Source organism: Balaenoptera borealis (assembly GCF_965194805.1).
Source record: "Balaenoptera borealis genome assembly, chromosome: 8".
Taxonomy (NCBI): Eukaryota; Metazoa; Chordata; class Mammalia; order Artiodactyla; family Balaenopteridae; genus Balaenoptera; species Balaenoptera borealis.
Genome location: NC_138865.1, coordinates 6697610 through 6841788, shown reverse-complemented (window position 1 = coordinate 6841788; position 144179 = coordinate 6697610). Strand labels below are relative to the sequence as shown.

At 38.4% G+C, this 144179-nt stretch overlaps 2 protein-coding genes across 11 annotated transcripts; one reads left to right on the top strand and one right to left on the bottom strand.

The window, feature by feature from the left end:
* Positions 1–61194: 61194 nt before the first annotated feature.
* CEP44 (centrosomal protein 44) lies at positions 61195–82531 on the bottom strand. 9 transcript variants are annotated; one of them, XM_082403591.1, is made up of 13 exons: positions 82279–82531; positions 80968–81076; positions 80012–80059; positions 75504–75642; positions 72767–72914; positions 71434–71580; positions 70931–71053; positions 68789–68950; positions 67601–67807; positions 67038–67113; positions 64494–64618; positions 64202–64239; positions 61195–63420 (listed from the first exon to the last, which is right to left on the bottom strand). In XM_082403591.1, exons 4-13 carry the CDS (start codon positions 75590–75592, stop codon positions 63378–63380), a joined length of 1158 nt encoding a protein of 385 aa, XP_082259717.1. In that variant the 5' UTR covers positions 75593–75642; positions 80012–80059; positions 80968–81076; positions 82279–82531; the 3' UTR covers positions 61195–63377. The 9 variants fall into 9 exon arrangements, with proteins under 9 accessions (XP_082259717.1, XP_082259715.1, XP_082259718.1 ...); XM_082403589.1 differs by lacking the exon at positions 75504–75642 and having other exon boundaries at positions 82279–82458; XM_082403592.1 differs by lacking the exon at positions 80968–81076 and having other exon boundaries at positions 82279–82329.
* Positions 82532–82754: 223 nt separating this feature from the next.
* Positions 82755–123444, top strand: FBXO8 (F-box protein 8). Of its 2 annotated transcripts, XM_082403600.1 has the most exons (6): positions 82755–83020; positions 97138–97474; positions 99780–99906; positions 116717–116835; positions 117485–117681; positions 118994–123444. In XM_082403600.1, exons 2-6 carry the CDS (start codon positions 97146–97148, stop codon positions 119179–119181), a joined length of 960 nt encoding a protein of 319 aa, XP_082259726.1. In that variant the 5' UTR covers positions 82755–83020; positions 97138–97145; the 3' UTR covers positions 119182–123444. The 2 variants fall into 2 exon arrangements, with proteins under 2 accessions (XP_082259726.1, XP_082259727.1); XM_082403601.1 differs by lacking the exons at positions 82755–83020; positions 97138–97474; positions 99780–99906 and adding an exon at positions 102770–102795.
* The last annotated feature ends 20735 nt before the right edge of the window (positions 123445–144179 follow it).

Here is a 144179-nt window from a genome sequence, read left to right as displayed (position 1 = left end):
CAGAATCAAGAAGTAACTCCCAAGGCTTTGATGTCTGAGATTTGGTGGAGAAATCCCACTGTCACTTTGGAGTTTAGTGATTCACTGTGACAATTAAACTCATGGAGTTGGTCTATTCAGAGGGGGTATCCTGAAGAATCATCCTGGGGGTGCATCCTCTGGCTCCCAGAGGCCCCTCCCCCAGCAAAACACCCATTTGAAGTCAATGCTGTAGTAAACCCTAATCATATATAATGTATGGAAGACTATAAATGGGGATATAGCAATGCTAAAGTTTACATATCACTTACAGGGAATTCTCTGCCAGTCCAGTGGTTAGGACTCGGCACTCTCACTGTCGAGGGCATGGATTCGATAACTGGTCAGGGAACTAAGATCCCACAAGCTGCAAGGTGCAGCCAAAATAATAATAATAATAATAAATAAATAAAACTAGACTCTTTAAAAAAAACATATTATCACTTACAAGTTTCTGGAAAGGCCATCAGACCATAAGTTAGTCATTTGTAAAAAATATTTAGTGTAAAGAACTATGATATAGAACTTAAAATAGCAATCCCCAAAATTTCTGTTTGGGACTATCAAAATATAATCATGATTTTGATTTTTTTCACCAGTGATTATGACAAGTGGAAAAATGAAATAATATCTGTCTTTCTAATTTCTCTTTGCTCTTTGACCTTCTGAAGTGTGGGCTGTAACTTTTTTTTTTTAAAGCAAGTTTTATGTCCATTTGTAAATTCATTTCAACACTTTTTTCTTTGGCCCCGTGGTTTGTGGAATCTTAGTTCCCTGACCAGGGATTGAACCCGTGCCCCCTACAATGGAAGTGCAGAGTCCTAACCACTGGACCACCAGGGAAGTCCCTGTAAATGTTGCTTTCAATTCAGATTGAACACCTGTTCTGTCAGGCACCTACACACTGCAGACACACAAAAGTGACTAAAGTATCCATGGGCTCTTCAAGTTGTTCAGAATCTACATAGAAGGCAGACACGCTTTGCTCCAGTCATGCCAATATGAACTGAGGTGACCGACTGCCCCAGACATTCCAGATCTCCTGTCCCTCTCTGGTCCTACCAGCCCCACCCCCATGGCCTCAGCATTTCTACTGTGCTCCATGGATTCTTTCCCTCAGTGTCTCCAACTCTCTGTGAGTGTCATGAATTCCCAAAACCAATGTCATAAGGAGGAAGATTTAGCTGGGAAGGGTCCTGGGGACCTAGGACCTGTTCCAAACTGATGGCTTAGCACACACTCCCCATATTTATCCAAAGCACCAACATAACACCCTACGAGGAGAGAGCACAGAACAGGTGTTAAGATACCAAATAAAGGTTACTACCCAGCAACTCTGACCTGAAATAGCATATTTATGCAAGCAGGGGCTGAGTTTGGCGGATTCAACTCATTTTAAGGTAGACAAACTTTTATTGCAGTTCCAATAAGATGCCCATTGAAATCATACCCTGAACTGAAACACATAAAGCATAAAGACCTAGATTCAGGGGACTCAACTTTCTAGATTTTTCTGAACAAGGAGTCTATTCTAATTTTGTTCTCATAGCGGTCACCATGCTGGCCCCCAGCAGAAGCCCAGGACTCTACTTTTGACATGTCGTTAACTACTTTTAGGAACAGATAGCTTTCCAGCAGCTACAGAGGAGAAACTTTCTCCTCACTCTCCTGGGAGAGCACTTGCACAGAATACTCTGAATTTTAATGCAGAATAAAATACAGTGAGTCCTCTACATACAAAATGAGTTCCATTTCGAGAGCATGTTCGTAAGTCCAACAAAGTTAGCCTAGGTACCCAACTAACATAGTTGGCTATATAGTACTGTACTGTAATAGGTTTAAAATACTTTTCACACAAATAATACATAAAAAGCAAACAAACACAAAAAATAAAGAAAACATTTTTAATCTTACAGTACGGTACCTTGAAAAATACGCCAGACACATGAACTAACTTACGTGATTGGATGTTCGAGGGCACGTTCCCATCTTTGAAAGTTCTCAACTTGAAGGTTCGTATGTAGGGGACTTATTGTAAAATGTAACAGACATCCTTTGAAATGCAAAGCTAACCTGTGGAAGAAAAGTTAGGGAAATCATCAGCAACGAAAAACAAGAAGGAAAAAGGAAACCAGAATGATTAATGAAACGGGCTACTGGCCCAGAGCATTTTTAATTCCTTGTGTTTTTTAAAGATTAACTTTAAATTGTGTTTACTCAGCTATCTATGTTGATATTCTACAGGTAATCACTAAAAAGTTAAAATAAAGTATGTATCTTCTAGTGGGATAAGTTGAAGTAGAACAAAAAAAAAACCCTCATTGCTCCATAAGCAATAAGGAAAGAAGAAAAAGGCATATTTTTTTAAAAAACACACATTTAAAGGGGAAAATTCAATATATATGCATAATCATAATAAAAACCAATGGGTTAAATTTGTCAAAGGGCAAAGATTTTCAGATTGGAATTAAAAAAAAAAAGCAGCTACATGCTGTTTCTAAAAGATATATGTAAACAAAAAGAATGAGAAAAATTAAAACAAAGCATAGAATAAGACTTACAGACATATATTTTTTAAAAGGATATGCAAGATATACACAGAAAAAGATACACTAACCAAAAAAAGTTAAAATAGTTATATTAATTTCAAACAAAACAGACATTAAGGCAAAAAGGTTTTGAAGGGTAAAATATAATATAATGAAAACAGTTCTAGTTGCAATTTAGGCTACATACTGTATGATTTCAACTATATGCCATTCTGGGGAATTCCCTGGCAGTCCAGTGGTTAGGACTCCTCACTTCCACTACAGGGGGCACAGGTTTGATTCCAGGTCAGGGAACTAAGATCCTGAACGCCACACAGCGTGGCCAAAAATACGAAAAACAGAAAACTGAATCACCGTGTGCTGTACACCTGAAACTAACACAACATTGTAAATCAACTATACTTCAATAAAATTAAATTTAAAAAAATTAAAATTAAAAAACAAAAAAACCCTATATAACATTCTGTAAAAGGCAAATCTATAGAGACAGTAAAAAAAATATCAGTGGTTGCCAGAAGATGAATGGGTGGAACACAGAAGATTTTTAGGGCAGTGATATTATAATGATGGGTACACGTCATTATACATTTGCCTAAACCCGTAGACTATACAACACCAGGAATGGACCCTAATGTAAACTATGGACTTCGGGTGATTATGATGTGTCAGTGTAGGTTCATTGGTTGCAACAAATGTCTCTGGTGAGTGATGTTGATAATAGGGGAGGCTATGCATGTGTGTAGGTGGAGGGTATATGAGAAATCGCTGTATCTTCTGCTCAGTTATGCTGTGAACCCAACACTGTTCTAAAAAAAAAAAAAAAAAAAAAAGATCTGTTAACCTAGAAATCAAAAGAACAAATTATAACCACGATATCATTTCACATTCATCAGAATGACAAATGTTAAAAAAAAACCCAACAATGCCACGTATTACTAAGCAAAGCTTCTACTGGCAGTGGGTGTGAAAGCAAGGAATTGGAACAATGTTCATCAACAGACAAATGGATACATATATTTTATTTTGGTGAATGTGTTCCCATTCAACAATGAAACAAATGACCTAGTCCTATAGGTGTTAATATGGTTGATTCTTACAAACATAATACAAAGTTACAGAAAAATACAGTACAACTTTATTCATATAAAGTTTAAAGATGTGCAGAATGGTTACATATTTTTAGCAGTACTTATATATGTCACAGTGAAGTTGGGGAAGAAACACAAACAGCCACTGCAGTACTGGTAAGTTTTGTTTCCTAAACTGGATGATCTGGACAAGAATATTTATGTATTACTTTTTATACTGTTTGGCATGTTTCATTTCACATTATTAATTTTCTGTATATTATATATACAAACTGAAATATATATGTATTTATATATTTTTACAATATATCTTTTAAGTAAATAAATGAAAATTTTAAATGTCAATATATTGATTTGCCTTAAAAATCATTACTGTATTTTTAAACCAGAGAAGAATTTTGGAAATGGAATCTGGAAACAAAACCTCCCTTGCCTTTAGATTATGCTGCTCATGTTCTCTATCTTTCTGACTTGTAATCAGAGGCAAATCTGGACACGTGCATCTTAGTTTTCCACTGTGCACATGTAATTACTACCGAACCACTTTTACCCTCTGATGGGCTCTAAATGCATTGCCTAATGCTCATTGCTTAGTGGGCTTACTTTCTAAATTGTTCCCTCCAACTGATCCTCTTAGAGTCAAGGACACATAGACTAAAAATGAAATAACCAGGAACTTTCCTGGTGGTGCAGTGATTAAAAATCCGCCTGCCAAGGCAGGGGACATGGTTTCAAGCCCTGGTCCGGGAAGACCCCACATGCCGTGGAACAACTAAGCCCGTGCGCCACAACTACTGAGCCTGCGCTCTAGAGCCCGCGAGCTGCAACTACTGAAGCCAGCGTGCCTAGAGCCCAAGCTCCGCAACAGGAGAAGCCACTGCAATGAGAAGCCAGCGCACCGCAACAAAGAGTAGCCCCTGCTCGCTGCAACTAGAGAAAGCCCGCGCTCAGCAATGAAGACCCAATGCAGCCAAAAATAAATAAATAAATAAAATTGATTATTTAAAAAAAAAAAAAAAGAAATATCCAAACATTCTCCACTTGAGCACTTCCAGGGCCAAGTCAATCCTTCCCATCTTTCTCTCACCCCACCCTGCCCCTCTCCTCTCTCTCTCTCTGTCTCCTTTTCTTCACACAGCAAAAGGCATGCAGAAACAGGAGCTCTGCAGCCCTGGTCTCCAACAAGCCCTTCTCCAGGATTGCAGTCATTAGCACATCTGCCTCAGATTTTACTGTTAGGTCTCTAGGAGCAAGCTGATTACTGGATGCTTCAGGATCTCACCCAAAAAATTAATCACAATTCACTGCTATATACAGAATTTAAAGTTGTTGTTTTTCCTGTAAATGATCATCTCTTTTTCCAATAAGTTTACACAAATTGAGGTTTTTTATTATTTTCCAGGCTGGTTCAGACATATTATGATTCAGTGAGTCATTTGCTCACTGCCATACCTCCTAAATGGACCTGCATTGTGGAGCAGGCCGTGCAAACCTAATTAGTCCTACTGGGAGTATGAGGAGACATACTGACTCCTGGGATGTCTCGTTGTAGCATTTTGTCATATTTTTCTATGTTGGAAGTAGGAAAGTAACTTACGTATTCTACTCTTCTCCATGATCAGGAAAATGGCAACAGGGCCAATTCTGTTAAGATACCTGAATTTAAGTAGAGTCACGGATGAAGACAAACTTTTGGTTACCAGGGGATGGGGGGGGAGGGATAAATTGGGAGACTGGGGTTGACATATACATACTACTATATATAAAATAGATAACTAATAAGAACATGCCGTATAGCACAGGGAACTCTACTCAATACTCTGTAATGGCCTATACTCATATAGGCCAAAAGAATCTAAAACAGAGTGGATATATCTGTATGTATAACTGATTCACTTTGCTGTACACCTGAAACCAACACAACATTGTAAATCAACTATACTCCAATAAAAATTTTTTAAAAAGACACCTGAATTTATTACAAGTTTCCCAACTAATCTGAAAGAAATGTTCACAATATGTGCAAACCTCTAGCTATTTTTGCAACCTTGTTTGTAAAACTGTATTGCCGTGTTTGCAACATTTGAAAAAAAATGCAAAGAGTTAAAATTTTGATTATCTCACTCATATATTACCTGTATAATAAAAAAGAAAGAAAGAGAAGAAATCCACTGGATTTAAATCCACTTAAATTGAAATAGAGCATGATCATTTCAAGCAGAAATCAAGTTTTCTTTTTTAAAGATGGAAAAGCACTTCGAAAATGTTGAAACCTCAATTTTCTTTCTGCAATGTAGACATGAAAAAATGCTTACTGGTAACTAAGAGCAAAATTTCAAGAAAAATTTTATGTCAGCCTTTGCAAAAGTAAGATTTACAAGATAGAATCAGGTAAGGAAGTACTAGGAGAAATCAGCCATATCAAGCAGCTACTAATTAATTCAAGGACCAAATTATCCTTATTGCAAATTACCAACCCTCCAGAAAAGGTGAAACCAAAGAACTTCATAAATTGCCTCAGTTGTTAACAGTGGGATCGGACATTTGAGCAAGCTTGAGACAAGGGTGGGGCTTCCAGCCTGAGGGAAAATATTGATATATCTCTTGGTATAGAGTTATTTTGATGGATTTTCATTTCCTTAAGAGTATATGGGGACTTCCCTGGTGGTACGGTGGTTAAAAATCCACCTGCCAATGCAGGGGACACGGGTTCGAGGCCTGGTCTGGGAAGACCCCACATGCAGCGGAAAAACTAAGCCCGTGTGCCACAACTACTGAGCCCACATGCCACAACTACTGAAGTCTGTGTGCCTAGAGCCTGTGCTCTGCAACAAGAGAAGCCACCACAATGAGAAGCCCGTGCATCGCAACGAGGAGTAGCCCCTGCTCGCCGCAACTTGAGAAAGCCCATGAGCAGCAGCGAAGACCCAATGCAGCCAAAAATAAATATATAAATTAATTAATTAATTAAAAAAAAGAGAGAGCAGATTGCTCCATCTCTTATTTTTTTAAAAAAAGAGTATATAGCCTTACACAATGAATGTACTCTGATCTATGTGGTAAAATATTTATTATTATAATTTTTTTTCAATTTCTTGGAATAAGCAGTTCTCTGAGAAGAGATGATGAATTATTTTAAGTAGTGGTTTGATGTCAAAATGGCTTAGTATTTATGGAAAATGAGGTTTGCCTTTCTCCTAACATAATTTTATTAGTAGTCCAATCATCTAGGCACCTCAGGATAGTGGTAAAATCTCTAGATATAAATATATTAGGGTTTATATTAAAACCTTTATTTTATTTTTTGACAGTATATTTTTAATTTATTGAACCTTGTATGTATAAAACATGCCAGTAAAATAAAGAAAGAGCAAAACAAAGATTACACACAACAAAAAGTAGTGGATTAATTCTATTTAATTACATTAATTTTAAGGAAAAAAATTATACCAACATATGGGTCTTTCACAGTAATGAATAATATTATGTCACCCGAAAAATGAGTTCATCAAAAACTAGGTTTGTCACTTGGTGAGTGTCGAGCCAAGAGACACAACCAAACCAAAGATCGGGAAAAGGAAGGATTTATTTATTTATTTATTTTTGGCTGTGTTGGGTCTTCGTTTCTGTGCGAGGGCTTTCTCTAGTTGTGGCAAGGGGGGGGGGGCCACTCTTCATCGTGGTGCGCGGGCCTCTCACTGTCACGGCGTCTCCTGTTGCTGAGCACAGGCTCCAGACGCGCAGGCTCAGTAGTTGTGGCTCACGGGCCCAGCTGCTCCGCGGCATGAGGGATCTTCCCAGACCAGGGCTCGAACCCACGTCCGCTGCATTGGCAGGCAGATTCTCAACCACTGCGCCACCAGGGAAGCCCAGGATTGGTTACTTGCAGCAAGAAAGGAGAATATCGGGGATCTTTCCTAAAAGCAGTGTCTCCTAAAATCTTTGTTTTATTGACATCTGATTGTTTTTTTCAAACAGGTTTTACATTTAGTACTATAATAGTCTCTGAAAGATCTCTAAGCTTTCAGTCACTCACTTTGGCTGAAATAAATTTTTTGAAACACAAAACACCAATACGATCATGCCCCTCCCCTCAACTGCGCTTTAAAAACATTTAATCTGCTTCCCATTGCTAAAATAGAGTCTTAACCTTGCAGTGAGGTTGCAGCTACATGCAGGTGTGTAAAAAAAGGAGAAAAAAACCTTTTTTTTTTTCTATTAACTGCTCTGATCTTAAAAACTCCCATCCTGAGAGGTAACAAAGGAAAAAAGAATCTGATAAAGAAGATGTGGTACATATATACAATGGAGTATTAGCCATAAAAAGAACAGAATTGGGTCATCTGTAGAGACACAGATGGACCTAGAGACTGTCATACAGAGTGAAGTAAGTCAGAAAAACAAATACCGTATATTAATTCATATATGTGGAATCACAGCTGAACCAGTTTGCAAGGCAGAAATAGAGACACAGATGTAGAGAACAAACGTATGGACACCAAGGGGAAAAAGCAGGGGTGGGAGGTGGGAAGAACTGGGAGATTGGGATTGAAATATATACACTAATATGTATAAAATAGATAACTAATGAGAACCTGCTGTATAAAAATAAATAAATAAAACAAAATTCAAATTAAAAAAATTAAAGATACTATTAAAACCAAAAAAAAGAAAGTATCCAAAAAGTCAAATGATGGGGAAATTTTGATGCATGCCCATGTACGCAGTTTCCAGGCAACTCAGATTTTAGATGAGTCGGCTAAATGCCAAACCAGACTTTTATCTGTTCCCTTAACCTGCCTCCTGGGTGACAATCAAGTTTATGGGGGAAGTAGAGGTAACCCATGACATGCTGGGGGTGAAGGGGACCTGGGGATAAGGTTGCTTGAAACCCCTCAAAGTTCTTTGGGTCCTGGCTGGTCTGTGCCACGAAGTGGCTGCTCTGGGGCTCTCTCAGCACTGAAAATGAATGCTCTGCTCTCATCCATCTCCTCTACAGGTTCTTTGCTAGCCTCATCCATCCTCGGTCCCCATACACTGTGCCTTCTTTGATCCATGCTGGGCTCTCCAGGTCCCCCAGCCTTTAGCACTGTCTCTTACCCTTAACGTAGCCTACGGGTGCTTCTGTGTCCCTTGCCTGTCACATCCCATCCCCAGGTAGACGATGCTTTAAGCTGACATGTACACATTTGTACATGAAAGGGCAAAAAAGAGAATGGTGCATTAATATTTTTTGAAATTGGATTGATACAATCAGTCCTGCTTACTGCCTGGAGAGTTCTGAACAATGAGAGAGATTTCCTCCCTTTTCCTCTCAGTTGTCCCCTCCCTCCTTCCCTTCTTTCCACAAGTGTTAAACCCTTTTTATGTGCCAAGTACTATGCGTGGCACTGGATATAATAGTGAACAAAATCAAACATGTCTCATGTCATCACGGTGCTTGGGATAGCAATGGAGACAAGGAATCTATCACATAATCACCTAAATAAGGTGAAATTATGTTCATGACAAGAACAGTAAATGGATGGTATTTGGAGCTGCAGCATCCTGTAGCTGCGGGATGAGGTCTAGTTTGGAGATCAGGCAAGTTTTCCCTGAGGAAGCAGTGATAGAGATGCAATGGAAGACAGAATAGCTTTCAGAGAATGAAGTGGGAGAGGAAGAGTGTTCCAGAAGGAACAGTATGTGGGACTGAGCAGGAGACAGATGGGCCCTCAGGGCAAACGGTTGGAGTTCGTCCCCCGTGGACCGGTTCCGAGAACAGAGTATCAGGACAATTGAGAGAGGAGGCTGGGCCCTGCCCAGATAGAAGATAAGAGACCACATCTTCCTCATTCTCTAAGTCAGGAGACCTCCCCGACTACACATGCGCAGAAGGGCTCCTTGGAGGTCACAAGGGGAGTGACGCTAAGTGGCGAAATCTACCCACAGGCCTCTTCGGTAGAATCCACCTTGGCTAAGGGGTGCATGCGCACACGTGGGAATATCCTGAGACACACCAAACGTGGACTCTGAACTAGGCAAAGCAAGATGATTGTTCAAAGGAAACACGGAAGAAATGCCCCATAAAAGTGATTCAAACTGCCACGAGGGTGAGACTCGGTCTCTGAGACCGCCCATGTGTCTATCCACATGTACTGCACTTCTTTTTTTCCTAATAAATACTTTACTTGTTTCACTACTTTCCGTCTTTGTGGGAATTCTTTTTCTGCCAGGGCCTTGCCACTGACCCCTGGTCTCGTGGCTATAGGATTCGGTGCTCTCACCGCCACGACCCGACCTCAATCACTGGCCAGGAACTGAGACCCCGCTTCGAGCCACTGCAGACCGAGGCCACCCAAGATCAGCAAGCGTTTCTGTTCAGAAGATACTCAGACATTGCATTTTTCATCTCTAGCAATTTGTCTCCTTTTTTTTTTAATGGTTAAACCCAGAAACATTATATATGTCATAGAGCAAATCCAAAATTGCAGACTTTCAAATTTGGTGGCTCAAACATACAAATCTTCTCCCTCTTGCACAGAGCTGACCTCCCTGTGCTATGCAGCTGCTTCCCACTAGCTATCTATTTTACATTCGGTAGTGTATATATGTCCATGCCACTCTCTCACTTTGTCCCAGCTTCCCCTTCTCCTCTCCGTGTCCTCAAGTCCATTCTCTACGTCTGCGTCTTTATTCCTGTCCTGACCCTAGGTTCATTAGAACCATTTTTTTTTTAGATTCCTTATATATGTGTTAGCATACAGTATTTGTTTTTCTCTTTCTGACTTACTTTCATCTAATATTCTCTACCATGTGAAGCCATTTGTGGTGGAGGTGGGATAAGGGGTTGACATAAAGCTCATCTCGAAATATGAAAATTTCTTGTTTGTTAGGAAATTATCCACTTTTACCTGATTGTCATATTCATGGTGTTAAACTTAATTTAAAAGTAAATCTTCTAATTTATTTGTAAAAAATTTAAAAAAAGAAAAGAAAACCCCCCAAAAAACAAATATACAAATCTTGATTAATATATAAATCTTGATAAGAAAAAGACAAGTTTGGGGATCTTCTTTAGCTATAGTACTCAAGAGACACATAGAATTAGACATCTGTTTCTGACACAGATATCCCTAATCTTTACTCCTATAGGAATATATTAAAAATTGTGGAGAAGTAATAATGACATTAAATGCCCTCTATTTCCCATATCAATAATTGCCCTGGGGGTTTTCTGAAATGGTAAATACTCTTGCCACAATGAAGAGAGCAGACAACATGCAAGTGTCACAGAATGCCATAAGAGAAAGCTCTATTTAACAGTTAAAAATAAATTAGTTCCAACTGGTTTAGCTTGAATAAATCTATTGAAAAAAATACTTTACAACATCAGTGGGATACTTGCAGGTATTAGATCTTCACTGGCTGCTTTGATTTTAGTTAGGACCACAGCTGGTAAGTAGCATGGAAAGCTGGTGGGGACTCTAAAATGCACTGTTTGTAACAATGAAAATTGGACCAATTATATCCCCAATTCTTGAGTGTTATGGTGGCTACAATCTCAGAACATCAAGGCAGAGAGAGAGGGTGACTTGTTCTGGGCAATATGGAGGTAAGGCCAGCTTCTTCCGTTTATACCGTGTCTTTAGGCAATTACTTTCTTGAAAGATAATTTTAGTAGGTCTGATTATTGTCAAAAACCCGTTTTCAAGAGATTAAATTTTGTATGATCATAAGTTGAATATTCAAATGGGATGAGCCTAATTGATTTTAGGGTACATTGTCTTTTTGAGATAATATGACAGCTGCCAGTATTGGCTCTGCTACCTAAAATGTATGATTCACAGAAGCATTCAAATGTTTAAACATTTAAGCAACAAATGTTTAAACATTGGAATTGGAAGTTAAAAATGTATTTAAGTTAAGCAAAGACAATATCTTGGGTAGTCCTGTGTGTCCCGTAAGTGAAAAGTCATCAGTTAGCAGCATGAAATTCTAAGTGGTGACTTTTTCCTCTTAAGATAAGACAGTCCTTTGATCTGTCTGTCATCTGATATGCCAGCTAGAAAGATGGATTGGTCCCCTCCTCTTTCCTAGCTGTAAAGATGATCTCAAACTGAGAGCCCCTGACTGTCAGAATACACCTTCTCCATCTTTCTCACACCGGGAAGATAAAATTGCTGATAACTGAAAAATGAAAGTGTGTTGTGATGTATCTTGTGCAGATCTTTGTATTAGTTGAGAGAGAGGCCGTTATGCTAAGGTAACAAATATTACACATCATTTCCATCCACAGCTATTGGCCACAACTAGTCACAAAGTCCTGCGTAATCGCAAAGAGGCTGACAAATGTTAGCACTCTTTCTCCAGTACAACCCTTAACACACTCTTAAAGAAGGATGCCAGCAATAGTGTGTGTGTGTGTGTGTTTGTGTATGCTCACTTGCCCCTCTTGAATCACTGTCTCGTGGTGCCACAGAAACCAGGAACAAGGTTTAATAAAAGAAGACTAGTGCCTCAGTGGTACTGCTGAAAGATAAACTGAGACATATTAACATTGCTAAGAGTTTATTTGAGCAAATATCAGTGTGAATGGGGCAGTGCCAACGCAGAAGTGGTTAGGAGTACTCCACAGAGAGGAGCTGGGGCAAGGGTTTTGTGGAGAAAATGCAGAAGCGAAGTAAGTAACTCATCTGACCTGCTACAGCTTCGCGCTTGCATTATTTGGGAAAGCGGAGCTGGAGGGTTGCGATTGGTAGTTTTTCCCCTGCAGACATTCACAGGAATTGCTGGTGGCTTAGGTCTCGGTGGCATACAGAGGCTGCTAAGGCATTAGGCCCCCTCATTCTAATGGTTTCCTTGTTTAATTAATTTAACAGTACGATTGTAAGGAATCTTAAAATGTCTGGACAAATACTTTGTAAAACATTCTTTTTTAAAAAATTGAAGTATAGTTGATTTACAATGCTGTGTTAGGTTCAGGTGTACAGCAAAATGATTCAGTTATATATATATTCAGTTATGTATACATATACATAACTGAATATATATATATATATATTCTTTTTCAGATTCTTTTCCCTTATAGGTTACTACAAAATACAGAGTATAGTTCCCTGAAAAAAAATTCTTAAGTTTTGAAATAAAAAAAGAAAACTAGAATGTGCTCAAAATAAATAATCACACTTTACCTTCTCTTCCCTTTTATAAATACACATATTTTATATGTTTATAAAAATTAGATTCAAAGTTCTCTATACCACACAAGTGCATGTGTGTAATATTGAGAATTCCTACTTGGATAATGGAAATCCTTTTCCGATAAGAATCACAATAAATGAGAATTCTGACATCAGCTTTGGTGGGTGGGGAAAGCAGGTTGCATATTTTCCCCACAGTATTTAAAAAAATGAATTAGAGCTTCTAGATACTCAAAAATCCTAAATAAAATTCTTTTTGTGATTCTCTTCTTGTTTTTGCTTTAATTAACCCTATGGCTTTTCCTGAATCATCCTCTTTTAGTCAGACTCACACTGCTGATTCCCTGCAAGTACTAGGAGTTCAGAGTTAAAAATAAGATACTCTTGGGTTTCCCCGGTGGCGCAGTCGTTGAGAATCTGCCTGCCAATGTAGGGGACACGGGTTTGAGCCCTGGTCTGGGAAGATCCCATATGCCGCGGAGCAACTGGGCCCATGAGCCACAACTACTGAAGCCTGCGCGTCTGGAGCCTGTGCTCCGCAACAAGAGAGGCAGCGACAGTGAGAGGCCCGCGCACCGTGATGAAGAGTGGCCCCTGCTTGCCACAACTAGAGAAAGCCCTCGCACAGAAACGAAGACCCAACACAGCCATAAACAAAAAAATAAATAAATCTATTTAAAAAAAAATGGGTTGAAAATATCAATAGAAAGTTAAAAAAAAAAAGATACTCTTCAGTTTCAAGTATAAACCAATACCTTAAAATTTCTCAGGGGAGTTAATGAAGATTCCATGAGCAATGATAGCCCCTAAGACTTTCCCACAGCAGAGAGAGAGAGAGAGAGTGTGTGTGTGTATATACATGCAGAGGGCAGAGAGGATGTGATACATGAACAGTAAATTTGGTAAATGTTTTCACAGGGTTTGTAAATTTATTCCAGAGACAAAACAGAAACAGAATGACCTCTCCCCAGCCCCTTTGCTCCTCATTGACTGAGTGATATAGAAAAGGTCTGGACAAGTTCTCTATCACTAGACCCCATGTCCAGAGATTGAAGACAAGCAGCCCTCATGAAGGGCTTCCTTTAACAAACAGACGAAGGGGTGAAGATGTGCTTGGAGAGAATTCATTCCAGTTAGTGTAGAAACAGTCTGTTAAAAACAGACCGCTAGGATTCTTTTGGGTAACTCGGCCTGACTTCAAAAGAGAAGGGCCTGAATATGTATATGTATATGTATATGTATTATATATACATAACTGAATCACTTTGCTATATACCTGAAACTAACACAACACTGTAAATCAACTATATTTCAATAGAAATAAATTTTAAAATAAATAAATAAAAATAAAATAAAAGAAAGAAAGAGAAGGGCTCTGTGATTGCGGAGAGGCAAGTTGGACCCCAGTGCTCAGCTGCACCCGTCCTCCCCCACCTCCAGGTTACCCCAGTGCCCCACGCTCACCCCATATAGGTAGGTTTCTCCATGTGAGACACACATGAAAGTTTCTATTTGAGTAGCATGGAAATTGTACTTTGTTAATTAAAGGTCTTTAAGTTCATGGATTTTGTTCATCAAGAAAAAGTCTATCCAAGAAGGAACACCCAATCAAAGTGATAGTTTTCCAATAACAGTAAATTAAGTGAAATTTCCCCAAGCTGGCACTGTTATGGATTGAATTATGCACCACCCCCCAAATTCATATGATGGAGTCATTAATCCCAATCCCTCAGAATGTGACCTATTTGAAAACAGAGCAGTTGCGAGTGTAATTAGTTAAAATGAGGTCATACTGGAGAGGGGTGAGCACCATCCAATGTGCCTGGTGTCCTCACAAAAGGGGGAAATTTGAACACAGACACACACAGGGAGAACAGCACGCAAAGATAAAGGCAAAGATTGCGGTGAAGCTTCTGCAAGCCAAGGAACACCAGTGATGGCCAGCAAACCAGCAGAAGCTAGAAAGATTCTTCCTCTCAGTTCTCAGAAAGAACCAACTCTGCTGACACCTTGATCTCAGACTTCCAGCCTCCAGAACTGTGAGACAGTAAATCTTGGTTATTTACGGCACCCCGTCTATGGTATTTTGTTGTGGCAGCCCTAGCAGACTAGTGCAGGCCCTGAGAACAAGCACGCTGTGTGTCTGCTTTAATCCTGTGTTTTCCACAAAACAACCTACATCGCAGAGGGTAGCCGCAGACACTAACAGCTGGCCGGAAACACAAGCCACAGGGATTCCTCAGTCTTGGAAGACATCTCACTTAAGTATATCTACCGCCATCAGCATCGCATCCTAGAGTCATAACAAGGATGTCGTGAAGAAACAGGGATTTCTAGAATCCTGGCAGGTTAAAACAAGGTCGTTTTCTGAGATAATATTATCAAAAAGAAAATCGTTAAGGAAAGAAGATGTGGAAGAGTCTTGGGAGAAAAGAGTCTTGTCTCCATGGTTACTTCACTACGTACTGTCTCTACTGCACACGTTTTTCTCCATCACTGACCCCGCAGTCCAGACAAATCCCTTCCCCTACCATCTCATCCATCCACTCTGGCTCTGCAGTCATTCATACTTTCACCAGCTTTCATACACTTCTTTCTTCTTGTAATCCCTTTGTCTTTCCCCGCTACACTCTTACACAGTTTTTAAGCAAACGCTTTTCCAAAGCTGCAGAAATAGCTGCTATTAACTTCGGAGGAGGTCAAGTGTATGCAGAAGTGGCTGTAGGGTCAGTTTTGCGGCTCCCATTTAGCTACTGGATTTCTAGCAGGTCAAGGAAACAATGAAGGAGATTTGGGGCTTGGTTTCTGGCAGCAAACTCCATAACCATAACTCTTGCTGGATTTAGTGGAGCAGAGCAGCATGAATTCGTAAGTCAGGCTGGGATCAAGTCTGAGGAAGATTAGATTAGACCAAGAAGGAAGTGGATGGTGGTGGGAATTGGGAGGAGGGAGTGAGGAATGAAGGGTATTAAAGATGTTAAATTCAACAATAATGACAATGATAACTAAAACTGATCACTCTCATGCGTAGTACATTGTCTCCATAAGAACCTAGGACATCAGTAAGTATGTAAAAAACAATGGTAATATTTAAATGCATTTCTGCAACCTCTAGAAAATGGTTTAAATATGGACAAGGGATTATTTTATTTTCCTGATTGTTCAATAAACATTTTGCTAAACAATTTTTTTAAGGTATTGAATTTCCCTAAAGTTGATCTCTTCTAAAAACTATTCTACTCATCAGACAAAATGGTTTAAAATTTCAGGCATTATCAAAAAATCTTTTTCTTTTCCTTTTTCTTTTTTTTTTTTTTGCATGAGATACTTTGATTACATGCTTCCCCACATTGATGCAAACGGAAGGACACCAAAGCCATGGCCTTATTTTCAAAATTTATTTTAGAACTGTTTAACAGGAGGATGATGAACTTGACAGTAAGGTTTTTATAAGCTATCAACCTCTGCTTCTGTGCTGTCAACCTCTAGCTCTTCCAGGCACTCCTGGTTATGTCAGAATTCTCCCACCACAGCAACTTTTTGGTCAATGTGCCGTAGTCATAGGGACCTGAACTAACCAGGGATGTCTGGAAGAGGGGGCGTCTGACCAAGCTGGAAATTCCAGGAAAATTACCAAAAAAGAACACATTAAATGCTTGTTAATTCAACCAATATTTCATGGACACCAGCATTCTGGAAGATTCTTTGTTGTGCTTGAGGGTAAAAATGAGTAAGATACCCCTCCAGCCCTTGAAGAGCTGATACTGTCTCTGGTTACAGCCCAGAGAGGATGAGTTGCAATCCTTAGAGCACACTCTAAATCAACACCTGAAAATACTTCTGAGAAAGAAAATGCTGATTTTTCTACTCAGGCATCACTCTTTTACATTTTTATTTCTCCTAATTGAAGAATGTTCATTAGAAATTATCTGGGAAAAAAAATAGGCTTATTTCTCTGGACATGTTACCCCTCTTTAATTTTTACTTAGCAAACCCATAGCTCTTACTAGGTTCCAAGCCTTACTATAGTCACTTTTTGAAAATTAACCCATTACTTATGATAACAATCCTGGGAAGTATTTATTATTATTTTCTCCTATTTTATAGATGAGGAAACTGAAGCCCAGAGCTAGTAAGTAGCGTGCTCAGGTTTACATAGCTAGCAAGTAGGTTACCTTTAAGTAAGATGATCAAAGATAAAATTTTTTAAAAACTATCAAAATAAAAAGGAAAATATCATATTCTATATTCAGGATTTAAAGTAAATCAGAACAAGTTTCTCTAACATTTTTCAGTGCCATACTAATTAGGACAAAATGTTCTGTCCTTGATATCTAAAGATGTGTATGAGAGAATAAAATGTGGAAAAATAAAATATCCTCCCCCCAAAATCAGGTTATCTTATTGTCCTTTTCAGACTAGGTAAAGAGCAATTAATTAATCTATGTGAATCTTTCTCGGATCTATTAAAATGTTTGGCCTATGCACCCTCTATTGGGGAAAATATTTAATCACAAGCTCTCGTGATAAATACCATTAGGTATGGTTTACTCATCTGAAAAGTGTAGATAATACCTCTGATGAGTACCTACATCAGAGAATTATGAAAGGATTTCTCCTTTTGTGATGTGAGCGTATGACATCCAGGTAGGACACCTGGATACTGGAAAGGAACACTCCTCAGCACGGCCCTTACGCTTTGCTATGAACAAAGTATAGCTATAAAGAAAAAGGAAACCTTAACATTCACACAATCAAAAGTAAATGCCAACATGTAAATCAGCCAGTAAACCAATGTAGGCTCAAAGACAGCTTCCCACACTTCGTCAGCCCAGCAAAAAAGGTTACTTTTCTCAGGTTAGCAAATTGGCTTCCAGATCACTCTGATCTTAAAGGTTTAAAACAACAACAACAACAAAACTTTTTGCTTCAAAGTAATATGAGACAAAGTCCTACTTATTTTGGAAGACCTTACAGAACTCGTTATGTACTTCTGACTTCTTGGTAAAATGATTAAATCAGTACTTCTGGGATAAGAGATTGGGCTGTCAGACAGCAGAACAATTAACCCAACAATCGCATCTATGAAGGAAGCTCAAGTTTTCAGCTTTATTACATCTTGGAATGGGAAAGTCATCCACAAGTCTGTCTGATTATGATGTCCTGATACATAAGCTTTAATTAACAAGCTTCACTTTAAGAGTTCTTAATTCCAGTATCTTAGCGCAGATTAGGAAAGCAGGATATAAACTGAACCCTCTATTGAAACACTGATGCGTCCCTTGAGCTCATTATCAAAGCAAACTTAATCTAGACCAAGATGCTTTAGGAACTGAGTCAAACGATTCCATTGATAATCATCAGATTCACAGGATTCCCCAAACTCACAGAAATATATTTTTAGTTTTAATTTTGTAAGACTGCTCATCAGACCTTAACACTGACTAAATTGGACAATCTCTTTGTGTTGAGCTCCCTACGTAATTGGCTTTCCAGTCCACAGTTCCCCTTTTTGGAAACCCAGACTAGTCTGCAGTCCTGTTTCCGGGGGGCCTGCTGGCTCGGCCCTTTCCCCTGTCCCAAGCTCCTGCCGGTGATGCCCACAGGGCCTTCTCTTGGATACTCTGCAGTAACATTTCTTGGTCACTGCTGGTGTGCTAAGGTGCATACATTTGTTTGTTTTGTTTTGTGTAGATCCTCAAATCCTAAAAAGTTAAGCATATCACCTTCTGACACACCTACATATTTTATGTCTAAGAACTATGGTCCCAGAAACTGTAGATATATACAAAAATGACAAAAATCTTACTAAAAACAACCTAGAATTACAAGGCTGTTATGGGAAACATTCCAATTAGACAAGATCCTTTACTTAAGAAGTGCACTCAAAAGCAAGGACTCCAAAATCAAGCAAACAGAATGGAATGCCTGTTTTAATTGGCATACAGAAGCCTCCAGAAAGGCTTCAAAATTCCAAAATAGCTTCATTAAAAATTTTGTTGTGGGGACTTGCCTGGTGGTCCAGTGGTTAAGACTCTGTGCTTCCATTGCAGGGGGTGCGGGTTCAATGTCTGGTCGGGGGACTAAGATCCCACATATCTCGCGGTGTGGCCCAAAACATGAATAAATAAAATAAAATAAAATAAAATAAAAATTTTGTTGCTAAAGGCTAATGAAAAATTAAAGACACAAGAGGTACCTAAAATGAAAGGTTAAAGACTGACATAACTCCTACTGCCCGCCTCTATCCTCCTGTGTTTAAGTACTCATTCTAGCAATTCTCTGTCTGAATTGTCTTTCCACTCTGAAGAGACTACGTGACAATAAACAGAAGTCCGTCAAGTTAGTGGTCTTACAGTTGCCCCTAGATATACCCTTGAAGGAGGGCACTCATATGGGTCTCTCCCAGGGTTGATGGGACTCTGAGGAATTTTCTGGTAAGCTGTTACATTATTCCCTTAAATAGCCAAAGAAACTAAAATTAATGAAAAATCTTGCGTATCCTTGGAAAGCTGGCAGAAGCCAGGTAAGGTTAAAATTCTTGCCAAAGTCAGCTCTCTCAGATGTCTGTCTCAGTGCCCAGTCTAGAGAGAAAAATAAAAATTTCCATTGTCCCCTCCTTTCCAAGTCCAGATCCATTGTGCAACTGAGTCCCCCTAAAACCGAGCTCCTCTGCCGAGTGTATGAATAACATCTCCATCCGTTATTCCCTTTCTTGTCCAACACTTGCTCTCCTCATGATTGATGAGTATCAAAGAAAAGGGGGGATTGAAACTAGATAAGACCCCGTGGGTCCCTCCCAGATACAAATCCTTTCCTTGTCCCCCATTTCTTCTTTGGTCTGTTTTCCTGTCTCTGGCTAACACCCCAAACTTGGTGAACATTGCCTCTAGGCTCTATAAAAATAAAAGGACCAAAAGACAAGGGTAACTAGAACAAAACTGCCTGTGTGGTCTCCAGACCCTAAAATTTTGACTGGCATCCATGGCTGTCACTTTTTCTGTCCTGATTCAAACAGGAATTACCAGGAGGCATTTGTGATTCAGGACTCTCTTCCTCTGGCGGGGCCCTACTTCCCTGACCAACACCACCTGCTGCTCCTGGATTAACATTTCTGGGGAAGTTGAAACTCAGTTACATAAGATCACTGAGCAAGCCACTGGGCTTAAAAAGGTGACTCCTTCAGTGGAGTCCTTCTTGGACTTACTTGATTTAGATTAGTTTGGGTCTTGGAGCCTATGCCTCCGACATGCACTCCAGACATTGGGAATTGTCCTACCTATAATAGTCCTAGTAGTCTCCCTGGCATGCTAAATGCCACTAACCACCAAGCGAGTGATTTCCCCAAGACTGGAACATCAAAAAAGGAATGAAGAGAAAGACCAACTTAAAAATTGTGAACCTGGGGACTTCCCTGATGGTCCAGTGATTAGGACTCCATGCTTCCAACGCAGGGGGCGTGGGTTCAATCTCTGGTTAGGGAACAGCCCACTGCAGGGAGAAAAAAAAAAAAAAAGGGAACCTGAAGTCATGGCCTGTGAATATCACAGAGATTAAGCACAAAAACATCATGAACTATGACTGTCACACAAGGATCAATAAAAACTGCAAGAACTTCAGAACGGTAGCTGGAAATGGCCCTAATGCCATCTCTCAGTGAAGCTGAGAGTCTGATCAAAAGGGGGGAATTGCTAAAAAAAAAAAAAAAAAAAAAGAAAGAGAAGCCCAGAATGAGGTCACTTACCCCACGACAGCAAACCAAGATTTAATATCCAACCTAATTACAGTTTCAGCCGCTCCCAGAAATGTGACCTTTAACCAGTCAATCTGGAATTACCTGACCAGTACTGGTGAGGTCACTGGCAGGATAGAACCCTGCCTGTCTCCCAAAGGAAGGTGACCTTGCCTGAGACAATCCACTCGTTGTGAGAAACTTCCTCTTTCTATCCCCTTCTGCCTGTAAAAGCCTTCCATTTTGTACAGCTCTTCAGAACTCCCTTTTGCTTGTTAGATGGGATGTTCCCTGATTCACGAATCGTCGGATAAAGCTAATTAGATCTTCAGATTTACTCAGTTGGGTTTCGTTTTGTAACACAACAAATACCTCAAAACCAGTGCACTACAGAAAAGGCAGTAATTTACTTCCTGAGGAATCCTATACTAAGTACTTCAGATACGTTTTCTTATACCACACTATCTTTATTCATTCATCTGTCAGTAGACACAGAAGTTGTTTTCATACACTGGCTGTTGTGAATACTGCTGCAATGAACTTGGGAGTGCAGATATCTCTTTCAGATACTGATTTAATTTCCTTTGGGTATGTACCCCAAAGACGGATGGCTGGATCACATGGTAGTTCTATTTTTAGCTTTCTGAAGTATTTGCACACTGTTTCCCATGTGGCTGCACCAGTTTACATTCCCACCAACAGTGCACAAGGGTTCCAAAAAGGGCTAGGTCTTGAGGCAGACAAATCAGGGTTTAAAACCGTGTTCTACCTGCTCCAAGCTATGTGAACTTAAGTCATATCACCTTCCTGAATTCCCGCTTCCTTGTGTGTAAAAAGAAATTTACACCATAGGGTTGTAAAGACTTGATGATAAAAAAGGGTTTTATAGTGCCTAGCACAGCACCAATCATGTACTAGGTATTGAAACAATTTTAGATCTTTCTTTCTTTCTTCCTTTTTTTCTCCTACCCTCCCTGATTTCCACTCAGTTGTGAATTTGGTACCACAGATTAATCGTCTGCTCACAGAAGTAAATAGCACTTTGGTATGTATAGCCAAATGCTTCTCAAGGGTTTGGGAACCGTCGACCCCAGCACCTTCTAACTCTCTGGTTTAATGTTGGCATTCATAAAAATGGAGTATCTACCTCTTGCTACCCTGCTGAGGAGGCAGAGATGAGGTTGAGTGTAATGCTGCTCAAAACCCGATCTGAGCAATTAAAGATAGTTTCCATGTAAACCACAAGTGGTGGCAGTCAGGGCACTCTGTGGGCATGCTTGGAGGAGAACACTGTGACTTATCTCTTAATATTTTAAAGCGTAAAGTATTGAAATTTGCAGTGAGATTTGTTCCAAAAAGCTTCTTCTTTACAATGCAGTGGACAATTTCTTTCCTACAAATATTCAGGCAATTTCTCCGGACTGTGCTGCTTTGGGTATCAATGCTGAGCACATGAACCAAATTCACTCCTATAATAAAACATTAATCTATCCCCCTGGTGCTTTTCCTAAAAGTATTAAAAAACAAGTCACTTAAGAGCTGTTGCTAGGAGGTTCTAGAGACCCACTTCAAGAAACAAAGTTCAGGGGCTTCCCTGGTGGCGCAGTGGTTAAGAATCCACCTGCCAATGCAGGAGACACGGGTTTGAGCCCTGGTCTGGGAAGATCCCACGTGCCGTGGAGCAACTGAGCCCGTGCACCACAACTGCTGAGCCTGAGCTCTAGAGCCCGCGAGCCACAACTACTGAGCCCGCATGCCACGGCTGCTGAAGCCCATGTGCCTAGAGCCCGTGCTCTACACGCAACAAGAGAAGCCACTGCAATGTGAAGCCCACACGCCGCAACTAGAGGAAGCCCGCTCACAGCAACGAAGACCCAATGCAGCCAAAAATAAATAAATTAAAAAAAAATAAAAAAGATTTAAGGAGAAACAAGATATTTGCATGATGGCCCAAGTTTCTCTCCCAAGATATCTACTAAATACAAAAAAAAAAAAAAAAAGAAAAAAAAGAAACAAAGTTCAACTTCCAATCAACTGGGTAAGGTCCAAGTTTTATCTGAATGTGATGATATTTAACCCTGACAAGTTTGATATATATTCGTCTTCATAAAATACAACACCGAGATTCTGAGCTCCAGGGCCAAATTCTCTGAATGCCTGTCTGTCGCTATCTCTATTACATATATCCTCCAAGAGATTCACTCGGATCAAGGATAGGTTTTTCAAGTGGAAACATCATCAGCAAAGAAAAAACAGAAAAATTCAGGGATTGAAAGGATTGGAGACAGTAGAGTGAAGAGAATTGAAAAATACATTTTGTGCAAGATTATCAAGTGCCTTAGCCTGTGTCACGTTTTTGAGAAAAATAAATCTGAAGGGAGACATGATAAAAAGTATACAGCCCAGTGGATTTGTAAGAATCACTATTAATTATTGATCTCTATGCATTAGCCTCAGTAGCTCCAGAGAATTTTCTTCAGGAAACATTCTAATTTCAAAATCCAAGATCCTGTTTGTTATCAAAGCTAAAGAAAAAGTAGAAAACTGATAAACGTTGAAGGGGTGATGACATTTTAAATGCTTCATTCATTGCATTATCAAACAGTTGTAGCAAACTTACTCATATTATTCAAGAATTAATTATTTTATTATTGACTTACAGAACTAAAGAGAAAATAAACAATCTTATTCTTCTACAGAAATATAGAACTTACAGACACCCACATTCCTTGGAAAGCTTGTTTTGCTATTTATATCAAAGGTGGGTATACAGAAGTACTACTATGTCATGAAAATCGGAATTCTTAAGGTTTGCTGATGTGGATAAAGTAAATGAGAGAATGTTAGATATTTCTCTCTACTAAGACGTTAAGAATACTTCTTTATTTTTAAACAATCTACTCTGTTGAGAATCTACCTTGAATTAGCATCATCTGATCTCGCCCAGGTTCACAGCCAATAGTATTTACTGATCACCTGCTCTGGGGTGGGAACGCCAGCCCTTTCCTTCCTGGCACTTTCACACTCCAACCCCACGATGGCGCTGTCCTGTGTTACCATCCCAGTCTCACTGTGGATGTCTCCTTATAGAAATTTCACTCCATCATCTAGCATCCATAAGGTTTAGGTGACATTGTAGCAGGCAGACTAAAAGTTGCACCACTTGTTTGTAAAAATTGTTCTGATGCCTGACTCGTGGAAATTTGCTTTGACACTTCCGTGGATATTCCACCAAGATTTTGAATGTGTCTCTCCTACACAGAGAGCCCCAGACATAATACACATTGTTTCATTTCATCTGACATTAAGGTGACACAGAAGAATAGTAACATATGCTAATAAATACCTCAGAAATATCCTTTAAAAAAAAATTTACTTATTTATTTTGGCTGTGCTGGGTCTTAGTTGCGGCACGAGAGATCTTTGTTGCGGCATGCATGTGGGATCTGGTTCCCCGAACAGGGATTGAACCTGGACCCCCTGAACTAGGAGCACGGAGTCTTATCCACTGGACCACCAGGGATGTCCCCTTAGAAATATTCTTGATGACAATATATAGTTAGAATGAGAGGCATGAATGGGTTAACCCCATCAATTAACCTCTAGGAAGAAAAGCATAGGATCTCTCTCTCTCTCTCTCTTTTTTTTAAACCTAGAAAGCCTTTAATTAAAGACCAGGATGGACAGCTCAGGGGTCCCCTCTGCCCCCTCCTCCCCACGGCACTCCCCCATGTCTTGAAACTTGATATTAAGTCAATGTTTCAATTTGTCTCTAGCAAGTAAATTTCACAGAAAATCCAGCAAATGATATATTCTCTCAGCTTTATCAAGATGAAAAGATACTGAGTATTTTGAAATGTGATAACACAAAAACAGCAGAATTTTGTTCTTCTGCCTCATATGGCTTTAATCTGTAATCTAAAAAAGGAAGACTTTCCCAGTTTAGAAATGATGGGGCGGCGGGGTGGGGGGGGGGGTAAATTAGGATTTTAGGATTAACATACACGCACTGCTATATATAAAATAGATAATCAACAAGGACCTACTGCAGAGCACAGGGAACTCTACTCAATGTTCTGTAATAACCTAAATGGGAAAAGAATCTGAAAAAGAAGAAATGTATATATATGTACAACTGAATCACTTTGCTGTACACCTGAAATTAACACAACATTGTAAATCCACTATACTCCAATATAAAATAAAAATTTTAATGAATTAAATTAAAAAGAAATGAGCAGCTGAATTTTGTGTAGTTATTAGTAGGAAGAGGCAGAAATAAAAGAGTTGCTTAAAATTTCTGAAAGCCATTAAGATTTTGAACCAGGAAATCCCAATTGCCACTACAGAGCTCAATGCCAAACTTTTTTTTCTCTAAAATTGTTCATTTTCATCCAGACTGTTAGCCCAAGATTTATTTTACAAAGTGTACTCTGCCCATCGTCTTTCACAGTGTGTGTTATTTATTGAAGGTTTTATTTATCTTACACCAACATTGATTTTTTTTTAAATGATTGTATTTGCAGCTTAAACCTTGCTAATCACCAGTAATGTCTCTCATTACAGATATTTTTTTTATTTGGTTCTGAGAGCAGAACCAAATTTGTCCCTTATTTTCTCAGCCTCCCCCCATCCACCTCCCCCCCCCCACCAAAAAAAACAAACACCAAGTGAACAAAAATACGAACCTTTACTGCCATCCAGTGGTGGCTCTGAATTTTTTCAAATAAAACATCTCTGGTGCAGCAAGCCATGACTAGCAGTTTAAAAAGATTCTTTCCCTTAAATTGTTAGAATGTTTTAGATATTTTAATCTGAAACAACTAGAGATAAAAACTTTAAAAAGCAAACTCTGCATGTCTATTATATGTACATTATTATCAACAATATCATGTTTACCACTGCAACAAGATAATGAATGCAGTGATGGCCCATTCCCACCTTACTATGTTGAACGTGTGGCTTCTTTAACTTTTTGTCATGGAATAGAGATTCACGTGAAGTTGCAATAATAGCATATAGATCCCCATGGAAAAACTGCCAAACTCTTTTCGGAGTGGTTGTACCATTTTAGATCCCTACCATCAGTGTGTGAGAAATTCAGGTTCTCGGCATTCTGGCCAGCATTTGGTCTTAGTACTGTGTTTTATTTTACATACTGATAGGTGTATAGTGATGTCTCGTTGTGGCTTTAAGGTGCATTTCCCTAGTAGCTAACGATGCCAAATTTCTTTTCGTGTGCCTACATGCTATCTACATCTTCTCTTTGTGAAATATCTGTTTATATCTTTTGCCCATTTTCTAACTTTTTTTTTTTTTTTTGCTGCTGACTTTTGAAAGTTCTTTGTATATTCTAGATGTAATTCCTTTGTCAGATATGCAGTTTGAAAATATTACCTACCAGTGAGTAGCTTGTCTTTTCATTCTATTAACAGGGTCTTTCACGGAGCAAAAGATTTTTATTTTGATGAAGTCCAATTTCACAAATAGTTTTTATGTATCATGCTTTTGATGTCATGTCCAAGGGCCCTGCCCAGCCCTGTGTCCTGAAGATATTCCCCCTTGCTTTTGTTTGTAAATGTTTTATATTCTTACATTTTATATTTAAATCTCTGATCCATTTTGAGTTCATTTTTGAATAAGGCGTGAGGTTTAGGTTGAGCTTCACTTTTTAGGATGTTCGATTGCTCCAGCACCATTTGCTGAAAAGAATATCCTTCCTCCGTGGAATTATTTCTGCACCTTTGTCAAAAGTCAGTCAGAGTGTTTGTGTATAACATAGGACTTTTATTTTGCTTTATAGTTAAATATATTACATGAGGACTCCCAAGCACAATCTTTTGGTGAAACTAATACGAAAAAAATGAAAAGAGACAATTTGATAAAAATGAAAAGGGAAGCTCAATAACATTAAATGACCTTGGCTAGGAATACACAGAAAATTATTCAAGATGAGGAATGGAATCTTACATAATCTTAACCTCACCAGCTGAATTAAAACCTAATTTTCAATGAAAAGCTGTATAACAAAACAGCAGAGAGCAGGGCTTTGCAATGGCTTCCATAGTTTAAATCCTGGAGAGGCCCTTTATCAGCAACAGGACCCTGAGGCCCCAGCAAATAAACCTTTCAATTTCTGCATTTTTCATCTTTGAAATATAAGTAATAATCCACGTCTCTCCTTGTGCTGCTGTGAGGCTGAATTAATACATGTGAAACACTTAGAACAGCATTTGACATATGAGGAATGCAATCAATGTCAGCTATCATTAATCAGATCTGACATAAAAAGTGATTATTCCAGTGACGGCATGAGTCAAGTCTATCTTTCAGGATGAGCTGTATTAATCTTGAACCTAAAGCAGTTTCCCTACTCCAAGTTCATTTCTTCCTCGTAAAATGGGATGGTTGCAAGGAACAAATGAGCTAAAGTAGCAGGAGGTTGTATTACCATGGTCAGTTACTGCTTTAGTAAAGACTACTCCTAAGATTTAAAATACTGGTTATCACAATGAGGTATCACCTCACACCAGTCAGAATGGCCATCAGCAAAAAATCTGCAAACAATAAATGCTGGAGAGGGTGTGGAGAAAAGGGAACCCTCTTGCACTGTTGGTGGGAATGTAAATGGATACAGCCACTATGGAAAACAGTAGAGAGGCTCCTTAAAAAACTAAAAATAGAACTACCATACGACCCAGCATGGGTATATGGGCATATACCCTGAGAAAACCATAATTCAAAAAGAGTCACATACCACAGTGTTCATTGCAGCTCTATTTACAATAGCCAGGACATGGAAGCAACCTACGTGTCCATCGATAGATGAATGGATAAAGAAGATGTGGCACATATATACAATGGAATATTACTCAGCCATAAAAAGAAACGAAATTGAGTTATTTGTAGTGAGGCGGACGGACCTAGAGACTGTCATACAGAGTGAAGTAAGTCAGAAATAGAAAAACAAATACCAGATGCTAACGCATATATATGGAATTTAAAAAAAAAAAAAAAGGTTCTGAAGAACCTGGGGGCAGGGCAGGAATAAAGATGCAGACAAAGAGAATGGACTTGAGGACACGGGGAGGGGGAAGGGTAAGCTGGGACGAAGTGAGAGAGTGGCATGGACATATATACACTACCAAATGTAAAATAGATAGCTAGTGGGAAGCAGCCGCATAGCACAGGGAGATCAGCTCGGTGCTTTGTGACCACCTAGAGGGGTGGGATAGGGAGGGTGGGAGGGAGACGCAAGAGGGAGGGTATATGGCGATATATGTATATGTATAACTGATTCACTTTGTTATAAAGCAGAAACTAACACACCATTGTAAAGCAATTATACTCCAATAAAGATATTAAAAAATAAAATAATAAAATAAAATAAAATACTGGTTATCATCATTTACTGTTATCAATAATATCAAGTGTTTCTGGAGCCCTGATGTGTATAGAAAGTACTGTGGTGGCTACTAGGGTTAAAAAGCAATAAAAGCAGTCATTATGCTAGATTGCATCTTACAGTTCACAAGCAAAAGTAGGCCATTCAAAATAGAAAAGGGAGGGAAGCTACAGCTCCCAGAGGCTTATGAGACTGACCAGGTTCAGTATCCATCAAGCCCAAATGTGGCTGGAGGGCTGGGGAATTTCAACTCCAGCAACTCTATTGACCTAGTTTTTAAAGACAGGGCCAACTTTGTGCAAACTCATGCAAACGAAGTTTCTCTGCTCTCCTAAGAGAGAGAAACACAGATTAAGGATATCTCCAGCTACAGAAGCGCAGCAGAGTTTGATCAACTTAATTAGCATACATGAGAATTAATCATCGACAAAGAAAACTCTGTATGGTGCATTCAAGCACCGCGGATAGTTATTTCTCATGAAGATAATGACCTAATACATAATATTATTTTTTAAATATATCATTATTTTGAAAGAAAGGTAGCACAGGCTGCTTGTCTGCAAGTTCCTGGAACCTCTGGTAACATCCTAGGGTGAGCCAAATCACTGTTCCCACCACCGCTGCCTCCTGACAATGCACCAATTTTCAGCAGATAGAGAGTGACATCTTGTTGATTCAGCCCACCTCACTGATGGCAAATACCTCCCTGATGGCAAATACCTCCCTTGTGCAGAGAAGCAAGAGGACTCAGAGAAGCCAACTGAACTCATTGTAAGCAAAGCCATAGCCCGCTCGGGGGAGCAGTCGCTGCAACAAAAGCATAAGTGGCTTAGCAAGTTTAGATTGAAAAAAAAAAAAAAAGTTGTTCATATTCTTGCAATAAGTAAGTAGATTCAACTTGGAAATCAACGTCTCCTCTTGACCTTATAACATCACTCTCTCCATCCTAGTCTATTAACTTTTTTTGAAAAATCATAATAACACTGTACTTTTTCCTATGGATTAATTTGTTGTGTATTTAGTATTTTGAAGGCAAGAAGTTTTAGCATGGTTATTTATTTATTTATTTTCAGGATCATGTCCATGTCTTTTCAAAAGAAAGTCCCAGTAACATAGCCAAGACCGGAATGGCTCCCTGAAGCTGAACCATTTTCCGCATGGGAGCAGGAAAGAGAATTCACTCAGTGGCGCAGTGCAAACCCTGAACTGTCCTGAAACACTTTGGGAGTGACCTGAAATGCCCGTGCATCTGTTTCCTTTGATCAGTGACAGCCTGTCTCTCTTTTTCCTTTCCACCTAAATATAGTTTATGGACCTGAGGAAGCGTGATCATGACCAATTTGGAGGGAGAAGGGATGTAGGAATTGGATCCAAGATTGCTGTTACCCTGTGGGATGAAGGGGTATTGTTTGTTTTTGGCATTTTGAGAGTAGCTCGTAAAGCCAGAGAAGGGACCAGCTTCAACCAAGGGCGTGTGGGCGTTTTACTGCAATATCATCACAGGACTGTCCACGGGTAAAGGTTGCTCACGACAGTAAGCAACTTACACTCTTGCAGCTGGCTCAGTGTGGAATTGCTCTGAATGTGAGCTTCTCCCACATCTCCAATTCTAATTACAAAGACTGTCAGAGAAGGAATCAGGAGCCTGGAGCAAAATTCAGCAGGGAGATCTCAGAGAAGAAGGGAGGAAAGCAGTTCTGTCTAAATAAAAGACAGAACATCACTGGATTCAGGAAGAAAAGTTTTCGCTGAATAAAATTTTTAAAAATGACAACACTTGACTTTATAGTTGAAGTGGCAAAGAACAGACCAGTGAATTATAACTTTAAAAATACCTGTGTGAGAATGCTGCAAAAATAGTTTTATAAGGCATCTCCATTTAAAGAATATTATATCATCGTGATCCCTGGTAGAGCAATTTTACTTTTCTGTTCTGAAGACCATGTAGGCGAGAATCATAGATCCACAGGGATGTATTTGATTTAGGAAAGGTCAAGCTGAGGTAGTGTAGGTGAACAAAGAAGATCTGGAATACGATTGGTTTAGGTGGAAGGTTTTAAATTAGATGTTAAAAATAACTGCCCGGTAATGGAGCCAACTTCGAAACAATGTGAACTCTTTCCTGGTGTCTTTATAAATTGGTGTGAGTCATGTGCCATATGGGAGTTCATCTGACACTTGGTGAGCTGGGTAAACCTGGACTTGAACCCTACATTTCCACTTGTTGCAGAAGTCCAAAGTCATCCTATGACTGTTGGCGAATGTCTGGACATTTGCTCTCTCATGGCTTCCTCTGCTTCCTGGGCTCTTGTTCCACACAGGCTGACTGGGTGTCCCCTCTTATTGACCTGGATATCAAACTGCTCGTGTATTGTCTGCCTCAAAATTTGAACCAAAGCATTTGTAAACGTGTGATTTTACTGATGATCGGAAAGGCTGGGGGACAAAAACACATCACTTATTAGATTGCCCTGTTCTCCAGGTCCATTTTTACCGCTCAGCACCAGAAGTTTCTCTCCTGGCTTTTTCTCTGCAGCACCTGCTCCTCTGTTTTGCTGGCTTGTCTCTCCTCTTCTGCCCACCTCTTTACTCCCTCTCCCCCCCGACCCTGTCCTTCTCGGTAGGAAACAGCACATTCTTCCCTTACCTCATGCACAGCGACGTCCCTGGCCTCTGAAGTCACCAGCCGGAGCACTCCCAGCATTTATGAACTTGTTTTCTGAGCAGAAAGGGCTCATAGAGAAGAATTCTGGACCAAATGTTAGGATAATATTTTCTAACTGTATCATGTTATGTCTGTATTTGAATGAAAGACGTTTGGTGTGGTGATGTTGAAAATCATTAGAATGGAACACATGACTTCTCGACAGTTTATCCCATTTAATCCTTAGCAAGTGTAGGGAAGGAAAAACTTTTCCTCTACCTTCCTGGGCTCAGTAACTGAGAACCTGTAGCGCACTTACTGGTTTAGACATATTCCACTACTAGACTGTAATCTTCTCGCACAATTGTTCTTTCAAAAAATAGTTCTGGAATAATGAAGTAAGTAGCAATCTTATTTTAGTGAAATTACTATAGAAAGTTCCTCAGTTTTCCTCAATAGGCTTAATATCCAACCAAAGTCGTTGGTTGAATGAATCAGAATGAGTTGACCTTGAGTCCAAATGGGGTAGGATGTCTATCTCACAGTCTTACATTCATGTTTCATTAAGTGTTATCAACTTACCCCAAGGAATGTGAACCCTCATTATTTAGTAATGATTTTTCCCTAAATTCTGTCATATGCTCCCATAGCCACAAAACCTGTCTGCGTTGGTTGGGTTAGACTAATTTGTTTTCACAATAATTTCCTTGATTGATGTGTAGCTCAGAGAAGTAAAGTGAGCTTCCTAGTTCATCACTATGATTATCAAAATAATGTTCAGCTTTTCTAGAAAGAGCATCCCTGGTGCCAGCCGGAGTACCTGGGACATAGCTGATGATTACTTAAAATGCGTTGAATGAATAAATGAACAAATTAAAGCACAAGGGGTTTAACTCCTAAAAATACAAACACTTTTTCATTCATTTAAGCCAATCTGGCCTCATTCTCCCCTAAACAGTGACAAGAATTAGTCAATCAGCATCAACCCCAAATCTCCAGCTATGCAGGAGAGGAATGGGCAGTTCTCCGAGTAACTTTTTTCTAAAACAAAGGCCAAAACAGACCGATTATCTACCTGGGTCTTTTTTTGTTTGTTTTTTTGGCTGCACCTCACAGCATGTAGGATCTTAGTTCCCTGACCAGGGATGGAGCTTTCAGCCCCTGCAGTGGAAGCCCGGAGTCTTAACCACTGGCCCGCCAGGGAAGTCCCTAGCTTATCATTTTTAACTGTGGCCAGTTTCCTTAATTGTGACTCCAGACATCTCATCAGTGAACACTTGCCACTAGGTCTCCCTCGTGGGGAGGTTGTCCATCAGCGGAGGACGTGTACTTTCTCCGTCACGCTGCAGGGCACCAAACAACACCCGGGCCACCCCGATGCTTACAAAAAGATCACAAGGAGCTCTCTTATCCTCACCTGACTTTCTGAGCTAAACTGCAAGGGTTGCAGAGCAAGTGATGAAAACGGAGAAAGGCTGTTGATGAGAAACATTCAGCCCCACCTCACACACAGGAGGCAGAGCTCAGCCTGCTGCCAGCGCCACTGCCTTTTCCCCAGGGTGTGCGCTTTGTCTGGGGAGCGCGCCCCTCTCAGAGCACCACTGGGAGGAAACGAGTCAGAGCAGGATTCTGGGCTGACGTTCATCGCTGACTTTCATGACCTCTTTCCAAGGCTGGAAAAGACAGCCATGAACAAGGCTTCTCCGGGAGAAGAGAAGCTGCCACCTTCTGTGTTTCCCATGCAGACCATCTTAGCCTAATTCCTACCTCTATTTTTTAAGGTTAGGAATGAGGCTGATTCTTCTCCTGCATCAGAATAATCATAACAGATACACCAGGGACTTCCCTGGTGGCACAGTGGTTAAGATTCTGCCTGCCAATGCAGGGGACACGGGTTCGAGCCCTGGTCTGGGAAGATCCCACATGCCGCGGAGCAACTAAGTCCATGCACCACAACTACTGAGTCCGCGCTCTAGAGCCCGTGAGCCACAACTACTAAAGCCCACGCACCTAGAGCCCGTGCTCCACAACGAGAAGCCACCGCAATGAGAAGCCCGCACACCGCAACGAAGACCCAAATACAGCCAAAAATAAATAAATAAGTAAATAAATTTTAAAAATTAAAAAAAAAAAAAAGATACACCAACAGAATAGGCAAAATTTGGGGCAAACATTTGGATCTGCTCAGAGAAGTCACATTTCTGATAACTGGTTAACAACTATTGGCCAGTGGGGGAGGCAAGGGACTCAAGTGAAGAGCCCTTGTGGGATGAGGTACTGTCTGCCTTTGACAGACGGAAGAGGACGCTTCAGAGTCTGCCGGGAAGGAAGTACTGTGCTATCCGGCCTCGGGGGCCACCCTGGCAGGTCCAGACACATGAGCAGCTGACATTTGCTGTGGTGATCAGTACTGATCTTGATCAGTGCCTCCAGCTGTCTCCAAACGCGTCCTCTTCCCAGCTGCTGCGGCTCCAATAGCTTCGGTTTTATGTATTTCTTTATGAACAGATCCCCTGTTATTATCTTGAAACGGAACATCAGAAACACATCAGTTTTATGTCTCTCACTCATCTGGAGTTCAAAGTATTGCAACAGTTCTGTTTCTTTTCTGTAAGAAATCACGGCAGGTGACCCTGAGGTTTCCCAACTTGAAGTAAGTGCATTGAACAGTCAGGGGTTTCGAAGATTTAGCTCATGAATGAAAAGTCCACACTAACCATGTATCGGGTCGGAATGACTTGCTGTTGGAAAATAAACTGCTATAATAGCTCAGAGCGAACACTGAGTTTTGTCAAAAATCTGTCACTTTCAAGGACAGTGAAGATTGCATTTAAGGAGTCACTCTGCTTCTGCCTTTGCAGATGTGGTTTCCTACATATCCTATAAAATGAATCTGTGGAAGTAATCAAGGAATATCCACGACCCAATGATGAAATAAAAAGATCACTCAAGAATTATTAGCTTATTTTTTTGTTAGATATTAATCAAAAAATTCCAACCTGCTTTATTGATAATTGATATCATCTATTTTGACTTAATTCTTTAATTTCATTTCTTGGAAACAAGGTACATGATTTTCTCTGTAAAAGTTCAATTACCAGTTGAAACTGCATTAAGTTTTTAAGCTACTGAATTAAATTAGGTGCTTTGATACAGTTATTGACTGAACAGTTTAACATCAAGCTATAAGAACACGGAGACATTTACAATGAATCAATAGTATCGGCAAAGCCACCTGCCAGCTGACCTGCAAATAGCAAATCTCAGCTCCCATTTTGTGAAAACTGATGTATTTTCACACCTAAAGTTGCCTCTTTTTTTTTCTTTTTTCCCCAAATGTTCATCTTAAGGAATTAAATCTGAGAAAGGGGGGGAGGGTTGTGTTTTAAGGAAAGAGGTCACCAAACAGACTCCAAACCCTGAGGTGAGGCAGTAAGGCCTCCTTTGCTCAATTCCTTCTCTTCACCCACAGTGTTCCCTCACCTGAGAACAGAAATCAGATTTAAAACAAGACAAAACACACAAACAAACAAAAAAACCAGGCGAGGGAATTAAAATAGCTGCAGCTAAAGCAATAGGATTTTTGAACAGTAGAGAGAAATCACTGGGAAATATTATTATCCTTGTTGTCAGAAACTTGGTGTCACATAGGAAGTTGTATCAAGGGGCCTCTGGGATCCAGGGATAAAGCAGGACTAGAAAAAAACATTTGGCAAGAATGTGGGAAGAATCAGGCTGCCACTCAAAAAATTACTGTCCTTTTATTACTCAAGTGGCCCAAATAGGAAATGGATTCCTCTGATATGTGATAAAGACCTTTATAAGGTTGTAATAGTGGCCAGGTTTCTTGGTTACCATTACCATACCGAGTAGAAATATTTCATTTCAAAGATATTTTTCCGACTGTCTTAAATCCTGTGTGTAAAGAGGAAGCAAAAAAAGAAGAGAAAAACAGAAAACGGTAAGCTAGGCCACAAGGGTAAAAAAGACAAAAAAAAAATGGTCTGTGTACGTAGAGAACACATAGTCTTTGGAAGAAAATATTATAAAAATAAATTAAAATGTAACGTGGTAAATGCTATTACAGAGATGCCGATAAAACGCGGATGGAGGACAGGGCAAGGTCGGAATCCTTACGGCACTTGAGATGGGAATTGAAGAAATAACAGCAGTTTGCCAAGAAGCAAGAAAAATGCAAGTGTGGTACTCCAGTCAGGAAGAACAGTGCTGGAGCCTGGCATTTACAGGATGAGACAGTCAATGAGAGAAGAGTATACAGTGCATGGAAGATACAAATGCAAGAGAGGCTGCAAAGTCTGCGAGGAGCCAGAACAAAAGGCCCTTCTCCCAACCTGCCCAGGCAGTGCTTCTCCAGCTTTCACTTGAACCTGAATCACCTAGAGGAGGGCTTGATCCATCACAGGGCAGGGGAACTAAGAGTTTTGCTTTCAGTAGGTCGGTGGGAGAGGGGGGGTTAGATGGGGCGTTTGGATTAGAGGTGAGGATGGGGGTGAGGCAAGACTTTGCTAATTCTGCAGAGCCAGGGACCACCCTGCCAGGTAACACTGAGATAAGGTGCTCTGATTTCATCCTGAGGGCGATGGAGCGACCACAACGACAGACCATAGAGCACTATGAATGGAGAGACATGTGTATCATTGGCTTTGGTTTACAGAGGGGCGTATTACTCAAGTATGAAAGTCTGGTAATGGGAAAATCAATATGGGATTACTAAATATTCTAATTGAGAGATAAACAAAAATCTCAGTTCCCTGACCAGGGATTGAACCTGGCCATGGCAGCGATTGTGCTGAATCCTAACCACTAGATCACCAGGGAACTCCCAAGAGCTTCCTATCCTGGTAGAAACTGAAATAAGGAGGAATGGCAAAGAAATATGTCTTAGGTAGAAGCAATAGGATTGGGCATCCTCTTGGATTTGAGAGTCACCATAAAGAAAGAAATAAGGAAGGACAAAGTAAGTCTTAGCCCAGGAGAACAGGCGCATAATAGAGGCATTAACGGAAGCATAGAATATAAAACACTGGAGCAGGTCTCAAGAAGGTGGGGTACTGTGACTTCTATTTCCAGCAATATTGCTTTTTTTTAAAAGATATTTTTTGATGTGGACCATTTTTCCAGTCTTTATTGAATTTGTTACAATATTGCTTCTGTTTTGCGTTTTGTTTTTTTGGCTGTGAGGCATGTGGGATCTTAGCTGCCCAACCAGGGTTCAAACCCACACCCCCTGCTTTGGAAGGCGAAGTCCCAACCACTGGACCACCAGGGAAGTCCCCCAGCAATATTGCTTTATAGATAATTTAAAAAACATCCTGTACAATGCTGGATTAAAAAACAAATCCTTTTTAGGGCAGTGAAAATACCCTATATGATACTATAATGATGGATACGTTTCACTAGACATTTGTGCAACCCATATAATGTACAACCCCCAGAGTGGATCCTAAGGTCAACTACAGACTTTGGGTGATTACGACATGTCTATGTAGGGTCGTCCTTGGTAAAATGTACCACATGGTGAAGGATGTTGATAACAGGGGAGACCGTGCATGTGTGGGGCAGGGGGTACATGGGAATCTCTGTACTTCCCTCTCAATTTTGTTGTAAGCCTTAAGCTGCTCTAAAAATATATATAAAGTCTTTTGAAAAAACCAAATCTTTTTGACATTTAGGAAGGCACACAGTGTCTGATGCTGCTCAAAGATTAAATAGGACAAAAAAAAAAAAAAGATTAAATGGAATACAGAACAAATCTTTTCAGATTTGGCAGCCGGAGATCATTCATTATCTTCCTAGTGAAAGTAGTTTCCCTCAACAGGGAGAGAATAAGCCCAAGTGTAATCAGTTGAGGGGTGCGTGGAAGTTCAGAACGTGGGCACACCAAGTGTGACTGCGCTCCTGAGAAACGTGATAGTGAAGAGAAGGGAGGTTACACGAACTTGGTGGAATGTTTGGATCGAGAGAAATTGGTGGTGGTTGTTTAAGGATAAGAGGAATTTTTAGCCTGTTTGGAGGCAGTTGCCAATGGAAAGGAAAGATCCAAAATTCTTGAGATTGGCTATAACTGGTGAAGCAAGGCCCACAAGTAGGCAGGAAGTATTAAGAGATGTCAGCCAGAGGATGTTCCATTTTCCTCTTTCTTCCATATCAGTAAGAGCTAAATAATTGTCACTGATGACACTTTGTGAGTAAGTATTGGATGTGAATCTCATGTTACCAGCTGAGTTGCACCTGCTCTATTTATTTTCATTATTTTTTTTTTATAAATCAACTTAATTTCAGTTTCCAAGCCCCACTGGGCTACTGTGAAACTTACCAGTCCTTCTGAGAGTCTTTCCCTGCCCCACCCAGAGTATTGCTCTGGTTCTGGGGTCACGTGAAATGATATTACAGGCTCTGGCCATCTGCGACCATCCTCCCAATGACAAGAGGGATCCCCTGAGCCTGTCGGTGTGGCTCCTTCAGCTTTGGCCGATCTTTACTATTCTTCCTTATCCTTAGGAGCCCACTGTGATCCTGTCCAGGCCCCCCTGCCCGAGGCTCTGTGATGGCCCTCCTCTTGGGGGTCTTCCCAGCTTTTCAGGCTCTGCCCCAAAGCATGCAGACCCCTCTGCTCTCAGGATTCCCAGCCCCCTCCTCCTCTCCCTCTGCTTGGGGACCTTCTGTGTCCTCTGGAGGAGCATGTGTTCCTTTATGTTTTTTCAAGGCACTCTATCTCTGTCTTCAAATTACAACCTCCCCCCCCCCACCCCCCGACCTCACTTCCTGCTTCCTTCAAAACCTAAATTCTCGGAAGGTTTGAGCCTTTGAAAAATAAAAGAATGATTTTCAAGCCAGTTGCACTTTTCTGTCCTGCTCTAAATTGCTTGAAATGTTGGTGTGGTGGGCGGAGGACAGAAAGAAAGTAGAAGATACGGAGGGGAGATAATCAAACACACGCAAGCACACACGCACATCATGTGCCAGCACATATGCCAAACATTTTACATGTACTGGCGCATTTAAACCTCATACAACCACACGAGAGAGTATTATCTCCATTTTACAAGTGAGAAAACTGAGCCTTTGGGAGATTAAGTTATTTGTCCAGGTTTTAAAAACTAGTACATAATAAAAGTAAGAATTCAACTAAAAAACCTCAGCCCCCAATCCACCCAATTAATCACTTTACTAACCTCTGCCTAATGATAAGTTTTCTAAAGATAAAATAATATGGACCTTTACGTAGATCTACTGAAACAGCAAGAGGCTTCAGAAAGGTCTGCCTTTTATTTATAGTTATGTAGAGTTTAAAGACATGATTAGCCCCATTTCCCAGAGAAATATATGAAAATGAACTTTAACATGGGTATAATAACACCAAATATTTATTTAAGACTTAGCCTTGACATTAGACTTTTTAAGGACAGGGTAAACACTTCTATCTCCCCTCAAAATGCCTAACACATTCCCTATAAAGAGTAAATAATAAATAGTAATCTATATTCCCACCTATAAATAGATCTGGCAGTTGCTCAGTGAGGCTCATACAGGGCTCAGGGCAGAATAACTGTCCTGGGAAAGCAGATCTTTAGATACTAGATACTTACTGCCAGGAAACCTTGTGTTCATCTTGAGACCCGAGTGCTTTTTTATTTTAGGGGCCCTCTCAATTGTGTTATTGATTCATAGTATCGTAGGGTAGGCAGTCTGGTATCTACCCCAAGAAAATGCAGGGATAGAGCGGCAAGGTATAGAAAATTGTGACCACCCTTTAGAAAAGGGATTTAAATATATGTATCAGATTTTTTTTAAAAAAATTCCATTCCCTTTGACTCAGTCATTCTACTTCTGAAAATTTAACCCTGATCGTCTTTGGATGGGTCAACTTCGCTAAGCTACAGTCCCAGTTATTCATAAACACTTATCTGCCATGAAGGTATTTTTTTAAGATGTGATTAAAGTAAAAACTCAATCGACTGTGAGTAAGAGATTATCCTAGATATCCTGAGTAGGCCTTATTCAATCAGCTAAAAGGCCTGAAATGCGGCTGAGGCTTCTCAGAAGAAGCCATCCTGCTTGTGGACGGACGGCAGTTTCAGGCCAGCCCAGAGGGTGCCAGCCCGCTCTTCCTAACGTCCTGCCCTGAGATTCCATGCTCGCCTCGCAGGCCTCCACGAGGTGAGCCAGCTCCTTGAACTCTGTCTCTTAGCATACATCTCCTACTGCTTCTGCTTCTCTGGGTGAGCCCTGACTGATACTCGAAAAAGAAATAATCTGAAATTTGTGAAAGGTTCATGTAATGAGGTGACCACAAGAGCATTTTTATAATAGCAATCTTAAACGTGCACTATTATGAGTTCAACTAATGTAATTATGGCACAGTCACTGGTTAGATGTCTACACATGAAATTTTGGTAATAGTATAAGAAAAGCTTATGTTTAAGTTTAAAATGTAGGATAGATTACTCAGCCATAAAAAGAAACAAAATTGAGTTATTTGTAGTGAGGTGGATGGACCTAGAGTCTGTCATACAGAGTGAAGTACGTCAGAAAGAGAAAAAAAAATACCGTATGCTAACGCATATATACGGAATCTAAAAAAAAAAAAGAAATGGTCATGAAGAACCTAGGGGCAAGATGGGAATAAAGACACAGATCTGCTAGAGAATGGACCTGAGGACATGGGGAGGGGGAAGGGTAAGCTGGGACAAAGTGAGAGAGTGGCATGGACATATATACACTACCAAACATAAAATAGTTAGCTAGTGGGAAGCAGCCGCATAGCACAGGGAGATCAGCTCGGTGCTTTGTGTCCACCTAGAGGGGTGGGAGAGAGAGGGTGGAGGGAGGCAGACGCAAGAGGGAAGAGATATGGGGACATATGTATATGTATACATATACATATGATTCACTTTGTTATAAAGCAGAAACTAACACACCATTGTAAAGCAATTATATTCCAATAAAGATGTTAAAAAAAAAAAAAGGAAGGATAGAAACTATAGAGAGTATGGTCCCAATTATGTAAAAGCGTATCCAAAAAAAAAGCTTAGAAGGGAACTTGTATTAAAAGACATTGTCTTTGGGAGGTAGAACTATTTATTATATTTTAAACTGAGAAAAAGCAAAGTAAATTTTAATACTTAAAAAAAAAATCTAGCAGTTTATGTGGCACATTCTTTCAGAATTAAGGATATTTCCAAATATACATAATTTAAAAACTACTGCTTTTAAATTCATGGGCATTTTTCCAAGAAATCTGGTGCTTTAAGATTTTATGCAATGATAATATATTCTTACATAATACCTACACTTGAATAACTTTATTGCAAATCTGGTGAGCTGCTTGATTCTAGGTCCAATGGCATAAATAAGATGAAGCCAGGAATCATTGCGAAGGAAGGAATGAGCACTCTGAAGTTTCAAATACTTTGAGTAACAGAGCAAAGCAAGTTTGAATAACTTGTTCTTATTCAAGTCACAAGTTGTGCTACATTCTGTACCGCGCTAGTAAAGGCTCACTATACCTAGCACAACCTGTCAGAAACTATGCACATAAAAAGTACAGATAAGATAGTTATTGTGATCCTGCTTGCTGAATAGTTGCCTGAAATTAGATTTTGAGCTGGACGTCTTTCTATCAAAACGAACTATAATTTTAGCAGTTGTTATAATAGGCATATATTTTAACACTTATATATCTGCTTCTATGCAAAAAAGAAAAATATGACGGATGCTTCTCACAAGCCCACGCTTCCTTCACCACCACCGCCCCCCCTTACCCCACCATCTGCATGTGCACACGTGTCTGAACACATCTTTCCTGTCCTAAGGCACCTTTGAAAATCAACGGTTTTTGTCAGAAAAGGAGTCAGACAAAAGAGATAGATGGAATCAGGGCTATAGACCCATGAGATATTTTACGTAATTAAATCTGATGTGTGTGCAGAAATGAGGTATAAAGTGAATTTTCTGTCTTCTAGGATTTGTCCAATGAGGATAAAAACTCGGTAATATTCCTTAGTCCTAGCTGCCACATTCAGTAATTGACTGCCTAATCTATTATCACTTCTTTTTTTTTTTTTTAACATCTTTATTGGAGTAAAATTGCTTTACAATGGTGTGCTAGCTTCTGCTTTATAACAAAGTGAATCAGCTATAAATATACATATATCCCCATATCCCCTCCCTCTTGCGTCTCCCTCCCACCCTCCCTATCCCACCCCTCTAGGTGGACACAAAGCACCGAGCTGATCTCCCTGTGCTATGCAGCTGCTTCCCACTAGCTATCTATTTTACATTTGGTAGTATATGTAAGTCCATGCCACTCTCTCACTTCGTCCTATTATCACTTCTTAAACATATTTTGTACACACATTTAAACAGACTTTAAGTCTAAAGCAAATACCTCTAGAGCAGCAACTATTTTTTTACGTTATTTTGTATTTTATGGTGTGTAAGAACCCATCGTTTCTTATACAGGAGGACTATTGATATTTCAGTAGGTTACATTTGAAAATATATACTTTAAAGGCACAAGAATGTGGATACTAAATAGAGGGTCAGTGGGTTTCCTTTTCTGCTTGCCTTGTGTCTCTAGTTCTGGCGTGACTCCAGATTCTCAGATTTGAAAGAAGTCAAACTTTGGAGATTCTGAGATCATAAAGCAGGCTATAGGTTACGGACATCCTCCAATACCTGTGTGTGCTTCCCTCCCCCAGCACTCCTGGGGGTACCAACTTCTTTGAAAAAAACATCCTGGGGAGGCATGCTCTTTAGCCCAAAGTCCTGAACGCTATGAGATCATAATCATAATTTCATACAGAAATTTTGGAAGACGTCAATAAAGTTTGGCAATGTGCTGTGGGCATATGTGCTTGTTAGAGAAAACATGTAGTGACTGTGAAGAGTTGATGACAATTCTGGATCCTTTTCTTTGAAGCATCTGTTTTCATTTACATTCAGTTGTTCATCTGCTATTCATTCAGGAAGGATTTTTAGTAGCTTAGACATATATAAGCAGTTGAATAGTTGAATCTATATGGAAAGCTAATAATACAGTCAATGATGAGAAAAGGTTAACACAGAGTTTATTATATGTGTGTGTGTGTGTGTGTGTATACAAATATATATATTTGGCAATTTCTCCTTTTACTTGTAGCCTAATCGCTTTTATTTGTACTAGAACTTATTATGAATGATAATGTTGTTAGTTGCTGAGGCAAGTGGCCATTCAGATCTCTGATTCTCAACCTAGAGTTCTTATGTTCTGAAGATGTGCAATTCTGTGCCACGGAATAAACGTGGGTTTCTATCCTGGAGCATTAGATAAGCCCTCTCTTATGTAAGGCATTATTTTTATGTGAAGGTAAGTAAGATTATTAAGTAGAATGCAAAATCCATTTATTTATTTATTTATTTATGGCTGCGTTGGGTCTTTGTTGCTGCGTGCGGGCTTTTCTCTAGTTGCGGCGAGCAGGGGCTACTCTTCATTGTGGTGCGTGGGCTTCTCGTTGCGGTGGCTTCTCTTGTTGCGGAGCACAGGCTCTAGGCGTGCAGGCTTCAGTAGTTGTGGCGCAAGGGCTTAGTCGCTCCACGGCATGTGGGATCTTCCCGGACCAGGGCTCGAACCCGTGTCCCCTGCATTGGCAGGTGCATTCTTAACCACTGTGCCACCAGGGAAGTCCCCAAAATTCGTTTTTAAATAAAACACTTGGACCACCTCAAGCTATACCCTTAGACTTCTAGGGCTACACTTCTCATTCACACATTTTTAAACAGAACACCAAAGGTGCAAGACATGAAAAAAAAAATTAGACTTCATCAAAATGAAAAACGTTTGCTCTTTAAAAAAAAAAAAAACGCCATTAAGAAAATAAAGGAAAGCCAAAAACTGGGAGAAAATATACATGACACATACGTCAGATGAAAAACTTGTATCCAGAATATAGAAAGAACTCTTATAATTTAATAACAAGAAGACAAACAACTCAAAAAATGCCAAACTGTTTCCCAAGGTGGCGTACAATGCCCCCCTGCAGTGTATGAAAGTCAAGTTACTTACTAACTTGTGTGATCTTTGGCAAGTCACAACACCTCTCTCAGACTCAGAAACAGCAGTAGAATGCAAAAATAGTCACAGTAAGCTCCTTCCAAGACGTGGAGTCTTGTCCCCCAAACTTTGAAACCTGGCAGGCCTTGTGACCTGCGCTGACCAACAGAATGCCCTAGAAATGAGGCTGAGCTAGTTCCAAGCCTGGGCCCCAGGAGGTCTTGGAATTTCCACTCTGCAGCTTTTGGAATCTGGGGGGCATCCCATGAACAAGCCTGGGTTTCTAGGCTAGAGAAGAGCCCTGTTGTCTCAGCTAAGGCCCTTCTAGACTAGGAAGCCTCAAAGTGACTTGAGATCTCAAGTTCACAGCTCTGCCAGATCACCTAGACCAGGTCAAGACCAAGAATCAGCCAGCGAAGCCCTGCCTAAATCACTATCCACAGAATCACATTCAGGGTTGATAGTTTCAGCCGATAATTTTGGAGGGAGTTTGTTAATCACAACAGATAATTGATAGAGATAGCTCACCAGTGAAATGGGATAAAACAAGTTATCTACCTAATAGGACTATTGGGAGATTTATTTATTTTTATTAATGAATTTTTTTATTGGAGTTTAGTTGATTTACAATGTTGTGTTAGTTTCTGCTGTACAGCAAAGTGTGTCAGTTATACATACACATCTATCCACTTTTTTAGATTCTATTCCCATACAGGTCATTACAGAGTAGTGAGTAGAGTTCCCCGTGCTATACAGTAAGTCCTTGTTAGTTATCTATTCTTGGGAGATTTAATGAGAAAATATATATAGTCCACTCTGGCCAGTCAGAGTGAGTACTCAGATAGGTTAGCCATGATTAGTTACTCTTATTATCATAATCTTTAGCTTGTGGGAGAGGGGACTTTTTCTAAAGTCTGACACTTCATGTGGCTAATATGTTATTTCATAGCCTATGAAACTTCCCACTTTGAAAAAATATTTACATCATGAGCTACAGTGTAGCCCTCCTACTACACTGGCTGAAAATTACCCTTCCTGACAAGAAAGGTGGAGGCGCTTGTCCAGACCATGGCTGTTAATGCAAATACGTTGCTCGTTCAGAGAGGAAGAAACTTGATGGTTCTTCTCCCTACTAATCTATCAGCTCCTGTTCTTCTATCAAATGACGTGAGCTTTTTGTCTTGTGTGGCGTCACGCTGGACCGATTAGGTGTAAGGGAGGGAGAGAGGAGAGCGTCCAAATACTATCAAAGTGACAGAGGTTCCAAGAGGACCACACAGAGCCACTTGAGTACAATAATCTCATCGACTGTTGCTTTGACATTAGCTGGGACGCTGAGCTCCATTCCATGAATATTACCACAAATGATGACACTTGTCTGAATATAAGATTTAGGATTTTGTTCCAACGCGTGTTGTCTTCATGTTCCCAAGCCCCCAAGTATAAAAGATGTAAATATTTCTAAAAAACATATTCTAAAAAATATTCCTAAACCTACAGAGGCTGATCAAACACTAATCCTTTTTAATCTTCCCTTTAATTTTTTGGCATAATTTTCAAAAGTTTTACAAAATCTTTCTCAGAAGTATATTAACTGTTACGCTAACAAGTGTTAATGTAGTTCCTGTCTTTCCCCGAAAGGACGATAAAACTGCACGGCTTTTAGGATTTAAGGCACGGGATAGAAATACTCAATCCAGGTGTTTCTAAATCACCTTCCACAATCTCAAACGATGCTGTACTTGAATAACTCTGGCAAAATGTCTTAGGGCGTCGTCTGTGTTACGTAACATCAAGTTATGCCACATCCAGAATAAATGCATAAAATAAAGCAAAGCCTGCTGACATATTTATTTTCAGGACACTCTGTCATATGAATTTTATAATCATATTTGGAAAACCAGCTGTAAAGGTATGTGTACTAGATAAATGGCTATTGGGCATTTGACAGACCACAAGATTGAACTGTACATAGTAAAGAAAAATTCTAAACCAATGTTGGAGCAATTCATCCTTTCAAGTTAAAATCTTCAATTAATCACCTAATTTCTGTCAGTAGCAATATAACAATCCTTTTTATGCCTATTAATAATAAAAAAAGATTACATTTTTCTGAAATCTCCCTAAAAGTGATTTCTGGCTTTTAAAAGTCTTGTCTTATCTAAAGTGTTTCTATAAATATAAATGTCCTCTGTGCCCAGTGTAATCAATTTTCCACTTTCAGTAAATTCCAGAGAACTCTGCCCTCTGCAGGAAGTGTTGGCTCGACATTCTGGTGGACTGCTTGTTTCTATTAGCGACCGTGTTCTTTAGAGAGGAATGTCTCCATGTGTGCTAGACTTCAGTTCCAGGAAGGCAACAGGTTCAAGCCTAAGCATTATTTCTCTCCAATTAGGAACAAACTTGTGTTTATTACCCACAAAATACCTTGCTTGAGCCGGAATTTATGGATCTGCCTAACTGGAAGAATCTTTTTTTTAGGCCGAGGCACTCTCTGATGGTAGCTCTATGCTTTAAGCAAACATCTGAACACGAACTCCAAGTGGTCGTGATTAACGCATACATCGCGGGAGATCCTTGGCAGTTCAAATGTGAAGCACGTAAAATCTCTGCCACTTTGAAACCCAAGACTGCTTGGGGAGATATTTGCTGTTTTAAAAATGGTCATAAAAATGAAAGTGAATTCTATTTGATGAAAATGATGTGAAAAAAAAATTATATGTTAGCTATTTGAGGAGTCAACAAAGGGGCTGAATGGAACCAAGGCCTATTACATGTGGTCTCTGGAAATGTGTTTACAAGATGCGGTTGATGCAATTAATAGAATGAATCGAGTGTTGCCAACGCTGCAGGCTCACACAACGAGCACATGCCACCCCCATTATTTTCCCTTCTTTCCTTTGCCACTGCTTTCTCCTGCTCCACTGAAACCAGTGCCATGGTGCAGCTTAGAACATATAATCAACCCAGGAGTAGGGATCTTAGATACAGGAACCCAACTGTCTTCTCCTTGTTGCCCCAGCTTATGTGAACACTGTGCCCTTAGGCTACCAACCCTACAGAAAACTGTCCTATTTGCCCTGCCCAGCTCTTTCCCTAGTTTTCACTGTTGAGCTACGTCTTAATTCCTACCTCCTCAGCCCATGTTTGTCCCTTTCACTATTCTGGGTACGTAACACTTTACCTCTTTGTGGACTTCATGAGTGATGGGAGGAAAGTAGGGATGGGCTACTTTGGTACTTGGCGACATCTGAATATTTCTCTAGTGATCTTGCACTAATTTTGTACTTTTTTTTTCTAAAGTCAAGGAAAATATTTAAGTGAATGAAGCAGGTCTTCTATTTTCAGAAAGCACGTATTTTTCCACCCTCTATAGCCCCCATCTACCATGACAAAGGGATGTGAACGTTATAAACCCACATGAAGGGTATGGGCGAGGGGCTGTCAGCAGAGGCTTTTACAAACTGCTGGGAAATGGAAATCAGATGGACAAGTGCGATGCAGCAGGAAGGAAAAGCCGTGGATGGAGATCCACCCAGTGAGGGAGCTGCAGCTGGAGAGGAACTCTGGGTTTAGTGGAGGAGCTCCACTAAAACATCCGCGTGCAGCAAGGAAAGGGGGACAAGGGATCCCAGAAATGAAGATGGAACCCAGGAGAGGGGCCCAGGAGAGTCCAGGGCAAATGGGATGGAGCGGCCTAGAGCGCAGCCGGCCCGGGTGGGAACAAGAGGATGGGACACTCCACGTGGGAAGGTTCTAGAAAGAAAACACAACATGATAGAGTACAATAGTATATAAGCAGATTAGTAGGATGGGTACATAGGAGTTAGCGTGCTAGTTCTTCCTCTTTCATGACAGGTGGTCCAGAGATAATGCCTAAAATGGACCAAATAAAAAAAACTAACCATATTATTTAGAAATACACAGACACCGTAGAAACAGTTAAAATGGTCAAGATTTTTTCCTCTGGGGAGTGGGACTCAGGTGAAGAGCGGTGGGGATAAGAAACCTCAGCAACTGTCTTAATCTAACAACAAAAAATTAGTAATAAATACAATGATGAAATAATGTAGGTACAAATTAGTAGAGATTTACAAAGTGACTATATTCAATTGTGGCAAGTGTATACTTAAAGACTCCTGTAGAAGATATAACTTTTGTGGACATAAAGTCAGAAATAGATACCAATTACCTTAATCACTGCATACTTGAAAAACATATCCTAAGGAAATAATACATATCATCAAAGATTTACATGTAGGAATGTTTATCATTGCGCTTTTTATATTTAGGAACTTTATAAACCAGTAAAATGCACAATAGAGAAATTATTTAAAAGATTATGGTGTTATGCCTGGCACATTGAAGAAGGTCAACTGATTATTAAACTTCTAGGAGAGAATAGTGTGTAGCTATTAAAATCCAGATTTTGCACTCGGAAACGTATATAATGATATGGAAAATGCTCGTGAGTTCCATGAAAAAATTAAAATTATGTCTAAAATATAATCTCCATTTTTTAATAACCCATACAACCCACTTAAATGTGCACGTAGATTGAAAAATAAAAAAGATAACACCAAAATATTAACAAAGTTTATTTCTGGGTGCAATGTGCTCTTTGTACTTTTAAAAAATTTCAAAACGAAACTAAAATGGGCTTCCCTGGTGGCGCAGTGGTTGAGAGTCTGCCTGCCAATGCAGGGGACACGGGTTCGAGCCCTGGTCTGGGAAGATCCCACATGCCGCGGAGCAACTAGGCCCGTGAGCCACAACTACTGAGCCTGCGCGTCTGGAGCCTGTGCTCCGCAACAAGAGAGGCCGTGACAGCGAGAGGCCTGTGCACCGCGATGAAGAGTGGCCCCCCGCTCGCGGCAACTAGAGAAAGCCCTCGCACAGAAACGAAGACCCAACACAGCCAAAAATAAATAAATAAATAAATTTAAAAAACAAACAAACAAAAAAAACCACCAGCTTAAAAATAATGATAATAATAAAATAAATAAATTTAAAAAAAAAATGAAACTAAAATGAACATGTGTTACTTTGAGTATGTTAAAAAGGGAGAGTGGTATGTATTCAGAATAAAACCATAAAAGATTGTATATTCTTACACAGTCATTTTAATAGGAAGTATGAAAGTTGAAACTATAATAAGTATTCTTATCTAAAAAATTTGAGTTTACATATTCTTTTTGACCTCAGGGTAAAGGATGTTATTTGTAACTCCTCCAAACTCATCTTTTAAAATTTAACAAGACAGTTCAGTAGTCTATTTTTACCATAAATCTCTCTGGAGCAAGAATGCGGATAACCTGAAGGTTAACATATATTCATTAGCATTTTTTTTACTAAATCAGAGAACAACATAATCCAAACAGTCTTATCCTTTTTCAGAACCTAAAAAAAAAAAGTCATGGACTACCTTTTGAACTTTTTCCCTTCAGTTTCTCATAACAGCCTTCGTTCCCATGAGTAAAGTACATTCTTAAAGCTATAAAGTGTGAGAACATTATCCTGGAAGCAAAATGTTATTGTTAAACTAACAAATATATTTTAACGCTGACTACTTTATAACTTTTATAGCTTTGAAGATACACCAAAAACAATTTAAAAACACATGTCTCCTTTAACTTTAGCTTTTACAACTTAAAAATCAACTAAAACTGTACTAAGAGGGGAAGAGGTAGCGACTTTTCTGAAAATTCTTATGACCAGCTCTTGTTAAAATGTAATTTTTTTGTGTTTGAGCAAAGTGATTTCCTGTGTATTTTCCTACTCATCCTGATTCACTTTCCTAATAAAACGGGAAAGTATAGTTGCCATTACTCTTTACATCCTAACCATTGGTGAGAATTGGTGGCACAGTGGTTAAGAATCTGCCTGCCAGCGCAGGGGACATGGGTTCGAGCCCTGGTCCGGGAAGATCCCACATGCTGCAGAGCAACTAAGCCCATGCGCCACAACTACTGAGCCTGCGCTCTAGAGCCTGTGTGCCACAACTACTGAGCCCGCATGCCACAACTACTGAAGCCCACACGCCTAGAGCCTGTGCTTCTCAACAAGAGAAGCTACCGCAATGAGAAGCCCACGCACCGCAACCAAGATTAGCCCCCGCTCGCCACAACTAGAGAAAGCCCACATGCAGCAACGAAGACCCAATGCAGCCAAAAACAAATAAATAAAATAAATAAATTTATTTTTTAAAAAAAGAAATAAGTTTGATTTTTCCTGAGAATTACACACAATTTTCTGGGTACATCATTATACCCATAAAGTCTCTAATAATAATAGCAGTATACTGGGTCATGGAAATGAACAGTCCTCACGGGGACCTGGCTTTGGAAGAAGCTCCCACCAGATCCTAAACGCTGTCTTACCACGTACCTTCCTCCGTGGGTTCCACGAGGCAGCTTTCCACTTAGGCACAAACAAGTGTATCCACTCCAGAGCCACACCTTCACGCGGCACTGGAAAGAGTAAGAGTCATTTCTGGTAGCTACGGTGGAAAGGGAAAGAAGCTTGTTTTCCCCAGAAGCTTGTCTGCTCATCTGTCAATCAGTGTCTGGGAATCAGTAGAATGAGTTATGAGTGGGCTCATACCTGAAGTCACTTCACTTGAAGCTACATGGCTCAGAGAGGGAAGGTATTGTTAACCACTAGAAATTTGGGTAAATTCCCCAAAGGGAGTGAAGTGTGAGAGCAGACAGCAAACATGTCTACTATCCCCATCATGATTAAGTAGATTATTCCACATCAATAATTGTTATTGTTCCTCACTTTTCAGAGAAAACAAACCAAACCAAAAAAACAAAAACAAAAACAAACAAAAACCAATTCTGTGATCTTTGATTCCAAAACCAAAATGAACAGTGTAATATGTTTTTGACTTGAAGATAGACCCCAGTTGATGAATCCACACACAAAGGCTGCTTTCTGATATCATTGGGAGAACAGAGAAAACAGGGATGATCCCAGGCCATATCAGAGATCATCGTAGGTAGCACATATTAAGGAAAAGGGCTGTAATTGAGTCTTTTAGAACTTCATAAAACTACTGCCAGAAAATTGATTGCTACTACGAAGCAACTAAACCATTGTTTGAGGTCGACATTATACTAAATTCATATCAACCACATATAAACAAGTCCATCCAACAAGTCAATGTATTTATTTATCTGAAATTCTAGGTTGGAGGTTATTAATCCTGTTGGAACCATTTGAAGATAGGGCTCTTTAAAGTGACTCCACGGGACTACTGTCAACGTCCTCTGGTGACTATCATCCACCCGAGACAGAAACATCCCTTCTTTCTCCTTTTCTGTCCCCCCTTCGTCTCCAATGCTCTTTCTTTACCTTGAGCCTCATTTCTCTCCTGGACCCTATGAGGTTCCCTAACCAGTGCCCCTCCCTCCAGCTTTGTCCTCTTCTACTTCCCCCTCTAAAACACCACCAGGGTAATCTTCATAAAATGGAATTCTGGTCTCCATGGCTTCCCAGTGTTTCACAAGGTAAAGCTCCTTAGGATGATATACAAGATTCTACCTCTTCAGCCTCAATTCTCACCAATGGTTACTGACAATTTTTGTTGGCAATTTCATGCAATGCTACTATAAACACTATGAATATTCTTGGGGTTTTTTAAAGATTTTTTTTTGATGTGGATCATTTTTAAAGTCTTTATTGAATGTGTTACAATATTGCTTCTATTTTATGTTTTGGGTTTTTTTTTTTGTTTGTTTGTTTTGTTTGTTTTTAAACATCTTTATTGGAGTATAATTGCTTTACAATGGTGTGTTAGTTTCTGCTTTATAACAAGGTGAATCAGTTATACATATACATATGTTCCCATATCTCTTCCCTCTTGCGTCTCCCTCCCACCCTCCCTATCCCGCCCCTCTAGGTGGTCACAAAGCACCGAGCTCATCTCCCTGTGCTATGCGGCTGCTTCCCACTAGCTATCTATTTTACATTTGGTAGTGTATATATGTCCATGCCACTCTCTCACCCTGTCACATCTTACCCCTCCCCCTCCCCATATCCTCAAGTCCATTCTCTAGTAGGTCTGTGTCTTTATTCCTGTCTTGCCACTAGGTTCTTCATGACCTTTTTTTTTTTTTTCCTTAGATTCCATATATATGTGTTAGCATACTGTATTTGTTTTTCTCTTTCTGACTTACTTCACTCTGTATGACAGACTCTATGTCCATCCACCTCACTACAAATACCTCCATTTCATTTCTTTTTATGGCTGAGTAATATTCCATTGTATATATGTGCTACATCTTCTTTATCCATTCATCCGATGATGGGCACTTAGGTTGCTTCCATGTCCTGGCTATTGTAAATAGAGCTGCAATGAACATTTTGGTACATGACTCTTTTTGAATTATGGTTTTCTCAGGGTATATGCCCAGTAGTGGGATTGCTGGGTCGTATGGTAGTTCTATTTTTAGTTTTTTAAGGAACCTCCATACTGTTCTCCATAGTGGCTGTATCAATTTACTTTCCCACCAACAGTGCAAGAGTGTTCCCTTTTCTCCACACCCTCTCCAGCATTTATTGTTTGTAGAGTTTTTGATGATGGCCATTCTGACTGGTGTGAGATGATATCTCATTGTAGTTTTGATTTGCATTTCTCTAATGATTAATGATGTTGAGCATTCTTTCATGTGTCTGTTGGCAATCTGTATATCTTCTTTGGAGAAATGTCTATTTAGGTCTTCTGCCCATTTTTGGATTGGGTTGTTTGTTTTTTTGTTATTGAGCTGCATGAGCTGCTTGTAAATCTTGGAGATTAATCCTTTGTCAGTTGCTTCATTTGCAAATATTTTCTCCCATTCTGAGGGTTGTCTTTTGGTCTTGTTTATGGTTTCCTTTTCTGTGCAAAAGCTTTTAAGTTTCATTAGGTCCCATTTGTTTATTTGCGTTTTTATTTCTATTTCTCTAGGAGCTGGGTCAAAAAGGATCTTGCTGTGATTTATGTCATAGAGTGTTCTGCCTATGTTTTCCTCTAAGAGTTTGATAGTGTCTGGCCTTACACTTAGGTCTTTAATCCATTCTGAGTTTATTTTTGTGTATGGTGTCAGGGAGTGTTCTAATTTCATACTTTTACATGTACCTGTCCAGTTTTCCCAGCACCACGTATTGAAGAGGCTGTCTTTTCTCCACTGTATATGCTTGCCTCCTTTATCAAAGATAAAGTGACCGTATGTGCGTGGGTTTATCTCTGGGCTTTCTATCCTGTTCCATTGATCTATGTTTCTGCTTTTGTGCCTATGTTTTGGTTTTTTATTGGCTCCGAGGCACGTGGGATCTTAGCTCTGCCACCAGGGATTGAACCCACACCCTTTGCATTGGAAGGCGAAGTCTTAACCACTGGACCGTCGGGGAAGTCCCTATCAATACTCGTGAGGGAATTTATCTAAGTGTGGCATTGCTACTTCTTAGGATATGCACATCTTACCAGATTTTTGCCAAACTATTTGCAAAGTCGTTGTACCGACTGCACTCCAGTCAGAAATATTTAAGACTTCCTGTTGACTACAACCTTAACAAAACTTAATATTGACTTTTAAAATTTTGCACGTCCAGTGGGTATCTCAACTGTATATTTTCATTGTATATTGCTTACTCAGGATGCCTTTTCTCAGTAACTTATTATCTTTTGTATTCTTTCTATTGGATTATTTATTTATAGATGCTCTTTTTATATTCTGAATACTAACTTGTTGGTTATTCCTACTGAAAAAAAATTCTTTGTCTTCTCACATTTTCTTTTGATGGACTGAAATATTTTTTAAGGGATTCTCAAATTTTTATTTCAGAGATGAAATCACATGGGAATAAATCATATAAAAATAAAATTTACAAATGGAGAGTGAGGCATCAGCTGGGAGTCATGGGGGATGAATGCTCAGAGCCCCTAGGGTTCCTCTTAGAACTTCCATGCTTCCTACCTAAGCCCTCCAGTAAGTTCTGGAACCTCCAAAAGTTCCGTGGTGCCAAGTTTGAGGACCAGTGCCCTGGGCCAAACTTCCCTGCACAGGGGAAGAAACTAAGCTTAGAGGTTGAGCTACTTGTCCCCAAGAACCCTGGTGGTGGCCCCCTCCACCACTGCTATCAGGAAGAAAAGGATGGGGAAGTATTCTGGAGTGGCAGGGTGCTTGGATGGTGGCCTCGGTCTCAGAGGACTTGCTCTCCTTCTCCAGCACGGCCACTCCAGTTGTTTGGCTCCCAGATGTGCAAATTGAGGGTTTCAGCCAGTGCTACCCCAGAGCTGACCTTGCACCCTTGGCATCCAGGTGGCCAGCTCACCTTTGCAATCTCATTGGCTCCACTGTGGACATTTTAAGTGACATCAAAGAAGAAATATGAGCACTGGAACCATTTACTTCACGTGCTCTGTTGGGGACAATCAGGGCTCACAGAGTGGGCGGTGTGGATAAGGACAAAGTAGACAATATAGATGTGAAATGGCCATTCTCCATGACTGGCAGTTTGATCTCTCGCCGGTTGAGGTGGAAGAGGCTTTCCAGGTTGCAGGTGCATCTCCAGTTGGTATAAAGCAGCTGAACAGCTCCCTGGGGATGGAGGTCTGGCTTGACAGTCAAGGAACCACCAGCACTAACTCATGCCTCTTTGAACTCATCCTGTGTTTTGTCCGCATGAACATCGAAATCATCTTCTGAGACACACAGAGGGTGTTGGCTTTGGGGCCGTTAAACCCCTCTAATATTGACAACATTTCCTCAGACAGGTCTAGACAGTTGTTCCTCAGCACACCTACCTGGGCTTCGTGGGCAGACGTCCTGTGGGATGGTGGGGGGTGGAGGGGAGGCAGTGAGGCAGTCACGAGCCCCAGCTGCATCTCCTTCTCACACACCGTGGCTGCCCACGCTGGCCTGAGCCCCCGTGTCCAATTCTCATCCCCTTCTGGACTGGAATGGCTGCACGGCCACCGCTGTTTCCTCCTCCTTCTTGGTGAGATTTCTGGGCTCTGCCATGTCTACGGTTCCCTTTGCCCATCACACCGATGGGCCAGTAAATGTCTTTTCCTGCTTAAGCCGGTTTAAGTTAAGCCATCTGTGCAGGCGATGCAGGATGCTGGGGCTGTTCTCCAAGCACCTTCCAGCGGACGTATTCGCAGGGAGGGCTACCTTCTGCGTGAACAGCCAACCCTTCAGGAAGCCACCATCTTTCTAGCCAGTGATCCAAGTACGGTATGCCAAATTTATGTTTTCTTTCATGGCTTGTGCATTTTGAGTTGACAACTATTTCCCCAAAGATCATCTCCTTTACCAGTGTTCCCCCAGTGTTCGTATGCATATTTTTTAATGCAGATTTAGCTCGTGGGTGATGCCGGTGCTGCAGCTCACAGACCTCACTTCCATTTCTATTTCCATATTTATGTCTTTAACCTACCTGTAAATGATTGAGTGGTGTAAAATAAGGCTCTAAGTTAATCCACCGCCCCCCCCCCCCCCGTTGACAGCCAGGTATTCCTAGAACTATTTACTGACTAATCCATCCTTTTCCCACTAGTCAGCAATGCAGTATTTGTCACACTTCTTATGCTATGTAGAGTCCGGTAGGAGGCTCTCTACTCTGCTCCAATAGCCTATTTGTCTGCCCTGCACTATTGCAACTGCTTGACAATTGTAATTACTGTTATATTACTACAGTTTTATAATAATTTCAAATATCTTATAGGAAACCTCTTTAAAAAAATAAAGGAATGTTTAAAGCAAAAATAATGACAATGTTTTGTGGAGCTATAACATACGTAGAAGTAAAATGCTTAACAAAAAAGGCTTGAGGGAGAATGGAAATATAATGTTACAATGCTCGTATACTATACTTGAAGTGGTATAATATTACTTGAAGGTAGCCCATGGTAAGTTAAAGATGTATACTGCAAACCTGTAGCAACCACCTGCGTTATAAATATAAGATACATTGTACTTAATAAGCCAAGAAAAGAGATAAAATAGAAATACAAAAAGTACTCAACTAATGCAAAATAATGCGTAAAAAGAGGTTAAAAAAAGAATTAAGGCCAAACAGGAAAAAGGAAAACAAATAAGATGGTAGATTTAAACCCAACCACGTCCATAATCAAATTAAATGTAAATGATCTAAACACTCCAGAGATTTTCAGATCAGATGAAAGAGCAAGGCTGAAGTGTATATTATCTTCAGGAAACCCACTTCAAGTACAGACACAGATATATTAAAAGTAAAAAGATCAGGAGTAATACCATAATAATGCTTCCTGAAAGAAAGCTGGAGTGGCTATATTAATGTCAGACAAAGTAGATTTCAGAAGAGAGAAATTATTTGAGATAAAGAGGGGCATTTCATAATGATAAAGGGGTCAATTTATCATGAGGAAATAATAGTCCAAAATGTTTATGCATCTAATAACAGATTCAAAATACATGACAGAACTCAAAAAAGAAAATCAGAATTTTTTGTGGCCTCCAGCTACAATCATAGTTGGAAATTTCAACACCCCTCTTTCAACAACTAATAAATTGATCAACTGGATGTTGTTAAAATTTAAAACTTCTGCTCTTTAAAAGTACACAGTGAGGGAAATGAATGGGAAGTCAGAGAGTGGGAGAAAATCTTTGCAAAACATGTATTCAACAAGGGGCTCTTTCAACTCAGTAGGAAGACAAACAACCCAGATCACAAAATAGGGAAGAGCACTGAACAAGCCTTCACCAAAGCAGATATACAGATAGCAAATAAGGACATGATGCTCAACATCCTAGAGAAATGTAAACTTACACCGCCATGAGATACCATTACACACTGTCACCTCCGATTCCCTATTCACTGGTGAGGGGCAGAGTCCCACCGTAGGGTGATGGGGATGGCTGAACACAGGACAGGTGAGGTCCTTGAGCAGTTTGTAAGTTACGTGTACTCACCACCTGTGGGAGGACAGTGCTGCAGGCCGAGCAGGGCCCTGTGGGAGTCGCACTTGGGCACAGTGGCCAGCTGGGGGCTGTAAGAAGCATGCTTTGTAGCAGTATGAGGGTGAGGTGACCCCTGGTTGCTGCAGGAAGATGTGATTGGTTTCTTTGAGTAACTCTGTGGCTGACATGGAACTAAAAGCAGCCACTCAGGGACAAGCAGGAACTGTGCCTGCCCCCCTGATAAGGAGGCTCGTTTGGCTAGAGAACCTTTTCCGCGGTAGCAGAATGGGGAGGGGAACTTGTGGTGAGGCCGCGTGAGACCCTCCCAGTCTTACCAGGTGTCAAGGCAGCACATAATGTTAAGCCTTAACTTTCCGTCTTTCACCACACACACCCACCCAAAGACTGACAAAACCAAGTGTGGGTGAGCGTGCAGAGCAAGTGGACCTCTCAGATGACTGGTGGGGAAAGTAACAGGGCACAGGCGCTTTGGAAAAGTGTAGCAGCAGCTCCTTGTAGAGTTAAACACAACCTGTCACATGACCCAGCCATTCCATTGCTAGGTATTTAATATTCACCCAAGAGAAGCACAAGTGTCTGTTCAGATAGACTTGCATCCTAATGTCCACGGCAGCTTTCTTCATAACATTCCCAAATCAGAAATAACCCAATGTCCATCAACTGATGAGTCATAAAGAAACTGTGGTATGTCCACATAATGAAATATGGCTCAGCAATATAAAGGGATGAACTAATACAACGTGGGTGAATCTCAAAAGGAAGACACGGTAGAGATTACATTTACATGAAATTTTAGAAATGGCAACCTTAAAATGACAGCATGTAAATCAGTGGTTGTTAAGGGGCCAGGGATGGAGGGGGAGGACGGCTGCAGAGGGGCACGTTCTGGATCTTGATTAAGGAGGTCGTTCACATGAACGTATGTATTTGTAAAAACTCACTGAATTATGCACGTAAACTGGCTAATTTATTGTATGCAAATTATTCCACAATAAGGCTGAGGGGAAAACATGAGGAAAAAGCCCTCAAGGCCTTAGGTTCCTACTGTCAGCAAACTACCTCAGGGCAGCTGCCAGCTTAATACTTGGAATTCTGCTTCCTCTTCTTTTGGTCCTTAGGAATTTCTTTTAATTTCTTATGATAAGTATTTAGCGTATTTCCTCCAGAATATTTGATGATTTGTTGCAGGAGTTCTTAAAATTTTTTAATAGCCTGTCTGCCGTATTGCTGCAAGCAAAAAATCTCATTTTCTGTAAAAATTCACTGGCTTTTAGTGCTTTAAATGAGACCTAGGTAGTTTTGTGCAAACTTTTAAAAACATGGCAGTTCCTAAAAATTGCTCACCTTTTTTATTGGGAGAAACTCACTGTATTAAGGCTCAAAAATATTATTGCTTAAAGTATGGGAAATTATGTTAAAAGTTACCAACTTAGAAATTAATGCTACATATTTTTTTCCACATTTAAATATATTACCAGATAGAGCAATGTGATATAACATCTAAATAAAGTTGATATTAATGAAATTAATTTAGGATGTCGGATTTAGAAATCAGTAAAAGTTGCCTCCAATTTCGAATTATATAAATATGGGGGGGAGCGGTTAGAGGGGGTCTTAAAGTGTTCATCTATCAAACCACAAAATGAATTGAGAATGTCCTATGTAGCAGGTTTTGTGCTGGGGATGGAGGACACATCAGTAAACAAAACTCACATCCCTTCTCACGTGAAACATAGCAGGGAAGAGAGACCCCATGCAGTAACTGCAAATAAGGGCTTCAATAATGTACAAATTCAAATGCAGGGAAATTACAGGGTGCTTTAACAGTATGTCATAGGGAGTCTAAAATATGCTGGGGGATTAGGGGATGTGACCGGAAGGAAGTTATGTTTGATCTGAAAGCTGTGGGATGAGGAGAAGTAAGCTAGACCTGGTGCAGAGGGCAGGAAACAGAGAGGGGGGTAAGGAGCATTTCAGGTGGACGGAACAGAATGGGTAAGGTCGTGGAAAGCCCAGCACAGTATGTGAAGAGGGAAAGTAGAAGAGAACACAGTGATTCAAGAAAGTTGCAAATTTGAGAAAAGAATAATGGAATACTGAGAAGCTTTCAAATTTTAAACACTCATTAAAGTCTTCAGCTGTGGTGTTCAATTTTCTAGTTTGAACATCAACTGACTTACCACTTAACAGAATTTGAAAACACAAATGAGATCCCAGACTAGTAAGAGGACACGGTAAAGTTGATGAACTCCTAGTGGCTTGCACCTTCCTTTCCTCTCCTCTCCTCAGACCCGATCCATCTATTGACACTGCTTCCTAAATATGTTTCTTAAATCTAAATCTGCACCTTGTTCCTCTCTCATTTTAACACTTCTCAAATTGGGCTGTACTTAATAAATTTTTTCTTTTTTTAAGCATTCGTAAGGGAATTCTCTGGCGTTCCAGTGGTTAGGACTCGGCACTTTCACTGCCAGAGGCCCAGGTTCGATCCCTGGTTGGGGAACTAAGATCCAGCAAGCCACGCGGCGCAGCCAAAAAAAAAAAATTCGTAAGACCATATATCACTGAATATAAATTTACGTGTAAAATATAGATCGCTAATAATCACTTTCCATGATTTCAAAAAGGTGACTCTGTGACATAATACTGAAAAGTTTCTAAGTATGCAGAAGAAGATTGCCCATTACACTTTGGGCAACATAATTAAGGTAAAAAACTGGGAATTTCTCAGCATACATGCAGATATTTCAAACAGAAGATACTGGTATGTCTCACACATGCTTAGTGAGGGACCACTGCTGATGAGACACCAAACATTAATTTGTACAAAGTTTACACCTAATTTTAGAGAAAGGATGTTTTAACTCATAGTTATATGTAATTCAGCTGACTTTTAAAAAATCATTTCAGTGAATGCGTTCAAAAGCCTAAAGCCATCCATTCAAACGGGAAAATGTCCAAGATATTGAACACGGTCTATAAAAGGTTGTGTTTAGATGAAAGCAACCCAAAAGAATCTGAATTTAAGGCTCAGACCAAATGTTGATTATGATAACAAAGCAAGAGCTTTGTAAATGTAAATTAGTGTTCCTCAAACTTAAGGTCGCTACAAATTACTTTGGGTTCCCGGTGCAATGCAGAATTTGACTCAGTAGGTCAGGAGAGAGGCTGAAGATTTTGTATTTCTAATAAGATTGTAGATCCAGGACTAATTAGGCAAAGTATTAAGCTAAACATTAGCGTGGTATCATCCCCCATCCCCCAATGCAGATACCAAATCGGATAGTCCTTAAATTGGACTTATTGAGCTTCTTATTTAAGACAGCCGTCAAGGGAAAAAATACATTCTCTCAAACCCCATTATGTCCCTCCATCTCTTCTGCCATCATAATTTGAGTCACGCTTACCATCTTTCTTAGATTACTGCAGTAGTCTCCTAAATGGTTCCTCTCCCTCTAGCCCTGCCACCTCTCATTCATTCTCCATACCAAAGCGCTAAATCAAATCCTTCAAAAACCCAGCTCTGGTTGGTATTCTGCTGGGGCCTGGATAAACTGATCTTCAGCCGCTGTACCGCCGCCTCCCACACCTACGCACACTCTGCATGTCAGCCCTAGTGAACTTCTTCCCAGCGGCCTTCCTCTCCAGCCTTTGAGTTTTTTCATGCTCGTTTTGCTGCTTACCCCTTCTTCCCTGGCTACCCGCCCCATCACTCATCCTTCAGGACTCAGGTTAACGCCACTTCCTCCATCCCAGATTCCTCAGATGCATGACAGTTCCCCTTTAGAACTTACTAGACACTGTTATCGCTTATCTGTCTCCCCTGCTCAGCTGTTAGTTCAGGAGAACAGGAATCACGCTTATACCTGTGCTCTGCTTATGGCCAGTGCCTGGAACCCTAACTGGCACCTAGTAAACACCTGAAGCGTCATTCTAAATGCATTCATCAGCATACATATAAGGTATGACAACCCTTGTCTAGAACGTGTACTGATTGTATCTCTCCTCTGTCAATACATTCCTTCCATAGAAAGGATGTAGCAGGACTGACCAGACCACAGCTTCAACCTGATAAAATCTTACTTATCAGGAAACCTTGATTATAATTTATAATTTCGTTATAATTTGATATTAATTTGGCCACCAGGTAAATATTAACTACCACTTTGAACAAATGCTAGGCACTAAGGGAAATAAACATTGGAAAGAAGATTGAAAACCAAAACCCTCAAAAACAGAAGTAATGGATATTAACTTCATATAAACAAGTAAGAGCTATGAAATTGGTGTAAAAATAAGAAATATAAACAAGGTACTATAACGCAGCAAAGAGAGAGACTATAATCTGGCTTCTGTAATTGTGAGAAGTCTTTCCAAGGAAGGTACAGTGTCTTAGAGGATAAGCAGAAATTTTCCAGATGGAAGGGGAAGTCACTCTCAGCAAAAGAAAGTGGGCAAAAGCACAATTTAAGAGAGGCCAGGGCTTCCCTGGTGGCGCAGTGGTTGAGAATCTGCCTGCCAATGCAGGGGACATGGGTTCGAGCCCTGGTCTGGGAAGACCCCACATGCCGCGGAGCAACTAGGCCCGTGAGCCACAATTACTGAGCCTGTGCGTCTGGAGCCTGTGCCCCACAACAAGAGAGGCCGCGATAGTGAGAGGCCCGCGCACCGCGATGAAGAGTGGCCCTCACTTGCCACAACTAGAGAAAGCCCTCGCACAGAAACGAAGACCCAACACAGCAAAAATAAATAAATAAATAAATAAATAAATAAATAAATAAATAAATAAATAAAAAGAGAGGCCAATCCACAGAGACAATCAAGACACATGTCTTTCAGGATTTCAACACCAAACGAATTGAAGAGCTCTGCCCCATGATTTAATAAGTTGATTACACTCCAAGTACATAGCAATTTAAGTGAACTGAAGGATTATATCTACAAACTAGGACTTACTAGGTGCCAGTCAGTGTTCCAAAATATTCAGCCTCCTTATCACTCTAATCCCCACCTTTTAACCTTCCTGGGTAACTAAAATTATGATTCTCTCCTTTTTCTTAACACCCATCTATAATGTATAACTCAAATAACTTACACATTCGGGATACTTATTGAATAAGTGCTCTGGTTCTTAATTTTAAAATGCTGAGTTGAATACTTTGCATTAAAAAATTTTTTTAATCGAATAATTTCTATTAGTGATTTAGTGGACTTCAGAGAAAAATAAGACATACATACTATACAGTACCCATTCCTACATGTATTAGAAATAAATAAAAACCACGATAAAATGAGTATGGATTTAAAAAAATCCCCTCCCACCCCAATACATCTGCACATTCTCAGTGTCGCTACTGCTTTCTTCACTCTTTGAGTGAGTAGTATAAACAACCTGACATTTTCACTAGGTGAACCTTGGGATTATTAAAAAGTAAAAATTAAATATATAATGTTATTGGAGCTCAAAAAGTGTTGTAGCTTGTAAAACTGACAGGGTTCTTTTGCTCTTTAACGCTTCCCCAAGTGCCTGTCAATGATGTAAAGCTATGAGGAATGAGTAGCGTGAAACGCAGCTCCAAAGGCTTGAAGTTTTATTTTTTAGGGAATGTATTACATGTTAAAACATTACATTACAAAGCGTTAAAGTAAAACAAACAAACAAATATAGAACTACTTTTTCCAACTTAATAGTCCTTGGCTTTGCCTAGAATTTTCATACAGTTGACTTTACTTCTTCTTACTTCACCTTACGCATTCTTAGTGTTTCTATTTGACCTCTGTGCAGTTGTATTCACAGCGCACAGTACAAGTAGGGCCGCACCAGCTGCTGACGCCTTCGTGGGCAGTATAATACATTACCTTTCATCCCACTTATGGGAGAATTAAGGGGATGGAGTTAGTGAAAATTCCAGTTAACTACGGGTTTAATTATGTAGCTCCAAATCTCTCCAGGACCCCCCTCCCTTACTTTCTCAAGACCTTCAAGTTAATCAAAAGGGGCTGGTCTGTGGTTACCAACTACTAATTACCTAAGAGGGAAAATTTTTTCTACTATTTCTAAGAGAGTTAGAATAATAAATAATTGCTCTCTCTTCAACAACTTCAGTGAAGTCAAATTTGCTTTCTTTTTCCCCAAAGATTATGTTGTCAAAGTAGTAGAGTGAGATTCTTTGTAAGTATAAATGTCTGGTGGTGTTATGTGTTGATGTCATTAGTTCCTGTTTAAGTTGTTAGATAAAAGTATGAAAAAAATTTGGATTCCAAATTTCCACTAGATAATATAAGACATCTTTTTACTGTATTTTCAATAGAAACTTATACTTGGCACACTTAATGTATATCAGGAAATTTAAAATGTTTAAAATCATCTAATTGGTATATATGTACACTAACATAAAGGAAAAAGGAGAGGGAGGGGAAAAAGAGACCATGAGAAAAGAAGATGATCTTTTCTTCTCTCTTGTACAAAAAAAAAAATTTCAAAACCACTTCTTTTTAAAATTAGAATTGAGTTTTTCAAAAGGGAAAATATGATCCTATGTTTTACGGGAAATCACATATCTTAATAAAAGGTAAAATACTGGCATGTAAACCACAAGGTGGTGCTACAACTCCATGCTGATGCTGAAGTTTTAGAAGTTTAATTGACAAAGTAGTTTCTTTTGTAATCTCTTGATTTATAATTTTTTTACAATTGGAAAAATAAAGCTAATTGGATTCATTAATTCTAGAAATGTTTACTGAAACTACTAAATTCAAAGCTGTATGCTAACTTCAAAAGTTCATAATTTTAAAGTATGACGACTACACATGTACCTGTAGTAGAATATTAAAAATGCCTTCTTAAAAGTTATCTCTACTTAGAATTTTAACTTACTATTAATGTTTCATAGGTGACAAATATCAAATTACATTTATATAAACATAGGAATAAATAAAAGAATTTATCTAGTATTTTAAAATGAATTTCATTTTTCTCTTAATGTAACTTCCTCTAAGACTTCTTTCTCTCTCTAGAAAGACATATAACTTCCCATCATTTAAAAAAACAAGAAACAAAAAAACCCTCACGGTGTATCTTGTAACACAGGAATGGCCACCATCTGGGTCTGAGCTGCTGCTCTTCAAATGTGTTATGGAGTAGAGCACTAAAATACTCGGCCCATTTTCACCACTGTCCAGCCTGCTTTCAAATACAAAAGGAGAACCATGCCCTAACTTCCTCAACGTTAACTGCAAACGTGTTGCTGCCTTTTGACTGAGCGTGAAATAGCTGTATTTTCGCTGTATTTCAGTCTCAATGAGCATATTTAACTTTTCACTGCAAGATATTCGTCAGTACAGATGGCAAGATGGTATGTACGAGAGCCTCCTGGGGACAATATGCAAGTCCCAGGTGGAGTGTTTCCAACCGGATGTAAACCACGGTCCTCAAGCCTGTACTTTAAAAAACTACTTAGTACGCTGCCAACAAATGTCAACACAAAAATACAGTGCTGGAATGACTTCACGCTGCAAAAGAAATGTACTGGCACCTAAGTTTTCCTAAGAATAGGAAAAGAGTAAAGCGGTATAATCACAGCACAAAAATATTTACGTATTTATTCAACACTGAATGAAAAAGCTAATATACCAAATGGAATTCAAACTCTAATAAAAATATTACAGTATACTAAAATTGCAGAGAGAACTCTTAAAGATATACAACATGTACAGGAGCCAAAGTCCTAGAGAAGTTCATGCAGAAAATTCTATAATTAGTGATTTGGACATTTCAGTAACTCTGCAGTTTCTTCAAACCTGGAATATAATACGTAAATAATATATTAAGTAAATAACAAATTCATAGTGACGCATAGGAATTAGGTTGCTGCAGTTATGCTTTTGAGCCTTAAATAAATTTCACTGCTTATTTATAGGTAGTTACTGTTAATAAGTATACTATGGCCAGAAGGGGAGGAAAAACAACTAGAGTCAATTATGCGTCTTTAATTCTTGAAGCATAAGTTATTTCAGCACATCTCAAATTTCCAAAAAAAAAAAAATTATAGTCTTTTAAAGTAGCAGGCTGCATGATGATCTTACACAATTTCATTTCATATTTTCTTTCAACTGTTCTTTAAAAAAATCATGTAATTTCATATTTGTACTAGATAAAAGTATCATATTTAGTACTACCATACCAACAATTTTCTGAAAAGGACTAGCAATACTTTCACAATACTTAAAATGTCTCCAAACCATCCATCTACATACACAATTTAATATTTTGATAAAGTAGTTATCAAAAATAGATAACTTCTTGATTAACTATCAACCAAAAAGATCACTGCACTCTTTAATCTGCAATTAATTCCATTAACAATGTTTTACATCACTTGCTGGAAACAAAAACAGTGACTCGTCTCACAAACACATAACTGGAGGTGGATTTATTATCCACTGGAGTCCTGAAGGAAATTCCACACCTGATTGAGAGGCCTTCAAGGTTTGAAACACACATGCACGTTCTCTATATATTGTAATCCAACACGATTCCCTATAGAGAAATGAACTTCTGGTGCCCCTTTCTGTTACTTACATTTTTTTCATCCTTTCCATTTTCTGGATTGTTGTTTCCTTTAATTTAAAAAGCAACAAATTTAGGCCATTTCTCAAAGTAAACCATAATCAAAGAAGGACCGTGAACATATAAAACACAGTCTAAAACATTGCATTAAGTACCGTTTATTTATCACAAAGAATTTTTATGAGATTAAGATTTACAGCTTCACTATTTTTCTTGCCCGTGGCTTCTACAACTAAATCTAATGCTTGCTCGTTCTCCTGACCTTACAAAGGAAATCACCTAAGTAGTTGTCAGTTCTTCTTACCTCCGAAATCTCTCTCAAACCACAGTAATTAACAGTTGAGGCTCTGGGAGTTGAATCGGATGATACCATACTATAACCAGAGGACAAAGGAATATTTGCTTGCCTTTCCTCTTTGCTTTTTCTATCTGTGGAGAAATTAATTTTTAGGTTACCATTTCCTTTCATAGTAGAGTCAAATATCTAAAATTGTATGTATAGAGGGAAGAAATGTAAACATCTCAATATAAAATGCCTATGGTCTAGATGAGTTTTTAATATTCTTTTAGGATAATGACCTGCATATGGAGATCTGGATGCTAAAAACTGGTCAATAAAAATCACAAAAAGTAATATTATCTTTATCATGATAGCAATCAATTGAATATGCAGGTTAATGTATTTTTACATAAGCTACTGATCCGTGTATATTCTTTTCTTAAAATGGTGGCAACTATTAGTAAAACTGACTATATGTACTTCCTAAAAATCAGGAAACATTCTACCCTGAGTTGATATGTATGGAAAAAAATTGCTTAAAATTCAGGTTCACAGATTTATTACTCTAAAGAACTGAACAACTTTCCATTTCCAGTATCCTGATATTATTCAACAAAATGATGGCAAGTCTTTCCTACCATCGAATTGAATACAGAACATCACAGAGAAGACAAGTTCCTGTCCAAACAATCCCATAAGCCCTATGTTTTTAGTCCACGGTACATTTGGCTGCAAAAACAAGGCCAAAAAAAAAAAAAAAAAATCAGGTACCCATTTAAACTGGTTTACGTAGTTTAACTGTAAGCCTACACAGACAACCTCAGTCAGGGAACAAAGTGTTAGCACATGAGAACTCTGGTCTCTCATGGAGCCACAGTCTCTCCTGTCTCCTTCTCTTGCCTGTTTGCTCCATTCCTCTACTTACTAATGGGCATGAACTTCACCAAAAGCATTCCCAACTTAACATGATCCTCAGATCAGACTGGTGAACTGTTGCTCTCAACATCAAAAGGAATTCAAACCCTCTGCTTCCAGGTAGCATGGAGAGGTAAGGTGTAATGTGTCAGGCTTTATAAATTTGACTCAACTGATCCGGGTCAGATTATACATTTTTTGCGACTAGGTATTCAACTCATTCATAATCTATAATCCATTTCAGATAGTGGTCTATCTGCTCATCACTGTTAAGTCCTAGCATAGGACTAATGTGTTAAAAGTATGTTCTGTAACCTGTTATTTAAAAAGTACTAAGCCCAAACAGGTGAAATCGAACTTGGAAAAGGCAGTGTTTTGCAAATAGCAGGCTTCAGTATTCTTTCAATGCATAAAAACTTGATTTCTACCATATACAGATAGATACTGGTGACAGAAGCACAGACATTATGCTAGACAGACCATAAGATAAAGTTCTTGCTCTCAAGGATCTTAGAGTTGAGCTTTGAAATTTGTTGAGTAATGAATGAAGGATAAATGGAAAAGAGTCAACTTTTACCAAATCTGATTTGTAGTCTATAATAAATCTACTGCCAGAAGCAGCATGTCAAATAATTATATTTAATAACCTAATTATTGAACTTGTTTTCTGTGCAATGAAACTGGCACGTGCACTGAATATGTAGTGTTGAAGAGAAAACGTCAAAGCTAATTTGCCTCTTTTCAAACATGTCCCATCGTTCAACAGCTGTGTGGCCTTTGGCAGTTATTTAATCTCTCTTCCTCATCTGTAAAGTATGGATAATAATAGCACTTATCTTGCTTTGAGAAGTAAATGTTTTACTATCGCAGTTGGAACAGTGCAGGCCCGTAGTTACCACTACAATGTGTTGTTGTTAAATTGTTATACACATAGTAGCTGAAAGATTTAATGAGGTTAAACACCCACAGATTTTAAAATTTAGCTTCATTATGAATTCTCAACTGGACAAAATATCTCTTCTGCAAATATGATTTAATTACAAACACGACAAAATTTAGACCTTTGCCTTTTCGAAAAGTATAAGAATCAAAAAAATTAAAGCTTTAACTGAAAAGCAGCTCAGAAATCTTATCCCTGCTGCTCCGTCACAATGAAAATGTCAGGAGCCTAGTGAGGTTAAGTGACACAGAGAAGATTTGTCTTAATTTTAGGTCCTTCTCATTTTATTACCATCAGTGAACTGTTGAAATGCAAGAGGTTTGTAACACTTTACAGGTTACTGACAAATGTGTTTTTTTCTCTTACATATATTATTTACATATGCAAAAGTTACTACTTAAGTCTAAATTAGAAACTTTGGAGGTCCATTTATTATTCTAAAGCACTTTGCAATTAAAAGAGTAAAACATCTCTAAAAGTTTGCAATTTTGTACACTGGAATTTATTCAACTACTACATGTAAGACATGTAAGTTGGCTTTTCTAGCAATCCTTGACTTATAGTCTGTAAGTTTGATATTTTCTTTGTTTTTAGGAGCTTTGCAATTTCTAAAAAAATAAGGTTTGAGGATAATTAAAATGACCAAATACTATAAAACCGTTTTTGTGAAAACTCCTTACCGTATCACCAATTCCAGTACGCCAAGAACTTACCCGGACTGAGACTATCCATGTCGCTACTAGAAGCACAGTCTTCACTCATCTCATTAAACTCTATATATTCATCATTCTGGAATGATACAGTTTAGTATTTAGAATAAAATAAAAAGATATGTTCTCATTTTATGCTCTTACTGCTAAGCATAAAATATATAGATGACATAATAAATACTTACTTTTGATTATTTTATTTACAAGCAAAACATAAATATCCCTACATATAAAAAATGATCTTTTAAATGTGGAAGGAGAGAGAAAACTTGAATCTACTAACTTTCTAGGAAGGAGAGACAGACTAGGACCAGAAATGACGTAACTGTCTCTAAAAGCTCAGCTTACAAGTCTGTCAGACTATCTTATTTGATGAAGAGAAAAGCAATAGTCACAACAACCATCACCAAACAGGGTGTTCCTAAACAGGACTTCATCCCAACTGAACACTTCCCATTACCTAAGTATTCTCTTATTTAACATTCCAAATAAGAGAATAATAATGAACAAAGGAATTACTTTATTGTATCTTGAGATATTCTATAAATGTAAAGGAAAGAAAATACCTTTTTAGATAAAAGCATTTCTGTTTCAAGAAGAGTGACACGACTTAGAAGATCAGCCCAGGTTTTTTCATTCACCATCACTTTCCCTTTCATTTTTTCTTCCAAAGATTCTAATCTACTTTCTATGCAAGTCAGTTTCTTCAGCTTTTCTTGGCATTCAGCAAGCATAGTCTGTAGTGCAATAATCTCAGGATTGACTTCTGTATCCTAGAATGATTAGAAAGATTAAAAATATTACGCAGATTAAAATTCCCATAATTCAGTGTATTCCCATTTCCACGTGTTGTTTCAATAGTTACAACAGGTAGGACAGCATGAGAGTTAAGAGTGCTACTTCTGGAGCAGGCACCTTGGACACTTAAACTAGCTCCTGCAAGATGCCCGATGCCTCAATTTCCTTAAATTAAAAAAAAAAAGATGACAAGAGTGCCAACTTCATTTGGGTCTTGTAAGATTAAATGGATTAATTTGCATAAAGCTCTTAGAACAGTATCAGTTTGTACTATAAAACTGTAAGTAACTAGCTTCTTATAACTAGATCTAGCAGAAAGCTAAGAGGAAATGACCGAGAAATGAGATTGTTCCGTTTGCTATAAACAGGAAGTAAGCCTAATGGTCATCTGGTAGTTTTTAAATGCCAACTGTATACCAACATGTATAGAAGTCACAAGACATAGAAGACGGACAGAAAAAGAAGTTTTAACAGAAGCAGTAGAGACGAGACACTATAATGGGGTCTGTGGCAACAAAGTAATAGCAATGATATCCCGAGAGAGAGAGAGAGAGCAAAGGACAGCAAGGGCCCCAAAAGGAAAATGAAAAGGTGGTAATGCACCATTTTTTTCCATTCATCAATATGGGGAAGAGGTGATAAAGAACCTTCACTAAACAAAGTAGTATATCTCTATCTCTCACCAGACTGTCAATTCCTCGAAGCCAAGTCCTATGTCTTATTCATCTTTGCATTACCCATGACATCTCTCCTAGTACCCTAAACATAAGCAGCAAATAATATCTTTTGAATTATATTCAGTAAGACTTATTGATTCTTAAGTAATGGTAACAAAGGTAACATGCCATGATCAATAATTTAAAAGGCTAGAAATGTTCCAAAGATTAGATCTGAAATAGTCATGTATATCAAAGCAAGAAATATTGGCATCTATTAAAGAAGTCCCAGATTCTTACTTGCTGCTCACACTTAATTTCAGGAACCTGTAATTCAGGAATCTTTATTTCAGCAGCCTTTAAGTCACAAATATCAAATGCTTCATTAACATCTGTTACTGTATCTTCAGGAATGTTAGCACCATCTTCATTGTACAGATGCCGGATCACCACAGCTTTCTTCTGCACAGAGAAAAACATGTCAGAGATGCTTCCGTGTTCTCCACCATTATTTTAAACATACACGTAGTAATTTTTCAAAAGAAACATCCTATCTCCCATTTAAGATTTACAGAAGTTTAAATTACCACATATGCATATACCAAATATTACAAACTTATTATTTTAGGTGTGATGATACAATTGTGGTCATGATTTTTAAAAAGCATTCTTATATTTTACAAAAATATTGAAATATTTATTCAGTGATGTCTGGGACTTGTTTCAAATGGTTTCAGGTTTGGGAGAAAAGATGTTGGGAAAAGTGGTTACAATTAAGATGAAACAAGATTAGCAAAGAGTTGACAAATTGCTGAATCACAGAATGGATACTTTTGTACAGGTTTGAAATGTTCCATAAGAAGAAGTTATTTTTAAAAGGTTAACACACTATTCACAGGTAGATAATCAAGAACTGGCTTTATGAGTAGGACTCATTACAATTTTTTTTTTCTATTAAACAAACCACAAAACATAAGACTGTCAATAACAATTCAAACTAAGGGAAAGTCCTGAGAGTAAAGGCACCAGGTCAAACCGCATTTACGTAGGACTCTTCTGCCTGCTTCCTTTTCTATGGGCAATCTGCGTATGAACATGAACTCAGCACATGTGACAAAGAAGTCACAACTACCACCCCAGAGAAGGCACTGGGGAGGAGACAACTTGCTTCAGTATTGACTCAGTTTTTCATGTAAACAAAGGAATGCACTTACTACTCCAACTTTTCTCAACTGGAATACTTTTAATAACTATTCAGATTTCTGAGAATTAAGAATTTGATGTAATTTACAAAATTTTGATGGATAACAAAGGAAACATTATTTTACGAAAATTAAAAAGTCTAATGTCCTCAAATTTTGTATCTTCCTTTGTTAGGACAATTTACATCACCCCTCAGCCCCCATACTGAAATAGAAGATTGAAAAATGCATTCAGTTCTATCAACTCATACTTAGTAAGTCCTTACAATGGACCTAATCCTGTGCTAAGCACAAGGAATATAAAAAAAATCAGTATAAGAAAATCCCTGTTTAGATCAATTCTAGTTGGGAAAGGATACAAGACACTTACATTCCTTTTCATATTGCCCTCATCACCTGGAGCAAAACCAGCATATTTTTTTTTAAAGTTACTGACATAAGAGCTTTTTTCTTACAGTTAAATGTCACTACTTTTTATAATGGCATAAAGTATAAATATCTTCACAGATTCTGTTTATATAACTCATATTTGAATTGGGGAAAAATAATTCCCTAGATTTTACTTCAGCCAAAAAATACTCACATTCCTTTATCTAATGACACATCGGTTATTCATCTGGTAGTCTATCCTTCAATCTCAAAGGGCTTGCCCAAGGTGGAAGACAGCTGAAAGTATATTTACCATTATAAAATAATATTTTGGCTTCATTTTCCCTTAGAGATGGAAAAACTATCCCTAAAGGCATTGGACTCATTCAGCCACAGGTGCTTGAAGCAGACAAGGGCAGGGAAGATATCTACCAACAAAGAGAAAATATTCAAAACACTACCCCAAAACCAGATTATAGATTTAAGGAACTATCAATCATTGGATAATTCACAGTCCTGGTATAGAAATATGAATGTATGTAAATCATGACCTATCACTGTAAGTAAAGGGAGGGTCTTTAGGAAGACTAGATACGTAATTCAGTGCAAATGTTCATGATCGCAAGAGGCAGAATTAAAGATTAGAAATATAAAGAGAAAGCCTGTTCAGTTGTACGTTTCTACCCTCTTCTTATAACTTTAGGGATGTTCCCAGATAATATATGATATGTACTGTTAAAAATCCTTACACTCTAATGTCTAAGCAGAATGTTTTACCAGATGCTAGTCAGAAAAGTGAACCTTGTACGTTGGATTGACTAGGTAGGTAACTCTTAACACTACACGACACATTCTCTTTGTATTTTCCCACCTTTCCTGAAGTCATAAACCTGCCAGTGACGTCAATGCCCACAGGTTCAGTTGATGTCTTCTCAGCGCTTGAACAAGGTTCTGACTTAGCAGAACTGATTTTTTTCCTTTGTTGTGATGGAGTCTAAAAAAAAGGTATTAAGATGTCATAAATTGTGTGGGAAAGCATGATGTATATATTAAATTCCTCTATCACTTAAATTTTCATATGAAATGTGACTGCCAAATAATGCCGAGTCTAATGAGACTACACATCTTTTGAAAATTACAAAGTGATGAAAATGTATTATGTTTGAACTATTAGTTTAGGACTAGTAGCTCCAAGTCACAAGTGTGCAAATACAAGTCACTAGTATTTAAAGCAAACATCAGGCATTGTAAGGTTACCCAGACCTGTGAATAGCGCAGTAATTGCACTATGCATTCATTTGCTGACTAGGGTATTGACTTTATACATTAAAATATAGCAGCTTAGCCTAAGTTAAAATCTATTAATAAAATTACCTTCTCAAGACCACTCAACTCCTTGTGCTTTTTCATCACACAATTCAAAATATCACATATAATTTGGATTTTCCATTCTGCAAATCCACACTGGAGAAACTGCTTTTTCGTCAAGATTGGTTTATAATTAAATTGATCACGAAGAAGCTGTAAAGAGGAAACAGATCAATGTAATACTTGAGAGCAATTTCTTTCAAAAATCCAAAATTATAAATGACCACCTGGTCAGGGATGTACTGCCATTTTTGAGAGGAGAGAGGAGAGGATTAAGCCATTATATATCGGGCACTAAAGAAACCTGTAGGGGTGCTGTGAGTCCTGACCAGGTAAGAGAACAGGTAGGAAACAGTTAGCTAGGGATGTACCAGAGTATAGATAGCTGTACAGAGAGATGGAAAAAGATATAAAAAGTTCAAATATCCTCACAGGTACTAAAAAAAAACAAAACTCCTTAGCTCGCTGAACAAGATTACTATAGCAGATATCAGAAAACCACAGTTCTATTTGTTTATAGAAATCATGACTTGATTTTTAGACAAGTCGGTAGGCTACTGAGTTTCGATTTCTCATGTATAAAATGAGAGATACAGATTAAACCAGTAATTTTCAAAACCTACTCTGTGGACCCTGGGATTTCCTAGAAGTGCCTCTCAGGCTTCCATGGAAGCTTTCTGGGGTGAGAGACAAAGAAAGGGAAGATTAAACAGAGACTATATTTAAAGGCTACCATTTCATCAAACTCTACCTAAAAAAGAAAAAAAACAAGATTTGATTTGATAAATGGGCTTTACTATTTTTTTAAAAAGGTTAAGAAAACCACAGTACATGAGCAAAAATTAATGATACAAAGTAGGGTTCTGAAAAATCAAACATGAGATTAAGTTCAGGATACATATAGTACAAGTGCAGGTACTAGAGTAGATAATAAGACATGGTTTCAGACCTCAAGGAACACAAGTTGTTCCAACATAAGTTGTAGTTCCTTCTTATAAACAATTAACTCACAATTTTCTGAACAACAAACTTTACTCACTAAAACCACATTTCTCTCTAACTTCTGCCAGTATACCAAATTTTACTAAAATTTGATATAAAAAAGGCAAATGATAACCAATGACAATTACCAGTCCTCATATTTATTAGAGTATGAAACATATAGCAAACTTGAATTGCATCTTGATTATAACAGGGACTGCATTTACATGAGATAAATGCATCTGAAAATACTCTGTCAACTATGTATGCGGCATATATTTGAGTTACAATAACATTAATCTTAAGAAAACCATTCAGTGACTTCTAAAAGCATTATTGTTTCATAAATTCAAAATACCTTGTAGACAGTATCTATGAAGCGTAAGTCATTCTTTGCTATGAGCTCTACATTGGAGTCCACCAGAAGTTCTGCTACATAAGGTGAATATGAGGTAAGGGAATAGCTGATGATGGGCAGAGAGGCTGCTGTGTCTCCCTTTACCAAACTGTCAGGAAAAACAGAAAAAGATTTTCAATAAGCTTAATTCCACAAAGTTGGATAATCAGGGAAATAAAAGAAATGCTGTCAAAAACTCATAATTTAACACAATAGCCATAATAATTAGGTGATGCACAAGACCCTTTAGATTCCATCCCCTACTCTAAACCAGTGTAGGCAAATTAACTATGAAACAAAAACTCTTTAGTACCAACAGTCTATTTACCACAGTATTTATGGATTTTCCAAAGCTTAGCCTTACTCGATCTACTCCATTTTCTCCTACTAATAAAGCAAATGTACGGCCTTACAGTACACAAGTAGGCTTTCTGGTTTTGCAAACACTTCTCACATTACCTCACTTGCTCTTTATCACAAAGGCAAAGGGAAAATGTTAGGAATTCTAAGTTACAGATGAGGAAAACAGGGCTGGAAAAGGTATCAACTGTGACTAAGCTGACCAGTTTACTATCTTCCCCTGACATCAGGCCCATTTGGAATCTACCTTATTAGCTTACGCTAATTCCTCCAGCCTAGAACCGTATCCTACTCTTCTGTTATCTGTCATTCATTCTTTATGAATCATCAGTCAAATCTCAAGCCTCCCATGAAGCCATCTTTCTGATCCACAAGGATCTCTCTCAGAACGACTCCCCAGGTGTTCAGTATCTGACACCTGATGCTCTGCCTTGTACTGTTGTCTAATTGTCTCCACACACAGATCTTGTTTCTCAAGGAGAAGCGCCTTCACTGATTCTCTCACAAGGCACAGAAAGTATTTGTTCAACTGATGCGATAATGTACTTACTTAAAACATTTGTTTTCCACAAAATTCAAACATATACATAAATCTCCCCATCGCTGCCCAATTTTTTTCAATAAGGCAGGGAACAAATATGATAAGATTATATTTTGTTTTTTGCAGGACAAACATAAATTGTTTCTTTTTTATGTTTATGGGTAAAATTATAATTTACCCAATGAGAAAACTGCTCTAGCAACCTTGTCTCTCTGTAAGACAGTTCAAAACAGGAAATGAAAAAGTACTTTTTTAGAGCAAAATGTGTCCATTTTATCCACATTATGAATAGAAAACAGCCAGGTCTGCATTTAATACCTCTTATGTTAAACAATCTCAAAAATCTTGGTTACTTAGTTTCTAAGGACTTAGACCAGAAACAGTAAGAGAAACAGATATTATAAATTGACAGGCCAACACGAAAAACAGCAGATGTCAGGAAAAAATTTTAAAATGGCAAAAAGTATAAAGAATCAAAATACGCGGAGGGTGTGTTTGTATGTGTATGTGTGTGTGTCGGATCGGGGAGAGCAATCTGAAGCAGCAGCAGGTAGCACTGCCCGTCTCAATAAACCCTGCAGACATTACTATCTTATAAGGTAATGTAAACTTGTTCTTAACGATACTCTTGGGTCAATAAGAAAATCAAATGTTTGAATGCTGTATTCAGAAGACAGGAGAATCATCAGTATATTTTAGAATTATTCCTATGCAAAATGTCTTTTAAAATGTTAATACTTAAAGTGGGAAGAAGAAAACTTGGCTACTCAAACTGATTCAGCCGCTGCCAGTCTGGATAGTAGAGATTTCCCTGTTTTGAGGAACCAATACATGACTGGTACACACTGTGGGAGCAGACTAGGGAATGCCTTCTGCTTCTCACATATGATGCTCGTAATAACAGTCATCAGAGCTAAACTTTCCCTAGTCTCCTCACTATCCATTCACTCGCAGCCTTCTCTTGGTTAGCTTTCCCTAGTTGACAAGACTATCTAGGATTCTACTGGGTTAAACCAACCCAGTTTCACTCACTACTTGAACATATGCCTAATCTGGACTTGTCCCTCGACACAGTCATTGAATAAATGTCTAATTAGCTTCTAAGATGTGCCAGGCAGTTCTAGATGTGGGCAGTTCTAGCCGCAGTGAACTAAACAAAAGCCCCAGATGTCAGGCTGCATTCTAGTGGGGGGAACATTTAACCAGTCAGCCATCCCAGGGAGGAAGAAAAAGAGGTATTAAACGATAAGAGGATGATGGGAGTACCGTATTAGGTTGGCAGAATTAGAGAAGAAATGTACCTTGCGACATTCTACAAAGGCGAATAAGTCACATTTGGAAAGTGGAAACTAAAGCAAAAGGTTTATGTGAGATAGCTTAATAACAATCTTCAAGCATGGTATAAATTGTCATAAGAAATCTATTAACTAGAATCTTCCAAATCAAAAAGGAATACCACCCAACTAAATGTGCGAGGGTGGTAAATTACAGAACTAATGAAATCCATTACACTTCCATGAGATTAAACGTTGTACAGAGGCCACACCTGATTCTAACAATATTGTGCTTCTACTTCTAAAAGTTGTTTTAAATCTCTTGAGTTGGAATTTTTCATTAATTCCTACTTAGAAACAAACTCCTTCCTAACTGCTTTCTAAAATACCTTAGTCATTTCAAGGAAAAAATTTAAAGGACCCAGATAAAATCTGGATTTTTATTTAGATACTCCCCTCATGTCAAGCATTACCTCACATCATTACTGAAAATAATACAAAGAAGTGTGATATTGTAGCTCACCCTATACAATCCACCTCTCTAGGATAATTTAGCGAGCGAAGCACTTGTTCTAGGTTCCGTAAGCTTCTTTTTAAGTCACCTGTTGCCATTATTTAACATTCGATTCAGCTCCAGCTTTGGAAATTATCTAATTTTTCACCTAAAAAAAAAAAAAATCCATGAAACACTGTTCAACTCTTTGTATTTTTGAAGCTTCTCTAATCTCTTTTGTTCAATCTCATACACACTTACCATATTTATCTTAGTTATTTCTCACCTAATTTATCTTCCCTACTGGTCTAGTACTGTCTTGTATCGTCCATATATTCCTGAATGTCAGGTGTACTTTTCCCCTCAATATTTTTTCATTAAAAAAATAAGTTTGCCTTATGTTTATCTTCTAACAATGTGTCTGATATTATATGACACTCTCCCAAACACTTAATGGTACAACAAAGTACAATTTGGGAAGACATATCACCCTAAAATAATCTCCATCAATGGCTATTTTGGATGCTTATAAAGGGTACATAATAAAAATCAGTAAGAAATGGAGACAAAGAAATTTAGCACAGCTTTGGTCAGTATTCCCAGGGTTCCGAACTTACATAGTTGTAAATCAGATCGTTTGCTTAAAAAATAAAAATAGATAAGTTAAAAAAAATTCAGAATTCAGCTGGTTAAATATGGCAGCTGGTTAAATGCATGTTACCTTCATTACCTTTTCTAAACACCACTAAAATGAAAGTAAATGATTAGAAACCATGTATACTCATCAGGGTAAAGAAAACTAGAGGGGATTCCACATGACAAAGGATGTGTCAACAAAATTTTGGAAGATGGAAAACAGATGGATGAGTGATAACCAACCTAGCAGAGCAAAGGTAGGTCAATCCCATCCTCCTATTTAGGAGGAAGCCAACAACAGCAACAGCTTCAGAAATGAGGGGACCTGATACTTCTGAAAGGCTGAAGGGTAAGGCCAGGGCCTTGAAAGAAGAATGATTATTTGAAAGTCCGTATAAGAAGCTGCTGAACCCTGGATTTTCACTTTCCCTCTGCTTCCCCTCCCACCCCCCCACCCCCAGACACATATAACTTGCTCAGCTAGGCAACTACCTCTGATTCCCCAGGTTTAGCAATGAGTTTTTAGAAAATGTCACCACAACCCATAAAAAATTTGAGTTGGAATTCATTAAGATTAAACTTCTGTTCTACAAAATACACTGTTAAGAAAATGAAAAGACAGGCTGCAGACAGTATATTTATAAAACACATTCTGGATAAAAGACTTGTTTCCAAAGTATACAAAGAATTCTTAAATGTTAAGAGTAAGAAAACAAACAACCCAATTTAAAAAAGGGCAAAATATCTGAAAATCTCATTAAAGGAGATACACAGATGGCAAATAAGCATATAAGATGCTCAACATCAAATGTCTTTAAGTAATTACAAATTTAAAAAATGATACCACTGCATATCTATTACAATGGTTAGAATCCAAAAAAATGACAGCACCAAATGCTTATGAGCATACGGAGCAACAGGAACTCTCATTTTTGGTGGGTGGGAACGCGAATCGCATAGCCATTTTGGAAGACAGTTTGGCAGACTCTTACAAAGCTAAACACCATACAATCAGCAATCGTGCTTATAGCTATTTACCCAAGTGATCTGAAAATTTAGTGTACATACAAGATACTGCACGCAAATGTTTACAGCAGCTCTGTTCCTAATCACCCAAAACTGCCAGCAATCAGGATGTCCTTCAATAGCCAAATGAATTTAAAAAACGAACACATCCACACAACACGACATTATTCAGCAATAAAGAAAGAGCTATAAAGCCACAAAAAGACATGAATGAACCTTAATGCATATTGCTAAGCAAAAGGAACCAGTCTGAAAAGGGTACATATTGTTTGGTTTCCATTTTACGATATTCTGGAAAAGGCAAAACTGTAGAGACAATAAAAACTATAGAGATCACGGCTGCAAGGATTCAGAGGTAAGAGGGAGGGTCACATACAGTTAATGTGCAAAGCTACCTCACAGAGGGGGTGGATGGAAAAGCTGCTAAGTAACTTTGGGAATGAGTGGAGTCTGTGAGACTAAAGGCAAAATGAGCTGCACGGAAACACCATACTCTGGTGTATAAAGTTGTTTCCCATGTACGTATGGGTTAATTCTACATATATGCTGGAATTGAACAATTAAGTAAATGGATGGCTAAATAGTAGAAGCCAGGATTCTCACTGCTGGAGTGGGAATTTACAGATAAGCAAGGGGACGAGATTGGAATGAGCCATGCCTCATGGTTTAGAGTTAGACACGCAAGTATGAACTCATGTTTAGCTTAATATAGATGCAGAATATGTGTAATGCTGGCTCCCTGGAGAAATGGCCAATTCTAGGACTGGGGCAGGAAATATACGAGATGAGCCTGAGGCATTATATAATTCTAGAATGTAAGAAATTACACACAAAACAAACAAACCAATCCCACACGTATGTCATAGGGACACAGGAACCAAATGAAACAGCTTCCAGTGGTCAAAGCTGAAACAATTTGAACAGCAAAAACAACAAAATCAGGCATTTGATAAAATTCAACATTTAGGATATAATTCTTAGGACATTAGGAATAGAAGGGAACTGCCTGCAGTCATCTACAGGATATCTACAAAAAATTTACTGCAAACATCATATGTAAAGGTGAAGTATTGAAAGCTTTCTTCCTGAGACTGGGAAAAGGCAAGCTTATCCACTCTCACCATTTCTATTCAATACTGTACTAGAGGTCTTAGACAGTACAAAAATACAAGAAAAAGAAATAAAAGGAATAAAGACTAAAAAGGAAGAAATAAAAATGTCATTAGTCACAGACAACATAATTGTATTTGAAAAAATCCAAAAGAAATCAAATGAATTTAGCACGGTTGCTGGACAGCAGGCCAATATACAAGTATCAATTGTATTTCTCTGTATTACCCAAATAATTTCTAAATTATGTTTAAATATGTTAAAAAAATATGTGTAAATAATTCACTAGCCTCCAATATCATAAACATGTGAATAAATCTAAAACGGATCTGTAAGACCTCAAAACAAAAAAAACAGAAAACTTCACTGAGATAAATTAAAGAAGCCCTAAATAAGAGGTCTACATCCTGAGCAAGGATTTAAAGACTCAATAAGTCGATCCATAATTCAATGTATTCCCTCCATGCCACGCCTCCCCAAAACTCCCTGCAGTTTTTTAAAGGTGGAAATTGACAAGCTGATTCCAAAATTTGCATAGATATGCAAACGATAAACAATAAATAACACAATGCTGAAGAAGACCTAAACTGGAAAATTCAACCACTGGATAATGAGACTCATTATAAAGTTAAATTTAGAATTATTGAAAATATCTACAAACAGAACAATGGAATGGAATAACGTACAGAAATAGACCGTGCATACATTGACACTAGACTTATGACAAAGTTGATGCAGAGTAGCCCTGGAAAACGGATGGTCTTTTTCAATAAATGGTACTGTGTCGACTGAATATCCAAATGGGATAAATAAATCTTGACCCCTTGATGTAAAGGGTACCTCACATCCTTCACAATTAATTCCAGGTTTGTTGTTGAAGATCTACATGTAAAATGTAAGACAAATAGGCTTTCTGGAGATCACAGAGTAGAATATCTTTATGATCTTCAGGTAGAAAAAGATTTCTTGTCTTACAACTGATAAAATGAACCACATTAAACTTACTAACTTCTGTTCATCAAAAGATACCCTTAAGAGAGTGGAAAGAAAAGCCACTGAGTGGAAGTTGATACTGTCAATATACATAACCAACAAAAAGATTCATAGCTAAAAGAAAACCCTATAAAGTAATAAGAAAAAGAAAGACAACTCAATAGAAAAATGGTAAAGAGATCTGAACAGGAACTTTACAAAAGAGTAAATGTGAAAAGATACGCAACCTCATTAATCATTAGGAAATCACAAAGTAAATCCAAAATGTGAGGTTGCAGAGCATTTGAAACAAACCACAATGCTGTGAAAGGGTAAATTAGTACAATTACTTTGGGAAACTTATTAGTGATATCTACTCACATACTCAGGGCCCATGAAACAGCAATATGATGCCAATGAATACGAATAACAGAATACGTGTGTACATTTATGTGCACCAAAAGACATGAACAGTATTGGGGATTTTAAATTAAATGGTTCATTTTTTTAAATCTCAAAGAAAATGATACCATGGAATTATATTTTTAAATGACTCATTTTATTGCATCGGGTAGGGCTTTCACTAGATTCTCAAAGGAGGTTATTCCCAAGGGAGCTTCCTAAACTAAACAGGTAAATAAATGGTTAAGAACTTTTGCTAGAAAGAGACAAAGGGCGTCTAAACTGTAAGTCAATCAGCCAGTGAGGCAAAGCTCAATAACACACTTAAAAATAGCTAGTATTTATAACTGTCCACGGACACTTCATAGAAGGAGAATAATACATAACAATACCTTGAGTACTGAATCCTCTGGGAATGAAGCTCCTCTAAAAAGAAGTCACTGACATTAAAAACAAAACAGAACAACCCATAAATCAGGTGAAGTAGTTAGTACGGTCATTTCCCCCTAGTCAACACCCCAGCAGCTGCCTAGGATACAAATCACCTTCTTACACACCTTCCTTATATCTATACATAACCAGAGGTGGGCTAGCAATTTGCAAAATCCTAAATTTAGTAAGCTTTCTATTTTAAGCCACTGGCCACCCAGCTCTGTACCCTTTCCTCCTCTTAAAGAACATAGAATCTTCCTGTTCCAGGCTTCCTCTCCTTTATCAACACGGTAAAGAACACGTTCTTGAATATACTTTTAAATGCTCACGCGTGGGTTTTAGTCAATATTTTTCAGCCAATCAATTACTTCAACTACACACATTTTTAGGCAGAGGGAATTTCAAGTAGTGTCAAATGGGAGGGAACTAGAAAAAAGAGGAAGTGATCCTAAAAATCACATTCTACAATATACTGGCCAAGAAGGGTAAACCTTCTTTAACATCTTTTAGGATGACTGGGGGATTTATGTGCATATGGAAGCAGTTAAAGATGACTTCCCAAGACCAGCCTTTATTTTCCTGGGAAAGACAAAGTGGGAACTAATCTGGCTGTTGAATGCAAAAAATATATATTCTTGGGTGTTGCCCATGGCCAATATAGTAGGTGTTAGCTTGTTTTAAGTTCCATACCCACGTATCGTAACACAATTCTTCTAAGGGGACCTTTTCTCCTAAGACATTCTATAACTTTAATATAAATTTTATCTCTTCCCACAGACTTCCTTTAATCCTTTCAGATATATGTTCCATCTTTGTGGTACACGGAATTTTTGTTTTATTTAACACTTTATGGTATCTTTCCATCCTTCCTTTCTCTGAAGTCCTGTAACATATACCAATGTCTCATTATTTCTACCTTTGGTAATGGAATTTCTGACAACAAAGTATGTCCCTGGAACACATCCTCTTCAGTACCAGCAGAATAAATATTTTTAAGAAGAGTAAGATACAAGTAGAGCTGGGATCTGTACGTGAAGGAGATAAGTGATAAACAGGATAGAAAAAATAAAGGGGTTAAAAAATTTTTGAGTACTATAGAAAAAAATTACAGCTACTGCTCTACATTTTTATGAAAGGCTTTACTGTTCTATTATAAAACTGAAAAAAACACTAGAAATTAAGACATTAAAATGAAAGCCAATTTAGGACTTGTGCACATTTTAACATAGTTTCAGACATGAAAAGTAACTTTTTAAGAAATCGCTTAACATTTTCGCTTTATAACCCTTATAAAAAGAAATTAAAAGACAAAAGCATGTATCACTCAGCTTGTAGCACAGATTCAACCATTAAGATGGTCTCAGTATTGCTTCCTAGCTTCCTCCAGAGAGTTCTCTGCTACTAGTTAGGTCTGCCCCACTGAATTCATTACAGGAGACATCGTGGAAATGGTATAAAATAGCATTTTAAAGATTTTTAATCTAGTTGAATCTCACTGCTGTTAGAGGTCATTAAATGATGCCTCCCAATGGAATGCCATTGAACTCAGTGATTTTTGTTCAGAATGAAGCAACTACACCGACTGGTGTAATGATGACGGTCGATGGCGAAGAGTTTGTGACAGCTCATAACGCTAAATATTGTCTATCAAAATTAGAGGAGAAAACTGGGGAAAACGGGGAGTAAGGGTCAAGTATATAACTCTGTAGGATTGCTGTGTTCACATATAAAACCGTTAAAAGGTTTGTGGATAATTTTAGAAAAATAGTCTACTACAGCCCTAATTCCGGAATCCAAATTTCAAGATTGATTTTTGTTTAAAGGGAAAAATCTATAGTCCTGTAGGAAAGTGGAGAAACACTGAAACACTAGGGAAATGTAAAGCAAGGGAAACATCAACTATTCTCAGCTCTTCCTTCTCATCAGCCGGATTGCTCCTCAGCTCAGAGGCTCCAACAGCAGGAATCGGTCCGTCTAGGACTTCCCCACCCTAAGTCACAACCTCATCTGAGAAGATGAGCTCTTCCCACTTCGTCGTTATCAAAAGGATATCCCAGTCGGGTTCATGGGCAAGGCACGTCTAGCGCTCTCCTCCCCTGCACTTGATTTAAAAGGATGAAAAGGCAGCCCTGGTCACTCGCCCCAGCCGGGGCCTCGGTTACGGCAGCGGAGAGAGGCGACCCCGGCCCATCCCGGGGCGCAGCCCCGCCTGCTCCCTCGCGCTCACCTAGCAGCGGCCGAGCAAAGAACGGGCTCCAAAGGCCTCCGGCCCCGCACAACGGGCAGAGGAGGTGGTAGCATGTGCAATCCGAGAGCCCCGAGAGCCCAGCCTCCAGCAACGACTCCCTGCGGCCCGACGCCGATGCCGGGGCGCGCTTCTCCCGCCGACCGTTTGTATTCGGAGCAGCGGGTGGAAGCCCGCCACGCACCGCGGCAGGACCTTCCAAGCTGCCGGCTCCCCTGCGCTCCTGGATTCCCCGCTGCAGATTCCACAGCACGTTCGTACAGAGCCCTGGGAAGACTGACCCTGCCGAGAGTCTTTTCTACGTCCAGTCCGATTCCAAGGTGCAGATTCGAAGTCTGCCCGGTTCTGAGGCTCAGAGGGGCTCGGAATGCGAAGTGAGAGACCGGGACTCTGTAGCGAATCGTAGATCAAGGGGATAAAAATACTTCTTCTTGAAGCACCCCGAATCCGGACGTCACTTCCGGCAACAATAGGAAACGTCAAAACTCGGAGAGTCGGCCGCTCAGGCTGCTGCAGCCTGAGGCACGCTGAGTTCGGAGGGATCAGGTGCTGTTTCTGGGATTCTCCCCGACCTCACCTCCACCGGCGTGAACAAATAAAGTTTGAACCGGCTTCTCCATGGCCTGGGCACCCCTTCCCGGCTGAGCCATTTTCTTTCTGGCTGAAAGCCCCCGCCCAGAGGCCGATTCGTCGCGGCGGCGGTGGGGAATCGCAGGTCGCTCAGGTAAGGGTGTCACCCTAGATATTTCAGAGTTCTTGCCTCTCTTCCCTGTACACCCCTACTTTTCTTCTCGGGAATGATGACCACCGGTGCTCCAGTTGGCAGAAACTTGCCAACCAGCGAGACTTTGGGGCCAATGACTGTGCGAAGCACCTTGAGTGACAGCGGTACTGGCTAATTAAAATGAGGAATCCGTGTCAGGAGGCGGGAGTAGGTGTGCTTCTTGTGTTCCTGGGTCACTGGGGACCCCTAGGTCAGCTTGGGATCCCAAGTAGGACCCGGCTTCACTCTGAAATAAAGCCGGGAAACAGCAGAGGTTACGCTCTTCTAGCCCAGGTGTTGCTTTTCAAGTAGAGAGTGTTTTTGGTGCATAGGCAGAGTTTTTGGCTCTTAACATACTTTTTACAGTAACATGAATGCAAACACATCCAGTTAAGGTCACGATGGACTGACAGTTGCTTCAGCTGTTAAACTTTGGTTATAAACTCGGCAGATTCTTAACTTGTCTCTTGCTTGTTTCTCCGTGACTAGGCTCCAGTTTCTTATATGGTGGGTGCTCACTTAATTATTATTAAAATTGGGAGAAATCAGAAATGGATCCCAATCCTCAGTCGTTTAAGGGTTTTATTTTTAGGTTCTGTATGTATTTAGTCATTTAATAATTGAATCTACTTCTTTTAACAAGTGGAATCTTCATTTTCAAGGATCCCAGGTATTTCCATATCCTTATATTATGACCTTTATTACTGCAAAGTGAAGCTAATTTACGTTTTCCATTTCAGCTTTCCATATTTTTTCTTAATGTTGCAGCTGGTGACCATATTTCTGGGATAGGGAGGATTTTTACCCCCTAAGAAAATGGTTCACAAACTTGAGCAGATATCAGAATTAAGAATAAATTTTATTCTCTTTTCAGGTTGAGTAGGAAACTCGCCATTTTTATCCAGTTAACTTGACAGTTTGTCTGAGATACTGTATACAGTATGGCAGCTGACTTTCGCTCAAGTGAGCAATCCAAGAGAGAGCACCCAAGACTCTCTCTAGTCTTCTGTAAGCTAATCTCAGAAGTGGCATCCCATCACTACTGCCATATTCTGTTGATAGGAGTCAATAAATCCAACTCAATCACTGTGGAGAGGATTACACAAGGGCGTGAATCCCAAGACGCAAGGGCCTATGGGAGCCATCTTAGAGGAGGCCTAACACAGACACCCTGGCAGATAACTTTTAGGAGTTAGTAGATAGAAATAACTGAGCAAAAGTATGCCTGATTGTAATGAAATAGACAAACTTATACAAGGATTTTCTTTCTTGGAAAGTTTTTTGGTTTTTTTTTTTCTGGGTGGCGGGGGGTCTTTTTTTTCTACTAAATACCTGAAGAGAGGCTTATTATTTTTCTTAGAAAGCTTTGCTTGAGGAATGACATGTGTGAGAGGAAGGTTTGTGTTTTTAAGGTGTACATGAACAGAGCATATCACAACTGGAGACTGTATTCCTTACCCATTGCCATTTTATATGGTTGAAATGGTTTCAAAATAAACACGAGCAAAGATAGCTTTTAAGGTGGAAAGAAGTTAGGAAAGGCTAGAGGTAAGCCTTTCTAGTGTAGAAAGAATGTGGCAGTGTCTATGTTGGTATGAGAGCAAACAGGGATGGGAGAGGCCTGTCTGAGAACAGAAATGTGTTTGTGTGTTTGTTTTTAAGCGTTATTAGATGCCAGGTGCCACCTTCTGTCAGGTACCTGATGTGCTGACGCACATCACCAGCACAGCTTTTGTCAGTGAACCAAATGAGCTTATTGGAAATGAAAGGTACGGGCTTCAGGGTTTATTGTGACACTGTTTTGGCCTTGACCCACTGTAAAATTGCCTATGCTTCTTCCAGGTTTGAAAGATGTTGTCATCTTTTATACCTCAGGTGCTTAACGCCAGCCCGACTGTGTCAATCCTCAAATTGTAGATTTGGCTTTTAAATCGGTACTCCCTATCAGGTTAACATAGTTCATTTAGAGTAGGTTACAGCCAATTAACTAGTGTAGTTTTGGGCCCTTAGATGTCTGCTAAATTTAGTTTTGGCCCCTTAGATGTCTGCCAGATTTTAAACAGGTGCTTGCTAAAATAACACAATTGAAATACTTCATTCACAAGATATCTTATGGTAATAACTAGATAAGCTAAACCATGCCTTGTAATTCATTACACTTATTATCAGTTTAGTAGGGAATGTTTTGTGTGTTTATTGTGCTTAGAATTGCATAAATGAAAAGATAGTTATTTTCCTTATTTCACAGTACAAAAACATGAATTACCAAGAAATTACCTTTTCTTTGATCACAAAGCATTGAAATTAGTCATTCAAATTTATGATTTTATCGTTCATTACTTAGCCAACTGCTATGTATTGATACAACTCTTTTTTTCCTACATTTTGATTCAGATTTGGAAACTGAGGCTAATCCATTGGCTGACCTATGATAATGTGTCAAAATCATTAACATGAAGTCTATGAACTATACATCTAACTCATGTTGCATTTCCACTGAATTATTTTACTTACTATTTTAAAACAACTTTAATGAAATATATCCACTTCTAGAAATTTATGTTCCCCAATTCTTTATTTTTTTCTCATGGTTTTGTTTTTCTGACATTTATTGACATAGAGTCTCCAGTGAAACTTGAATGAGTTTATATTCTATTTAGGGCAAGTGCTTTTGTGATGTAGATAGAGATGAGATAAGATATTTGCTTTCTAGTTTAGGCTGTTTGGGAGTTTAGCTCTGTGATCAGCAGTTTGTGTATTCTGCAAGAACAGATTGCAGGGGATTTCATAAGCTATTTGAAAGAAGGAACAAGATTTTAGCAAGTGAGCCACGCTTGGAGAGCCCCTATCTGCTCATCCTGAGCAGTGATTTGTAGAAGTCATGGGCATGGGGGGAAAGAGATGGAAAGGACAGATGCTAAATACACATAGACAGACACACACACGTCCATCTCCATCACCTCTTCCTTTTATTTTAATTTTTTAGGATTTTCTCATTTTTATAGGATCATAGAATTTTATAGCAAAAAGAGAACTTGGGGATCATCAAGTTCAAAACCCGCTTTTTACCAGTGAGGAAAGTGAGGCTTTGAGTATTGTGCCCTCTACTCACAACTAGTTGAAGGAGCCTGAATCAAGCGCATGTTTTGTGTCAGTCTGTTTTCATTGTTAGATGTTTTCTCACCTCACTTCTGACTTTCCTATTCCTGTCAATATTTATTTTATGTTAATACCTTGTCTTATTTGTGTAAAAGCAATTCAGTGAGAATTACAGTTTTTGTTTTGGTTTTTTTCCCCCATTTTTTTTATTATGGTGAAATATGCATAACATAAGTTTTACCATCTTAGCCATTTTTAAGTGTACAGTTCAGTGGCATTAATAAACACATCGTTTTGTTTTTTAATTCCACAGCTCTCATAGGAACGGCCTTGCAGTCAGTGGGCGTGGAGTGTGGTGTGCCCTGAGGAGGTGGGTTGGGATGTGCTGCCATGACCACTGCTGACTGCAGTTGGGTTGAGTAAAGAGTGCAGTTAAAGGATCAGTGTAATTAAAAATAATGCCAGTGAGAAATTTAATAAATTTATTTTATTTGAAGGTTAAAACAGACAGTGGAACATCTCTTGCAAAAGAAGCTGAAGAAATAAGTGAAATGAAATAAGCCCCCAATTCTCTGCTTTTTGGTTACATTTTAAATGACATCTTAATGTTTACATTTGTTTAGATGCCATTTGGTAACACTCATTACAGAATCAAATTAAAGAACAGGAAAAAAACCTTCAGAAAACAAAGTAATATTGTAAATCTTTTTTGAGTTAAAAAAAAAACCTACAAATGGTATGCTTTTTAGTAGCAAAAACTGCTCTTGCAGGACCCGATCTTTAAATTTAATGACTGGTTTTTTTGTTTGTTTGTTTGTTTTGTTTTTTTATGTGTTTAATGTACCTCTTAGTACTTAGCTATTTCCCTTTTCTCCTGAAAAAGACCTCCTTGTGGACTTACTCTTCCTTCATTTCTCTACAGTTGTTGCCTTTCAATGTTAGAAGTGTGATTGGTTATCAGGTTTTTTTCTTTTCTTTTTTTCCCCTCTACTCAGTCTGTTCTAAACTACTTTGGTGGTCTGCTCTTTTGGAAGTAGAGAAGTAAATGTTGGGCTGCCAATTTGGTTATAAATGTATAAAACATTTTCTCACAGAATCTCCCATGTTCTTATGCCTTTGAGTAATATCACATGATAACACTTAAAAAGATTTTTAAAACCTAAAGTAACCAAAAATCTAGTTGTTACTTTCTCATTGGAAAAAAATTGAAAATCTCCAAGAAGATATAAATGAGTGAATTTCCTCATCTTTAAGGCAGTAGAATTTGCATGTTAGAGATAACTCTTTTGGTACACAGTTTAGATCTTTATCTGAGATAGGAAATTTCTTATTTGTAAACCCCACTATTTAGACACTTAAGAAATATTGAAGAAAACTAACCATTTATAATGAGTATTTAAAGTAGCTCATTCATGTCACTCATCACAAACCTGCGATTTAACACTGCTTGCTCAGGAAGAGACTTCATGGAATCTCGTTTGCTTCAAACAGAAGTGTCTAAAGCAGAATGCTTTCCTGAGACCTCCAGGCTACTTTGCGTTCTTCCCATCTTCCACTGAGTGTCACCCATCCATCTAAATGGTGCATAATCCACTCTTTATTACATATATTTGTTTCCACAGCATGTGCTATTTGAATGCTTAGTGCCATAAAATTGCTAAAAGCAGTGGTACAGTGTGTTCTTTTAGAATAGTACTTTATTTGATGTTTAACTTGTTACATAGGGATGTTTTGATTAAAGCTGCTTAATATATTTTTAAGATAATTTTATACTAGATATACCAACAGGTATTAGTGAAGTAATCTCTATCATTCTTTTGTGGAAATACTCTACTCTTGAAAAGAGAACAAGACATTACAGTAACAGAAAAGTATTGTTCTCATAAACGTTAATAATTAACTTGATAGAGTTCTTGGTAGTTAATCTAATCTATGCTGCGTCCTAAGTGGAAGTGCCTTTGTGCTATGTTACAACAGATTTGTTTAGACTACCACTGTATTTCTTTTTTAAAAAATGAGAAAAGTACATCCAAAATATGTCAGAAAAATATAGCTGTTTCTCAGATTTTTGCATTAGAAAAAAGGAAATGAGTCAAGGCGTACACACTGCTTTGCCAATTAAAAGATGCTTTGATATATGTTATCTCAGTTAAGGCTCATAGCAATCCTGTAAAATAGATAGGAGTGATTTCCCCTATTTTGTACGTAACCGAAGATCAGAAACCTCGTTTGAAATATCTAAGGTCATACAGCATATGGCATAACTGGAACTCCAACTTTAAATTCAGTCTCCAAAGTAGCAGTGTCAAGAAAACCTACACATTTCTTTCAAGCACACATCATAGAGCCCACATTCTCTAGTCTCAGCATAATAAAGCTAGATATTAATTTTAAAAACCAAAAGGCCTAAATACTTAGATTAAAAAAAACAGACTTCTAAATTATCCAGTCAATGTGTAAAAAAAGTACTATTATTATTGTTGCTGTTATTTTCATAGAAACAAGGATATCTAAGTAGTAAGGAGATTAAACAATTTACTGATTTTTAAAATATTTTTACCAAATTAGATCATTATTCCCACAAATCAGAAATATTATAAAATTGGAATTGAAGCAATCCAAATTAAATCACATTCGTTTATGTATTTTGATTTTTAATGAGTAGTTAAACCAATTTTGTTTAATGTATTTTGCATTTATGCTGGGTTTTGTTTTATTAGACCAAGTAACAGGCACACATCAGTCCTTTTGCATTTATACTGTTACTCAATTATTGATACTTCCTAGGTAAAGAGTCAGAACATTATTATAGATCTGTATCCTTAAGGATTCGTATTCCTAGATTCTGTCTTCTTTTAATCTATACAGTACATTCCACGAAGTCAGAGATGATTCATAGGTCATAGATTTTTAATAATTAGTTGGATATCCTTAAATCTAAAATAGTTAACTATTTGTCATAGACACTAGACTTGCTGTGTCCTTGGTCACCCTCTTTAGAGTGTTTATTAGAGTCTCTAGTTCTTTGAAGAACTATATTGTGGTATCATTTACATACCGTAAAATTCACCCATTTTAAGTGTACAATACTCTGTCCTTTTTTTTTTTTTCCAGTTAATTGTAGATACACATGCAGTTGCAAGAAATATACCAAGAGATCTCTTCTACACTTTGCCTAGTTTCCCTAGGCAGTGACATATTGCATAACCATTATATACTAGCACAACCAGGATATTGACATTAATACATTGCACCTATCTTATTCAGAATTCCCCAGTTTATTTTTTGCTCAAATGTGTATCTGTGTGTATGAGATTCTGTGCAGATTCACATATCCAGCACCACAGTCAAGACACTGAACCGTTCAAACATCACCGGGATCCCTGGTGCTGCCCTTTTATAACTACACCCACCTCCCTCCTGGGTAATGATGCTGAACGTCTATCGTGATTGTGTACCATTTGTATGTCCTCTTTGGCGAAATATCTGTTTATGTCTTATGTTCATTTTTTCTTTTTTAACATCTTTATTGGAGTATAATTGCTTTACAATGGTGTGTTAGTTTCTGCTTTATAACAAAGTGAATCAGCTATACGTATACATATATCCGCATATCTCCTCCCTCTTGCATCTCCCTCCCACCCTCCCTATCCCACCCCTCTAGGTGGACACAAAGCACAGGGCTCATCTCCCTGTGCTATGCGGGTGCTTCCCACTATCTATTTTACATTTGGTAGTATATATAAGTCCATCCACTCTCTTACTTCGTCCCAGCTTACCCTTCCCCCCCCCAACCCGTGTCCTCAAGTCCATTCTCTGTTTCTTCATCTTTATTCCTGTCCTGCCCCTAGGTTCTTCAGAACCATTTTTTTTTTTTTTAGATTCCATATATATGTGTTAGCATATGGTATTTGTTTTCCTCCTTCTGACTTACTTTACTCTGTATGACAGACTCTAGGTCCATCCACCTCACTACAAATAACTCAATTTCGTTTCTTTATATGGCTGAGTAATATTCCATTGTATATATGTGCCACATCTTCTTTATCCATTCATCTGTTGATGGACATTTAGGTTGCTTCCATGTCCTGGCTATTATAAATATTATATTCATTTTTTAATTGAATTGTTTGATATTTTTGCTGTTGAGTTAGAAAATTGTTTATATATTCTCGATACTAGTCCTTCATCAGACATGTGGTTTGGAAATATTTTCTCTCAGTCTGTAGCTTGTGTTTTTGTCTTCTTCACATGGGCTTTCAAAGAGCAAAAGTTTTAATATTGATGAGGTCGACTTTATCAACTTTTACTTTTATGGATCGTACTTTTGATGAACTCTCTTTGCCTAGACATAGATCCCTAAGATTTCCTTCTCTGTATTTTTCTAAAAGTTTTATTCTTTTATGCTTTACATGTAAGTCTATGATCCATTCTGATGATTTTTTTGAAAGATGTGAAATTTAGGTCGAGGTTCATCTAATTCAGTTTTTCTTATTGTTTACCATTCATCCATTCTTGCAGTCAACAAATATTTACTGAGTGCTTTGTAGGTCTGAGGCACTGTGTTTGGCACTGGATTTTTCCATGTAGCCTATTGTGTTGAATCAGTCCCCCATCTTAGCACTTACAGGCAGTGCTTACTCGGCCCAGTACCATGTAAACTGAAATGCGTGAGTGTTAGCACTGTGGCCTTGCTGCGTACAGTCCCATGGAACTGTCATCCAGTAGTTAGCCTGGTGCTGTACGAGGCAAGGACTACCTGTATATATTTGTAAATTTTTATTGCTTTTAATAAACAATAATAAAGCACAGTATGATAGGTGAGTTCCAAAATTATTGTCATCTTAAGGAACATATGTTTGAGTAATTCGTATTTTATTTTATTTTTATTTTTTTAATTAATTAATTAATTTATTATTTATCTTTGGCTGCATTGGGTCTTCGTTGCTGCGCGTGGGCTTTTCTCTAGTTGCGGCGAGCGGGGACTACTCTTCGTTGTGGTGCGCGGGGCTTCTCATTGCGGTGGCTTCTCTTGTTGCGGAGCACAGGCTCTAGGCGCGCGGGCTTCGGTAGTTGTGGCACGCAGGCTCCGTAGTTGTGACGCACAGGCTTAGTTGCTCCGCGGCATGTGGGATCTTCCCAGACCAGGGCTCGAACCCGTGTCCCCTGCATTGGCAGGCAGATTCTCAACCACTGCGCCACCAGGGAAGCCCCTAATTCGTATTTTATAATCAAGAAATATGCTTTAAAAATATAGGTCTCAACAGTTGTAACATTGATTTCAAAGATCCAAGAAATTGACACTCTATCCATAAAGCTCTTTATAATTCAAGTTCCTGGGGATGTGAAGATGTCATAAAGATCTAGAGTAGAACTTCCTTATTAATCGATTTATTTTGTGATACCGCCATAAGGGCTCTTGATATGTTGAATCTTCCCATGAAGTCTTAACGTTTTCATTTCTAGAAACATGTCTATAGTGATTAAAGGTGATGGTAGTACTTACCTGCCAAAAAGGTATCTCTGTTATCACTGACTGATAACTAAATACTTGACCTTATTTGCCAAGCTAAGAGTGTCAGTCTAAGCAAAGTTAGTTTCTTCTAACTTTATATATTTACTAGTTGTTATTTTTTTCTCCTAGCAAAGGTAAATGGCATCTCCGAATTCACAGATCCTCAATTAATGGAATTTGGAACCACGATTATAACTACTCAGATCATTAGGTCCAGAGTAATCAGGTGCACTCTGAAGTGGGAGAACCAAAATAAATAAGAGTTATCATTTAAAGGGGACTGAGTGGTGACTACAAAACCACCTGTTATGATAAATTCCCTATGGCTTAGGTTCTCTTAACCCCTCTAAGTTCCATGGGATAAGACTTATTCACTGTTTATCTGGTGAGGAAAATGAGTACCACAGACTATAAGCTAAACAGATTCTGTGTGGGAGTTTGAACTTTTTTCACATCAAAGTGTATGTGCTTTCCACAAGAACAGTAGCCTAAAGAGAGGCTGCAGCTGGGAGCAGCATGGAGGTAATAAGCAGTGACAGAGGGAGAAGAGATGAGAGCTAGTGATGAAGAAGCAGGTGGTGGATCGTCTTTGCCAGTTCTGGGCATAAGGTTTGGTGGTTAAGACTAACCTTTGGACTCAGAAACACCTGAGATGGAATCCTAAGTTTTCCATTTGCCAGCTCTGAGATCTTGAGCAAAGTTGCTTAATGTCTCTGAGTCACTATTTCTTCAGCTATAAAATTAGAATACTATCTACCTATGAAGGTTGTCTTGAGGACAAAAATGAGATAATGTATTAAAACTTCCACAGTGCTTAGCATAGAGTAAGTACTAAATAAATTGTGGTTTAGAGTACAAAAACAATATTATGGTTTAATATTTATATTATTAAATATTATGTTAAAAATACTGTGCACATAATATTATGTATGAAAGGAGGGAACACAGCCAGGAATTCCAAGCCTTAAATCTGCACACGCAAAGTTAAAGGGGTATTTTTTTTCCCCTACTTTCTTTAAAAATACTTCTTCAGCCTTTAAAAGAAAATTTTCTATCACAACTGGCAAGAATAATTCTTAGTATTTTGATGTTTGCCTTGACAGGGGTCTCCTACTACTCTTAAACTGTGATGCTGAGCATTTATCTCCTTAGTGATGGTTTTCAGTCTGTAAGACGCTAAGCTCGTAGGGCAGTAATTCTTATACTTAGTGCACATCAAACTCAGTTATTTTCAAATTTCACATGCTTGGATTCCTCAATCAGGAGATTTCTGTTTACAGAAAGGTTGTACTATTAATAAAAACAACTGGTGTGTACCTTTTACCCAGATTCACCAATTCTAAACATTTTGCAACATTGCATTAACATTCTCTCTGTATAGAGACAGATGTTTCTGTTTTTCTGAACCATTTGAGACTAAGTCGTATACATTATGCCTTAATAATTCAGTGTTTTTCCTAAAGAACAAGAATATACTCTGACAAAACCGCTGTACAGTTATCAAATTCAGAAAAGTTGACATTCATATAAGTATTTTTATCCAATCTACAGCCCGTATGTCTAGTTTTTCAGTTATCCCAATAATGTCCTTTCTAGCACTTTCTTTTCACTGTAAGATCCAGTCCACACACTGCATTTAGACATCATGCTTTTCAGTCTCCTTTAATCTGGAATGATTCCTTTCTTTATCTTCACAGCATTGGCAATTTTGAAGGAAAAAAAAAGATTATTTATAGACTCTTGGGTTTCTCTGATATTCATGATTAGATAAATGTTATACATTTTTGGCCGGAGTACTGTATAATTGTTATATCCTTCTCAGGGTGTCATGTCCAGAGAGGCATATATGTCCATTTGTCTCTTATTGGTAAATGTTAAGTTTGAACACTTGGTTAAATATTGTCTGATTTCTTAATTTCTTTTTGTAATTAATGAGTAATATATGTGGGGAGGTACTTTGAGACTCTGTAAATCTTCCATTCTTTATCAAACTCCAGATTCAGCACCCACTGATAAGTCTTGCCTTAAGAATTAGTTTTTCTACGATGGTAGTTAAATGATGATTTTTCTAACTCATTATTCAGAATTTTACTATAAGGAAGAGCTTTCCTTTCTGTATGTAATATTTAGTGATCATCAGTGTAGACTCACTCATGGATTTGTTTTTTTTATGTGATAATTGAAGAATCATTCAGTAAGTTTTACTGAAATGCTCATCATTTTCACTCTATGAAAATATGGTTTTGTCAAAACAAGTGAGCTAACATTTTATTATTAGCTGTGAAGTGTACCTTATATGTAATATTTAATACAACAGCCCTCTGAGCTATATGTATTACCACTATATTATGTGCAAATTATCACCTTAAATATGAGGAAAGCAAAGCTTAGACTAGTCAAGTAAATTCCCTCATCAGTGAAGTCAGGACTTGAACTCAAGTCTGTTCAACTTCAGAGTCCCCCTCACTATGCTCCCTCTGTGACTCGCTTCACAACTTCTGTAGTGGATCTCATGTCTTTTTGAGAGTTTTATCACTTTTCTGACAGTTCTATCCACATTCCACACCACTGTTACCCTAAGGAAGACTGGGAGTGGGGTGGAACACTGTAGACGCCCTTTCCTTTCTCCAAAGGATAAATATATGATAGCAATCCTTCTCAAGTGATTTATCATACTGTGTTCTTGCTCCGTATCAAGAACTGCTTTAAAGGGAAAAAGACATCCCACAAGGGTAATTTGCAGTATTATTTAGCAGTAGAAGAATAGAGAATGCAATTTTCTTTGTCTGAATCACGTGTAGATGAGCCTCAAACCTCCACCCTCCCCATCAACTTTTTTTAATCCTAAGAACCAGCTGTTGGCTTAACCTCTTTTCTACATGCTGGATGCTTTCCGAATCACTTTATCCAGTGCTCTATTTAAGTGATCCCCATTAAAGTCCAGAGCCTGGGGAAATCACCCTGGTTCTGGATTCCCTAGCAACAACCCTGAGAGTAATAACAGCTGCCTAACCATATGCCACTAGAAAGATGTTGTAGGGAAAGTACATACAAAATTGATGTTAAATGCCCTAAATCTTGAGGCTTCAGACATCACAGTCACCATGTTTGATTATTTACCTCTAGTGCTGCAAATGCAAAAGAGAAGAATAAATATAATTATCTAAAATGACAACAGATATACTGGATGAGCTTAGCAATCAGTTCAATTGCTAGATATTTTCTTGCTAAGATAAACAGAGAAATGGCTATGATAAAAATTTTTAAATGTTTATGAGTCTTTTGTGTCAAAATTAAGTTGTACTTATGTTGTAACATGACATAGCATATTTAAACATTAAGGAAACTTATAGCTCCTTACAAATTTTTGTTGATATTCTGTATTTTTTTCTGTGTTAATTTACTGTCTGTAGTTTTGCCTTTTCTAGAATGTCTTATAATTGGAATCACATATTACATAGCATTTTCAGATCAGCTGCTTTCACTTAGTAATATGCATTTAAGTTTATTCCATATCTTTTCATGGCTTGATAGCTCATTTCTTTCTAGCACTAAACATTCCATTGTCTGGATGTACCACAGTAAATTATCCATTCACCTGCTGAAGGACAGCTTGATTGCTTATAAGTTTTGGTAATTATGACTAAAGCTGCAGGTTTGTGTGCAGGTTTTTGTGTGGACATGAGTTCCCAACTTATTTGGGTAGATACCAAGGAGCATAAATGCTGGACCATATGGTAAAAGTATGTTTATTTTTGTAAGAAACTGTCAAACTGTCTTCCAAAGTGACTGTACCATTTTGAATTCACACATCCTTGCCAGCATTTGGTGTTGTCAGTTTGGGATTTCAATCATTCTAATAGAAAATAAGAATTTAATTATTAATAGCTTAACCACTACTTCAGGAACTGCTACCATTATGGTAGTATGTGTCGCAGGGAGGAAAAGTTACTACCTTTTGTGGTTTATTTGCAAAAACAAATTTCCCCACATTTAAAAATTATTAATATGTTCCTTCTCTCTGTATCCTCCCTCCCGCATCTCTTTATAGCTTAAGCTTTTGGATTTCCAAGCAGTTCACAGTAAGGACAAAGAGTGAAAAATTATCCTGGACTGTTTTTTCTGTTTTAATCAACAAGTAGCCTGTTACAGTGGCCATTATCCAACTAATAGACAATAATTCAATAAATATACATGCCTTTTTAAATACTGAAAAAATATTCTGTGACATTCTTTGAAATTCTACTCAATTTTCAAATTATTCCTAATAATTTTCAGAATTTCTGGTCACCAGTGGGCTTGGGGAGGGGTTGCTTTTTTATTTTTTGATTATTACTCCGTATTGTAAGCAGCCAATTAAAACAATACCATATTTTAAGGTTAGGTCACGCTATGAAATTTATGTTAATGATTTTGAACAAAAATCCATTTCTTCCTCCAAATTTTTAAAACACGCACGTCCCAGTAGTCAACTTGGGCTTTTAAAACAAGAATATTTTGTTTGTAAAAGAGATCATGAAAATAATTATTTGTGTTAGTTAAAAGCTCTTCCTGGTTTCATTTTTCTCAGTGAATTTATTTGCCCAGGAAAAGTTACTTATTTGCAAAACCAAGTGACATAGAAAGTCTAGGCCAATAGTCTTCTAAATATTTGTATATGAGGAAGTCTGATACTGTAAGAGACAACTGTAGAGCTACCTTGGTTGGAGGTCAAGTGGAGAGTGAAGAGACTACAGCACTCGCATCCCTTCTCCTGCCTTCTCCCAGGTACCTCTGAGGAGTCCATAGGGCTCCTGGAGAAGAACTGGAAAATTAGTCTAAATTATGATTTGTATTTAAAGCAGCAACAGAACCAAATAGTCACTACTGAGCTCTTTATCATGGAGTCCTACGTGTCTAATTTATAAGGTTTCTGAATTAGACTTCAGGGCCTATGTTACATTTTATTACAGCCTACAACTTAAGAGCAGACTGGCAAGAATTAAACGAAAAGCCTGTTTCACAGCTGTTATGCATCTGGGAATTTGGTTAAAAGGGCCTAGCTTAGCTTAGCCTGGGTTGTGATAAAAAGCAGGGTGTACAGGTCTTTTATGTGAAGTCCTGTGCTCTGATCAGAGTTGTGTTTAATACTGGCCCATAAGTCCACATAATTATAATTTGTAAGAGTCTTTAAGACGTCAGTAACTTTTAAATCTTACCTTGTGAAAAATGATTATGTCACCTGTGGACTTTGAAAATGGTTAGCAAACTGAGATAAAGGTGATAATCAAACTAAATAGTTCTCCATCCAAGTTTCATACTTACTGTGTTCCAACTATTCGTAATTTCCTACTCCATTTAATATGCTTTAATGAGCAGTGTTAATTCTGATAAATGAATGCTTCATGTAGACGTGTTGTACCGCAGGGAAAGGTGGATTACTTTTCTAATGTCGCCTTCTTACTCCATTCTGGCTTTCTCCCAGGCTCGCAGATGGGTCAGGGGCTGTGGAGAGTGGCCAGAAACCAGCAGCTACAGCAGCAAGGCTACAGTGAGCAAGGCTACCTCAGCAGAGAGCAGGGCAGGAGGATGGCTGCCAGCAGCATTGCCAACACCAGTCATCGCAAACAAGTCCAAGGGGGCATTGATATATATCATCTTTTGAAGACAAGGAAATCGAAAGAACAGGAAGGGTTCATTAATTTGGAAATGCTGCCTCCCGAGCTAAGCCTTACCATCTTGTCCTACCTGAATGCAACGGATCTCTGCTTAGCTTCCTGTGTTTGGCAGGACCTGGCCAATGACGAGCTTCTCTGGCAAGGGTAAGTTCAGCCCACCGTGTTTGATCCAGATAGCTCTAAGTAGAATCTTGCCTACAGGTTGTGGGTTTTTTGTTTTTTGTGTTTGTTTGTTTTGAGGGGGGGGGGGTTGGTGCTGCTTGTTAGCATAAACTTTACCTGGTGAATATTTCATCTACTTTTTATATTTTCTAACCACTATTTGTTCAATGAATTAGGCAAATATTAGAAAGCAAAGAGATACTCTACTTGCTGAAGTGAAAGGAGACTGTAGAAATTTCAGCAGCTCTTTTACCAGTTTAAATTTAAGCTATAAATCTAAGAACTTTTGGTGCAATAGAATCTATGGAACCTAAGTTACTCCTTAATAGATAGTATACATGAGTCATGAAAATGAAAGAATCGTTGAATCTTGGGTTTTCTAGCATTCTTTACCAAAGTTTATTTAAGTCTCATTATTTTAAAATGAAACTTCTGAACAGAGTAAAACATGTCTAAAAACAAGTTTTCTGAGACTTTAAAACCATTTTTTTCAATGAAAATCTATGGAGAGAATCAATTATCTAAATAGCCAAACTTTAGTAAAAATGTATTACCAACAACGACATTTTTAACTCGGGCTTCCCGATACTACAGAATTATAGTATTAATTATGTAGTTCATTTCTCAACCTTCAAATAACTAAAACTCATCAATATCATCTTGTTATTCTTCCCTTGTCTTGTCATAATGAAGTTACTGTGGAAGTGAGAGGAAATTCTATTAGTAATGTTTAAAGTATAGTTATTAATTTTTAATTGTTCAGTGTAAGAGGAAAGTAAAGTACTTTAAAACTGGCTCACTTTTATTTATAACCTCTTTTCTACACTTTAGTATTCCCATCAAACTTAATTTATGATCCTATATTTGAACTTTGTAGAAGAGTTTATTTTTGTACTTATATGAACTCAATCAGAATGTAGTTTTCATTTGGGATTTAAATTTGGATTGTTCATATTTAAAAGAAATGCTTCCTTTAGTGTTAACCACATAATTATGCCTATATATCTGACGCTTGGATTTTTTTTTTTCTTAGTGATAAATTAAAGGCTAGCTTAGTTTTTTGTTTTTTTAATTTGGATGTTGAGAGGTTCTGTTGCTTTCACGTAGCTTAGTAATAAAATCAAAAGCATGGTACTAGATTAAAGAGACTGCTAAAATAGTGATAATTTTCTAAACAAGTTACTAAACTCATTGTTATGAGATCAGTGATTTCATTTGGATGGTAAAAATAATGCAAGGATATAAATTAACTATTAAGAAGATATTCCCATATAAAATTAGATATTTTACCCACTCTCCTCAGAAATTTTGATGTTACAGGCTGAGATGGTAACTTTCTTGTTTTCTTGTAAGCTGTGTGTGTGAGAAAAGAGGGAAGTTTGAGCCAGAAATCAATGATGAATATCAGAAAGTGAAAATATGGTATACATCCAGAATTTCCAGGCATTGTAATAAGATGAAACGTTAGCTTTCAAATAACAACCAGGAGCTAATGCCTCAAACAGAGTTGGAAACAGGTATACCAGTGTCTAGAAACAGTGTGTTTTGAGGTATGAACCATTAGCATTTTAAGTGTTACAGATTTTGTAAACAATCATATATAGTTGTGATAGAAAACAAACAGCGTTTTGAAGCAGTATCTTAAAAACTGCTAAGCTTAATGTTGCAACTTTTCATTTAAGTATTGAAGTTATAGCATTACAATTTCTCCCTCTGCCCAGCAACCTTCCTCCTTCCACCAATTCAGTTATATTTCGCAATAGAGCACATAGTTGCTTAATTCTGTTTAAACTCTTGGTTAAGACTGCAAACTCAGGAGTAAGCTCCTTGGATTCAGATCAAGCTGTGTTTCCTTGGGCAGCTTTTTTATGGTGTCTGTTTCTTTATCTGTAGCACCAAATCATGGGATTGTTGTAAAGACTGAGCAAGTTAATACTATTAAAATGCTTTAAATAGTGCCTGGCATCTAGTAAGCACTTGGTAAATGTTGGCTATCATCATCATCATCATCATTATTTATGTTTAACTTCAGTAGGACTCACAGATATTACTAATCTTTGTAACTCACATTTACTAAGTGCTGTCAAAATTGCTAAATTGAAGGCATTTGTCTATCTTACTCTGGTAAACAAATAAAACAAGTATAAAAGTAAACATTTTAGACTTTAGAGCTGTAAAATCCAATTTTATATTATTTCATATCACTATTTTATCATACATATACATGTTTAACTTAGAAGAATTCAATATGGTCATGTTTTCTCATCCGATTTTATCTTACTTACAGGTTGTGTAAATCCACTTGGGGTCACTGTTCCATATACAATAAGAACCCACCTCTAGGATTTTCTTTTAGAAAATTGTACATGCAGCTGGATGAAGGCAGCCTCACCTTTAATGCCAACCCAGATGAGGTAAGTGAAGAATTTGAATATTTGTGACAGTTGAACTTTATTGTTATCTTGCGGCAGCTTTCCAACATAATGAACTTGCAAGTAAATTACAAGTCACTGAACATGACTTTTCAATCACTGCAAAGCCCGGTATTTGAAGTTATTGCTGTGTGACTTAGTCATTTCTTTTTACCTTACCATGTCATGTTCTAACCTTGCTGCCGGCTCACTTTGTATGGCAGCTTCCATGACATATACGCAGCCCTCCACTGGACTTGGTTGAGATACTACTACATTATAAGTCAAGAGCACAAAATATGTTCATCAAACTTTATCTGCAGCATTTACTTTGTTTCATCATGTCCATTTAGTAACAATGCTATTTTTATCAGAGATAATCACAAAGGACATTTTTCTAGCTTGTGACACATCAAAATGTCTTTAAATAATGCCTTTAACAATCTAATACATAATGGCATAGAAACAACTTATAGATTCTGTTATAAAACTGAATAATTTTGCATTAATTCTTTAATTCTTTTTTTCTTAAGACAATAAGCAAACACAAATAGAGAGCAGAGAGAGTGGGAGAAGCAAAAAGAACTGTTTGAAATTAACTAATTATTTAATTATTTCTTAACATAATATATGAGTGATCAAAATGTGAAGACAGTTCTTTCTCTGATTCCCCCTCACCCCTGTTCTTATTTTAATATATTCTGGAAAGGTTCAGAGTTTCAGAAATGTTTAAGTATCTACTAGACGTATTCTTAGAAATCTAATAGAAATTATGTAACACTCAGAACTAATACTTATGGGTCGATCATTTTCTATGGAAAAATTTATCTGGCAGTTATTTTAATTTATTTAATTTTCAAAAACCAACTTTCTTCATTTGTTGTAGAGGTATTAAGGACTCCCTAGTTACCTTAATATTAATATTCTTTTATTAATATTAATTAATATTAAAGAGCTACTGATCTTATAAATATGCACATAATAATACAAATGACATTTTGAAATTAAATTGACTTTTGCTTATTATATATGATTTCTCTGTTAAATTTTTCTTGTACATGAATAAAAATATAACACTGCTACAAAGGTTTACTAATACATATACATCATCAGTTAAGTCTTAGCCCAAATACAGCAAAGTATATATGTTATAAAGCAGATATGTTATAAGTAACAAATATGTTATATTTGTTCTCTTTCACCAGTTTTTACTTTCAGTGAATAGAAGACTGATACTTTTAATGAAAGTAGAATGATTTATAAGAAGTTAAAGTTCAAATTACAGATTTGAAACCAATATAATGTGGATGTTGCTAATTAAAACAGTTCATATGACTAGCAGTATAATAAGAAATATTTTGCATCAGTATCTTGAGTTAATTGAATGATGATTACTGGAGAAGAACTGGGGCAGGGTAATACAATGTTTTACTCCAGATACGCAGGAATCAGGAAAGGCAGCTATTATTACATGCCCTGTCTTATGCCCAGTTTATCAAGGCATACTGGCTCCAGTCATGAATTAACACCAGTGTTGAGTAAAACTGTCATCTTCAATTCATATCACTTGCAAATGTTACGTTCTAAGGAAAGTGTAACTTGGTAAGTACTGAGTTATAGATTTTCAAAGTCAGACAAGTTGGATGTGATTGCTCATATTGATTATGGTAAGTAGTCGTTCCTCACTAAAAGAGTACCAATTATTAAACAAGTTATAAAACATCCTTATTATGCAAAGATGAAACTGTAGATAGGCCCTTCTATACTAGAATATGATATGGGTAGTTTTAAATATCTAAATTGGAAAAGCTAGATGTCAAAATATGTTTCCATCTTTGCAGCTACATATATCAGACTATAGAGTTCTTGTTACACCTCCTCTAGAGTGTTTGGGCGGGGGGCCAGAGAAAAGAGGCAAAATTAAAGTCCTCTTTTTATCTGACAAAAAAATATTTAAAAATTTAAGTCAAATCTTTACTTAAAGAGGGGATTCAATTTACTAATTAAAATAAGATTTTTAGATCTTCAGATTTTTACTTATCCATCCTACCTACCATTGTTATTGAGAGTTGGCTGTATTTTTTTCTTTACTCCCTGGCCTGATTCAGGGATATCCTGGAGCATTCCAGAAGTATTGAATTTACTGTTCTGAAAGGGGCACATACTGCTGCCAGGCGGCATGGAACTGAACCATTCAAAGTGACTTTTGGTTCCAGAATTCTGCTTCTATGCTTTTATGGACATCAGTAACTCAGCAAGCAGCTGTCGCCTAATAACAAAATAGAATTCTCTCTTTATCAGAATATACTTAGGACATAAATAAGCATGGAAGGACATTGAAATACACTTGTAGGTGCAGGGAAATGAGGAGAAGTATTTTGATAACTATTCCACACTTGCTCTCATTGACTAATAAATAATCAGTATCAATTTGGTTGTTTACCCAACCAAAATATAATTGAAAGATTATCCTAATAGGTGTTTTTATATAGAACTTACCTACAATGAGTCATACATACTTTAGCCAGGTCTTAGAATGACTCTTGCCATGACTTTTTAGTGCTAGCAATCAGGAAGTACTTTATGGAGGTTGATTTTTTTTTCCCCCTTCACTGGAGCACTGTCATCAGATGTGTTATTTGGGTTCATTTAAGCCTGAGAAGTAAATTATTTTTGATGATATGTTTAAATGTAAGTGGTGTTTATTGTAAGTACCTGAGATTAAGATGTATATAATTGTTCAGCATTGTAACAAGTCTACTTTTCCATAATTTCTAGTTCTGTACTTAACATTTTGATAGCAAGCATCATTAAAATATTATAAAAATAAGAATACTTACAGCCACAGGGAACGAGATTCTCCAAAGGACATCGTTCATGTCACGGATATGGGTAACCAAACTCCACAGCAGCTGCTGGCAGTGGCTTATGGGGTGGGGGAGAACTTCCGCACAGTTTGTGGTACGATTGTCTAGCACGCTGCTGTTATATGCATGACATTGTGATCTCAGCTGTATGTAAAGTCTTGATCTTATGCATGAGCTTGTGTACTTGTGGCAGGTGACCACATTCTAGTAAAGGAATGTGCTAAAAACCATCTGTTTACATTAGGCTGTATTTCCCCTGCATGTACAAGTTACGTGTGTGATTTTATTCCACAGCAGTATTATAATAAAGTAATTTTACTTATCAGCCAGTAAGCTATATTCCCTGTGCTCCATTTAGTATTAAACTTTTTCTTGACATAGTTATTTTTAAAACTAGAGCTTCTGAAATTGGTAGTGAATGTGGTTTAACTTTATATTATAGGTTTATTTTTATTCATATTTCTATAAATATGTTTATAAATTTTAAAAATGATATCCTCATTGGGGTCAGGTAAAAGAAGTCTTTTTTAAAACTATGTAAGCACATTTTTCCTGTGTTCATATAGAAAGACCCGTATGCATTCTATTAGATTGATCTGGAATAGAATCTATTAGAAGAAACATTTTAAATTTGACCTAAACATATGTTTTTAGATGGAAATGTATGCACGAACTATTTTTGAGTTATCATCTTCTTTTTGTTGTTGGACCAGCTAAAATATAAACAGGAAATTTGGAGTTCTCCATTATAGAAAAGAACTCAGGTGTTTATACTCAGATTTTACAATATCTCGTATATTAAATCTTACTTTTTGCTCCAGTATACAGCAGAAAAATGTTCATTGCCATTACTTCATAGCATAGAAACAATGATGAAAAATAACTTTCGTTCCTGGAGATACAAAACCCTGATATCATCAGAATTTACACATTTCCCAAATGTATTCTTTGTAATAATTATTCCACAGGATAATGGACCTAGTCAAAGGATTTCCCAAGTCTAATAAATTTGACCATGATAGGTTGTGATTAGTTGGCTTATTTACAGAATAACTTGTCAAAGCCTGTAATATACTGATGCACATTGTGAATATCTAAGAGGAGGGTATTGTATGCAGTATTATGCAGTTTTATTTGACATAGTGTCTTTTTGGCAGGTGGGCGGGGTGGGGGGAGTATAAAGTAACATTCCAGGGAACACATTCTGAGATACACTAGTGTAGATTATCTGCAGTCTTTCTATGTGTAAATGAATATGTGTTCTTAAATGAATAGATACCTGGCTTGAATGATTGAAATATCCTGTTGTTCACTGACAGCTATCTGATGTTTATTTTACCTGTAATCTTCTTTTTATTGAAAGTCTATGGATCTATAATTATTTGTTCTCTTTCCTTTGGTCTGAGAGTATCAATTACAAAAAAATAAAATAAAACAGAGTTGAGTCTTGACAACCAAGACTCTTCTGTCTGTATTCTGTCTGTTCTGTATTTTGATTGTAGTCTAACATGTTAAGGAAAACGTTAGTTTGGAAAGTAAGAGTAGGATGACAAACCTGATAACAATATTGTATTCAAGTAACTACATGTAGACATTGATTAAGTATCTGTGTCAAATAACTTGGAACAGATCATTCATCATTATATCCTTGGTATCTCGTTCTCTACACTAACTCTATTAAGTCTCCTGCAACACAGGAGTATTCCCAGGGAAGGTTGACAGGCCGCTAGATGCTTTTTAGTTCGGCAAACGTACTGCCTTTTGAGGTTTTATCCTTAGTTCTACAGGTCTAGAAATTTGACTTTATCTTTCCACTGAAATTAGATCAGTCTCTCAGGAATAAACTTCAGCTGTAGATAGTAGAACCTGAGCCAGGTTGACAATAAAATGGGTATACTTTGAACAGTGCCTCATAGCATGAAGAAAGAGAGAATGCCTAAGTTCTTAGCTAATATTATAAACTAAAATATATCTAGGACCTAAATGTAAGGCCAGACATTATAAACTCCTGGAGGAAAACATAGGCAGAACACTCTATGACATAAATCACAGCAAGATCCTTTTTGACTCACCTCCTAGAGAAGTGGATATAAAACCAAAAATAAACAAATGGGACCTAATCAAACTTAAAAGCTTTTACACAGCAAAGGAAACCATAAACAAGATGAAAAGACAACACGCACAATGGGAGAAAATATTTGCAAATGAAGCAACTGACAAAGGATTAATCTCCAAAATATACAAGCAGCTCATGCAGCTCAATATCAAAAAAACAAACAACCCAATCCAAAAATGGGTAGAAGACCTAACTAGACATTTCTCCAAAGAAGATAAACAGATTGCCAACAAACACATGAAAAGATGCTCAACATCACTAATCATTAGAGAAATGCAAATCAAAACTACAATGAGGTATCACCTCACACCGGTCAGAATGGCCATCATCAAAAAATCTACAAACAATAAATGCTGGAAAGGGTGTGGAGAAAAGGGAACCCTCTTGGCACTGTTGGTGGGAATGTATATTGATACAGCCACTATGGAGAACAGTATGGAGGTTCCTTAAAAAACTAAAAATAGAACTACCATACGACCCAGCAATCCCACTACTGGGCATGTACCCTGAGAAAACCATAATTCAAAAAGAGTCATGCACCACAGTGTTCATTGCAGCTCTATTTACAATAGCCAGGACATAGAAGCAACCTAAGTGTCCATCGACAGATGAATGGATAAAGAAGATGTGGCACATATATACAATGGAATATTACTCAGCCATAAAAAGAGAAGAAATTGAGTTATTTGTAGCAAGGTGGATGGACCTAGAGACTGTCATACAGAGTGAAGTAAGTCAGAAAGAGAAAAACAAATACCATATGCTAACACATATATATGGAATCTAAAAAAAAAAGGTTCTGAAGAACTTAGGGACAGGACAAGAATAAAGACACAGACATAGAGAATGGACTTGAGGACACGGGGAGGGGGAAGGGTAAGCTGGAACGAAGTGAGAGAGTAGCAAGGACTTATTATATACACTACCAAATGTAAAATAGCTAGCTAGTGGGAAGCAGCCGCATAGCACAGGGAGATCAGCTTGGTGCTTTGTATCCACCTAGAGGGGTGGGAGGGAGAGGCAAGAAGGAGATATGGGGATGTATGTATATGTATATAACTGATTCACTTCGTTATACAGCAGAAACTAACACACCATTGTAAAGCAATTATACTCCAATAAAGATGTTTAAAAAATAAAAAGAAAATAAAAAATATATAGGAATAATTGGGTCCTCAGTGCCCTGCACTAGGCTGCTCCTTTCAGTATGATCTGCTGCTTATAGTACCCACCTTCCCTGTATGTTTCATCTAGGGTGTTTTTGGCTTGAAAGAACAATGAACCTAATAATGGCTTAAACCATATAAATTTATTTACTTCAGAAGACACCCAGAATGGGTATCCCAGAGTTATTTCAGTGATACAGTGATTCATGGGACCTCAGTGTGTTGACTTTTGCCCTCTCTTGATAACAAAGTAGCTGCCACTACTCAAGATATCACATTGTCATATGAAAGTACCCTCAGCACAAAGAAAGGGGGCAAACTCCCTCCTCAAATTCCTTATGCTTATTAGAGAGAAAAAAATCTTTTCGAGAGCCTTCAGTTCACGAGAACTGAATCACATGAACACCCGTAGACCAGTAGAGAACAGAATAGAAAGGGTTATGTGATTGGCTTAGACTTAACATGATTTAGCAACTGTGGCTGAGATGCTAGAAGCAGTAAAGGAGCGAAACGGCCTTTGGGAAGGCATCCAAGCATCTGCACCACTATTTTCACTAGTGAGCCACTTGAAAAATTTGTGATTTTCCTTCGCTTATTTCTGGGGCTCTGCTGGTGTAGAGACCTTAATACTCAAGGCAGGAATACTGACACCAGTCACAACAATTCAAACTGCTTGCGGAGGCTACCTTCTTGCCATTTTAGTCCTCCTGCCACTGAGGAAACAGACCAAAAGGAAAAAATTAAAAAGGTATGAGGGTAGATAATTATGTTGTGGTTGAAGTGACTGAGCCTGATTACCAGAAGGAAATAGTTACTGCTACCCAGTGTGGAAAAACAAAAGGATATAAGTGGAACTCAGGAGATGTCTAGAGTTCTTCTAATTCCATTATATTCAATTGTGAAAGTTATTTTTGAAAAATCACAGTAGTCCTGTAGGGGCAGTGTTTAAATCCCATCACTTAACACTCCTCACTAGATAAAGAACCTCGACCAGCTGAGAGGCTGGCTTCATTCCTCAGGAGCTAAATATAGATTATCCCAAGCTAATCATGTCACTTCCATTCCCCTTGGCTTCCATGACATCCATGTAATCCAGTTCTGACCTATGACACAGACCCTGTGACAAAAGAGTACTGTATATGCACACGCACAGTCCTGGACATCGGTATATAAGGATGCGGTGACAGGAACACCTGCGGCCACCTTGAAGCCATGCAGGTTGTTAACAACACACCAAGAATAGCACATTGGAAGGAAAGAATTGGGTCCCGTGATGCCATGTGTGAACCTAAAAACCTGGAGCCTTAGTAGTTTGGGATTCCTTATACAAGGTAATAAATCCCTGTACTTTTTGTGAATGGAGGTTCCTATGTTTGTAATCAAGACATCCTAACGCTGCATCATCATATCATATCATCATCACTGCTGTTACCCAAACTCATAGGAGTTTGATGTGAAATCCTGAACAAAAATTTGTTCATAAAAATAAGCATTGCTAATTCTCATTAGCAAGTTAATTTTATCTCCAGTTTGCTGATGAGAGTTTAGAGTAAAAAGAGCTAGTTGACAATGAGAGGAGTCCCTCACCAAATATAGCTTCTCCTCTATAAAGATGATTTACCCCGAAGACCTAAAACACTCACATTCATTGGCAAAGTCCCTTTACCTTGATCATCCTTAGCGTCAAAGGGCAAAATTATGCCTCTTAGACACTGAATATTATCCTCTCAATAAGTTAATAACCTTCAACCAGGTACAGCTGGTCAAGTCATACTAAACTAGAGGCCATTAACTCTCTTCAGGGCAACATGATGTATGTGTGGGTGTATATGGATGCATGTTTCTGTCTGTTTCAATCTGATCTGTCATGTGTTGGTTTTATGATTAAGAAGAAAACTTTCTCCTGTGTCTATGAGGTCAACTTTATTTTACACTCTGCCCTGACCATACTATATCTGTGGTCACCCTCCCTTACCCTTCCTTGTCTGCAAGAGGCATTCCAGCATGTGGTTTAGAATCAGTCCATAGAAGGACATTAGTAGACTCAGTGTAAACCTTTCAGAAGCTTCAAAGAGAATCAGTTTCCCAGGCTGCTTGCTAGTCTGTATCTAATTGAAAAAGATTCAGGCCTGGAGTATTCCATATTTTATTCATCACTCAAACCACCTGATGGGTTTTGGTTTTGTTTTCCTAAGTATGTTATAGGAAATACGAATCTGCTACCTCATTTAAGTGTAAATTGTCTGGGGTAAAAGCATACTGAAATTAGTGCACAATGTACTGATCTAGGACTTTGGACTAGAGGAAAGAATAAAATTAGAATATTTGAATTGTAATATCTTAGCACCACAACACTCATACTACAAATTTAAAAATGTGAAATGCTAAAATGAGCAAGATTTTTTCTTTGTATGAATTTTGTTACAAATTTAGATAAGTGTACCTAGAGACTTTGCAGTATTGTATTAATATTTTAAGTACATTTCAAAGAAAAATCTGTTTGCCTTTTGTTTCCTTACTTTACCCTCTCTGACCACCTTGACACCTCTACCATGTTCTTCTTTATCTGATGTGACCACATTTTCAGTGAAACTTGACATCACTTTCTAGATTTAAGTTCTCAGCTTTAATGTCCAAGGTAGTTGTCTCTCCTACATCTCTTTCCTGAATTTGAAATTGCTGCTACCAGTGTCACAATGAGTGCTTTTTCAGTAATTGAAAAGACAATATTTCCTCAATTATTGGATGTCATCACTTGTACAGCATCCATCAATTTAATTACAGCTTTGAAATATGGAAGTTAGAAGGAAACACTACATTAAATGCAACTTTTTGACCAACTAATTGTAGTGTACATTTATCCATAAGATTATGTAACCTTTTTTTCTTTCATATCAAAGTTTTTAGAGATGCCTTCTTTATAATCAAAGTCTTGACATCTTTCTGAATCACTTATCAGCAGTTAAATATATCATTAGAGTGACATGTTGCTTTTTATTTTTGGAATGGTTACTTCGACCTTTGGGGGTTTGTAATTTGAGGCATTTACAGTGTACTGGTCCAACTCATAGGTTTTTATGTTATTTTTTTCTTATGTTATTATTTTCTTTTTTTTCCCCTATTTGAATTATATAATCCTTACAAATTTACAGCTTCTCTTGAAAGTCATCTGGAAGCTTTATACAGAGAGATTCAAATATTCATTCAACAAATACTTATTAAGTATCTCTCCACTTGCTAGTTATATGACTTTGACCTTGGGCAAATTATTTACACTCTCCGTGCTTCAGTTTCCCCATCTCTAAAATGGGGACAATAGGGGAATTCCCCGGCAGTCCAGTGGTTAGGACTCTGAGCTCTCACTGCCAAGAGCCCAGGTTCAATCCCTGGTCGGGAACTAAGATCCCACCAGCTGCACGGCGTGACCAAAAAAAAAAAAGGGGGGGACAATAATAGTACCTATATCATGGTAGTGTTGTGAAAATTTAATGAAATTATATGTGTTAAATGCTTAGTGCTTCTAAGTGCTCACTAAAATGTAGTCTTGTATTTATACTAGAAGTAGAGCTCCACACACCACACACAGGAGAAGGCACTGCTCTAGGCTTGGAGGTTCTTCCTCTCCTGGAACTTTTGGATTGTAGTAAATAAATATTTGACACTTGAGTAATGGTCCTTCATGAAGTATGTATCAGTCACACCAACATCTTCTAGCTTTAGATGGTGACACACTTTGCCTTTAATTTCATTTTCTGACATGTGATGAGCAATCTTTGCATATACAATAACGTTTTGGTTCAGTGGTACTGCTTGGTTTAATCTTTTTGAAGACATTTTAAGCAATAAATCGAGGTCCAAAATTATGTTCAAGTTAAAATGTGTCTTGGCTGAAATGGTGGTAGGATGAACAGATACTTTAATTACATGAAGAAATATGCACATGTGTTGGCAGTGAAACTACCATTTAAATCCCAGCCTCTCTGCTTGTCTACTGTTAAGATTTGGGCTTTTAAAAAAATTTTAAATGTTAACCTCCTTTTGAAAGTATATGTTCTCAGTTAGGAGAACACTTAAAAAGGATTTTGTTTATTTAAAAATTGATTCAGAGCTGTTAAAACATACTTATAAATGTACATTCTAGAATTTAGGTAATATGATAAAATTGTAATTTTTATTTATTTATCAAAGTAGAGTTAGTCATTTAAATAGCCATATATGTATGTATGTATGTGTATATCTATAAATGCACATATTGCAAATGCAATATTTGTGTGTGATTTTTATGAAGTGGGAATTCTAAACTAACATTAGTGCTCAAATGTGTCACTTTATCATTAGTTTGAAGTGTTATTTATCATACCTTAACCTAATAGAGTTTCATCTCCATACTTTGATTAGGATGCTGTGTTTTTCTAATTTACAGACAGATTAGAGATGGGGCTTTTTCTAGAAGCTTACATCACCTACCAGCAATTGTCAATACTAATTGCAGTAATGACTGCTATATTTAATTATTAGCAGTAATTTATCACAAGTAACAACATCTTCATGCAGTGATCTAGCCCAGTTATGGGTGTGACTTCTTGGAGACTGTGAGAACTCACAGGCATGGCTCGTTTTCTGTTTGAGGCTATTAGAACCAATTAATAGGGACTTTTTATTGTTATTTGAAACCTTAGATTATGAAGTTCATGTTATTTTGTCTGATGTCGTTGCTTTCTCTCCTATGAAAAAGAAGCAGAAAGATCTGTCCCACGCCTCTCCTCCATTTTTCCTGGACTCCATTAGAGATGATTTTCCATTTTTCTTTTGATTTTTTATTTTTGAACTATCCCTCCTTTTTGTGAGTTTCCCGTTGACATCTTCTAGCTACAAATAGTTTGGGGCGTATGTGTGACTGTTCTCAGCATTGTGCGCTTTCACGTACGGACAGCCTTCCATAAATTGTTCTTGGAAGCTGAAAGCCTTGCCAATTCAAACAGGTCCATGAATAAGCTGACTTCAGTCCATACTCATGATTTTTCATTATCCTCCAGATAGAATGTGGTGTTCTGACCAATTTCAGTAACTGAATCAGAGGGAACTGGCCACATGGGCCCTCTCTCTTCTCTCCACAACTGTCACTTCTCCATGTAAGTGTGGACAGCGTGTGCGCGCTGTTCCTCCCAGGGAACTGACAAGACTGAAATCTGCAGCTCAGATTTGAAGCTGACATCAACATTATCTTTACATATCTTTCCCAACGTTTATTACCCCCCTTTTCCTCTTAGTTATAAGTCACATAGAACCTTCCAGTGAATAGCCTAGTTGTGGGTACCTCAGTCAGAGGAAAGCATTACTTACTACTCTTATAAAATAATCTTTCTGTGTAGACAACTTAAAAAACTTGGGCATAGTTTTTGCTTTAGTTTTTTCAATCTAGTGACTAGATTAGGAATAATTAGAGTAAATTACCATGAATAAAATTACCACGAATAAAAGTATTGTGTGACATTTCTGAAGTTGTGTGCTGAAGGTCAGTGTTATATACATAGGAGAGTTGCATGGTAAAACTTAGTGGGCAGAATGAAATGAAATGACAGCGTAAAAACATAGATACCTAGTCTTAAACTTTCTCATTAAGTAATCTTCTGCATTTATTTCACTTCAGCTAAAAAGCAAGGTGTTGATTTTTTTTTTAATTTGCAGAATACGTATCCCTAGAAGAATTTCATCTATTCAAGGTCTATGGGTTTTTTCCTTTAACTGTAGAGCACATGTTCTCTAATTACATAGGAGGAGTGAGAACTGCTGGACTGGATAAAAATTGATAGATTTTACATTTTCATTAGCAATTCTGCTAGCAGTATAAAAAGGAGAAATAGTATCTGAGATGTCATCTTAACCACTGCTGCTGCTATTTTCAAACAAGACAATGGGAATACTCTGACCTGTAGAGGCTGCACTCTGATGTGCTAACTTTTTATAAATAATGAAGATTTTAAAATAAAAGCTTTCACAATATATATTGTATCTTATTTTTACAGTGTTTTTAGTGCAAAAATGTTACATTTCAATTGTTCCTTTCACTGTGGTTAAAATGTATACTTGAATATTAATAGATTAGAAATCTAGATTGAAGTATTTTGTTTTATAAATATTTATTGTTAAAATTTAAGGATAGTTATTCTAAAAGTTTTCAAATGTCCTTTTAAAAAGAAAATTAAGTGCAGTGTCCAGTTCGCTTTCTATTGTATAATGTTCAAAGGACAGATTTATTACCTGAACAGCAGTAGCCATGGTACTTGATTTTTACATTTTATACAACTGCAAATTTGAACAAAACTAGCTAAAGAAGAATTTTTTTTTAACTAAATTTCTTTCCTAAGTTGTTCTTTAGGGAAACAAATTAAGGGTACTCCCTAGCATGTCAGTTTTGTTTTATTAGTGATTTCTTTTATTGATACCAACTGTTACACAGTGTGTCTGCCAAGTGTCTGGGCCAGTTGCCAGTACTTTCAGTACTAGTAGTCAGCACTTTAAAAAAAAAAAAAATTAAGACTTTTTTATTAAGAGCAGTTTTAGCTTCACAGCAGAAGTCAGTACTTTGCATGCCTAGTTTACTAGAATTCACTTTGTCCCCAGATACATATTTTTTGGTTCTGAACATGTATATGGTAGATTTTACTTTTGAAGCACACTGTGGATAATAATGATTTGATTCCAAAAAGTAGCCTTTATTAAAAGATGAGAGAAAAACATGGGTATTTATATAAGAAAAGAAAAGAAAGTAGATATATCTTAAAACCGGAATTGCTGTGTGAAAGGAGCCATTCTTATCGTAGTAAGCAAATGGAGAGATACGTTAGGTAGGGGGCTAAGCTCCAACGCATCCTTTTCTTCACTCTGAATTCCTTCTTAATATTGGCTTTAGCTGTTTGCATATGTTTTCTTGAATTATTTGTGTTTGCCACCTAAATAAACATTGTGTCTAAACAGCTTACCACTCTGATTGGAGTGTTTAAGTCTTGGTGCTGTCATTTGCATAACAAATCTTAGTGACATAATCCATGGAGAATGCTTTACAGAATTTCTTGATTTTTTTTGTCTTTGAATCACTGACAGCATGTGTTCTATTAAAGAAAACCTTAGCATGAGATGAGATGAATTCACCTTAACTTCTCCTGCGTTTTCATTGCCGCTTGGCCCTCCTCTTCTTTATTCCTAGTGGATTCCCTGTTGTACCCTGCACCACTGTTGGTAGAAATCTTTACCATTTTGCCCAAGGAGCCAAGTCAGCTCTCTTTTTCAACTCTCTCCAGATGGCTCGTCCTTCCTAAAAAGAAAACCAACATGCACTCTGTTTTTGTCTTTTAACATTTTCTTCATGCACCTGTCTCCAAACCGGTACCGCTATCCTGTCTTCCAGGCTGAGAAAGCAGGTTAGACCCCACCTGTGTTTTCATTCCTTTCCCCTGCTCTCCTCTTCTCTACTTGCAGCTCCAATTATCTTCTCTTTCTTCTCTTTTTGCCCTTTAATTTTGCCATTTTTTTCCTCCTATATACTAATACATTTTTCAAGTGAGTAGGCTGTACTCAGTTTCCTTACCTTGCTCATCCCCTAGCTTTCTACTTGGACTTGAGTTCCCATAACTCTGTGGAAAGGGACCTCTTGAAAGACACTATTTTAAAATTTTCTTAAAGCAAAACTCTTATACTTGTGTCTATCACTGTAAACCTGGCAGTGTGCATTATTTGGGGAAGAAGTTCTATAGCTTTCATCAGCTTAAGGTCTTCACTCAAACCACACACAGTGTTTATTCCTTTTTCCTTGTGACACAGATGTCATAAGTCTTCATCTTTTCAGATGTCTTATGCCTTAATCTTTTCTTCTTTTCTAAATAGCTTCATCTTTGGACCTAATATCCCTGTATCCCTCAACTCTTCCTTACATAACATGAAGTCTAGACCCTCCAATAATCCAATCAGGCCCTGGTTTCCTTTATTCAGATAGTTCTAATTTGTCAATATGCCCCACAAAATGTGACCTCCAGAATTGGGCACTTTTTAGTGAATCATGTAGATGATAATGAGCTACAACCTTCCGTTTTCTGGAAACTATGTTAATATAGGCTAATATTAATTTTCATGATTTCCTCTCTGCCTGTGAGACACACGCGCGTGCACACACGTACACACACAGAAACACACACATATACTGCTGAGAGTTTCAGTCCTGATTAATAACTATAATTAATGCTATATGATCTAGGGATTCCTCTGTACCATTCTTGTAAAACATTATTAAAAATCAAAAATACTCATACATGTATTAAACAAATATGTAGTTATTCAACAGATCCCATGCTATGGTTTCTTTCGTACTTTATTGCTTACAAAACAAGATAGGAATTCGGATGGTTGCCAGCTTGCTTATTGAAGACAATTATAATCTGGTCCCATGTCCTTTTCTGTTTTGTCATCCCTTACTCTTCACTCTGAAAGCCCTGCTAAAGTAATCTTCCTTTCCAAAGGAATCCCGGGCTTGAAACTGGTGCTGTCTTTCCTCAAAACCAGCAGTGTTGGCTGATTTCAAGCCTGTGTAGCCGGTTTTCAGGACTGGGTTGAAAACCATCTGCTTACTCCTCTGCATCTGATTGATTTTGGAGAACTCAAGTGAGGTTACATATTAAATTCTCAAACATGTATTCCATAAAAAAAGGAAATGACCAACAATTGTATGATGCTTGCATAAGGCAAATGCCAGTGTTAATTTACAACTAAGGAGCATCAAACAACATTAACAATGGCATATATCATATAATTAGAGAATTACATGCTATTTAAAAGATCACATTAGTGTTTTTTACATTTTGTAAATTTTTAAAAAGTAAATTAGAATTAGTTTTGTGTCTCTTAAATGCTGATTTACAAGTAAGCATGAATAAAGAACCTATTAATTACTACTTAATTGACATTCCTTTGTCTTTGAATCACTTGGATTAAAATTAAGCACTGGAAATACTTCTAATATGTTGTTATGCTTTTTAAATGGAGGAGTTTTAGAAAAAAAAATCAAAACCTGGCTTAATTTTGTAGAGTAGATCAATTAAATATACAGTCAACTCTCGATTGTTCAAACGAATGGAGGAAAAGGATGGAACAAGCATTCCTGTTTCTCTCGTTCCTGCCCCCTCAGACAGTTGCTGAGAGCCTCATTCCAAACAAGTTCTTTGGCTTTCCATCTTGATCATGTTATGTGCTCTAGCCTTGTGTCCAGGGTGCAGTCTGAAATATGGCTTACCACTGAGTTGGCAAAGTTTCACGTTCTCACATTCTGCTCTTTATATGCTTTTTAAAATCAGTGCTTTAGGATTGTTTTTATCCTTTTCAAATTCTTATGAAAATTTGATAACATTGCTAATAATTGCCTGTTATCCTCATAAAATTAGTTTTATATAAAAATCTTATCTTTGAATTACATTTTATAGATAATTATAACCTTTCAAAAGCATAACCTCATGGTACCAAATTGCTTAAAAAATGTAATATAAAAATTTTATGAGAGTTTTTCTCCTGAGAGTTTTTATAAAAATTCTTCCAATTTTTTGAATTCCTAATGTGTGCAATATTTCTGATCACTATGTAAGTGTTTGTAAAGGGAAGAAATGCGGAAGGAATTTACGTGTGAAAACAGTATGTTGTGTGTATATGTCATTTTCTCTACCAATTAACTGCACACAGTGTGCTATTATCCAGACATGAGCATTCATGGGAATGCGTGTATCTGGATAACTGTGAGTTGAAATAAACACACCTGCTTTTATTTCAATAACTGCACATTCAAATCCACATAAGGCATTTATTTGAATGTGACCTTCATATACATGAGAGAACATTGGTTTCAGTGTTTGATATTTTTGTTGCTATTTTGTTGTTGGTGGTTTAAATCTAAAGTAGGGTACAACCTTACAGGTAATGCTTCTCTGGAAAACTTTGCATGCAGAGAAAAGGAAATTCAAAGGTAAACCCTATGAAAAACACTGAAATTGTTTTGTCTTATTATGTTTAACCTCAGTGTGTATTGGAGCTAAATTCTTACGGAATGTATCAATAGCAATGCTTGAAGCCAAACTGTATACAACCCATAAACCAGTCTGGAACTCTGCTCCTTTTACTTTAAGTAAATTTAATGATTATTCTTTCCAGAAAAAACCTGTTAGTCTTTGATTTGGAGAATCCTTTTTTCTCAAGAAGCTATTTCCTTGAAAAGTGTGTTAGAATATGTGTCTGAGCTTTAGGAAATCATGTTTTCCATTAGGCAATTGAAGTGTTTGTTGTAAGGCTTATTCTTAAAGTCTGTGTAATTGTTCTTCCCCACGCCCCCCTACCCCCAATTTAGGTCATATTTCTGGATAGTTAGTTTTAACTGACCTGAGCCAGAAAATTGAATTAGGATGTCTTTAGAAGCCTTAACTTTGAATTTCCTACTTTTCATTGCATGTAAACTATCAACCACAAATAACAGTTTCAGTTCAAGTTCTAGCTTGTATTTTGCATGTTAAAGCTATAAACAGTCTATTAATGCTGGAAAGAATCTATAGCTATTGTTCTGCTATTGCCTAATTGTTAAATTTATGAAGGAAGACTGATTTTATTTATGTAGACTTGTCTTTCTGTCTTAGGGAGTGAACTACTTTATGTCCAAGGGCATCCTAGATGATTCACCAAAGGAAATAGCAAAGTTTATCTTCTGTACAAGAACACTAAATTGGAAAAAACTCAGAATATATCTCGATGAAAGGTAAAAAAGAAATTAATTTTTCATCAGACATGAGTTAAATAATGCTCTTAATGAGTTAAGTTTTACCTTAAAAACTGTATATCCATAAGATACGCTACTGTGGAGCCGTTTAAATGAAAGAGTTAGATCTTTGTGTAAAGACACAGAAAGCTGCTCACAATATACTATATGAAACAAGCAAAAGCAAATTCTAGAACAATATAGGGTATATGTAGCCACTTAAAAAAAGTCTACGTAAACAATTGTTACCTCTGGTGATGTGGATTGGTATGGAAGGTGAAGATTCTCCTTATTTTCATGATTAAAAAAATAAAGAATTCTGTTTTTCATTTGTTTTTAGAAGATACTTGAAAAAAGTTGCCATTTTTAATACTGAAAAATTCATTTTTCCTTCATTTTATAGTTAGAATTTCTAGTTTCACCTTGTTTTGTTATTCTATTCATGAAAGATTTTTAAACTGCTTAATTTTATAAATAATCATACTTTGATGTTTTAAAATTTTAAGACACATATACTTTATAGGATTGCTGATGTGGTAATCAACAATAAAGTATTTTCATCCAAAAAATGAATAATCTGTGATTTTTCCCATCATTTTTTTAATAGAGAAAAGTTAACTAAAGCTGTACCTTTTTCTTTTTCTACTAGGAGAGATGTCTTGGATGACCTTGTAACACTGCATAATTTTAGAAATCAGTTCTTGCCCAATGCACTGAGGGAATTTTTTCGTCACATCCATGCCCCTGAAGAGCGCGGAGAGTATCTTGAAACACTTATAACAAAGTTCTCACATAGATTCTGTGCTTGTAACCCTGATTTAATGAGAGAACTTGGCCTTAGTCCTGGTAAGAATGTATATAGTGAATTCCTTCCTTCTCCCATTCCCATCTCTAGGTAAAAATAGTAGTAGATGAGACATTTTTCTCACTATGGGGAAAAATGCTTCCTGTGATTACAAATACTTGTCTTATTGCTTCTAGCAATAACTAGTTTGTCATAGCTATTACTTACATATAGTAAGTATACTGTTTTAGGAGGAAAGTTAGACTTAGGTATATAAATTCTTTAAAATTCTTGTTTAAGCATTGGATATTTTTACTAGTCTAATCAAAAACTTGAGAAATTATTTTTAAAGCTTTTAATAATACACATATTACATAGGTAACACCTAGAATTTTTCTACTAAAATTTGTTTTTGATACAACTAGTTTTCACTGTTTGTGTGTATGTGTATATGGGCATGGTATAGCCTGAGTCACCTATGTATTTTTTTCATGTGATATAGATTTATTTCTCTCTTCATATCAAAAAAATCTTGTTGTGCTTATCTTACTACAGAGATTACAAAGCCTTTTCCTATCATATGAAATTTGTTGAGCATGCTTGTGCAAGACAATCTTTATTAAGATTAAGACTGCAATATTCTGAAAAATAAACACCATAGTAGTAGCAAGTAGTAGTAGCAAGTATCATGCGGTTTGCTACTGTTTTAACAGTAAACATCAACTATTGCCCTGAACAATATAAAGAAGAAAATTTTTTGTTGCGTGGGCTCAAGTTTAGCAATTTTTTCCCTAAAGATTTACTTTTGAGATTAATATGTAAATTCCATAGACCTTTTAAATACATATCTTAAATGACAAGGGTAATTTAATAGTCTTGTGAGATGTTTACGTTTTATTTTCTAGTACCAAGTTAATACATTTTCTTGTCATTAAAAATGCTTTCTAATTAAATTAGGTTTTTGTAAAAGCGTTTGAAAATAAATATCCGACTTTTTTTTGAATGGGAAGTTATACTGACAGTACAAATGTATTTAATGGGTAGTTGAATGGGAATATCACATTTGAAAGCAAGAGACAAATAAAGCCAATTCTGAAATTTTTAAATTTAGAATGACTTTTCACTATAAAGTCCTAAACTATTTGAAGAAAATACTCACTGAATTGGTGTTCATTTAGGATGATCGACATCCCTGTTTGCCCAGGAGAGGAGTTTCCTAGGACACAAGACTTTCATCACCAAACTGGGGAAGGCCCAGGCGATTATGTTTAATTATAATCTAATCTTGAGCTTTAGAAATTGTGAACAGTTTTGCCTTTGAGACCGCAGTTTAAAAACCAGCCAGTAATTCAAGGTGTTTCTTTTTCCTTCCAGATGCTGTCTATGTACTGTGCTACTCTTTGATTCTACTTTCCATTGACCTCACTAGCCCTCATGTGAAGAATAAAATGTCAAAAAGAGAATTTATTCGAAATACCCGCCGTGCTGCTCAGAACATTAGTGAAGATTTTGTGGGGCACCTTTATGACAACATCTACCTTATTGGCCATGTGGCTGCGTAAGAGCACAGTTGCTAGGACTTCCACTTTTAACTTCAAACTAAAACTACCCAAGGACTTATTTAGCAGATATGGGGGTTACATTAGTGCTGGTCGTTCTAGCCTCTGTATACAATCAAGCTTGAGTGTACAACCTTTTTTTCTTTTACTCTTTTCTTTTTTAGTAATTTCCTTGGGGAACTAAAGAATTTTGCAGAATTTTTCTTAATTTTGCTTATCATGTTTTGCACAGAGCAGAGCCATTGTCTGACACAGCTGTTTAAGAATGTTAAACTGACATTATACTCTAAAAAAGATGGTATATTTGTGCATTAGATTTGCCTGAAAAACTTTATTCATTTCCATTCTTTTTTAAAATACCACGTAATGTGTACATATTTAACTAAAAAGGTTTATAATCATAATTATTTTATTGTAAAGATTTTAACTAAAGCCTTTCCTTTTTCTCTCAAACTGAGTTCTGAAATTTATTTGATTCTGATATGAAATTATTACTGTCTTCATAAAAGTTGGATCTGACTTCAATAGAAACCAATACCAGCTTCTCTTTCCTTTGAACTTTGAAAAGAGGATTGATTTGTTACTATGCAAAACAGGCACTTATTTTTATAACAGAAATTAATCACTTGACTTCATTTTTTAAATTTCTGCGTTAGTTGTCTCCAGTCCTTCAAACCATAGCAAAACACGTTAAAATCTGTTTCCACACATAAGAACAAATTGGCATTAGAACTTATATCTGAAGTAGTCAAACCTTACTATTCTCCTAATCTTTTTTCTTTTTTTTATAAATTTATTTTATTTATTTATTTTTGGCTGTGTTGGGTCTTTGTTGCTGTGCACAGGCTTTCTCCAGTTGCGGCGAGCGGGGGCTACTCTTCCTTGTGGTGCGCGGGCTTCTCACTGTGGTGGCCTCTCTTGTTGCAGAGCATGGGCTCTAGGCACACGGGCTTCAGTAGTTGCAGCACGCGGTCTCAGTAGTTGTGGCTCATGGCCTCTAGAGCACAGGCTCAGTAGTTGCGGCACATGGGCTTAGTCGCTCCGCGGCATGTGGGATCTTCCCAGACCAGGGCTCGAACCCACGTCCCCTGCATTGGCAGGCGGATTCTCAACCACTGCGCCACCAGGGAAGCCCTCTCCTAATCTTGATGATTTCTGTTCAGAATCAGTCGGGAAAGGAATATTGTGAGTGATAGTAAACAGTCTTTATTCATTCATTCAGTTTATATTTATCAAGGGCCTTCCATGTGCTAAGCATCGTGCCAGGTACCAGTGATACCTGGACATGGGCCCTGCCTTCACAGAAGTTACATGATTGGGTAATGAGAGGAAAACTACTGCTTAATGGAGAGCAAATGTATGATGTATATCTTAACAGTTATTTAATCATTAAAACACTTAACATTGGAATGATAAAGAACAGTGTATTTATATGGTAAGTCACAAGTTGCTGGAAATGCCTCTAAGTGAAAAGCATCAGCTTTGGAATGATACGCTAAGTGATGAGTGGAGCTGCTAGTTTAGGGGAAGGGAACTGGGGGAGGGGGAAGTCCTTGCTAGAGGTGTAGAATCCTGACTTCCAGATCTGGCCCTAATATTACAACTGAACGATGTACTACAGAATTTTCAAAGGCAAGACATAAGATAACCAAAACAACTTTTGAAAGTCAAAGGGACTTTCAGACTGGTAGTAAACAATTTCTAAGATTCTGAAGCGGATATCTAAATATATTTCACATGTGCATAATTTTGAATTCTATGACAAAATAATTCTAGTAAGTGTACTAATCAATGAGTCTTCATAAATGCACACACCTGTGTAAACCAAACCCATATCAAGATATGCAAACTTACACAATGTATATGCAGTTAACACTGTACTCCTTAATATAAAATATAAACTTTGTAACCATAGAGGTGTATTTACCCTGTTGGTTATCTTACAGTTGTCATCTGTCTTATATATAGCCTATGTTATAAACTCCACAATATAATGGTATAATTTGCTTTGGACAGTCATATATATTTTAAATAAATTAAGAAAAAATGCTCTTTTGCATTTACCCACATTATCATTATATTTGAGGTGGCTCTTAGATGATCAGTAGGGAGAGTTTAGAGAAAGTCTTTCAGTGTCTCATTTCTCACTACAAAATTAAGTGTAGCCTCCCTAGTGTGGCATATAAGACCTTTCACGATCTGGCCTCTGCTTACCTTTAAAGCCTCATCTCCAGCAACATTCCTCAAATATGGTCTGGTCTGTCTTTGCCTTTTACAAGCTGTTCTTTCTGTAGCATCCTCCCCTCCCTCCTGTATCTAAAGTCCCCCTGGGACTTCTCTGGTGGCGCAGTGGTTAAGGCTCACGCTCCTGGAGGCTTAGGAGGCAGGGGGCCACCCCCAGGCAGGGGGCCCAGGTTCGATCCCTGGCCAGGGAACTAGATCCCACATGCATGCCACAACTAAGGAGCCAGTGAACTGCACCTAAGTAGCCCACCTGCCTCAACTAAGACCTGGTGGAACCAAATAAATATTTAAAGTCCCCCTACTAATCACCTAAGATCCACCTCAAATATAATTTCTTGGTCAAAGCTCTCAAAGACTGTCTCTATCATACATACCACTGGTGTTAATTAATTTTCTACATGTCCAACTTCTTTATCAAAATGTGATCTTTTTAAGGTCAAGGATTGCTCCCAGCCTGTCAGATTCTATTGTAAGGCCTGAACTAGGCAAGTGGCAGAGGATTTACAGAGGAGGAATGAATTTTTAAAAACAACTGAAAATTGATAGGATTTAGTGATTTGGGAGAAGGGTTTCTAATATGAGGATCTGGTTGTCCTATCATCAAAGGTAGCTACTAGGAGAAGCAACCAATGGGATGAAATAGAAAAGAGGATGTTTCCAATTTTTGGATGTTTTGAATTAGAAAGAATCAACAGAACATTGCAGCTACAGAATAAGACTAGATATGTAAGTTTGGGGGTCATTAGAATTGGAGTACGTTATACGAGGTAAAGCATGGGAAAAGACACCTCCTCTAGGGAATATGTTGAGTAAAAAGAAATACTTGGGAAACACAGCATTTCAGGTTTGGTAGAGAAAAAGAAGAAAGAAAATGAGGGTTCGTTAAAACTGTAGAAGGACCAGAGAAGAATGGCATCCCGAGAGCTAGGGAAGGGGAGTTTCAAGAAGGATGCTGAGCTTTGCATGTGCCGCAGCCCAAGCAGATTGTTCCTTTCCCGTCTACACTCAGACCTTTTCGAGTCTACCTTTTCCACTTGGGGCTGAGTTCTTTGAGGCTAGAAAATCATAGTAGCGCTAATGGCTTTTATATCGTCTCTGCCCAATACCTCCTTATTCAATGTGTAATCTGAGCTCTGCGGAAACCCACAAGAGTACTTATGGTCGCAACCCAGAGCTGTCTACACCTTCCTTCCCGGTAAGGGCCGTGTTGTTTCAAGCCCAGAACACACCATACCAACTGCATTCTGCTAGTGCATCCTTTCTATACATCATCATTACTTATGTTTTCAAAATACAGTACAGATTATATTTTTTTAAGAAAAGGAAAAGAGAAAATGCTCGAAAACTTTTACGAGCCCTCCAAATTGATCGTCAACAGGATTTTTTCTAAGTGCACTCTGTTCAAACTAACACTCTCTAATCTCATCTGTGGTGCTTTCTCTCTGGAAAGCTTGTAACCCCTCCGCCTCTTTACCTATTGAAATGTTATTTGTCCTTCAAAGTCCCCTCAGACTCTTTCCCCTCCAGGGCAACTTTCTCAATTCTTGCAGGTGGAAATTTTATTCTTCTTATGTCTCCCTCAGTACCTAACACAGACCTTGGCCCAAAGCAGTTTCTCAGTAAACCTAACTGAATTATTTTAGCCCTGGTTTAGTTTCTAATATATAAGTATATAGAAAGATGACTTTACTATTTGCATTTCAAAAAAATATAACCAGACTTTTCAAGTGTACACAATTTACAAATCAGAATGTTTAGAGTTAACTCTTAAAAAAACGAATACAGATTCAACCTATGTATTATTCTAGATGTAAATTCATTTCTCTGGGTCTTCTAATTTCAAATATTTGCATAAATTACTGCTACTTTGATTGTCTTTTTTTAATTTTGAGAGTTTAAGCCATTGATCTTGTTACGTCTCTAAACTGATCTTTTACATGATTGGCAATATTATTAATATGGTGCTCAATGAGAGCTTGTTCAGAAGTCTATATATTTAAAATAATAACCCATTTATTCTAATTGGAGTCTGTTTTACTGTGTTTAAAGTGAACTTTTTCTTAATTTATCACTATTAATAGCTGAACTGCCTACAGCTGTTTACAAGCATTTGTAAGTGAATTATGTCCACTTTGGGAAGCCATCCTAAGGAAACAATCCAAAATAGAGGAAAGGCAGTACGTACACTCTTAGTCACGTCATTGTTTTTAATTTCAAAAAAAGAAAAAGATAGAAACAACCAGAATGCCCAAAACCTGGGGCTCTTCTAAAAAATAACCAATATTTGAGTACACACGGGGTACCAGACAGCACACTAAGCACTGGTCAAGTAGACCAGAACCCATCCTCATGACCTGTTATTATGATGCCATGATGTTTATGAATAATGTGAGTTAACAGTTATAAATAATGAAAAATATTAAAAAGAAGATTAAATTGCATATATACACACATTACGGTTACTATGTAAAACAAAGCAAAAACCTATGAATGGAAAGAACAGACTGGGATACAATATACCAAGATATTATGGATAATGGATTTTTTTTTTCTTATTTCTTCTTTCAAATGTTATTAAGGATGATGTATTTTAGATAGAACAAAATAAATTCATTGAAGTACTCAGAAAATAAAGATAAATAGTGTTCCTAATTTAACTAGTATTGCTTCCCCTCAGAATGTTTCCAGGTATTTGTATTCAAAATTTGTTTCATTTTTTAAAAGACACTTGGCTGATCTGTTAAATCATATCTGGACAAATGTTTTGTTTTCAGGCTTAGAGAAGTGGATTGTTTTATTTTATTTTTGTCTAATCAAATTAAAGACCAACAAGAGAAAGATACCAAATCTTTACAGAGGAAATTTTCATTTGTTTAAAAAAAAAAAAAAATTGGCTTTCTTCTCGGCCTGGTTGTACAGGAGGGTTGGATTTAATTTAAAATGATTAATGAGATTTTGTCAGGCCCCTTGACTTTACTCCACTGCAGTTTGTCAATGCAACAACCTGGGAAGCCAGGACGCCACTCTGTCGCCCAAAAGTACTCTCTGGGGAAAAAATTTACTGGCAGAACTAGTGCCAGGTACACGTCAATGGCATTGTCTCTCGGGTATCGACAGTTTAAAAGTCTCAATCGGAAAATGTATGTTTTGGGAACGCACATACCTAGGATGTTTTCAGTCTCTTGCAAGTGGTTAATCACTTTTAAAATATTTAAGTTGTTGATGTTTTCCAAAAGAAACGATTTCAAGACAAAATCTTTACCAGTATGTCCCTTCTCCCTAAATTATTTTAAAAATTAAACAAGAAAGGAATTCTAAGATCTCCGCTCACTTGCTGTTTTTCTTTTTCTTTTTTTACTTAAAGATTTAAGGTGGAGCTTTTTTAAAAAAGTAAAATTATTTTTCACTTTCGAAAATACTTTTTTTTAACCATTAGCATGACCTAATTTTGTCATCAAGTTTTTAAAATAAGCTATAAATTTGTGATCTGACATAATACACTCTTCCGTACTTATGTACTTATATTTTAAAATGTTCAATATGATTAGCTAAAACAAAATTACTGAATGTAGCCAGTTGTCAGGTGTAAATATAATATGTATTTTTGCTTTGTTGCTTAATTAACCACATAAGGAAACAATACTAATGTAGGACTATCTTTGGAGAAATTTAACATAATGTATATTTGCCAATTTTTTTTTATCAAAGCAAAAAATTAGCAAAGAGTGCTTTCCTGTTAAACAATATCAGGATGGTGGTCTCTTCTGAGCTGTGTGCATGTACACAACCTGAAGAGAAAGACCCTCAGCCAGAGCCGGGCTTCCATTGACTGTCGGCTTCGTTCCTGTGGTAGGAAATCTGAGAAAAGCACAGAAAAGTGGAGAGGCCTAGAACAGTTGATCGAGGCTGCAGCTCTTACCGAGAAGACAACACAAGAAACAAAATAAGTCCCTGTGTGTATATACCAGCACCACTGTCACCGATCACATTGCCCTGCAGTGAGTTTCTTCCAGAGTATTTGCAATCTTGAGGCCATCGAATAGTTTATTGCATTTCTAAAATTCTCAGAAACTATAGACACTATTTTCAAAGTGTGTGAATTTTCGTGTTATTGCAGTTTGGGTGCTGCATTGCATGTGTCTTCCCTAATGTAGACAATTGCGTTTATGAAGGAATTCACAGTTATTTATTTTAGTTAACTTTGGAGATTTTTGTTCTTACTGACTTCATAAATCAAAAAAATATATATTTCTCTCCCTCCCTCAATTAATCTCCTTCCTTTTTTCTGGAACAAAGAAAATAATACATCCAAAAAAGATTATGGCCATTGTCAATAATGAAGCAGAGAAATGAGAAACTCTTGCATGAGGCCCAGTTCCTGTTGCGTTAGGTGAAGCCCATGCAAACAGCTCTCGCAGGTGACGTTTATTACCAGGTTGAATTTGTATGTGTTCTTGGTCTGGTTACCCCCTCAGAAATCTGGTTTTATCGACTCACCTCAAGCAAATATATTTTTCATGGCATTGATTTTTTGTTTGTGTAACTTATTTTTTTCTCTCTCTCTTTTTTTTTTAATTTGGTTATTTGTGCCTTTGATTTTTAAATCCAGAACTAAAGGGAATGTTACTGTGCTGACTTACCGAATGCGATCAGTACATTCTCTGTACCAGCCTACAGAAAGCTGATTGATGATCATGGAATCAGAGCAAGGAAAGTCACCAGAATCAAATGCTTTGTGTTTTGCAACAGACCACAATAGCCAACAGCATCTCTCTCTCAACAGAGATGATTTTTGCACAGTTGAAAGTTGAAAAAAAAATTAAATTAAAATTTAAAAATGTAAAATTGGAAAAATTGGAAGAAAGGTATAAAGGACATGACACAATAAACACCCTGTCGCCCCCATCCCCTCCCACTTCCGGGCCCCCATCATTAGCTGTTTGGAGCTAGTGGCCCTGCCTTTTTCAATGTGTGTATGTGTATAAATGCATGTATTTGTTCAAAGACTGGGACGCGGATATCATGGAGATGGCACACCAGGTAAACAGCAGCAGTTTCCTCCGCTTTATACAAATGCACTAATAAAATAATACACACGCATTATAATACCCCCAAAAGAAGTACCTCTCAGGCAGCTGGCAACCTGAGACGGGTATCATTGAGACTGAAACACAACTCCAACCCGTATCAGAATTGCATTTTGAATACCGTGGGTTTTGGGATAAGAATGGGATGGAGGGGGCCACAGGTGTTTTGGGAAGGGCAGCAAAGAGCAAGCTACACTAGTTCAGGTCAAACTTCCTTGGCTAGTGCTATAGACGGAGTGTGTCCGCCCCAAATTCACATGTTGAAACCTAATCCCCAGTGGGATGGTATTCAGAGGTAAGGTCTTTGGCAGGTGATTAGGTCTGAGGGCGGAGCCCTCCTGAATGGGATTACTGCCATAAATAAATAAATAGACACAAATACATAAATGCATAAATAAATTTTGATAACTGAAGTCACTGGCTACCAGATATTGTCAATATTTGCTGCTGTGTGTCTCTTTATTTTATGCTGTTAAGTGGAACAGTGTTTTGACCTTCTCAGCAATTTCCCTTGTCATCGACTCAGAATGTCTCTAATACTTTTGTTATTATTACATCAACTTATTTAAAACCTTACTACAGCCAATCACATTTCGGGCATGGCCTGCTCTCCTAAAGTTATTCTGATGCATTCTGTGCTTTTCTATTTCAGAGAAATCTCATTTCTCACATATTCAAGATCACTATAGCCGCCAAGTACCTATAATATGACATAAATTTAGGGCATTACATTTTACATGACAGTGAAGTTTTAACATAAATATCTAAGTAAGCGTTCAAAGATGGCTCACTTTGTGCAAGGAAGGAGTTAACCAGGTGTGGTGAAAGAGAACAAAAATGAAAAAAACTGTGCCCTGTCATCCAAGACTTCAGTGGGAGGAAGGCAACCGTAATCACATACAGTTCTATAATACTTTATATCTACCACGGCAACTTTGCAGAGGTCTGGAGATGCTATGTGAGCTTTAGAGGTTCACATGACCATTTATAGGGATGAGGGGAGGCAGACCCCCAAGTACATTTGGTGTATTACTAACCGTAATGTACAGCAGAAGAAGTGTGTTCAAAGAGCTTAAAATAAAACCAAACCTAGTATTTTAGGAAGAGAAGAGTGAGCAATTAGTACCAACCAGCTGAGTATAAAGGGAGGAATGTGATTTCAGTAGGTGTCCTCCCGGGTAGGGCAATAGCATAATCAAAAGCCTGGAAACATACAAGTGTCTGAGGTCATGGAAGTGAATAATCTGCTGGAATTGGAAGGTAAGGTCTGAGCAATGATATAGTGGAAGAAAGGGCTGGAAAATATAGATTGGACAAAGAAGATGCTAAAATGGAGAGTTAGGACTTTTTATTTTTGTAGGTAATTGGAAATGTTCATGAACAAAGATGTCATTTCTGATCTGTGGTTTGCGAAGAACTTTCTAAAGCCAATCTAAAATGTCAAACAGAAATGCAACAGATTGTAGGATAAGGAAACCAGTGAAGAGGCTACTGGAATTATGCAAGTGAAATAAGGTAGAAATCTGAATTTTAGTATTGCTATTAGAGTGGAAACGATAGAGGAAAGATTTGAGAGGCATTTTGGAAGTAAACCCTCTTGGGGAAAGACTGAATGTTGGCCATAAAGATGGAGTTAAGTGTGATAAATTGGGAGATTGGGATTGACATATATACACTAATATGTATAAAATGGATAACTAATAAGAACCTGCTGTATAAAAAAATAGATAAAATAAAATTTAAAAAACCAATGACTCCAAATGGTCTGAAGAAGGCGTTGCTGTTATAAACAGAGAGAACACAAGTGCAGGACAAGTTGACTTGGGTTGGAGGTAAGGTGGTGATGAGAGGGAGAGGCTGAATCCCCTTTAGGTCAGTAGATTTAAAGTGCAGACAGGACAGTTATGTGAAGGAATTCAGCAGGTAGTTTGAAATGTAATCTAGCGCAGAGATTGGAGATAAATGCTAAGTTTACATTTCGGGAGAGTCCTCTCCATACACATGACAGAAGAAACCACAGGAATAGATACATATACTGAGGTTGTCATGATCACTTCACACAGTGCATGGAAAATAGTATGGTCTAAATAACTATTTGTTGAATGAGCAAGTTGATATTGATAAGTGTTCTCAAATATCCAAAAATCTCAAAGTACTTTAATAACAAGCCTTGGATAGAGAAAGATAGCATCCCGTTGCAATGGAAAGAACCTTTCACTAAATCACCAAGGTCCTATCTATTCAGAAAAGTTTCCTCTTGCCAATCCATGTCCCTGCCAGGATATGAAGGGCTCTATTTATCAAATAGCTTTTTTTTTTTTTTTTTTTTAAATGGGTAGACTGCAATTGGCCCTATAAATGGAGGACTCAAAACTAAAATGATACTAAACCAAGTTAAATCTTGCACTGATGATTAAGACCCACGCAAATCCATTACCCCACCCCCAACCTGAATATTTCTCAGAATCCTTAGAAACTCAGGTTGAGTTGCTTTCACAGCTCTCTGAGGATCAGCGTTGCAAAGTGCCTACGGGTTATGTCTCATTGCCCTCACTTTCTTTGCCAGGGTGCTGTTCCTGATACAAGTGTAACTAAGCTCTAAAACAGCCAAAATGGGGACTTCCCTGGAGATCCAGTGGTTAAGCCTTCGCCTTCCAATGCAGGGGGTGCAGGTTTGATCCCCGGTGGGGAAGCTGAGATCCCACATGCCTCGAGGCCAAAAAACCAAAACATAAAACAAAAGCAATATTGTTACAAATTCAATAAAGACTTTAAAAAATGGTCCTCTTTAAAAATAAATAAATAAATAGCCAAAATGGTGCTCTTCCCTGCAGTTTCCTTGTCTTAGATTATGACGTGTTCTTAGCAGAAACAGGAAGAGAAACTCTCTCCTCACAGGCTTAGACATAATCTCTGAGGCCCTCCTGACTCTCCTCCACTGATTCTGCCTTCAGCCTCCAGCGTGTCAGTTTCCCCTCAAAGCCCTTCTCTGCATGCAAATCGGCCAGACATCCCTGGGTCACCAGCCTCACCAATTTCTCCAACAGACCCACACTCGGCTTAGGACCACCCAGCACTGCTCAGCTTCTCCAGCCAGGCACCTGCCTCATAACCTGGGGGACTAGAGTTTATTGTCTACACCAGGACACTTCTGAGAGTGCTAAAATGCTAAACCAGATGGTACTCAAGACAACAGGTGTAAACTAGGAATTGTGGTCGCCCTACCCGTGACTATAATACAATGTGATAAATGCAAAAATAAAAGTTTAAACACTTTGCAGGGGAACCATTTTAAATGTAATGCACCAATGGGTCCAAATTTGTTTCCAATCAAAAACACCTCTAAATTATTTTCCGGTCAGCATCCGTGATAAAAACCATACCGTTAAGCCGGGGGTATCTGCACCAAGCTGCAGAGCAGAGCTCTGGCTCTGGAGGGAAGTAATCTTTCAGCTTGTTGGAAATGCATTCTGTAACTTAGGATCCCTGTAGAGGAGCGCATTTTGTAGTTTGCTCAAAACCCTAAGGAACTGAGTCTCAGAAATCTCTGGAAAGATTATGGAGATATTTATTTGGCAATGATCTTAATAAAATCAAAATTACAGATACCGTTTCTCTGACTCCTTTAATCTTCGCAAGTGCATGCTGAGAACATAAACGTGACTTTACTTAGAGGTCACAGGCTAGTGAGTTCTGGATATTGGCTATAGTGACATATTTGCATATCTGTATCTATCCAAATATATCCATCCATCCCTGAGCAGGTCTGGAAAAGGGTATGCCAAAGCAGAGGGAGCAGCAAATGCAAAGGCTGTGAGGCAAAAACAAGGTTGGTCCCTGTACCGTAGAATGGAAGCTTCAGGAAGGAAGATGACGTTTTATTCACTTTTCTATTCCAAGCACCTAAAAAAGTCACTGAAGCATAAGAAAAAGTCGGTAAATATTTAAGAAATGTATGAATGAATGAATGAATGAATAGGAGACCCCTTGGAGGGAAATGGTCTTAGGGATGAAGGCAGAGGTCATAGCTTGTGGATCTTGGTAGGCGGTAGTAAGACAATGGGGTTCTGTTCAAGTGCAGCAGGATGTTACAGCAGGATTTAGAAAGGGGAGTGATGTGATGTGATTTATGTTTTTAAAACAATCATTCTGACTGTTGTGTGAAGAATGGACAATAGGATGGAAGAAGAACAAAAGTAAGCAGGCCAGTTATCAGGCTTTTGAGGTTGTTCAGATGGAAAGTCACAAAGGCTTGGAAAAGGGCAGTGGCCGCAGAGATACAAAAAATTGAATGCTCCGAGATTTTTGGCTTTAAAAACTGGGTAGATGATGGTGCCATTTACTATGATGAAGAATATGTTTAGGAAAGAAATTCAAGGGTGTTTAGCTACTAACCTAGAAAAATATAAAAACTAGTTAAGAATAGAGGGGACTGTTTATAATAAAATATTAAGTAAAAAAAAAAATCTAGTTGGAATGTATACAATAATTACAATTATGAAGAGGATATATTTGTATATTGAAAAAGATAAGTTTAAAATATGGTTACATAAAGATGTTGATTTGTTGAGAATTTTGTGTTTTAAACATTTTCATTTGAAGTTTTACTCTTCGTGTCATAATATTGTTTGTGAAATATGAAAAGCAAAATTCTAGTAAAAGGCCATAAGTCTATGAGAAAAGTCTAAAATGATTGCAATGCAGAATAAAATTTCATTCTAATAAATTCATTAAAGAATGTTGTAATGGAATTATTATGAAACCATTCAAAGCTGTATTCCCAGGTCTTGAGATCCAAAGCAGAATTAATGTGGACAGTTGGGGAGAGTGAGAAACAAAAACAAAACAAAACAAAAAAGTCAAACCCAGATTATTGACATAAAATTTTACTGATAAAGTCCGCAAGAGAAAGAGATTCTGTGAGCTCCCATTATAATCCATTCCATGACTTATAACCTTAATTTCCTTCTTTTTTAAAAAAAATTCATTTTATTGAAGTATAGTTGATTTCCAATGTTGCATTAATTTCTGCCGTACAGTAAAGTGATTCAGTTATACATATATATACATTATAACCTTAATTTCTTTAGAATTTTTCCACCTTTTTCTAACATAAGGGCCCCAATCTCCCTATGTTTCACTTCGAGGCCTTTTCTTGTTTTGCGGTCAGTGGGAATGGATTACAACTCACCGTCAGCTTCAGTGAGGAGCACTTCCTATACTTGAACACCTTTTAATTATTCCTTCTTTTCTTCAGACAGGTAAATCCTGTTACCATGCTAAGGCACGTTAAGAATAGATTGTTCAGTAGTAATACCACCCCACATCCTTGGCTTGGCTATATTGAGAGCTACAAATGGATTTTATACAAATGATTTCTGCATGAAATTATCATGATCAATAATGAAGTTGTTTGGGCTTCCCTGGTGGCGCAGTGGTTGAGAATCTGCCTGCCAATGCAGGGGACACGGGTTCGAGCCCTGGTCTGGGAAGATCCCATATGCCGTGGAGCAGCTGGGCCCATGAGCCACAACTACTGAGCCTGCGCGTCTGGAGCCTGTGCTCCGCAACAAGAGAGGCCGCGATAGTGAGAGGCCCACGCACCAGATGAAGAGCGGCCCCCGCTCGCCGCAACTAGAGAAAGCCCTCGCACAGAAACGAAGACCCAACACAGCCAAAATAAATAAATTAAGTAATTAAAAATATAATAATAATAATGAAGTTGTTACCGTTCAACTTTCTGTGGGACCCCCAGGGAAGCAGAGCAGGTATAAATCGGTGCCTGGTGCGTATTGAAAGCCCTGAGCTTCACATACATGTTTTCACTTCCCTTTAAACAGCAGCTACCCTAGAACTCCACGAACTCAAAAACAACCACATCTGCCAGAAAACTTACCCACACTTCCAATTTCTGTATAAAATAAGATTTCCTTCTTATTCACAGCTGTTATCCAACCCGATGACCAAACTGATAAATTCTGCTGTGATCCATGCATTTCAAATGCATGAAGAACTCCCAAGGCCAAAGTGAAAATGCAAGGAGAAAATTTTCCGCAACACTTACTAAAATGTGAATGTTTTACTAATTCTGTCCTTAGGAAAAGAACACACAGACTTGTTGAAGAGAGCATTTTTCCACATAGACATGTTTATCTCTAACATTTCATTTTTAGATTGAAAGAACACTCATCTGGAAACAAAGATCCTGACTTCACCTAAGTACAAAAGCAGAGAAAAATCTCAAATTCTTCATTTAAACCCCTCTGCAAGTGTTTCTACATCCTGTATAAGCCATTTTTTTAAGAACGGAAGATTCTTTAAACATGTCTTTGGAAGATCTAAAAATGAATGTAGATCTGATTTTATTTGGAACTAATACCTTCATTCTATCCCAAAGAAGAGATCTGATTAAATGAAGTAATTGTATTTCTTTAACGGAAGTGTGAGGTCTTACTTAAGGGGTCTCTGAATACAAAATCTATGCATGATTGCATGCGTATATGTATTAGCAAATGTGTTTGGTACTTGCCAGCATGAATGTTACGCTAAGATGTTAGTGTTTTCGACAGTAACTCCCCAAGTTAGCAAACTGAAGTCTAATGCCTGAATTTATCTATGTAAATTTGAATGAACTTGACCCAAGCTTTCGTGGGGCCCTAGGCAAAGCCAGATGTTCATGTCCTTAGGCACATTTCCATACCCCACACACCTGAAGGCACAGAGAAATATGGGAAGGAAAAGAGTAAAATTTCTTAAGACAAGCTTCGGGATCTTGCAGACGGGAGTCTGGGGAAAGCAGCTGGCAATGCTTTGTAAACTGAACACAAGATGTATTCTGACCATTAGCCGTTAACCGTGGTGCTCAAAACGAGACATTTTAAACAAAATATGAATGAGATTTTCAGAGAAATACTCTCTTCTTTGCACCAAATTTTGCTGCACGTTGCGGTCAGTTTCTCACATTTTGCCACCTAGTGGACAACCTGAAAATTACAAGATTCCCCTCCCCCCACCCAATGATTAATTTCCATACTCTCCAGGAAGAATTGCCCTGAGTCAACCTAGGGCAAGGATTTTGTTTGTTTTGTGCATTGGTGCTCCTGGAACAGTGCCTGGCACTTAGTAAGCCATCAGTAGTTAGCTGTTTAATGAAGGATCAGTTACCACTGGAGGTACACTCCACTTAAGGATTATTAGTATGGAGAATGTCATTGAAAATATAGCTACAGTATGGTATTGGCGAAATATGTTTCCTAACTGAAATAAAAGTTCCAAATTATTTCAAAAGTAAAGGGTGGTCTGTAGTCTCAGGTTAGAGAAATATCTACATAGCTCAGTAGGAACAGGAGATGTCTTCATTGCTCTGTGTAGACAGATCATCCAGATGTTTCAATTTGATATGAGCACCTACCTCTCCTTCACCCCAACTGCTCCAAATAAAACTAAATTTACCCTGGAAAATGCCCTTTCTCCTTTGACTAAAAACCATGACTGGCTTTCTTCTTGCTTTAGGCTGTGATACTTCTCATTCCCTTTTTCTGTTACCAAAAATTATTAAATCCATTTAGCCCTCTTTTTATAAAAAGAATACATATGCATATGTATAAATATATGTTTTTCTTTTTCAAAATAACATTACATGCTTCTACTTCAATGAGCCTAAAGTGTTAATGATTCTTAAACATATTTCTCCTGGCATAAAGATTGGTAATTTTAAAAAGCAGAATAATGATCATAACTTCTAAATTCAGTATTCCTCTAATGTCTCTTTGGTTTTTCAGACTGTCTTTTGAAAATATTTTAAAAAGCAAAACAGATGACTATGTTTTAGTACCTTAACATTTAGGCTAAAAAAATTCATAGGTAATCCACCTCAAATTTCTTTCTCAGGAGAATTAATTTCCATTCTGAAATCAGCAAAATAAGTATACATATAACATATGCTAGTAGTTCATTAAAAGAACTTATTCTTTTTGTTTTCAAATCAGGCTGATCTTAGGTTGACAATATCCTAACATGTTTTCATAATATATTGTTGAGATACAAAGCTTGTTTCCTTTTTTAACTGAAAGCATGTATATTCATTATATAAAACTCATTTATTTTACATACTTTAAAAGTGGACGTTGCAATGCGACTGCTTCCTAAGGTGATTTTTGCCCCTCTGAAAACAAAAGGTTTAAGTAGTATTTTTATAAGTAAAATCATTTCTTACATATTTGGGTGACTGAGTATAACATTCAGATGTACATACAAAATAACATATGCAAGAAAAACAAAGTTTAGAATACCATTTTAATTATTTTTTAGTCTATGTGAAATAATTTGTTTTTCTCAACTCTGTCCCAGGGTCAAGGTCTATAGCATTTATTGGAACCAGCTATTTCTCTCATTTTCATAAGGTCCCAGGAGGCAATAGTCATACATTGTTACTTCAGCCTTCAAAGAGGCAAAGCAGTACAGAGCCCTGTACTGTAATAGACAACACAAAACAGTCCCAATTTCAGTTCCTGTTATACTGACAAGTCTCCTTCAGGTAAGAGATGGAAACATTCTTTTATCATTATAAGGTTAGTGACAATTTTAATGGAATAAAAAGATTATTCTTACTGTATCGGGGATAGAAGTTCGGGGTGTGGGTATGGGGGGGAAGATGTCTTTTCCCTTTTATGTTTGTGTTGTTCAGAAGTTCTCTTTAATTGGTTTAAAGCTAGATCATAATCTCAACATTAATACTGACAATGAAAGCTATTGAGGACACATTATTTATAGAGCCTGACCAAAGAATTCAATGTACATATTTTTTTTAATTAAAAGAAGATAAGTAGTTGATTTTCTACCTGAGAGGTTTTGTCTCTTAACATCAATAATATAGTATTCCTTGCATTTGCTCCATCATTGTGACTAGAAATATTCTAAATTTAGTTTATTCGCCTCAAACACACAATGTGTAACATTTTTAAAACAAATAAGAGTTTCAAAATTAACTTTTCCTGACTGATATGCATGACTTATGTGGGAAAAGATAGTGAAGATCACACAAACACATATTCACATAGAGAAGTTATGGAAATTAGAAAGAGGGGAAAAAAACCCAACAAATACCTCTAAAGTTGTTGAAAGACTTTCAAATAGACAATTCCTTCAGATTTTATATTTTGATATAATTTGCTGTTTAAACAAAAAGACCTCTCATTTGGGAGAGGGTTTTTTTAAAGATAAAAATAAATCAAGGAAAGTAATAATACAACATGTGCTTAAACTAAACGGCTTCTGTTTTGTTGTAAAATACATATAACATAAGTGAATTATGTTTCATAAGAGTGTAAAATTTATAAATGACAGTTTCATATGGGCAGAGATGAAATGTATGTAAATTATGTTTTAATATGTTAATGTTTTATAATCTAGGAAGATTATACACCATTTTAATCTTGCTTTTTAATGATTTCTTACAAATATTCATTTATTACTTTTCAATCCACACCTAGGAATTAAGAAGAAAAACCTGTTGAAAGCAAAGAGTTAGTTGTTGTTTCTTGGTTTAAATGGGGCAAATTCTGATTTCATAGAGGAGAACTTATTATGACAATTTCTAAAACACAGTGACCGTGTTTTTAGTGTTTCATGTACGTGCCAGATAGTTAAAAAACATTTTGTTTCAAAATAACTGTGTATGTTTAAAAAGCCAAAGGTACTATTTTTTTTTGCAAAGTCAAGTTTTATAATCGAAGAGCATCAGCTTGGAATGACTGTGGAAACGACTAAAAGAACTACATTTTACTAAATCAGAGATGTATTTTCTTCATTGTAACTGTTCTCATAGAATTATGTGAGCATTTTGTAAGCAGTTATCTTAAAATGTTACGTGCATCTTTTTAAACACTCTTTTAGTTCCCTTTCTCCTTTCACTTTAACTGTGTTCTGGCGCTTGAGGAGCATAAACCGTACCAGGTCCCTTTCAGCGGAGGCTCCAAACAGAGAATAAAAACCATTTAGGGCCATTAATACATTTAGAGTAATATTTATGAATGAAGGAGGGTTGTCTCCTTCTGAGCTTTGTCGCGTCGGACCATTCCCGAATCTTCTTATTAACAACTTCTGTGACCTCCACCAGAACTGGGCAAATCCTGTGGCCTTAGGAGAGTCTGATCGCCTGGGGGTGGCGGCGGTGGGGTGTGGGTGGGGATGGGGGAGGGAGTGTCTCTCCAGCCCCCTCTCCATCCACTTCTAGGTGTGTGTGTCGTGTGTGTGTGTGTGTGTGTGTGTGTGTGTGTGTGTGTGCGTGTGCTATAAACAAGAGGCACAGCAGGGAAGCAGGGCGCAACTCCTCCAAGATTCCAAACCTGATCCCGGAAGAGCCTTAAGGCCTGACTGTCGCATCCTGGTCTCTCCGTCTTCCCACCGGTGCCCGGAGATGCGCGCTTCTCCCGCATCCCTGCTTCCGGGGCGGGGTGGGGGATGGGGGTGGGTTCGAGATTCCACACCTGACCGAGGGACAGGAGCCGCACTTTCCGCCCTGTCTGGTTCCGGACCGTGTCCACGTCCCTCTCTGGAACCAAGTGGACCACAGAGCTGGAAGAAATAGGGCGACTCGTAAAGGGGGACGGCCCCTTGCCCCAGTCTCAAGGGAAAATCTCCCCGAAACATGGGTGCCTGACTTCAGTTGAACTCTTGGCAACCTTAGTCGCACGCTTTTGTCCGGAGATGGTTATAAAATGAATTTTCGAACCCCTGGTTTGGTAAAGGAACCGGGAAGGGTCAGGCCAGCATCCAAAGAACTCATCAGGTGTCCCGCGGCCCCGCCGGAGGCCTGCCCGGCAGAGGCGTTCGCTTCGTGGTCCCGGGAGGCCGCCGCCAGCCTCGGCGCTGCAGCTGCTGTGGACGGTGAACCGCGAGGGAAGCGCCGCCGTGTCCGGTGGCTGTAAAAAAAGAAAAAAACAAAAACAGTATATTTGCAACCGGATGGAACAGTCTCGCTGCTTCACAGAGAGCGAGGTTTGGCCGCTTGCCTGGCGCTGGGGCTAAGGCCACAGCTGCTGCTGGGTTCCGCAGGAGTTCACATCTTAAAATGAATGATCAGGGACAGTTCTTCCCCTAGGCAAACGCTCCCCACTCGCCCTCCCCGCCCGCCATCATCAAGGCAATTGGCGTTGAACTCTAGGGCGACTGGTTCCCACCACCGGCGCGGGACCTGCATTCCGAGCTGGGTCCAGAGCCACGGGGCCCGCGGGCGACACGTCCAGAAGTGGAAATGCCTTCAGTTGACCGAGGGCTTTGACATTGAATCGAACGGAGCAGGAAGAGCTGCCGTCTCCGCGCCCTGGAGCTGTGAGCACGGGCGGGAAGGCCTGGGAGAGGCGTGAGGTTTGCAGGATCTCCCTCCGCGCTGCGCTGCGCGGTCCTGCCTTAACTCCGCGCATCCCCCAAGTACCGTCCAACCATCCACGTTCACGGCCAGCTTGTGTCACCGGCGCATATATCACTGTCAGCCCGGACAGAGCGGGCAGAGCGATCTCACTCGTCCTGGCCACGCCGGCTCTAGGCTGGTTCACTGCCCGGGCTCAGCGCGAAATGCCCCGACCCGCGGTATTTGCCCCCAGACTTCTCATCCGAGTCTCCTGGGCTCCAAATACGCGCTTGCACTTTTATCGGACACGCAAAGGGCGCGGGGGAGATGGTTCTAGCAACCGACCGCCTCAGCACGCCAGGGCCTGACTGCTGTCCAGCAGAGAGTGCGAAAGCGCATCATCAGATATCGTTGTGTGCACGGGGAAGCCTGAGCCCATCAAGGTTAAAGTGACATTCTCAAGGTCACATAAAGCCCTAGGAAAACTGTTGCTTGATCCTAAGTCCCTTGATTCCCGCTATCACTGCCTGGTCCCTCCACCGTCCAGCCTCTCAAGTTCATTGTTTCAGAGATAGCAGGATGTAAGGATGCTTGTAAGAGGGGAATCACTATTTGCTGTCATTGCAATGGATCACTATAATTTTCAGTGTGACATTTCCAGTTACCGTCCCAGGAATGTACTTCAGATCTTTCCTCATTCTACTTCACAAATTCAGATACGAGGAATCTCCGGCGATCTTAGATATCAGGGTGCTAGACACCCAATTCACCTCCGCACCGCTTTGGCCCCCGGGCAGTGGGTTCCGGGCGCCCATCCAGGTCACGAAGAGGAATTCCGAGCAGAGCCAGAGGACTGGGGAGGTGGGCGACCAGGGGTGGGCGCGGGTGCAGAGAAATGCCGAGTGAGGCGAGTGGTCAGGCAGTCAGCTTTCACCTTCCCACAAGCTATTAGGAAAGGGACTGGTTTTCGTCCAGCAAACTCTGCCCTTAGGCGTTCTGGGCTTGACGCTCTCGTGACTAATTCTCCCTATTCGCATTAATTGTTTTAGCAAAGTACACATACACCCCTCCACACTTTGAGAAAGGCGAGCCATTTCAGATTCTTTGTCCCTGTGGCTTTATTTATTTATTCATCCATCCATTCATTCATTCATTTAAATCTGGGTTGAAAAGTTGGTAGTCCCCCAAAGCATTTATTTCTGAAGAGGCCACAGTGATGATCTCTTCCCTTTTATTCTCATTCAAATGACTCTCTCTCTCTCTCTCTGTTTTAGTCCAACAGTAGAAGAGAGAGAACCCCCAACCTTCAACTGTCAACTGTTTTCCAAACACGAGATTAATGTTCCCCAGGACTCAGTGGTAACGTGACCTTTCTGTTTTCAGATGTGTTTTTCAACATGTAATCGTTTGTTTGTTATGTCTCCCGGTGTGGACTCAGGAAAGCTGGGGGAAGGGCTGTGGCTCGCCAGGGGGGAAAATGGATTTGGAGCCTGTTTTTGTTCCCTCCTCAACACAGGAAAGTGCAGAGCATTTTATTTTATTTTCCAGAAGATAATCCCCTAGAAAAAAAGAATCCACAATACTGGTACTGAAAAGAAATCTGAGCACGTGATGAGCAACTATTTAAAAATAGCATATCTCCAAACAAAAAGCTAAAATATTTTTCTTTTAAGTGAGGGAGACTTCTGGGATTTCCAGTAATCCTTTTCATGATCTAGGTAGTTACATGAGGTGTATTGTTTTTAATAATTTATCAAGCTTTTTGCATATGACTCATGGCCCTTTTTGGATAGTTATACTTCAATTAAGTTTTAAACATCTAAGAAGTAGGAAACCTCTGGTATATGTGTATGTCACTAGACCTTCTAAAACTTATTTCTAATAAATTTCCAAACCAATATATGTGTTAAACTGCATTAAGAAATTTACCAGTGACTTGATTTCTAAGTAATAGGTTCTAAATCAGATTGAGAACAATGTACTTGAATTAGTTATTGGAAAACCAGCATAAAAATTGGATGACTTTCTAATATAGTAAAATATCAAATAAGCAATGAGAGTTTAAAGCTTGTCTTAAGAAAATTCCTAAAGAAACAATATAGCTATTTGGTTAAAAAAAACGACCACAACCACCAGACTTCATACTTTAAAACAGTATTTAATTGTTTGAGACCAACTCTTATTAGAAAATGCTTTATCCCAAAGGAGAATTTTAAGAAGCATCTCAGCTATACTCAAAAGTGAATTTCTGTCACTAGAAAGATGCCAGTTTGAAACGTATTTTCCCTCCATAAAATATTATTAGGCTGCTTTCATGGTGGGTGACTATTTCACCAAGAACCAAAGACTAAATTGCTCTCCCCACTTAATCAGTAGCTTTTATTTCTGGCATCAGCCCCACTTATGACCCAATGCTGCCCTCCACGCCTTATTGCTTCCTTACTCTCATCATCCCTTTCCTACTCACCCCAAATTTTCTGCTACCCTGTTCAGTCAAAGAAAAATCGTGATTCCCAGTCTAGGAAGTGATTTTCCGACAAATGGCTTTGTTGCTGACTCCACGCCCCTCAAACCCCTTCTCTCTCTCTCTGTCTCTCTTTCTCTCTCTCTCTCTAATCGACCCTTCGTTTCCAGGAACGATGGCTGAGCCCGCCCTGCCCACACCGAGGCTTGCTGCTGCCTTACTTTACAGGCCCTTCCGCAGTTTTATGATTGGTTGCTGTGGTTAGAATGTTTATAGATAATAAGCAACGAATCCGTTTCTTGCCTAATGAATTGCCCCAACCGCGCACCAGCTGATCGCCCGTAACTAGCTCCAGGACCGAAACTACCCAACTTCGCCGCCGCTCAAAATCAAAGCCGAGTACCCCAAGGTCCGCAGAGGCGTGGTTCCCATTTCCCAGGTCCCCTGCCCCGCAGCCCCCCTCCACGAGGGCTCTGCGCCACCCGCTCGTCTCCCCACCGGTGGACGGGATGAATTCCAATGAACGGAGGCTTTCTTGGCGTCTGAAAAGCTGGCCGCAGATCCAGGGCCTGGGCGCACGCACTCCGGGGACAGTGGCGCTGGGTCCGCAGCAGCTCTAACGTGGCCGCACCGGCCCCTCTGTCTTCGGGCGGCGCACAACCCACGGGCACTTTGAATCGTCCTGGTTCTGAAGGAGGTTGTGCCCGTGGAAGATGCAAGAGGCTGGCGTCGGCCGGGGCGCGCGCCCCCGCGCCCCCGCGCGACCGCGGCTGGAAGGAGGAGAGGGAGGGAGTAGGAAGGGCGCAAGCTAGTTAACACTTTGCGATCTAGTCTGAAATCAAGAAAATGTCTGTTCAGACTCCCAAGAGACGCGGAAACCGTGGATGATCTGCCAAAAGCATCACAAGAACAGAGGAAAGCAACCTCTGGGGTGAGATTCTTGTATACACATGATGGCAGCTGCACGCGGCCTCGGTCAGCAGCTGGGGGCAGCGGCTGTGACGATGGCGACGGGGGGCCGGGAACCGAATCTGCCATCTCCGTTGGCCTTGCGTCGAGGGAGTAGACTGTCTCGTTTGGTCTCTGAGCGGCCGAGAGGGCACGGGTGTTGACCACGGAGGATCCCCTTTCCGTAAGGACCCACGGGAGGGAAGCCGAGAAAGAGTCTAAACCGGAAGGTCCAAGATCAACAATTCTCTTACCAGAGCCGTTTCCAAAAGGCGGTTACCAGTTAGCTGTATTTTGAGTGAATACACTTCCTTTACCTAGTGGTCTGAAAGGTCTGCAGTTTTGCGTTTATACATTTGATGTTTATGCTGCCTTCCATCTGGGCCACCCGGTCCCCGGGATCGCTTTTCTCCAAGCATCCTCGGAAGGGTCGTTAGGAGCACTCACTTCCCTCCCCGCGCCACAGCCCCCAACCCACGTGTGATTTTGCTTCCCTTTATTGTAAAGAGTAGGCGAAGGTGTTGTTGAGTCGGGACCGTATCTTCCTGGGTGGCCGCTGCTTCCCCAAACTGTGGGTAGAGGGCACTTCAGTCCCAGTGTCTTCCTTCTTTCACTGGTTGTGGTTTGTAAATCCCATTGTTTCATGGCGGTGGGGAGGGAGGGGCACTTCTGCTGTTCTACCACTCAGTGAACAAATATGTATTGGAGGCCTACTGGTCCAGGTGTTCCGGACGCAGCGATTAAAAAGCAAAACAACAACAACAACAACAAAACCCTTTTCTAGAGCTTCCACTCTAGCGGGGAGGATCAGGTTTACATTAGGACTCACTTTGGGTTGGACACGGAGAGGATGTGCTTTTGAATAGCAGCATAAGGCACAGTCCTAGCCATCTGGTTGGAACCTCTCTCCTTGTCACCTAAGAGGTTTCTTTATTGTGTGCAGTCCTATTACATAATAAATCAAGTCACACTGCCTTTCTTTCCCCAGCCTTCCCACAACACGTACCTGCCGTGTTACAGAGCAGATAGCAACACCCTCTACCCTTTTCCCCTCGATAAGCCCACTTCCATCTGTGAGACAGTGGGAGAAGGGTGTTGCTTCTCAACTAGTGTTGGTCTTGACTCGAGCCATGGAGTCAACAGTTCAATATTTTTAGTGACGTCTATGGAATCTTGGCCCCATGGACCTTCAGTGATGCCAGGCCAACTCCAAGACAAAAAGCAGGTCATGTCCCTCAGTGACAGAGGGGGTTTTCTCCCTCTACCTACCTGGGATCTCACTGCCTCTTCCTCTCTGGGGACAGAGGTGTTGCCTGGGGAAGACTTAGCATCTCCTCAAGGACAGCCAGGACTGACCAAGTTTCCAGGCAGTGTCTGATTTTGCTTGAAAGTCTTTCAATCCCTCTCTCTTTCTCCACTGAAAGCCTCCCCTGGGAAGTTGCCCATTTAGTACCAAGGCAAGGCAGCCTTCAGGGCCTGAGCGATTTTGCCTGAGCCTGGGGCTATGGCCTGCCCCCCTTCTGGGGGCAGGGATGCTGATTTAATTGCCCCTTGATGAAGAAGAGAGTTGAAAATGATCCACAAAGGAGAAGACTAAAAACAAAGGCAAAAAACCCTCCTCGAGCTGTGTGATTATTTTCTCTGTCTTTGCTGTTTGATTTGAACTTGCCTCATTAGAAATAAAAATAAATAAGGACACAAAACGTTGATTGGTTCTCCAGCACTGAATGTGTGTGTGCATGGTTGATACAGAGAGAAGAGAACATAAATCCTGGTTGCTTAATAAAAGGAAGAAGTAACTTATGTAAATAGAGCTTTAGAAAAAGACACCCAGGACGTTCAGGAAGAGCCTGCCGGGAGCATCCTACCAACGGTCCCTGCACAGATGCCAGGGGACTGGGAGGCTGGGCACGAATGACCGGCAGGGCTCCCGGGATGTAGCCGCACATCAAACAGCGGCGAGGAAGAGGACTTGATTTTATCTGATCATCAAAGGACTGGGTAAATCAACAAGGCATCACTGTCTGCGTCATAGGTAATGCTGAGAGCTTTAGAGGGGTGTTTGGACTTTGGTGTGGCTTCTGAATGTGATGGACAGTAGACTTTGCAGAAGAGAGGGCTCTTACCTGCAGGAAGGTACAGCTGTTCCTTGGATCTTGACCATGCTACCTACCGTAGAGATGGTGTGCACGCCAACACACGCGCAGTCCTGGGCCCTGCGGACCTTGGGGCGCTCCGGGTGGGTGACCCTTCCCACAGGTGGTGCCTGAAGAAAGTTGAGGTCCGGAGGGCTCTTCTTTAGCCTCAAGTAGCATCCTGGATGACTCTTTGATGTCCAGGGCTTACAGCCTGCAGAAAAGGGAAAATGCATGTGAAAGCACTTCTTCAACTGTAAAGGATTAGGTGGCGATACTACTAGGTGTATCTGAAACTTTCATGTACAGATATGGAGACAATTGGTAAGAAAATTCTCGGTAGAGTTCTGGTTCCATTTCATTCAAGTTCTTTGCCACCTCTCCTTCACTTCCTCTCTCATCTGAAGTTGACTTTTACTGAAACTTTACACAGTCTTTGCAAAATACAATCCTGTTACCTTCTTCTTCCATTGTACAGTTAAGCTGCCTGCAAACTCGGCATTAGAATTAACCACGGCTCACCCTCAATTCAGAAGCACAACATTACTGTGTGTACAGGGGTATGCTTCAGGGAAACGTCCTCCAGTGCAGGCCTGGAGATGTGGGATAGCAATTTGCAGGGAGTGAGTCATGGCTATAACTCAATTTTACTTATCACTTTAACGTAATGTAAAAACTAGACCCAGTAGGCTTTTCCTTCCTTCATTTTACAAATTGTGCAAGTTAAGTAAAGACTCTGCCCATACCTTGCTACAGAGAGAATGTAATTTAGG

What these genes read in the sequence shown, in the direction of transcription:
- CEP44 (XM_082403588.1), bottom strand. Translation starts at nt 82,352, where the DNA reads ATGCTACCACCTCCTCTGCCCGTTGTGCGGGGCCGGAGGCCTTTGGAG. An exon ending in AGTTGAGTGGTCTTGAGAAG is followed by an intron (nt 71,054 to 71,433) that starts GTAATTTTATTA and finishes CCTTTTTTTTAG; the next exon opens with ACTCCATCACAACAAAGGAA. An exon ending in GGTTTATGACTTCAGGAAAG is followed by an intron (nt 68,951 to 70,930) that starts GTGGGAAAATAC and finishes TTCTCTGTGCAG; the next exon opens with AAGAAAGCTGTGGTGATCCG.
- FBXO8 (XM_082403600.1), top strand. Translation starts at nt 97,146, where the DNA reads ATGGGTCAGGGGCTGTGGAGAGTGGCCAGAAACCAGCAGCTACAGCAG. An exon ending in AGAATATATCTCGATGAAAG is followed by an intron (nt 116,836 to 117,484) that starts GTAAAAAAGAAA and finishes TTTTTCTACTAG; the next exon opens with GAGAGATGTCTTGGATGACC. An exon ending in AGAACTTGGCCTTAGTCCTG is followed by an intron (nt 117,682 to 118,993) that starts GTAAGAATGTAT and finishes TTTTCCTTCCAG; the next exon opens with ATGCTGTCTATGTACTGTGC.